This window comes from Cynocephalus volans, chromosome X, assembly GCF_027409185.1.
Source record: "Cynocephalus volans isolate mCynVol1 chromosome X, mCynVol1.pri, whole genome shotgun sequence".
NCBI lineage: Eukaryota > Metazoa > Chordata > Mammalia > Dermoptera > Cynocephalidae > Cynocephalus > Cynocephalus volans.
In genome coordinates, this window is record NC_084478.1 from 131,467,882 (window position 1) to 131,612,060 (window position 144,179).

Consider the following 144,179-nt stretch of genomic DNA (forward strand, 5'->3'; position numbering starts at 1 on the left):
CGACCGGTCACTCTGGGTGCCTTTGTAGCACTTTGTAGATCTTTCTCGAGACTTATCACCTTCCTCCTGGTATCGTGGTTATTTGTGTACTTGTCTTATCTCCCACATCAGAGCGTGAGCTCCTCGGGGGAGCAGTCCGCAGCACATGGTTCACCTTTGTATACCCCCAGCGCGGACCGAGTCCGGTGCCTGCCTGCAGTCAGCTCTCTGGCAGGTTCAAGCAGACTTGGGAACTCTCCCACCACACTATTCCTAATCAGAAATTGGTTAGGCATTTTTTGAACTGGTGGCCGCAGAGATGGTATCTGCCTCCCAATAACAGGAAGTTTACTGAGGGCCAGAACCCAGGGTGCGGTGGAGTGACAGTCGGCTCCGCCCATACTTCCTTGCCCTCCCAATGCTGGCTGGGGATGCCCCATGCCACCAGCCCCGACAGAGAACCGTGGAGTGAGTGGGAGGGGCGGCCAGCCCACAGACCCTGGGAAGCCCCATGCCGCGGCAAGCAAGTGGGAAGCCTCAGTGAGGAGCTTAGCCGGGCAAGGAGGACAGGCTTGGCTGAGCCGGGCCGGAGCTGCCACCACCTGAGAAAATGGAGGCAGCCCTGGGGGCGGTGAGTGGCCCGATGATGCAGGTGGAATCCGGGTGGGCATCAGCCCCCCGAGCAGGGCCGGGTCGGGGGTCACTCACAGGTCTGTGGTTGGGTGGCTCCCTCTCTGCCTCTGCTTTGTTGCCTTCCCCGTTCTCGGCTCCCGCCGCCTTGGGCTGCTTGCTCCGTCCCACAGCGCCGCTCTGGCGCTCCCAGGAATCTTCTTTTATGTCATCCTGAAACTTCGAATTCTGAATAGGGTAGCTGGCCACCTTCAGCACGGCCCTGGCCTCCGGGATCCTGGCTGCATCCACAGCAGCCCTGGCACCATGTTCCCTGTTTAGAGACTCGCTTTTGCAGCTAAGAAACAGTTCTTTTCCTGCTCCATTCTTCAAAGCTGTAGCCTGTAAATGAGGCAGCCTCTCCTGCCAAGGGCAAAGTGGCGGTCACCCCCCACGACCGGCCACCAGCAGCAGTCCTCCCTTAAGAGATGGCAAGAGGAAGGTCCACAAGTTTCTCGGCTGCCTAAGGCCCAGTGGCCGCCTTTTCCACCTCAGCTACTCCGCACCAACCGCTGCAGCCACCGCCATCTTGAAGAAGGCCCAGAAATTTCACTTGGTATGTTGTAAATGGGGTGGGAGATACAATCTGGAGTCAATCCAAGGTAACTATAGGAGGGTGGTGGGCTTGTGCTACTGGGGTTGCACCTTGTGTTAGCTCAAAGGTCCTGAAAGAAACCCAGGATTTTTGTGTTCTGGTTCAGTTGCTGCCTTAGCTTGTTTACCACCCCTACGAGTAACTACTATCATACTCGGATAATAATAATGGGTATTACCGAATCAGAAGGGAACCCATAACTATCGCACACTCTGTCCTTTTTGGCTTAGGATTAGGAGCGGCTGGGGCAGCAACAGGAATTTCAGCTTTGGCTGTTCAGCATCAAAATTAACAGAGTTTACAGGCAGCCATAGATGCTGATATTAAAGAAATAAAAAATTCAATTACTAAATTACAGGAGTCCCTCACCTCTCTTTCTGAGGTGGTTCTACAAAATAGAAGGGGATTGGACTTCTTGTTCCTTCAGCAAGGGGGGCTCTGTGCTGCACTAAAAGAAGAATGTTGTTTTTACATTGATCACTCAGGGGTAATTAAAGGCTCCAAGGCCAAAATAATGGAAGGCCTAGCCAAAAGGAAAAGAGAAAGAGAACAAAATCAGGGCTGGTTTGAGTCATGGTTCAACTCCTCCCCCTGTCTCATGACCCTCATGTCAACCCTGTTAGGACCACTAATTATTTTAATGTTGCTTCTGACCTTCAGTCCCTGCATTTTAAATCACCTGCTTGCTTTTGTTAGAGAACGTGTTAGTACTGTTCAAATTATGATGTTAAGACAACAATATCAAGCATTAAATCAACAGGAGACAAGTATTTCATGATTGAAATGCACACAAGAACAAGGGTGAAATTGTAGAAAAAAATATAACTTTAACATGCTTAATTTGCTTCTGTATTCAATGCTTGCTAAAGATGGGAAAACATAACTAACACCATTTTAAGTAAGGCAGGCCCAGACACATTAAATTCCAGGAAGGGAGTAAGACACCACCCTGTTCCAGGAACTGACTATCCAGTTCCTTATCTAAAAGCCACCTGGAAGATAAACGATTGGGAAGTGCACTGTTCCTTATTAGTGTGCCAGCCCACTAAAGCCCACCAATAAATCCAAAGGTCACCTCTGATAACCTGTAAACAGTAAACAACTCATCCTATTGTGAAAGTCTGTCGAAAAAACTGTATAAAAAACTCTTGTGTTAAAGGCTCATGGTCGCTTTTGTCTTGAATGGTGAGTGGCCCCAGCATGCTGGAAATAAACTCCTCTTGCTTGATTGCATCGGTCTCTGTCTCATGGTCTTTGTGAGGTGAGCCATCCCGACGTGTGGGGTTTGTGCACGGTGCACAGATCTTACAGAACTTATTGGGAACTGGACAGAAGGTCATCCTTGCTACATCATAGCAAGGAACTTGGCCGCATTGTGTCCATGCCCTTGGACTTTGTGGAAGATGGGACTTAAGAGTTGTGAAGCAGAGTATCTGATGGAAGAAATTTCCAAGCAGCAAAGCTTTAAGGATGCTGCGTGGCTAATTCTAACAGCCTACTCTGAGTTATTGTGGCAAAGGCATGGTGTAATGCCAGAATTTAAAAGGGAAGCAGAGCATAAAGATTTGGAAACTTTGCAACCTGCCCATGCGGTAAAGAAGCAGAGAGCCAGAGAACAATGCAAAGGTGTAGCAGATAAACTGGTTGCTAAAGACATTATCTTGGTGGTGAGGCAGCCAGATCCTACTAGTGGAGAAAATGAGAGGAAAGCCCTGCAGGCATTTGAGAAGTCTTGAAGGGTGCCCCACCCATCACAGACCCTGAGGCCTAGAAGGACTGAGTTGAGCCAGAGGACAGGCCTTGGGCACAGCTGCCCTCGGGATCCTGCTCCCTGCATCCCAGCTGCTCCAGCTGGAGTGGCCCCAAGTGCAGTTCGTGCAGCAGCCCTGGAGAGTAGAGGCCCAAAACCTCGGTGGCATCCACGTCATGTTAAGTCTGCAGGCTACCAGGACGTGAGAGCAGTGGAGGCATGGCAGCCTCCACCCAAATTCCAGAGGATGTATGGAAAAGCCTGTGAACCCAGGCAGAGACCTGCTGCAGGGGCGGAGCTACTGCAGAGGTCATCTACTAGAGCAATGCCGAGCAGAAATGTGGCATCAGAGTTGCAGCAGAGAAACCCCAATAGCACCATGCCTAGTGGAGCCATGAGAGTGGGACTGCTGTGGAGACCCCAGATCTGTGGAGCTACCAGAGTGGAACACCAGCTTGGGAGAGGTGAAGTGTGGCCCAAGACCAGGAAAGCCATAGGAGCAGAGCTGCCCAAGGACTTGGGGACCCAACCCCCATACCAGTGTGCAGAGGCAGTCGAACATGGAATCAAGGTACCTGATTCTCCAGCCTTGAGATTTAATGCCTGCCCTGCTGGGTTTCAGACTTGTTTGGGACCTGTTTCTCCTTTCTTCTGGTCTATTCCTCCCTTTTGGAATGGAAACGTATACCCGATATCTGTTCCATCATTGTATCTTGGGAGTAGATAAATTTGGTTTTCACTTTTACAGGTTCACAGTTGGTAGGACTTTTGCTTTTGGTCTCAGAGGAGACTTTGGACTTTGGACTTTTAAGTTGGTGCTGGAACAAGTTAAGACTTTTCGGACTGTTGGGATAGAATTTTGGGATATTATTTTGTCTGTGAGCGTAACATGAGTTTTGGGGGGGCCAGGAGCGGAATGGAGTTTGAATGTGTTGTCCCCTCCAAAACTCATGTGGAAATTTGATCTCCAGTGTGGCAGTGTTGGAAACTGATTGAGCCATGGGGGCAGATCCATCATGAATGGATTAATGCTCTCCCTGGGGGAGCGGGGATTAATGAGTGAGTTCTCGCTCTATTAGTTCCCATGAGAGCTCGTTGCTTAAAAAGGACTCTGGCACCTTCTCTCTCTCTCTTGCTTCCTCTCGCTGTGTGATCTGCTCGTACCCGCCGGCTGCCTGCCAATTTCCGCCATGAGTAGAAGCAGCCTGAGGCCCATGCCAGATGCAACTGTCCCAGAATCGTAAGCCAAATAAACCTCTTTCCTTTATAAATTACCCAATCTCAGGTATTCTGTTATAGCAACACAAAATGGACTAAAACATTCTGATGCATGCTATGGTTTGAGAACCACTGTTTTAGAGCAATAGGAGAAAAAGCTGACCTTCACCTACTGTCAGACCAGCCTTAATTTACTGGCTTGGCACTGTCGCAGGTAAACTGAACAGGACGGCAAGGGCAGGGCTGAAGAGGAGACTAGAGGACTTCCGGTCAAGATGGCGGAATGGATGGTCCCTAGTGTCACTCTCTCCCACAAATCAACCGATTTAAACTATGAAAACATAACATCAAGTGCATATTGAATGGGGAGACATCCAGCGGGGGAGGCAGAAGCTCCACGGAGACCACATGCCCTGTGGGGCCGCTGTCTCGTGATCCAGCAGATAGGCTTCACCGCTGCCACCCGGCTCCATTCCCAGCCAAGCCCAGTGTGCACAGAGTGGGGAGATGTCCGGCAGGGGAGGTGGAGGCTCCACAGAAACCACACAACCTGTGGGGCCACCACTGAGTGATCCAGCAGGTAGGCCTCACCGCAGGCATCCAGCTCCATTCCCAGCCTGGCCTAGTGTGCTCGGAGCAGGGAGATGTCCGGTAGGGGAGGCAGGAAATCCACGGGGACCACACTGCTGCCACGCAATCCAGGAGCCTGGGCCAATGTGTATGGAGCACGGAGATGTGCAGCAGTGGAGGTAGAAGCTCCGTAGAGTCCACACACCCTGTGGGGGAATCAACTCCACATGATCCAGCAGCAGGTAGGCTTCACCACCGCCACCAGGCTCCACTCCAAGCCCAGCATAGCATGCACAGAGCAGGGTGACATCCTGCAGGGGACGGGGAAGCTCTGCAGAGACCACACAATCTTCAGTGCCTCGGCGCATCCCAGCAGCTTGGACCAGAGTGCACGGAACAGGGAGAAGTCCAGCATGGGAAGTGGAAGCCAGCAGAGACCACACACCCTGCTGTACTGCCCCGTGATCCAGCAGCCCAGCCGAGTCCAAGCTGACCAGAGAGGTGGCTCCCTGGAGAGGCGCAAGACATGAGGCAACCACATACACAAGGCACTAGTGGCCAACTGAGCAGTCACTGAGGTAGCCATACCAAATTGGCAACCACAACAACATCTTAGTCAGTCAATAGTGTCAAACCGGTGGACTGTGAAACCTGCTGCCACAAGGAATAAACATCAAAGATACCAGAAATAAGAAAAATCAAGAAAATACACCACCAAAGGATAACTCTCAGGCTCCAGATCATATAGAACAAGAAGCCCTTGAAATGACTGAGAAGGAATGTCCAGTAATAATTCTAAGGAAACTGAATGAGATACAAGAAAACTCAGCTAGACATCATGATGAAATGAGGAAAAGTATACAGGACCTGAAAGAGGAAATGTACAAGGAAATCAATGTCCTGAAAAAAAATGTAGCAGAACTTGCTGAACAGAAGAAGTTATTCAGCGAAATAAAAAACACAATGGAGAGTTTAACCAGCAGGCTTGCAGAAGTTGAAGAGAAAACCTCTGAACTTGAAGATGGGCTGTATGAAATAACACAAAGAGACAAAAAAAAAAAAAAAAAAAAAAAAAGAGAAAGAAAAAAGAGTCAAAGGCATTGAAGAAAATCTGAGAGAGATATCAGACAACCTTAAGTGCTCATATATCTAAGTCATGGGTATTCCAGAAAGGGAAGAAAAAGGAGATTGCATTGAAAACATATTCAACCAATTAGTGGCAGAAAACTTCCCAGGTATAGGAAAAATCACAGATCTTCAGATCCAGGAAGCTCAATGATCTCCAAACGTATTCAACGTATTCTTCATCATTCTCCAGGATAGATCACATATTAGGTCACAAATCAAGTCTCAATAAATTCAAAAATATTGGAATTATCCCATGTATCTTCTCAGACCACAATGGATTAAAACTAGAAATTAATAACAAACGAAACTCTGGAAACTATACAAACACATGGAAATTAAACAGCATTCTACTTAATGACATATGGGTCCAAGAAGAAATCAAGCAGGAAATCAAAAGTTTATTGAAACTAATGAAAACAATGATACATCATACCAAAACCTGTGGGATACTGCAAAAGCAGTATTGAGGGTAAAATTTATTGCATTAAATGCTCACTTCAGAAGAATAGAAGGATGGCAAGTGAACAACCTAACACTTCACCTTAAAGAACTAGGAAAACAAGAACAATCCAAACCTAAAGTTAGCAGACGGAAAGAAATCATTAAGATCAGAGCAGAACTGAATGAAATTGAAAACCAAAAAACAATTCAAAAGATCAACGAATCAAAAAGTTGGTTTTTTGAAAAGATAAATAAAATAGACAAACCATTAGCATGGCTAACAAAAAAAAGAAGAGAGAAGACTCAAATAACAAAAATTAGAAATGAAAAAGGTGATATTACAACTGATTCATCTGAAATACAAGGAATCATTCGAGACTACTATAAACAACTATACACCAACAAATTTGAAAATCTGGAGGAAATGGATAAATTTCTGGACACACACAAGCTCCCAAAACTGAACCATGAAGACGTAGAAAATTTGAACAGACCAATAACAATAAAGGAGATTGAAGCTGTTATCAGAAGGCTCCCAACAAAGAAAAGCCCAGGACCAGATGGATTCACAGCAGAATTTTACCAAACATTCAAAGAGGAATTGACACCGATTCTTTCCAAACTATTCCAAAAGATTGAAACGGACGCAAATCTCCCAATCTCATTCTATGAAGCAAACATCATCCTGATACCAAAACCAGGTAAAGATATAACCAAAAAAGAAAACTACAGGCCGATATCCTTGATGAATATAGATGCAAAAATCCTCACTAAAATACTAGCAAACAGAATACAGCAACACATACGAAAAATTATTCATCACGATCAAGTGGGATTCATCCCAGGGATGCAAGGTTGGTTCAACATACGCAAATCAATAAATGTGATACACCATATTAATAAACTCAAACACAAGGACCATATGATCATCTCTATAGATGCTGAAAAAGCATTTGATAAAGTTCAGCACTCATTCATGACAAAGACCCTCTATAAGTTAGGAATAGAAGGAAAGTATCTCAACATAATTAAAGCCATATATGTCAAGCCCACTGCCAATATCATCCTGAATGGGGAAAAGCTGAAAGCTTTTCCTTTAAGAACAGGAACTAGACAAGGATGCCCACTCTCACCACTCCTATTCAACATAGTGGTGGAAGTACTAGCCAGAGCAATCAGAGAAGAGAAGGAAATAAAGGGCATCCAGATTGGAAAAGATGAAGTCAAACTGTCCCTGTTTGCAGATCACATGATCCTATATATCGAACAGCCTAAAACCTCTACAAAAAAACTATTGGAATTGATAAATGATTTCAGCACAGTAGCAGGATACAAAATCAACACACAAAAATCAGTAGCATTTCTTTTCTCCAATAGTGAACATGCGGAAGGAGAAATCAAGAAAGCCTGCCCATTTACGATAGCCACCAAAAAAATAAAATACTTAGGAATTGAGTTAACCAAGGATGTGAAAAATCTCTATAATGAGAACTACAAACCACTGCTGAGAGAAATTAGAGAGGATACAAGAAGATGGAACGATATTCCATGCTCTTGGATTGGAAGAATCAACATAGAGAAAATGTCCATACTACCCAAAGTGATATACAAATTCAACGCAATCCTCATCAAAATTCCAAAGACATTTTTCTCAGAAATGGAAAAAACTATTCAGACATTTATATGGAACAATAAAAGACCACGAATAGCCAAAGCAATGCAGAGCAAAAAAAAATAAAGCTGGAGGCATAACACTACCTGACTTTAAGCTATACTACAAAGCTATAATAACCAAAACAGTATGGTACTGGCATAAAAACAGACACACTGACCAATGGAATAGAAGAGAGAATCCAGAAATCAACCCACACACTTACTGCCAGCTGATCTTTGACAAAGGCACCAAGCCTATTCACTGGGGAAGGGACTGCCTCTTGAGCAAGTGGTGCTGGGATAACTGGATATCGATATGCAGGAGAATGATACTAGATCCATACCTCTCACTGTATACTAAAATCAACTCAAAATGGATTAAGGATTTAAATATACACCCTGAGACAATAAAACTTCTTAAAGAAAACATAGTAGAAACACTTCAGGAAATAGGACTGGACACAGACTTCATGAATACGACCCCAAAAGCACGGGCAACCAAAGGAAAAATAAACAAATGGGATTATATCAAACTAAAAAGCTTCTGCACAGCAAAAGAAACAATTAAAAGAGTTAAAAGACAACCAACAGAGTGGGAGAAAATATTTGCAAAATATACATCTGACAAAGGATTAATATCCAGAATATATAAGGAACTCAAACAACTTTACAAGAAGAAAACAAGCAACCCAATTAAAAAATGGGTAAAAGAGCTAAGTAGGCATTTCTCTAAGGAAGATATACAAATGGCCAACAGACATATGAAAAAATGCTCAACATCACTCAGCATCCGGGAAATGCAAATCAAAACCACACTGAGATACCATCTAACCCCTGTTAGGATGGCTAAAATCCAAAAGACTATGAACGATAAATGCTGGCGAGGCTGTGGAGAAAAAGGAACTCTCATACATTGTTGGTGGGACTGCAAAATGGTGCAGCCTCTATGGAAAATGGTATGGAGGTTCCTCAAACAATTGCAAATAGATCTACCATACGACCCAGCCATCCCACTGTTGGGAATATACCCAGAGGAATGGAAATCATCAAGTCGAAGGTATACCCATTCCCCAATGTTTATCGCAGCACTCTTTACAATAGCCAAGAGTTGGAACCAGCCCAAATGCCCATCATCAGATGAGTGGATACGGAAAATGTGGTACATCTACACAATGGAATACTACTCAGCTATAAAAACGAATGAAATACTGCCATTTGCAACAACATGGATGGACCTTGAGAGAATTATATTAAGTGAAACAAGTCAGGCACAGAAAGAGAAATACCACATGTTCTCACTTATTGGTGGGAGCTAAAAATTAATATATAAATTCACACACACACACACACACACACACACACAAACCGGGGGGTGGGGAAGAAGATATAACAACCACAATTATTTGAAGTTGATACAACAAGCAAACAGAAAGGACATTGTTGGGGGGAGGGGGGGAGGGAGAAGGGAGGGAGGTTTTGGTGATGGGGAGCAATAATCAGCTACAATGTATATAGACAAAATAAAATTAAAAAAAAAAAAAGACACAGACCTGCTGACTGGATTAAAAAGGAGGACCCAAATATATGCTGCCTTCAAGAGACCCACCTCACACATAAAGACTCACATAGACTAAGAGTGAAAGGATGGAAAAAGATTTACCATGCAAACAGAAATGAAAAACGAGCTGGAATAGCTATTCTTATATCTGACAAAGTAGACTTTAAACTAAAAACCATAAAAAGAGACAATGAGGGACACTACATAATGATAAAAGGACTGATCCATCAAGAAGACATAACAATCATAAATATGTATGCACCCAATGTTGGAGCAGCCAGATTTATAAAACAACCTCTATTAGACCTAAAGGAGGAAATAGAGACTAATAACATAATAGCAGGGGACATGAACACCCCACTGTCAATATTAAACAGATCCTCTAGGCAAAGAATCAGCAGATGAACACAATATCTAAACAATACTCTAGACCAATTGGAATTGGCAGATATCTACAGAACATTCCATCCAACAACCTCAGAATATTCATTGTTCTCATCAGCACATGGATCATTCTCCAGGATAGATCACATATTAGGTCACAAATCAAGTCTCAACAAATTCAAAACAATTGGAATTATCCCATGTATTTTCTCAGACCACAATGGATTAAAACTAGAAATCAATAACAAACAAAATTCTGGAAACTATACAAACACATGGAAATTAAACAGCATTCTACTTAATGACATATGGGTCCAAGAAGGAATCAAGCAGGAAATCAAAAAATTTATTGAAACTAATGAAAATAATGATAGATCATACCAAAACCTGTGGGATACTGCAAAAGCAGTATTGAGGGGGAAATTTATTGCATTAAATGCTCACCTCAGAAGAATGGAAATATGGCAAGTGAACAACCTAACACTTCACCTTAAAGATCTAGAAAAACAAGAACAATCCAAACCTAAAGTTAGCAGACGGAAAGAAATCATTAAGATCAGAGCAGAACTGAATGAAATTGAAACCCAAAAAACAATACAAAATATCAATGAATCAAAAAGTTGGTTTTTTGAAAAGACAAATAAAATTGACAAACCATTAGCATAGCTAACAAAAAAAAAGAAGAGATAAGACTCACATAACAAAAATTAGAAATGAAAAAGGTGATATTACAACTGATTCATCTGAAATACAAGGAATCATTCGAGACTACTATTAACAACTATACGCCAACAAGTTTGAAAATCTCGAGGAAATGGATAAATTTCTGGACACACACTACCTCCCAAAACTGAGCCATGAAGATGTAGAAAATCTGAACAGACCAATAACAATAAAGGAGATTGAAGCTGTTATCAGAAAGCTCCCAACAAAGAAAAGCCCAGGACCAGATGGATTCACAGCAGAATTTTACCAAACATTCAAAGAGGAATTGACACCGATTCTTTACAAACTATTCCAAAAGATTGAAACAGACGCAAATCTCCCAAACTCATTCTATGAAGCAAACATCATCCTGATACCAAAACCAGGTAAAGATATAACCAAAAAAGAAAACTACAGGCCGATATCCTTGATGAGTATAGATGCAAAAATCCTCAATAAAATACTAGCAAAGAGAATACAACAACACATATGTAAAATTATTCACCACGATCAAGTGGGATTCATCCCAGTGATGCAAGGTTGGTTCAACATATGCAAATCAGTAAATGTGATACACCATATTAATAAAATCCAACACTAGGAACATATGATCATCTGTATAGATGCTGAAAAAGCATTTGATAAAATTCAACACTCATTCATGACAAAGACCCTCTATAAGTTAGGTATAGAGGGAAAGTATCTCAACATAATTAAAGCCATATATGCCAAACCTACTGCCAATATCATCCTGAATGGGGAAAAGCTGAAAGCTTTTCCTTTAAGAACAGGAATCAGACAAGGATGCCCACTCTCACCACTCCTATTCAACATAGTGTTGGAAGTACTAGCCAGAGCAATCAGAGAAGAGAAGGAAATAAAGAGCATCCAGATTGGAAAAGATGATGTCAAACTGTCCCTGTTTGCAGATGACATGATCCTATATATCGAACAGCCTAAACCCTCTACAAAAAAATTCTTGGAGATGATAAATGATTTCAGCACAGTAGCAGGATAAAAAATCAACACACAAAAATCAGTAGCATTTCTTTTCTCCCATAGTGAACATGCAGAAGGAGAAATCAAGAAAGCCTGCCCATTTACAATAGCCACCAAAAAAATAAAATACTTAGGAATTGAGTTAACCAAGGAGGTGAAAAATCTCTATAATGAGATCTACAAACCACTGCTGAGAGAAATTAGAGAGGATACAAGAAGATGGGAAGATATCCCATGCTCTTGGATTGGAAGAATCAACATAGTGAAAATGTCCATACTACCCAAAGTGATATACAAATTCAATGCAATCCCCATCAAAATTCCAATGACTTTTTTCTCAGAAATGGACAGAACTATCCAGACATTTATATGGAATAACTAAAGACCACGCATAGCCTAAGCAACACTGAGCAAAAATCAAATAAAGCTGGAGGCATAACACTACCTGACTTTAAACTATACTACAAAGCTATAATAACCAAAACAGTATGGTACTGGCATAAAAGCAGACACACTGATCAATGGAATAGAATAGATAATCCAGAAATCAACCCACACACCTACAGCCATCTGATCTTTGACAAAGGCACCAAGCCTATGCAATGGGGAAGAGACTGCCTCTTTAGCAAATGGTGCTGGGAGAACTGGATATCAATATGCAGGAGAATGAAAGTAGACCCATACCTTTCACCATACACTAAACTTAACTCAAAATGGATTAAAGAATTAAATATACACCCTGAAACAATAAAACTTCTTACAGAAAACATAGGAGAGACACTTCACAAAATAGGACTGGACACAGACTTCATGAATACGACCCTAAAAGCACAGGCAACCAAAGGAAAAATAAACAAATGGGATTATATCAAACTAAAGAGCTTCTGCACAGCCAAATAAACAATTAACAGAGTTAAAAGACAACCAACAGAGTGGGAGAAAATATTTGCAAAATATACATCTGACAAAGGATTAATATCCAGAATATACAAGAACTCAAACAACTTTACAAAAAAAAAAACAAGCAACCCAATTAACAAATGGGCAAAAGAGCTATGGAGGCATTTCTCTAAGGAAGATATACAAATGGCCAACAGACATATGAAAAAATGCTCCATATCACTCAGCATCCGGGAAATGCAAATCAAAAGTACACTGAGATACCATCTCACCCCAGTTAGGATGGCTAAAATCCAAAAGACTCTGAATGATAAATGCTAGCAAGGTTGCGTAGAAAAAGGAACTCTCATGCATTTTTGGTGGGAGTGCAAAATGGTGCAGCCTCTATGGTAAATGTTATGGAGGTTCCTCAAATAATTGCAGATAGATCTACTATATGACCCAGCTATCCCACTGCTGGGAATATACCCAGAGGAATGGAAATCATCAAGTCGAAGGTATACCCATTCCCCAATGTTCATCGCAGCACTCTTTACAATAGCCTAGAGTCAGAACCAGCCGTAATGTCCATCATTGGATGAGAGGATATGGAAAAGGTGGCATATCTACACAATGAAATACTACTTTGCTATAAAAAAGAATGACATACTACCATTTGCAACAACATGGATGGACCTTGAGAGAATTATATTAAGTGAAACAAGTCAGGCACAGCAACAACATGGATGGACCTTGAGAGAATTATATTAAGTGAAACAAGTCAGGCACAGAAAGAGAAATACCACATGTTCTCACTTATTGGTGGGAGCTAAAAGGAAATAAATAAATTCACACACACACACACACACACACACACTCACACACACACACACACACACACACTCACACACACACACACACACACACAGAAATACAAGGGTGGGGGAAGAAGACATAACAACTACAATTCCTTGAAGTTGATACGAGAAGCAAACAGAAAGGACATTGTTGGGTGGGAGCGGGGAGAGGGAGGAGGGAGGGAGGTTTCAGTAATGAGCCACAATAGTCAACCACATTGTATATCGACAAAGTAAAATTTAAAAAAAATAAATTAATTTTGAAAAAATGAAGAGGAGACTAGAACTCACAGGGCTTGAGACACGGAGGGGCAAAGACTGCCTGATGGCAGCAGAAAAATGCATAAGGGAAAAAGACGGTTCCAGAAGGATACAAACATACCATGTATAGGAAATCTAAAAACCATGCAAAATGATCACCATTATAGCTTATGAATACAAATATCTGGAGTGAAAAGCATGCATATGAGAGATGCATACAAATGTAGCATGTGTACAGGCATGGTTGGTGTAGGGAAAATATAGGAAAATGGTCAGGCCCCTCAGATGTTCAGAATCTTGCCAAGCATTTGCTGTAAGTAGCCTTGTGCACCCAGGTGTTTCTTGGTTATTATCTAATGTAATTTTGTATGGGCACCCAGGTGTCCTGAGTTATGGACTTAAGTATAAAGGATGAACAGATCTGATACACGCTGCTTCTCGGGATGCTCCAGGAGGCGATTAGGGTGGCTGCTCCTAGCTCTGAATAAAGCCTATTAATTTTTTACCCACGGCTCCCAAGATTTTTTCCTATCACCTAGCTCGTGGACCTGCATGTGAGGAGTTTGTGACCTAGTCTGTATAACGGGCTTGAAGGGTTTGTGAACCCTAAGCCCTAGCTTGACAGTTGGGAAAGATAAACCCCTCATTCAGGTGTTACCTCTTGGGGAAAGAAAACAAGGGAGATTCTATTGCGGAGGGCTCCATGGTGGGTGTCAACTGCATTTGCAATGTTACATTTCTTAAGTTGGGTAGTGGATACATGGATGTTTATAGTAGTATTCTCTATATCTTTTTGTAAGTCTGAAATATTTCCTAATATAAAATGAGACCAATAAAAAGAGGAAAGGGAGGGAATGGGCTTAATCTCTAGACTCTGTTTAAGGGGGAACAAAAGGTGAAGTTATATTTAATCAGAGTAGAGGATCAGAGAAGGGAGAGGGTACAGGGGTTTGAGCTTAGACAGCCTCATTTCCGCTTTCAGTGAAGGCTTCTTATGTGCTCTCTTGGTAGCACTGATACCTTCTCTCATATTCCATGGTAGCACATCTTGTATTCTAACTTATACTAGCGTTATGTTTTTAAATTGAGGTGAAATTCACCATTCTAAAGTGAATATTTCAGTTACATTTAGTACATTCACAGTTTTGTGCAACCACCACTTCTATTTAGTTCCAAAACATTTCGTCACCCCCAAACCCTGTATCCATTAAGCAGTCACTCTCCATTGCCCCCTGTAGGGAAAATGAAAGTGAGGGTAAATGGTCAGGGTCCCTTAGATGTTCAGAATCTTGCTGAACATTTGATGTAAATAACTATGCACGTGCACCCAGGTGTTCCTGGGTTGTCTGACTCACACCCAGGTGTCCCGAGTTATTGGACTTAAGTATAAAGGATGAGTCGCTCTGATCCATAGTGCCCCCCACCCCCCAGGATGTCCCCAGGGGGATCACAGGGAGGCTGCTACTGCTGCTGGAGGCTACCGTAAGCTGCTGCTGCTGCTGCTGCTGCTGAGGAAGCTGAGGGCTGAGCTTGCTTTGGAATGAACCTGTCAACTCTGTCAACAGCTATTGGGATCTTTCCCAATTACCTAGCTTGCAACCTGCATGTGAAGGGTCTGTGACCCATCCTGGCATATGTGGGGGGGTCTGTGACCCAGCCAGCTTGGCACAGGAGGGGTCTGTGACCCAGCCAGCCTGGCACATGAGAGGTCTGGTGACCCAGCCTGGCATGTGAGGGGTTTGTGATCCAGTCTTTACAACGTATTTGAAGGGTTTGAGCCCTAGCCCGACCCCCCCACCCCCAGCCCCTGGTGATCACCAATCTGCTTTCCATCTCTATGGATTTACCTATTGTGAACATTTTATATAAACACAATTTGTGTCTGGCTTCTTCACTTATCATAATGTTTCTGTGGCTCATCTACACTGTAGCATGTATCTATACTTCATTCCCTTTTATGGCCGAATAATATTCTACTGTATGAGTATACCAAAATTTGTTTATCTGTTTTTCTGTTGAACATTTGGGTTGGTTCCACCTTTGGGCCATTTGAGTAGTGCTGCTATGAACATTTGTGTCCAAGTATTTTTTTGTGCATTATTTATATATATGGGTATCTACTCCCCCCACCACCATCCCCTGAATTGTGAACTTCTGAATGGTTGGGACATTAAAGGGCTTTATAATTTTCCTTTTCCAAAGCCATAGGCACTGAATTTTCCACTTAGTAAGTGCTCAATGTCTGTTAGAGTGAAGAAAATGTAACACTTCCACAACTCTTTTTTTTTTTGGTCTCCAATGTTGATGTTTTAAAATATACTATCGCATAGTATTCCTTATGGCTAGAACCAAATAGTGAGACAGAGGTACAGGGCCCCTTTCCACCATTACTTAAGCTAAAAGGGCAAGCCAATAGACAGTTTTCCATTATAGTGTGATTTGAGGGGCTTCAAACTGGTTCTGATTTGTTAGTGTTTATGTTGTATAAGTTAATATAGGACTGCTCTTAGACCCAGGTAAGAAGAACCTCTGTCCTGAGCTCCATGCTATAAAGGTCCCACTTTGGCCCCCTTCCAGCCACACCCCTCCCTATGGGGCCAGGAGCCTGTGGGAATAAGGGGTACCTCCCCCTGCTAAACCATGCTCTAGTTACCTGGGACCCCTGGACAGTCCCAAGCCTGCTGCCAGGGCCTACGTGCTCCTCTTAACGCTGTCTTTGAGAGGGCCATCCTTGGGAGGGTTGACTGCCCTGCTAGGATACGTGCTCCAAGGCCTAAGGGGTGCTTGTAGGCCTGGAACAGGGTATGGGGCCTGGTCTAAAAGCCAGGGGGAGGGGGGCGGAGGGCAGCTCTTCCCACATCATCGGGGTGGGTCTTAGAGGAGTCTGAGAATTCTGAATTCCAACCTGGCCTTTCAGGTCATTATGAAGGTACATTTGTCATGGAAGGAGATAAACCAGTAAGTAAAACATGTATTAGTTGATTTAAACATTTCAAATATTTAGACATATGATGAAGCCTTCAAGTGTTACAAATGCTACAGGAGGGCCAGGCTAAATATTTGGTCTATAGCTCCTCTCTCTTCCTCACTCCGTGTCACACTCTGTTACCTGAGCACAGTGGTGCCCCTTGCTTCTGAAAAAGGCCTCTTCCAGTAGCCCATCTTGCCATAGGACTTGGCCCTGTTCCTTGAGCCAGGCTGGAGCACAACCACCAACCACCTCGTCCCTCCTACTCACCCCCAACCACACCCCCCTCCACCCATCTCTCTCCTTGCTCCCAGGTGCTCATACCCAAAACCTCTTCCATAGCACTTCTCCACCATACCAAAGCCCATCGGAGGCTATCAGCTTGGTCATGCACACTTGAATGGAGGTTCTTTATGCGCAGCACAAGCTCTTAAGAACATTTTGCTTCTCTGAAAACCTTCAGGTCTGAGTTGTCGATGTCCTATTTGATTCCCCTCCCCATGTCACAGACACACCGAGAAGGACTGCTAAGCAGGCTTTATTGAATTTATTTGCTTAGGACTACTGAGCAGGCTTTATTGAATTTATTTGCTTAGGACTACTGAGCAGGCTTTATTGAATTTATTTGCTTTGCATATATCAAAAAATTAGGAAAGCTAAAAGAAGGTGGAAACTTATCAGAATGTGCTCTGGGCACTAAAAAAACTTAACGTCTTCATTTAAAAACAGCGTTTTGTTGTTAACTATGGAAAAGAAATTGTTAATGGAGAGTTCTGAGTGAGAATAACATAATAGAGGTCCACTCTGAGAAAAGGGGGGAGGAAGGTGTAACAGCTAATCTACCAGGACTACCTGGGTAAAGGGCATCTACCTAGACGAACTGCTCACTATGGGAATGCAAAAGAAATAATCAAATCAATTGAAAACCTAGCATTATCAAAAAGGCATTGATATAGTATCAGAAAAAGTAGATGTTTTATAGAGAAAATGCAAAATCCAGCATGTGGTTGTACAGTAACACATTATACCATCATCAGCAAAACCCAGCACCAAGTTTTTAAATTAGCTCTGGCACCTCACTGCCTCTGAACTCTTTTCATGGGGCAGCAACCCACTCAGAATTTAAAGGCCTGCATTTCCATTTAAGCAAAGTATCCCCAAAGTGACAAAGGCAGGCACAATGGTAACTACAGTGAGAAGTCACTTCTGGGTCTCCTAGGAAAATGAGGTTTACTGTCAAGGCATCCAAAGGGAGCTCTCCCTTAGGGTTTGGTGGGTTTGGGAGATGGAATAAAGGGAAAAAACATGGAAAGGAAGGGGTTAAACTAGATGAGACTCTAGAGTGGTCTGCACCTCAGAAAGCCAGCAAATTAAGGGACTGACTCTGTGAGTAAAGGTACTGTGTATTCACTCCTTGACCTGGGAGTTCTTAATGGAGGCAGTGCTACAAAAGAAAAAGACTGCATGGCAGGATGGGAAGGGCAGACTCAAAATTTGCTGGGCTGCCCGCCTCTCACAACTGACCATGTCTCTCATCCTCACTCCTCCTCTCCCAATCTCTCTTTTTGGCTTTCCCTCTTCCCCATGGTTGGGGGTAAGTGGGTCACTGGGGAGGTGGGGACTGTCCAGCCTAGTAACTTCTGAGGCATGCACCCCTAGTAATGAGGGCAGGGAGAGGCTTTTAATCACTTAATTTAATCACTTAAGGCTTCTAGGTAGCAGAAAGTTCATTGTTCTGTGGCTTTGAGCTTGCAGTCTAGCTTTAGACTAAAGATTTGGGAAGCAGAGGCTGCTGAGGGGAAGGGACCAGAAACTGGGTTCCGTGGAGTTCTCCACTTGAAGGCTGGAGCCAGAGGGGAAGGAACTGGCGTCAAGACCATGAGCTTGCCATCTGCCCGATGGGAAGTACAGCTCTTGGCTTCTGTAGAACACTGAATTTCAATGGGGTCGTAAGTGCTTAAACAACAGAATATGTATAATAAGAGGCACATTTACATTTCTGGGCAACTGAGGTCACAGTGGTACTGTGACAAGAGGCCAAATACTGATGGACTAACCATCCAGAGGAGTAGGATAATCCCCAAGAGGCATTCTACATCACAGGCAGGTGCTCACTGCTGCCAGGCCTGTGACAAGTTGACATGGAACATGTGCAAAGAAGGAGCTCTGTACAAGTGCTCTGTGTGTGACTGTCACCCAAGTGGCCAGCACTGGGGGACCTCAGGGATACAAGGAAGGTGTTTCAAGGAGTAGTGGGCTGATTGGGGGACTGGCTGTGCAAAATTTTTCTTGGAGACCCAGAATCTTCACTTCTACCACCTCTTTAGGAGCCCTTGTAAAGCTTGGAGCAGCAACCAAATAATTGAAGCATTTATTTAGGCTTATAAAACCTAAAAGCCAGTTATTTGGCCAAATCATTCGGACGTTCCCATTAGAATTATTTTATTTGATCAAAGGAAATGACAACCTTTTAGTTGCTCTGATAAAATGTTTTTGCTTTTTCCCTTCTAAGGCACATTGTCCAAAGATAAAGATTTCACAATTCTACAGCAGTGCAAACATTTTCTATGGTTTTTACATAGGAAATGCTGGTTTTCCAGATGCTGGCAGTGACTGTACTGAATGTTAGGCATTCATGGCATTTATTTCATTCAGATAATTATAAGCTTTAATTCCCATTTCTAAGGCTCTTTTGCTTAATAAAAAATAGTCACGGTAAAGAAATCCCTACATAGAATTAATACAGCTACTGGCAATTATTATCTAAAATGCTACTGCTCCATCATGCTCTCTGTTATGTGGCTCCATGCTTCGGCTTTCTTCTTGGCCACAGAGAACCAGACAGGCTCAGCCGGCTCAGCTGGGAGAGTTGAAGATCGTTTGGTTTTTTTTTTCACGTCAGGCACTTGATATATCTTCTGATCATCAAATGCAACTGCAACCACAGCAAATAACACACAAGCAATATGAATCCTCAGGATATTGGGGTATGTTGTTTATGGGATGCAATAAAATGTCCCCTCCTTCAGGTTTTCTCTGATACCCCTGCTCTTAGTGCTTTTCAACTCCTGCTCCCTTTGTTGCCAGGTTTCTAAAAGTCAGTTCATGGGCAGTGCGATGGGTGGCATGTCAAAGGGGTGAAATCAACATGGCTATGACCACAGGGGCCTGGATATGGGAAGACCTAAGAGATAATATTTAGAGCTATAACTGCCAATCTTTGGGTGGCTATTATTGGATTGTCTTATTCTTTTGAACTGAGACCAGAGGGGAAACATATTGTATCTGTCCAGTTTTTAAAATTTCAAATAAGGTAATGCTATTTTTGTTTTGCCAACTCATAATGTCATGTGAAATGAAGTGACTGATGACTCAATAGATCCACCCAGTAAAAGTCAATGCTAAACAATTTTGTACCAACTACCCTGGCCAAGCAGACAACCTCCCTATTCCCCAATTCCGCTCTCTCCCTCATCCTGCTTTGTGGTTAATTGACTTAGTGGCTTAGACTCAACCAGGGTTCTCAACCCTGGCAACATATTAGAATCACCTAGGGCTCTTTTAAAAATACCAATGCCCACACCATTTCCTGAACGAACTGAATTAGAATCTCTAGCAAAAGAGCCAGGGCCATTTATAATTTTTAAAAAATCTCACCAGATGATTCTAATGCACAGTGAGAGTTGAGAACCATAGTACCCGTGAGACCATTAATGGCTGTGAGCAGGTCAACTGCTATTTCGTGGCCAGACAATGGGTTCCTGAATTCCTAGTCTAATTTTTTCATGAGGTGAATTAAGGGAGAGGACAAAGAGAGTCCAATATAAATTCCTCCTCCTTTCCCCCCTGCTCCTGCTGAAAAAAATCCCTCTGGCACACAACTCTTACTGATGAGATCACATTCTATTCCATCCCAGCACAGTGTTTTTTTAACTGTTAACATTTCTCTACCTCCCACATCTCTGCTCAGAATACAGAGGGGCTGAAAGAAGCCTTTTAAATAATTAAACACAATTCAATAGTATTAGGACATTATAGTGGATTATTTTCAATAGTTTCATTGGGGATGTAGAAAGTGATAAACACTGCTTTGCTATGACCTGGAAAGTGACTTGGTACTTTCCTCTTGCATACCCAGCCACAAGAATGTTTCAGTGAGTGACCACAGTTTTGTGCTTAGACAGCTGCTTCAACGAGGTGAAAGACTGGATGACCCTCTGAAAGTTACACACTGGACTTATTTATAGTGGTCATAATAATTGGATTTTCCTAAACCAAGCTAATATCTGTGTCTAACGGAAGAGCCTTGAGAGAATCATAAAGCTGATTTGGGAAGTAAGAGACATGTTTTATCTGAGCTTGAATTTGCAAAAGTTTCACAACATTCTGCCTGTGTTTTGGGGGGTCGGGGTGTATGATTCTACCTGATTTGGTAGATGCAGGTGGCTTCATCTGCGTCTTCTCCTGTCTACGGACATCAGAAATGATAATGCTTCTTTGTTGGTTTTTGTTTGCAGTGCCAGCTCCCTTTAGTACAAAAATGCAAACAGAAAGCTTGTAAGTCCTGACATAAAAACAGCAAATTACTTATTCAGAAGACCACAGGGCACAAGCCCTGTCCTGGGTACTATGAGTTCAACAGTAATCAAAAGGAAGCATATAGACACAGACATAGACACAGACACAGATATAGATATAGATATAGATATAGGTGTACATATAGGAAGGAAGTAGCACTGAGCCCCTTGGTTTGGGATTTAGGTTCACAAAACAAAAGATGGCTCAAGTTTACCACCTTTCAGATCTGGAAGAAAAGGTTGCCTAATTATATAAATAATGTAAAAAGGGCAACACGAGAATTATTTAACTTAAGAACAACCTTATCTGTAGCACTTTACCAGCACTTAACAGCAAGTTAAAAGAATGTGGTGATCACACACACACACACAAAAAAAATGACCAATTCATTGAAGTGAGTTCCATAAGATTACTACTTTGCAAAACTTGCTAACATATGACTTGAAGCACTCCTTTTATTAGAAAGTGATATAACTGTAAGTCCTTCCAAAATTTTAGTTGGGGCTTTTTGAATTAACCTCTCCACAACTGGTCTAAATTAATGAGTTTATATACATTAGTGTATTTTCCCCTGACAAAAGCTTTAACCAAGGTTGACTTTACCCCTGTACGATCCTGCTCCCATATAAATACTAATGATGAAAAAGAAAAGGTCCTTAAAGCAAAGAGTGAAACAGTTTCTCACATGGTACCTCAACAAATTTAGTAAGCACTTAAAAATATAGGAACTTAAACATATCTCTTGATATGTAAATTTGATGTTTTCTTGAGTCAGTTTTCTGTAGTTCTGACAAGAGGGGGGCAAGACATTATCCCATCATCCCTGATCCACATGCGGTACCATTAACCTAGTTCATCACATAAAATTTTTTTTGTAACCTACAAGTAAGTGCCACACCAAACCAAATCAATATGTCGAGGTGCAAACACCAAACTCATAAATATAAATTGTTATGTACCGATAATGGAAAGGTACTCAGAAATGAAATGTTAAATGAAAAAATAGTACTTACAGTTTGATTCCATTTATAAAAATAAATTTACATATTTATAGGCATTAAATATCTGTAAGGGTAATCACTCAACTCTTACTTCAGTGGTCACCTTTGGTTTATTTATTTATTTTTTATGACTTACTCCTTATTTCTGAAACAATTTCATGGAACCCTGTTCTCAAATATTTAGAACAGGATTCGATTTATAGACTCTCCCCATATTCATTACTTTTCACAAACCCTCTAAGGGCATAAAGCGGGGCATGTTTGTATAAATACAGAGCAAGTCTCCCCCCCACCAAGTCCTCCTGCCTTGATTAATGCTCCCAAAGAGGGGAGGGAGCTGCATGTCTGGCAAAGTTCCCAGAGGAAGCGTAACCAGTGGCTCCAGCAACCTTTTTGGAGTGTTTTCCGGGCTGCCCCAGGTCCTACCCTATATCTAGGCTCCTTAGTCACTGCCTTGGCTCCAGCTCTGCTCTTGAATTTCGGCTCTTTTATAGGAATGCAGGCCTCGAAATCCCTCTTCCTCTCCTTTACCGTGGTTATCCAATCTGGCTCTGAGATGGCATAACCCAGCTGTTGACCAGAAGGCTTTCCTGAGAAAGGAATGAAAGGAGTTAGAACTGAAGCAAGGCAGGCAGGGGCTTAAGCCTGGCTAGGGCTTACCCACAATATGCCCCAAATGGGATCCTTGCTAATTGCCATACGAATATAAACAGATATCAAGCAGAGAGGGGTTCCCTTCTTTTGTGCCCTCCCTACAACCTGGCAAGGCAGGAGTTCCTTGGGTAGTTAAGAAGCTGTACTTAAAAGTGGGCATACTGTCCCCTTACTGGACTCTTTCCTTTTCTTGTCCATCCCTCTTTCCATCTCCAAAGTAGGGTAGGGCAATGGTTGCCAGGTGGACTGGGAAAATTTCTGGGAGGCTCAGGCCATTGATGTCATTCCCCTAACTCCAAGGAAAATCTTATAGTATTTAATTCATAGTCCCTCATGCAAGTATACGGTTACACAGGTATGATTACAGGTATATACAAGACTATGTGACAGTGCGTGTGAAAGGGCAAAGGTTTGGGGAGAGATTAGTGCTCAAATGGTCACCTCGCTCTGGATTCTTAGACATTTCAGGTGAGTGAAGAAGCTGTACTGTAGAAGTACAAGCATTTACAGTAAATTAAGGTTTCAGGCTGTGAGTCTGAACATAGTGCTCTATGAGTGAGTTGGCTTTAAAACTCCACAGTGTTGGGGAGGGGCATAATATATGTGAAAGCATTTTGAGAAAAGCATAAAATTCCATCCAATGTAATGTGTACAGCAGGTGGGTGAGAGGTCATGTGTCCATTACAAAATATGTATGGATGTCCAAAGGGGAGACCCCCTTGGGAAAGGGAAGACTCAAAATTAGCTACCTTCAAGTCTATTAATCTAGAATGGGGGCATTATCCTGCCCCCAAATCCACAAGCCAGCCCTGTCGATGCAACAACTCAGTAGGCAAGGCTAGAATAGACTTCAAGGCCCATTCCAGGATTTGCTTTCCGCTCTTCCCTCCACTTAGTACCTACTTGCCATCTGGAGAGATAAAAGTCTCACCTGGGGTCTTGTAAGCAGGCTGCTTCTTGGCCATGTGTTCAAATTTGGGCCTGCTCTGTGGCTTCTCTGCAAACTTAGATACTGTGGTGAGCTTGTCTATGGTGTCCATGAGCCTCTCGGAAACTTTTCCTCTGACTTTCTTTTCTCTACCCGCAGAGGATGAAACTGGGCGCAAGGTCAGTGAAGGAAAGTGGGTGAAGTGTTTCTCGATCTTAGGCTTTTGCAAGGAAGGGGTTTTTCTCAGTTGAACTCCAAAACAGTTTTCAATATCAGCCTGCATGGTGGGTGAGCTTGAGCGGCTGTTATCTCCATCACCACTCTCAAGAACTTCCTTCGCAGAGTAAGTGCTCTCAGAAACGCCCCAGGCAGGAGCAATGGTGAGCTTCCCAGGTCTGGTAGCAGGGGTAGTGATGTTCTTAGGAAGGTCTTTGGAGACTTGGCTGTGTTTCTTGGTTTTGTATGGAGAAGGATGGCCTTCTGGTAGGGACTGGCTGCCAGAATTTCTCTCAGAAATGGTTCCCTCAGCCGCAGCACTCACGGAACTTGAATAACCCTGTTGCTGATATTCAGGGTCTCCAAAAGCCTGGAAAGCGTGACTGGCAGGCAGGTGTTCCTTACGACTGCTCCACTCCAGAGGTACATTTGCCGAGCCTGTTGAGAAGATCTGTGACTGGAATTCAGACCTACCCAGGGCTTGAAACGGGCGTCTGGAAGGCAGCCGCTCTTCAGAGCTCTTCCTCTCTTCAGGAGATCTGTCAGAAACTGAGACTTTTTGCTTGTACTCCAGCTTCCTCAAGGCCTGGGAAAGCTGTTTGGGAGGCAGCTGCTCTTTAGAACTGCTCTCTTTCACAGGATCACTCTCTGAATATGAGAAAACTTCTTGCGGGTCTTTGGGCTTCCCCAAGGACTGTAAAGTGTGTTTCATAGGCAGCATCTTCAAAGAAATGCCTCCCTCAGGGTCAGCTCTCTCCTCATCTGAGATAGTTTGGTGCTCAGCTTCAGACCACAACAAAGATTTGAAAAGATGTTCTGGAGGCAGAGGATCCACATAAAGGCCCCCCTCAGTAGCAGGGCTCTTTGAAAAGACGTGCTGTGCCATAAACTTCACGAATGACTGGGAAGGACTGGGATGCAGCGATTTCTTAGGAATGCTTTTTTCAACAGCCATGTTCTCTAGATGTGCAGACATTTCCTGAACTTTAGACCTCACTGAGAACTGGGTGGGATATTCGGGAGGTAGTGGACTCTCAGAAACGCCCCATTCAACAGCAGCACTCTCCAAATTGGAGGATATTTTCTGGACTTCACGTTTTACAATGGACCAGGAAGGATGTCTGAGAAGCAGCAGCTCCACAGAAATGTCCCTCTCAAAGGCAACACTCTCTGCAGAGACTTGTTGCTCAAATGCAGGGCTCATCCGTGGCTGGAAAGGGTGTGTGGTAGGACTTGGCTCCACAGCAATGCTCCCCTTAACAGCAGCGCTCTCTGTACCTGCAGAGACTTCTTCCTTGACTACTGCTCTCATCAGGGGCTGAGAACGATGTCTGGGAGGTAGTGCCTCCATAGAAAAAGCCCCTTCTGTAGTTGTAATTTCTGGACCAGAGGAGACATTTTGCTCAACTTTAGGCCTCGCTGGGTGCTTTGAAGACATTCTGGGTGGCAGTGGTTCCACAGCAATGCTGCCCTTAACAGCAACGCTCTCTGTACCTGCAGAAACTTCTTCCTTGACTACTGCTCTCATCAGGGGCTGAGAACGATGTCTGGGAGGTAGTGCCTCCACAGAAACAGCCCCTTCTGTAGTTGTAATTTCTGGACCAGAGGAGACATTTTGCTCAACTTTAGGCCTCGCTGGGTGCTTTGAAGACATTCTGGGTGGCAGTGGTTCCACAGCAATGCTGCCCTTAACAGCAGCGCTCTCTGTACCTGCAGAAACTTCTTCCTTGACTACTGCTCTCATCAGGGGCTGAGAACGATGTCTGGGAGGTAGTGCCTCCACAGAAACAGCCCCTTCTGTAGTTGTAATTTCTGGACCAGAGGAGACATTTTGCTCAACTTTAGGCCTCGCTGGGTGCTTTGAAGACATTCTGGGTGGCAGTGGTTCCACAGCAATGCTGCCCTTAACAGCAACGCTCTCTGTACCTGCAGAAACTTCTTCCTTGACTACTGCTCTCATCAGGGGCTGAGAACGATGTCTGGGAGGTAGTGCCTCCACAGAAACAGCCCCTTCTGTAGTTGTAATTTCTGGACCTGAGGAGACATTTTGCTCAACTTTAGGCCTCGCTGGGTGCTTTGAAGACATTCTGGGTGGCAGTGGTTCCACAGCAATGCTGCCCTTAACAGCAACGCTCTCTGTACCTGCAGAAACTTCTTCCTTGACTACTGCTCTCATCAGGGGCTGAGAACGATGTCTGGGAGGTAGTGCCTCCATAGAAACAGCCCCTTCTGTAGTTGTAATTTCTGGACCTGAGGAGACTTTTTGCTCAACTTTAGGCCTCGCTGGGTGCTTTGAAGACATTCTGGGTGGCAGTGGTTCCACAGCAATGCTCCCCTTAACAGCAACGCTCTCTGTACCTGCAGAAACTTCTTCCTTGACTACTGCTCTCATCAGGGGCTGAGAACGATGTCTGGGAGGTAGTGCCTCCATAGAAACAGCCCCTTCTGTAGTTGTAATTTCTGGACCTGAGGAGACTTTTTGCTCAACGTTAGGCCTCGCTGGGTGCTTTGAAGACATTCTGGGTGGCAGTGGCTCCATAGAAATGGCCCACTCAACAGCAGCGCTCTCTGGACCTGCCGAGGCTTCTTGCTCAAATGCAGTGCTCACCCACGGCTGGGAAGGGTGTCTGCGAGGCACTGGCTCCACAGAACGGCTCCGTTTTGCAGAAGCACTCACTGAACTGGAGGAGACTTTCTGCTGAACGATAGGCCTCACGACGGGCTGAGAAGGGTATGTAGGAGGCAGCTGCTTCTCAGAAACACTCCACTCTTTAGGAGCGTTCTTTGAAACTGAGGAGACTTCTTGTTGGTCTTGGGGCTTCCTCCAGGCCTGGGTAGGCTGTCTGAGATGGTAATCTTCTTGCAGGCTGTTCCAAAACTCCTTAACACTACTGAACTTTTCAGCATAACTATCAGATTCCGTGGAGACTTCTTCATCTTTAGGCTCCCGTAAAGCCTGGGAAGGCCACTTGGGAACCAGTTGCCCCTTAGAGCTGCTCAATTCCACACCGAAACTTTTTGATTCTAGGATTTGTTCAGCTTCAGGCTTCCCTGAGGACTGGGAAGGGTGACTGGGAGCCAGTTCCTCAGAACCACTCCCATTGTCGGGAGTGCTCTCTGAACCAGAGGAGACATTTTCTTCAGCTTCAGGCTTCCCCAAGGACGGGGAAGGGTATCCAGTAGCCAGCAGCTGTTCAAAACGGCCTAATTTTACAGCTAAGCTTTCTGATTCTGGGAAGACTTCTTGCTCCCCTTCAGGCTCCCTCAAGGACTGTAAAGAGTGTCCAGGAGTCAGCTTCTCCTCAGAACCACTCTCCTCCTCTGAAGTACTCTCTGAACCTGTGCAGACGACTTCTTCAGCTTCAGGCTTCCCCAAGCACTGGGATGGGCTTCTGGGAGGCAGACTCACTGCAGAAATGCCTCCTCTCTCTGCTGTCATGCCTGAAACACTTGCTATAAAGGCCTGGAGAACATTCCTAGGAGGCTTTTTTTTGCGGATACTTGGGACATCCTGGGTTGACTCCATTTTGAATTGGGCATTTTGCAAATCAAAGCTGGAGGCTTCCTCCTTTTCTGACTGAATATGAGAAGGATCCATAAACACCTGAGACTCTGCTGCCAGTGAGAGAATGGTCTCTTTTTGGGTCATTGATAAAAGAGAAGCTCTGGCTTCTGTCTTCTTGGCTCCAGAAGCCCCATCTTCAGGGTATGGTGGTGGACCACTCACCGTGGACTCTTTCATGTCTTCAGGTATGGCTTGTGGTGCTGATGCTTTTCTCGCTTTGTAATCTACGTCAGCATTTCTCCTTCCCATGTCATCTTCATCTGAAAGCAACTCCTGAGGAGTGGCAGTTTCAGCTTGGGAAGCTGTGAGCTGCTTCATGACTTGCTTCTCCAAGGACAGGTAAAAGAAATTCCAATCCCTGGCAGTCTTAATGATAGGTGAAGACTCAGCTCTATAGCCCCGGCTGTAATCTCGACTGGTTTGCTTAAGGGTTCTTCCTTTGACGCTACACTTGCTCAGTCCAGAAACAATTGGTATTCTTTTTCTTCGTCTTCTTCCACATGTTGCTAACTTTATGTAGTCCACACTCTCAGCATCATCGGTGTTTGCAGCCTGATCTTTTGTCGTCTCATCATAAATCTCAGTGCTGCTCTGTTCCTGACTTAGGGGTCCTGTACCAAATAGAAATAAGGAAAGGAGAAAGATGTGTGCTTTTGATTTCCTAAAATAAGAATATTCTGCCCTGGCCCAATGGTTATCTATTTGCTACTGAAGTCCTTAGTATAAAGAAGCAGCTATTTCGGAGACAGAACAACTTGGTCCCTATTTGCCTTCCCCAGTTGGAAAATTTTAAATCAAAGGGAAATCCCAATTCTATGAACTGATTCCAGGATTGGCTCATTACCATGTTATCAACAGTCTGGTCCACCATTAGGTGTGAGACACATCAAAAGGAAAATTTTGAACTTGTAACAATGATTACCTTTGAGGAAACTGACTAGGGCAGGGGGAAGGGAAATTTTTATTTTCTAATTAGTATTTCTATTTTCTACTTAATATTTATCTGAACTGTTTGAAATTTCATATCATGTGCATGCATTGCTTTACTTTTTAGAAAGGTGTCAATGGGAGTTACCTGGGAAATAGGATTCTGGCCCCCTTTTTTCCTATCCTTTTGTACTAAAACAATCCTATGTAACACACAAGCAAAGTGCAATTCTTTGAATACATTCAAAGCAACTCTTAGAGCGCCTTAAGAATTGTTATCGGTCTACAGGCTTCAGGTCAAACACAAGGTAGCAGCTGAACAGATTGCTCCTCTCCTCTCTGTACTTTTTCTAAGGAACTCAGTTTGACCCCCAGGTGGGAGGGCCGCTTGCTGCCATTCCTCCCTCACCATCCCCTGCATCCCTAGCTTTGCCTAGTGGTTTCATATGCAGCATATAATGCTGAGAATAGCTGGTTGTGCTCCAAACCACTCCCATTATGTGAATGGGAAAACCAAGCAAAGTATCTGCCCCCACAGATATTGACGCAGTTCTATCCTCTGTGTGTAAAAGACAACTACTAAAAAATAAATCAGAAAAAAAGACGAAAGATTCCTCATTTAACCTTTCTTTCTTTTTGTGAAGGATGGTTTCGTGGTTTTGTTAGTTTCCATGGGAAAATGTGTTTAGGGATATCCTGTCTTTGAACCCACATGTGAAATCCTTTGTGGCAAAAAAAAAAACCGTGAAATAACTGTTCAACTTAATTTGTGGAACTGGAATTTTGTTGGATCAAATATTTTTTGAAATTAGCTTGCCATCAGCTGGAGCCAACATCCACATCCACACACACGCAAACACACACAGAGATTTCTCACTCTGGTGGTATTTGTTGTTTAGAGATTCGATAGGTGTAGGCTGCCAAAGACATCTGTCTGCAGCTGCCCAAGCCCTCTCTACCCATGATATGGGAACTGGTCTCATTGTTAACACAAGATTTTTTCCTCCTTACTGTAAGGCAACTAAAGAGAATTTTTTTTTTTTTTTTTTTTTTTGGCCAATTCTGTTATTCTTGTCTGAGGAAGAACTCTGAAGGGGAAATCACTGGCTGCACTTTGATACCTGGCTCATTGAGGAACTCAGCACGTACATCAGCTGCAGAGAGGATTAAACAAATGTGCAAACAAAACAAAATACCCCTCTGGTTGGAAATTCATTTAGATAAAATCAGAATCCAGATATGACCCTTTCCCTAAATCCCAGACAAGTGGTAGTTGTATTAATTTGGCAGTTCAGCTGGAGTAACCTGGACCACATTAGATGCATCTTAAACTGAAAGCTTTCTGAGGACCAAGGGCAGCAGTCCTGGGTAGTTCTTGTTTATAGCTCCTGTCACATAGCACTGCAATGAAGCCTGCAATACATATTTCTGGTTGAAAGTGAGGATATACAAACCTGCACTGTCTTTTTTCATCTCTTTTAGGTCAGCTTCCTCGGGTTTGGTTGTACTCTTTTCTTCTTCAGAAGCCAGTGGAAGTCTTGGCTCTTCCTGCCTCGGTTTCACCTAAAATAGGGAAAGAAAGAGCTTGAATCTGACTGACATGCTCTCCACCCATCTCTGCACGGTTGTCAAAGAAAAAAAGAAACATCAGGAAAAAAGCCCTTGATGCTGAGTGTGTAACAACTCCATTAAAAATGGAAGTTATTTCCAATGGCATCCATCAAGAAGTCCCTAGGGATCATTTTACCTGTTGGAAGTGATTCATCCAGATTTGGAGTTTCTAATCTCTGGGTGACATGCTCTAGGGATCTCTCTCAACACCCTGGAAACTACTGAACCACACTGGAAGGTCATACATTTGAAGATGGGGTTTTGGCACCTGACAATAATCATGACCTTGGCAACCATGAAATTCTGAGATCTGCTTCCCTGGACCTGTGAGTCAAATTTAAATCCTGTCAGGCTTCTTTATAGGGAATCTAGTGAAAGCTTAAATTATGTCTTTCCAGCTTAAAAAAAAAAAAAAAAGGATTGGGGTTTTGTTGGGAGGAAAGAGAGAAAAAGATGAATGGTTCGGCCTTTACACTGAATTGGTTGAAATTGGTTTAGTATTAACAAGGTTTTCAAATAATGACTTTGCAGCACTGGAAATGTCAGAGTGGCACTGAATTGATGGGTGTCCAGAATTTGCTTAGTGTAAGCCCTTTATGGCATGCATCTAAATACAAACATACAATTCTTTATACTCCCACTTGAAGTGCCTGTGCAAACAGACTCAGGTCAAAATAATTTATTTTTGAGTAAATGAGGTCAGATAGACCTGGGTTCAAATTTTGTCTCCGTCATTTACTCACTGAATAGCCTTGGGCAAGTTATTCTCTGAATCTCCATGTCCACATCTATAAATTAGGGATGAGGGGAAACTTCCTATTGGACTTGCAGATTTAAGAAATTCCAGAGCAGAGAGGAAGTGGTAGCAGCCCCTATGTCATAAATGATCCTGGACCTTTTTATATTAATCCATGTGTCAGGCAGAGAGTCACAGGAAGTAGATGTCTGAGAGGATGCAGCCCAGGCCCTTTTCCCATTAGACTATGCAGAAGGAAGAAAGTCAGAAGGGTCACACTGTTTCCCTTAGCCAACACTCTCCATCTCCCAGGTTTGTGGTAAAGTGTCCAGGGGATAATGCATGTATAGTGTTTAGCACCTAGTAATTGGTCACCCCTTGCTTGATACCAAACCAAGGAGATCCTTTCAAGGCCACTGGAAGACCTCCCTTGGCCCCCTTGCTCCTCTAACTGTAGTTTCAGCTTGTATTTTGTCCACATTCTAAAGTGAAATCGAGATGTCTAAGTTAGAGACAACATGGTGAGATGAAAAAAGTACTGGACGGGAAGTCATAAACCTGGATTCTGGCCCTACCTCTGCTACCACCTGGGTGTTTGACTTTGGACAAGTACCTAAACTATTTGTGCTTTAATGGCCTTCCCTATAAAATGCTTGTACTACACAGTCTTTTAGTTTCTTCCAGCTCTGATGGACAGCCTCATACTTTTAGCCCAGAATCACTGGAGAATTGGGTGTTGACCAAGGTGAAATTTCCAGCTAACTGACACATCATTTTAAACATCAGTATCTTCTAATTCTTAACTTTTAGTGAAACTCTTTTCCATAAAGCATTACTTCCCTATCTTCTTAAACAAGGACCCAGGAACACACTCCACCTTTTCTTAATGATGCAGACAAATAAGGAACATGATCTATTACATTGGACTATAATACAGTGTGGCTCTGAGGGACCTACTGAAGTAGACAAGGTTCTTGACTCTCTATACTAAATGGTCCCAGATTGTTTCTGTCATATCTCTCTACTATCAGCTGTCACTTCTCTTTGCTGTCAGGTCTGATCTGCAGCCAGGTTTTAAACATAGTAGGTTTGCCTACGTATAGCTCTGCCTGCTAGAAAGTCATGTGGCAGCACTTTAAGATATCTATGTTGAGATCTTTGGAGGGGTTAACAGCTGAGTTCTGAATGTTTGGAGCTGCTGGAATCCTGACCTCCAAATAACTGGAACAGTGATGCAATTGTAACTTATGGGTCTCATCTGATTAATAACTAAAAGAATCTTGATCTCGGCTACGATTCAATATTCTGTACAAAGGGGGCTGAGTGAATCGCCCGACACTAAGCCAATAAGCAGTTTCTGGCAGTTTAAGTCACTGTTTCTGCTTTCTTTAGTCCCAAATGGATAGGACACCCTATCCAATAGATGCAAGCTTGCTCACCCGTCTGGGGGTGTCAAGCCCAGAACAGTGCCCTCGACTTTGTCGTCCCTGCTTAGGGTATGGGTCTCCTAAACCATACCATTTCCCTAGGAGCAGTTTGCAAAGATTAGAACTCGTCTTTTTAAAATATATATACAGGAGCCTATTCTCGGGTCTCTTGAAGGACTTACAGTTGCCCAAAGGTTCTTTGTCTTCTGAGGATTTAAAGCTATCTTGTGTCTAGCAGCTGAAGAATCCAAACAGCCCTGGGAGGTGGCTGGGGTGCTGAAACCAACAGGCGGCTGGGTGTTCCTGGGAGAGGCAAGCCCGGCAGACGCAGTCGAGGACTGTGAGCAATCGGATCCAGATGCTAAATCACTGAAGCTCTGGAGAGAGTGGGAGAAAATAAACGAGTCAACCCATGTGCTGTCATTGGTCTCAAAAGTTGGAAATTCTTCTGGCTAAAGAATTCCTAAAGAAGAAATCCTTCATGAACTACTGTCCCTTTTTCCTACACTTTGGTCAATAAGCTCATTAGAGGCAAGCTGCATACTTCTAGTGGTTCCCTTGCGGATGAAAACAAGAAACAGAAAGGAGTTTGGGTTGTTCCCCTGCTTAGAAAGCATTCAGGGGTGCCTCATTGCCCTCAGGATAGGAACACAACTGCTTAATGGAATTTATAAGGTTAGAGGGTTTGCATATTCTCTTGTCATATCCCTTTCTTATTGACAGGAAGACATCTGGCTGGGGTGAGAGGCAGAATCTGTATCAGTGAAACCCAGCAGGGATCTGGGGTTTCTACACTGGAGGGTTGGGTAGAAAGAAGAAAATCAGGTTGGAAGAAATCCTGTCTGCAAGCTGCGTTCTCATAGTCAGCACACTACCTTTGTTTATATTTACTATTCATGGGTGCAAGGATGATGGGGGCACGCTGAGGAGCTGAGTGTTCCCACCTCCAATAGGGTAGGGATGAAGCCTGTAACCTTGTCATCATTATGGCTGGCCTATGTCTCTCCAAACTATTTGGTTCTGTATGGAACACCTACTTGGATTTCCTCTATAGGAGCTTCAAAATTGTCTGCTCCGGGCTTCTGGACATAGCATTTTCCACATCTCCAAGAGACACCCCAGAGCTCATTCCATTCCTAAGAAGCTTCAGATTTCTGTGTTAGCAGAAGCCCCTTTGTTTTTTTTGTTTTTTTTTTTAAAGATGACCGGTAAGGGGATCTTAACCCTTGACTTGGTGTTGTCAGCACCACGCTCACCCAGTGAGCAAACCGGCCATCCCTATATGGGATCCGAACCCATGGCCTTGGTGTTATCAGCACCGCACTCTCCCGAGTGAGCCACAGGCCGGCCCCGCAGAAGCCCCTTTGAAGACCAGGTGATAAGGTGTCTCTCTCCTGAACACCAGTAGTAAAAGATGTAATTTAGCAGGTAGACAGAATTTCCGTTTGTGTTTGCTTGCTAAGTTCTTTTCAAACTAGCTTTGCACAGTACAAGAAATGCCTTTGGTATTTGTAGCTTTCATGTGCCTTCATGGTTCCCACTGCCACTGTATGTTGATCCAGTGATAACCTTAGCTGCTATCTTGGTTCCAAATATGGTCATTTTATAGCCTGTGATTCCAAAGCCTGGGGACTTAACATGGTGCTAATGAGTCAGGCTGATGGTAAACTCAGCTCACCATTCTGTTTTTGACGCTGGGGAAAGGGAGAAGAATTCTACAGTTGTCCTTTGTGGGGTCAATCACATAAAATTAGCAGTGGTCCTAAGCCTTCCTTAACTTCTATATGCAACTGTTATCATAAATTTATATAACACTTCTTCCTGATATTGTCTATTTGGCTTGCGTTATCTCTTGGAATTATGAATTCAATAGTCGGTGTATAGAAAAATAGGTCTGGTTTTATTGTTTTGAACTTCTTTCATGCTTCAGAGTAGTCTTATAGTTCTGGTGTTTTGAGAATGAATGGTAACATTGTCACGTGACCTGGACCCCTGCTGTCTCTCTGACCACATCTCCTACCATCTTCTGCAGACACACTGCGGGTTTGCTGTTCTTCAAACACTCTAGGCATGCTCTCCCCTCAGGGCCTCTGCTGCTCCCCCAGCTAGGCATGCTCTTCCCACACGTCCATGTGGCTAGCTCCCTCACTTCCTTCGGGTCTTGGTTCAAAAGCCGTATTCTCAGTGAGGCTTTCCATGACCAACCTATTTAAAACTTTTAGCCCTGACACTTCATAATCCCCTTCCCTAAACTGTTTTTCTCTTTATCACTTTTATCACTGTCTAACATACTATATGTTTTCCTTATTTATAATATTTATTGTCCATATCCTCCACTATCATATAAACTCCACGAAGAAGGGTTTTCATCTGTTTTATTTACTACTGTATCCCCAGCACCTGGAACTGTGCTTGGTGCATAGTAGTTGCTCAATAAATGGTTTTTGAACTGGTGAATTAATTATCTTAAAAGCTTCTGCTAGATGTTGACTTTCTGAATTATCATCAGAGCAAGCTCTTATACCCCCTGTATCATTTTAGTTATTTTTCCTCAGACTCACTAGCTCCCGCCAAAAGGTAAAAGGAGAAACAAGGAGGTCTGTGGATCTGGAAACCCTAAAAGGAAACCATGCTACTTGCTTTGCATGAACTTACGATAGCTAGACAGCAAGTAAATACATATTTAATTTAAAACATTTTCAATTCAGTTGGCATCCCAAACCTTGTGGTATAAACACTGCAGACAAAAGCACTGTTTACTTTAGTCAAACTCATTCTATACTATAGCAGAAAAATCAGGCTCAGCAAAAATCTGGCAATTTCTGGATTGGGTATGCTCAGGAGAGAGCTTATCTGTCCCCAATCACAGCCTAAGTCAAGAGTCCATCAAACTTAATAACAGCCAGTAGCCTCCCTGTGCTTGCTTGACTCTCATTAAGGAATCTCTGGGCATTGATCTAAATATAGACCCATAGCTATCCTCAAACCTGGGTTAAAAATTAGAGAGGAAAGCCATCAATCGTTATCCTTACCTGACTATAAAGTTCAAGCTCAGACATGTGATTCAAAACAGCCCCAAGAAGATATCTGCCATTGGGTTTTGAGTATTTTATATGAGTATAGAGTATGTGCTTATTTTATGACTTAAATAGTGAATTAAATAAACTATTTATACAATCTCTGGAACTCTGGGCAGTATTTCTCAGCATAAGGTCTGAGAACCCCCCAGGATCAAAATCACCAGGAATGAGTGTTGATAAAGCACATTTTGGGGACATGTCAAGACCTAATGAATAAGAATATCAGGGAAAGGGTCTTAGGTTAGGTTTAACTAGTTCTCCAAGTGAGTCATCTAGGGGCTAAGGTTGAGAACCACTGCCTAGTCCTCTAGCATCAAGAGAAAGCCTCCCATTTTCTAGCAGAAGCACAGTAAGTTCCTAACTAATCCCATTGGTTGCCTTAAAACAGGAGCTAGAAATATATGGATTCCCTCTGAGAAGTGGGGCTCCTTCTTAGGCCCTTCACTTTCTCTCAGACGGTATTTGTCAGGAGCAACCTAGGAAAGTTACCACAGGAGCCAACCACAGGATTTTATGAGTTACCCAGGAAAAGTAAATTGAATCCCTTCCTGGCAGGATTCTGAAAGAAAAGCGAGTGGAGGAAATGGGACTTCTTTCTCTACTTCCCCTTCCCCACTCTCCTTCTACTCCACTCTTTCTTTCCTGCACTCTGAGAGCCAACACACCTGCTCTGTACCCAATGTGCATATTATTAAGGAAAGACGAAATGTCTTCATTTCTTCTCCTGTGTTTTAGAGGGAATTTAGTGCAGGCAAGTTCTCATTAACAGCTGGAGTTAAATGGGCTCCTCTTGCCTCAACATCTGGGAGATGTACCAGGCCTGGAATCTACTAACCCGTAAGCTTCTTGGGGAAGGAACCTGGGTTGGGCCTTGGACCAAGGGAGAGGATCCTTCAGCACTGGTTGGTAGGGAGCTGGACACTTCTTCACTGTTAGCTAGGGTAAGGGCTGCTCTTCAGAAAATTAAAATACATTTTAGCTCCTTTTTTTCCCCTTCTCTCAAGTTTCTAGACCCAGTGCAAAGTAGCTCATTCAATAATTCACCTTTTGGACATCATTTTAATGATTTCTTTTTCTGTTATATGATGCTAGGGTTTTCTCTTTTCCCTTTAACTGTTGATAGGAAAACACTTGAGTAGGAATAGAGAGCAGTTTGGCTGTCTTCTTGGAACAAAGGATAGCCTTGGTTGTTATGTCTTAAATAAGGTCTTTACCTGGTGGCTGTTTAGGCCCACGTTTCATTAATCATTTGGCCTGAAAAGCTGTCATCCTGGGGAAAAAAATATACTCTGACACTACCTGGGAGGGTTCGACACTGGGATGCCGGGGAGCTGGGTTCTGTGTGAGCCATTTAGTCAAAGGCTAGAAAGGCATGTAGTCTTTGGAATGTCTCCAGAAGAAATAACTCGGTGGGAAAAGTGGTTCTTGATGGGCAGCTTCTGTACCAAGAGGTACTGGCACAGGGTATGAGACCCGATATTGACTATTAGGATTTTAATTCCCAGGGTGTATCAAAATGGCTTACGTGCCCATTCCCAGAGTTCCTGTGCAGCTGCTGCTTCACTCAGAATCCCTGTTACATAAAAGCTGTGTGGCCAACATTTTTGTCAATTTGAAAGTTCTAGGAGGTGGAATTTCAGATATTCCCTGAAGCCCTCCTCCAATCGCAATCTCTTCTATTTCTTAATTAGTATAGAGAATAAAAATATGGACTTTGGAATTGAATAGGCCTGAATGTGAGTTACTAGCCATGCCATTTATTGGTTGTTTGACCTTGGACAAGTTCCCCAACCTCTCTGAGCCGCAGTTTCCCTGTCTGTAAAATGGTGGAGATAGTAATACATATTTTAGTGTGTTGAAGTAAAGATGAAATGAACTGATACATGGGAAGTGCTTAGCACAGTGCCTTTCACATAAGAAAGTCTCAGTAAATGTTAGCTGCTGCTGCTAATGCTAGGCATTGGTTGTACAAATTTAGAGAACTGCTAGAGGCCACATGGTTGAGTAAAAAGTACTATAGATTTGGTCAGGAATCTCGGGTTCAAACCCAGCTCCATCTCTGATTGGTTCTGTGGCTTTAGCCAAGTCATTTCACCTGTGAACCTCAAGAAGGGATAGAAAATCTTAATAAAACAAGTAGAGATTGTGTCGGTAATCAAAACCTCTCAACAAAGGAAAGACCAGGACCAGATGGCTTCACTGGTAAATTCTACCAGACTTTTAGAAAAGAATTAACATCAATTCTTGACAAACTTTTCCAAAAAACATAGAAGGAACACTTTCTAACTCATCCTATGAGACCAGCATTAACATGATACCAAAGCCAGATAAAGGGATTACGAGAAAAGAATGGTATAGATCAATTTCCCTTATGAATACAAAAATACTAGCAAACCACATCCAAAAGCATATTAAGTTGATTATACATCATGAATAATTGGGATTTATCCAAGGATTGCAAGTATGGTTCAATATATGAAAATCATTCAATATAATATGGCACATTAATAGAATTAAGGAAAATATTGCATGATCTTCCCAATTGATGCAGAAAAAGCATTTGACAAAATTCAACAACCATTTATGATATAAAAAGAAAAACACTTCACAAACTAGGAATAGAAGGTATATATAAAAGACCCACAGCTAACACCATACTTAATGGTGAAAGACTGAAAGCTTTCTGCCAAGATCAAGAACAAGATGAAGATGTCTACTCTCACCACTTCTATTCAATAGTCTACTAGAAGTTATAGATAGAGCAATTACACAATAAAAAGGAAAAAAAAGGTATTCAAATTACAAAGGGACATGTAAAACTATCTCCATTTACAAATAACACAATCATACATAGAGAAAATTCTCAACAATTCCCATAAATCTATTAACTAATACATGAATTCATCAAAGCTGAAGATACAAGATCAGCACACAAAAATCAGTTGTATTTCCATGCACTACAAATAAACAATCCAAAAAGGAAATTAAAAAAAATACACTTCCATTTATAATAGCATCAAAAAGAATAAAATACTTAAAAAATTTAACCAGGGAGGCATAAGACTTGTACACTGTAAACTACAAAACATTGATAAGAGAAATGTAAAAAGACCTAAATAAATAGAAAGACATCCCATATTCATAGATTGGAAAACTTAATTGTAAGATGATGATGCTCCCTCAAATGATCTATAAATTCAATGTAATCTCTATCAAAATCCCAACAGGCCATTTTGAAGATAAGGAAAAGCTGGTTATAAAATTCATATGGAATTACAAGAGACCCCGAATAGTCATAACAATCTTAAAGTGAAGAACAAAATTGGAATACTTAATACTTTCCAATTTTAAAACTTACTACAAAACTACAGTAATCAAAACAGTATGGTACTAGTATAAGGATAGACAAATAGATGAATGGAATAGAGTTAAGAGTCCAGAAATAAATCCATTCATCTATGGCCAATTGATCTTGATTTTCAACAAGGGTGCCAGGACAATTCAATGGGTAAAGAATAGTCATTTCAACAAATGGTGCTGGGGCAACTGTATCCATGTGCAAAAGAACAAATTTGAACTCTTTATCTCATACCATTTAAAAAAAACTAACTCAAAATGGACCAAAGATGTAAATATGAGTCAAAACAATAATATTCTTAGAAGAAAATATAGACGTAAATTTTCATGATCTTAGATCTGGTGATTAGATATGACACCAAAAGCACAAGTACCAAAAGACAAAATAGACAAATTGGACTTCATCAAAAAATATTTTAAATGTATTCATCAAAGGACACTATCTAGAGAGTTAAAAGACAATTCACAGATTTTGTTAATATATATATTTGCAAATCATATATCTGATTAGGGTTTAGTATTCAGAATATATAAAGAACCCTTACAACTCAACAGCAAAATGATAAACAACCCAATTAATAAATAGACATTCCTCCAAAGAAGATACACAAATTGCCAACAAACACATGAAAATATGCTTAGCATCATTAGTCACCACGGAAATGTAAATCGAAACCACAATGAGATACTGCTTCACACCCACTAGCATGACCATAATTTTTATTAAAAAAAAGGAAAAGGAAAATAACAAGTTAACAAGTGTTGGCCAGGATGTTGAGAGATTGGAATCTTCATATGTTGCTTGTGGGAATGTAATATAAAGTGCATAGCTGCTGGGGATAACAGCTTGGCCGTTCCTCAAAAAGTTAAATATAGAATAACCACATGACCCATCAATTTCATTCCTAAATATATACCCAAATAAATTGGGAGTAGGTGTTCAAACAAAACCTTGTACATAAATGTTCATAATAGCACTGTTCACAATAGCCAGAAGGTAGACAGAACACAAATGTCCATCAATAGATGAATGGCTAAACAAAATGTGGTACATCCATACAATGGAGTATTATTCAGCCATAAATAGGAATGACGTACTAATACATGCTACAACATGGATGAACCTAAAAAAAAATGTTGCTAAGTGAAAGAGGCCAGACACAAAGGCCACTTTTATGATTCCATTTATATGAAATATCCATAACAGGCAAATCCAGAGACAGAAAGCAGATTAGTTGTCGTCAGGGGCTGATGGGAGATAGGAATGGTGAGTGACTACTTAATAGGTACTGGGTTTCCATTTGGGAGAACCAAATAAGTCTGGAACTAGATAGTGGTGATGATTGCATAACATTGTAAATGTCTATAATGCCGCTGAATTGTATACTTTAAAATGGTTAAAATGGTAAATTTTATGTTTTCTGTATTTTCCCACAATAAAAAAATGTTATCTAATTAAATCCTTCCACCAGCTCAGACTTTCCATCCCAATTAGTCTGATTTAGTGGCATTCTGCAGAAAATACTTATAGTCACACCTACTACCAGTCTGTGCTTTAACTTTAGTCCTAAACTAAGTGATTTTTTGTTGACATATCTAACTGAAGGTTGCTTCCCCCATAGGATCTTTTAACATCAAAACAGAGTTTTGTTCTCACTGGACAATTATCTTCATGAAAAATTATGTTTCTGTTTACTTTTTAGTTCCCAAGTTTCATTGCTCTAAACTCTATTTCACTTCAAAAGCCCTTTCAGGTTCAACAATCACCAATGAAATTAAACACACATTAGTTTGATAATGGAAGTGTTAATATGGGCACAATCTACTAATTTGCCAATTGTTGATGGATATTATTTGGTGGACAAACCTAGACATATGAAATATACACATTTGCCTTCTCATGTGTCAACTTCTTTTTCATATGGATATGTGTCTGTGGAACACTACTACATGCCCTAACCTGCACATGCGCAGTTATACTACTCTTACATAACATATTTACAAGACATGCTGAGTCATGCTCAGTCGGATAAGAGGTGAGGGAGCTTGGCCACATCTAAACCACACAACAATTCTTTGAGGCATTTGCTATTGTGGTGTTCATTTTACAGATGGGAAAAATGAAGTTTGAGAGATGATGTAACCAGCCCTAATTCTCCCAGTGGCAAAGCAAGCATTTGAAAGGTCTGCCCAGACTGACAGTGTGTTCTTAACTATCGGGCACTCCTGTCTCCTAACTATCAGGCCAGGAAGGGGAGGTCATACCGAAGGACAAGTTCAGGAGGTTTAAAGGCAACAACCAGAACAGATCATGTGCCTATTTCCTTCAGAAGGGCTGCAGAGGGAGAGTCAGCCTGTGAGCAGTAAGAAAAACTGCTTTGCAGTCTCGGTTTCTTAAGTGACTGAATTCAGTTTGATTCAACAGGAAGATGCTAATAATCTGCTGTTGTATCTTCTTAACAATTTGTGCTCAAATAAGGAGAACATAAAATGTTTTGGAGAGTAATCTAGGCATCCACATTCCTAACACTTCAGATAGGACATCAGGTGAAAATCTGGCAGGGAATAAAACTGGCTCAGACTTGGTATTTCTGACACAACTGTATACCTGAATTTCCTTTCTCACAATCTCCTAGGTGCTCTGAATGTCACTTAATCCATTAAGAATCCTGCCCCTTCAAGGGACCCAACCACTGGCAAATTCCATACTTGCCCCAGCTTCTATGTAGCACCAGGTGTCAGAACCCTTGACTTAATGCTATCAACTACACTGCCATTTGGGGTTGTCATCTTGGCACTTAAGGGACATTTCCCATGTAAAAGTCAATCTAGTTGTTAAAGACTCAGGTCCTATCAACATCCTATGCTGTTTTCAGCCCTGTTTCCCAGGAGAATGACTAAGGGATCAGGCAAAAGGTGTGAGGTGGGGGCCCAAACCAAACATTTAAGAAAACTTGCTTTGGGGCTATTGTGACTTTCCCCATCCCCTTCATTGTGAGAAGTTATTCCCCTAGAATCTTTTTCTTTAATTTTCACAAAAAAATGAATCTTTTTAAAATGGAGTATCTCTGCTGTGAGAGTCTCTCTGTTGCTGGGACTAGGAGGAAAAGAGGAAGGAGTTCTGGAAACAGGTGGCACTTGGTCATGATCATGAGGTGGCAGGGAGTGTAGCCCTGGAGGCAAGTGAAAGCTGGTGTTGATGTTTACAACTGAAGACTGAAACATTCATGGAAGTGACTTTTCCTGCTGTAGTGCAAGAGAGCAACAATCTGCTGACCCTAGGGGCTACTTTACAACCATAGGGTCAGCACCACTGGTGACTATCTCAGTGTTTTCTTCTCCAGCCTGCATGGCTAATGGACCCAGGAGAACTCCTACACATAGTACAGAGTGAGAGATGTGGGGTCTGAAGCAGACATGTCAGATATAAGCCCCATTTACCTTTTGCTATATGCAAAATAATCAGCTTTCCAGTGGAGAAGGGTCTCCTGCTTGTATAGCCTTCGCAGTTACACAGGGATCTTTGTGCATAATCCCATCCACGGCTGCTAAGGGTAGTCTCCCTGGCAATATCTCCAGCTTCCCCTGGAGCATTTCTGGATCAGAATTCCAGAAAATCTGACTGAGCAACAGATACCTCCCATATGTTTAGGATTAGCTAGAGGGAAGAGATTGTCCTATGTACACACTGCATTTTATGGAGGCTAAAGGTGTACCCTTCTCTTTGTCCAGGCAGGTACAAAGAAGTTAGGCATCTTAGAGACTGGGGTAATAGAAAGACCATGAATTTTGAGATCAACACACCTGAGTCAGATTTCCAAGTCTACAACTTATTACCTGGGTGAGATTGAGCAATTTCTTTAACCTCTCTAAGTCTTCATTCAATCTTCACAAGCAACCCTTTGAGGTAGATATTAATATTATACCCATTGTAGATGAGGAAAGAAAGGCCCGGAGAGGTTAAGCAACTAGACCAGGGTCACACTGCCAGTAAGTAGCAGAGTAAGAATTCAAGCTTAGTTATGTCTGTCTGACTCAGCTGCCCATGCTCTGAACAATTCCACTCTATTACCTTAGTGATTGTGGAGTCTGCAGCCCAGATTCCACTTCGGGGCACATATTGGGGCACAGCTCCAAGCGTAGTTGCAGATCTCTGTGGAAGAGAGAGAAAAACTTGAAGGTTGGTATGCCAGTGCATAAACAGTGAAATGTTACTACTAAAATAATTAAAGTATTCTTGAGGTGTGTTAAGAGAAGTAAATATGATAATACTGGCCAACACTGTGTGCTGGGCAATATGCAAGCACGTTATGTATTTATACATTATCTCATTCAGTGCTTACAACAGCCCCGTAGGGTAGAATCAGCTGAGAAGCAGGGTCAAATTCCTCTCTCCTTTTTTTTTTTTTTTTTTTTGGTGGGGTGGGTAGGAGTAGGGAATGGAAAAGGAGTAGTCTAATTAGGCACCGATGCTAAAGTCCACCATTACCTGCAAAGGTCTTCCTCTCTGAATCTCTGAAGAGAGGCACATTTTACTTGCTGATTTTTCAGGTTCAGGCTTCAACATGAAGATGCTATCATGGGATATGGCTTTGATTCCCAGGTTGCCTTTGGACCTGGACAGAAAGGAAAGGTCTTGTAAAAGCAGCCCAAGGGCCATAGGAACTGAAGACAAGTGTATATTCATAATATGGCCTACCATAGATACCTCAGAAGGAGGGCAGGGATGCATATGAGCTGACACAGAAAATTGTCCATGAGATACTAAGTGAAAAAAATAAAGAATAGTACGGTCCCATTTAATATATATACATATATTATGTAAATATATAGTTTATGTTCAAAGAAAAAAGTCTGGAAGGACTTTTGGTGGTTCCCTCCAAGGAACAGAAGGGACAGGAGAAGGATTTTCATTTTTTACTTTATGTACTTCTGTGTAATTTTAACCTTTTAAAATTATGAACATATTTCTTTTTTATATAACAGTTTTACTGAGATATGATTTACATGCCACACAATTCACCCATTTAAAGTATATCTCAATAGTGGCAACCCTAGGGAATGGGAAGAAAGCCTAGAGTCCTGCTATTATTAAGGTGAGACTTTAAAAGATCTTTCATGGGGCTGGCCCGTGGCTCACTTGGGAGAGTGCGGTGCTGATAACACCAAGGCCGTGGGTTCAGATCCCATATAGGGATAGCCGGTTAGCTCACTGGGTGAGCGTGGTGCTGACAACACCAAGTCAAGGGTTAAGATCCCCTTACCGGTCATCTTTAAAAAAATAAATAAATATAAATAAATAAATAAATAAATAAATAAATAAAAGATCTTTCATGCCCAAATTTCTTGCTAGTGTTTTTATTTTGATTTGCTTTAAAATACCAAGGATCTGCCCAGATGCAGGAGACTTTCATTCACCATGTCTCTTCCTCTTCCACACAACGGTTCTGTGATACATCTGTTCTATTTTCAAAGTCATCTTATGTACCACACACCCCTCCCCCACCCCAGCTTGCTAAACCCAGATGGAAATGCCTTATGAATGGAAATGGAGCCAGGTTGATGAAAATTATGTTAAGACAAATCAGGGGAAAGTTAGAAACAAATGAAAGGCTAAAGGCACAAAAGACCCATTTTGAGATGTGGCAATGTATTTTACCTCTTAAAATTTTCAACCAAAGGCATCGCAGGAAGAAAAAACTATAGGCCAATATCTCTTATGACTATAGATGCAAAAATCCTCAATAAAATACTAGTAAACTGAATCCAGCAATATATAAAAAGAATTATACACCATGACAAAGCAGGATTTGCAAGAAATGCAAAGTTAGTTTAACACATGAAAATGAATGAATAGAAAACATTATATCAATAGAATAAAAACAAAAACAGATGATCATTTCAATAGATGCCGAAAAAACATTTGTAAAATCCAATATCCTTTCATGATAAATGCACTCAACCTTGATAAAGGACATCTATGACAAACCTACAGTTAATATCACACTTAATGGTTAAAGACTGGATGCTTTTCTCCTAAAAGTAGGAACAAGATAAGGATGATTGCTCTTACTACTTCAATTCAACGTTGAATTGGAGGTTATAGCCAGGGAAATTAGGTAATAAAATGAAATAAAAGGTGTCCAAAATGGAAAGGAAGAAGTGAAATTATCTCTTTGCAAATGACATGATTTTACATAAGAAAACTACAAAGGAATCTATTAAAAACTCCTAGAATTAATAAAACATCAGCAACATTGTAGGATACAAGATCAATATACAAAAATTGTATTTCTATACATTTGCAATGAACAATCTGAAAATGAAATTAAGAAACCACTTCCATTTAAAATAGCATAAAAAAGAATAAAATATTTAGGAATAAATTTAACAAAAGATGTGCAAAACTTATACTCTGAAAACTATAAAACACTGCTGAAAGGAATTAATGAAGGCCCAAATAAATGGAAGGACATCCCATGTTCACAGATTGGAGGACTTAATCTTGTCAAGATGGCAATACTCCACAAATTAGTGTATAGATTCAATGCAATCCCTACTGAAATTTCAGCTGCCTTTTTTTTTCCCAGAAATGGACAAGTTGATCTCAAAATTCATAGTAAAATGCAAAAGACCACGAATAGCCAAAATAATCTTGAATAAGAACATAGTTGGAGAACTCATACTTTCCAATTTCAAAAATTACCACAAAACTACAGTAATGAAGACAGTGTAGTACTGGCCTAATGATAAACATATAGATCAATAGATCAATGGAATACAGTTAATAGTCCATAAATAAACTCATACATCTATGATTAATTAATTTGCAACAAGGGTGCCAAGATAATCAAACGGGAAAAGAACAGTCTTTTCAACAAATGATGCTGGTGGGACAACTATTCACATGCAAAAGAATGAAGTTGAGCCCTTATCTCACACCATATATAAAATTTAACTCAAAATAAATCAAAGACCTAAATATAAGAGTTAAAACTATAAAACTCTTTGAAGAAAACATAGAGGTAAACCTTCATAATCTTGGATATAGCAATGGATTCTTAGATATGGCACCGAAAGCTTGAGCAACAAAAGAAAAAAAGATAAATGGATTTTATCAAAATGAAAAACATTTGTTCTTCAAAGTTTACTGGCAAGAAAATGAAAAGAGAACCTACATAATAGGAGAATATGTTTGCAAAATATGTATCTGATATGGGAGAATATATAAAGAACTCTTACTATTAAGAACTCTTACTAATAGCTCTTATTATTGAATTGGAATTCAACAATAAAAAGATAAATAACCCAATTAAAAAATTAACAAAGGATCTGAATAAACATTTCTCCAAAAGAGATAAACAAATGATCAACAAGCACATGAAAAGATCCTCAACATCATTAGTCAGCAGGAAAATACAAATCAAAACCATATTGAGATGCCATTTCACACCCACTAGAGTGGCTAGAATAAAAAATTCAGATAATCGCCAAGGCCTGCAGTGGGGGTGGATGCGATGTGATTTCAGCCCAGTGCTCTGAATGTCAAAGTGAAGAAATTCAATGACGCGCAGGTAAATGGCAGGAGTAACTATGATTCTCTTAAGGTAGCAAAATGCCTTGTCATCTAATTAGTGATGCACATGAATGGATGAATGAGATTCCCACTGTCCCTACCTACTACTCAGTGAAACCACAGCCAAGGGAACAGACTAAGTGGAATCAGCAAGGAAAGAAGACCCTGTTGAGCTTGACTATAGTCTGGCAGGATGAAAAGACATGAGAGGTGTGGAATAAGTGGGAGGCCCCTGGTGTCCTCCCTATTTCCCCACGAGGGGTTGGGGTGGGGGTCCACCAGTCTAGCATGGTGATCACTATCACGAATACACAAGAAAGAGAAAAACTGGCCATTAAAACAAAAATGCCAGTGAGAAAGAGAAAGAAGCTAAATCATGCCACCTTAAATTTCCAACTAACATTGAAGAAGAGAAAGAAAAGGGGAAGTAATGATCAAAAGATATTTAAATCACCTAAACAAAAAAGCAATTAAAAGACAGGAATTAAAAGATACCTGTCAATAACTATCAAAAATGTAAATGGATTAAACTCCCCATTCCAAAAGACGCAGATAGACTGACTGGATTAAAAAGCTAGACCCAAGTATTTGCTGTCTTCAAGAGACCCACCTCACATATAGAGACACACACAGACTAAAAGTGAAGGGATGGAAAAAGATATACCATGCAAATGGAAACCAAAAAACGAGCATGAGTAGCTATTCTTAGATCAGATAAAATAGACTTTAAACCAAAAAACATAAGAAGAGACAAAGAAGGCTACTATATAATGATAAAAGGATCCATCCAGCTAGAACACATAACAATCATAAATATGTATGCACCCAATACTGGAGCACCCAGATATATAAAGTAAACACTCTTAGACCTGAAGAAAGAAATAGGCCCTAATATGTTAATAGTGGGGGACCAGAAGACCCGTCTCTCAGTATGAGACAGATCTCCCAGGCAACAAATCAATGAAGAAACACAGGATTTAAAATACACATTAGACCAACTGGACCTGGCAGATATATACTGAACATTTCACCCAACAACTAAAGAATATACTTTCTTCTCATCAGCAGATGGAACAATCGCCAGGATAGACCACCTATTAGGTCACAAATCTAGCCTCAGCAAGTTTAAAAAATTGAAATCATTCCAAGTATCTTTTCAGACCAAATGGACTAAAACTGGGAATTAATAATGAGCAAAACCCTGGAAACTATATAAATACATGGAAACTAAACGATAGGCTGCTGAATGACCTATGGTCAAAGAAAAAATTAAACAGAAATCAAAACATTTCTTGAAACTAAAGAAAATAAAGATATACTGTGGGATACTGCAAAAGGAGTACTAAGAGGTAAATTTATTGCAGTAAGTCCAATCCTAAAGGTAGTAAACAAAAAGAAATAATTAAGATCCAAGCAGAACTAAATGAAATAGAGACCCCCCCAAAATAGAAGAGATCAATGAAACAAAAAGTTGTCTTTTTGAGATGATAAATAAAATAGACAAACCATTAGCTACGTTAACAAAAAAGAGAAAAGACCCAAATAACAAATCAGAAATGAAAAGGGAGACATTACAACTGATACCACAGAAATGCAAAGAATCATTAGAAACTATTATAAATTACTGTATGACAACAAATATGAAAATCTGGAAGATATGGATAACTTTCTAGACATATACAAACTACCAAGACTGAACCAAGAAGAGATAGAAAACCTGAACAGACCAATAACAAGCAATGAGATTGAAGTGGTAATCAGTAATCTCCCAACAAAGAAAAGTCCTGGTCTTGATGGCTTTACAGCTGAATTCTATCATGCTTTTAAAGAGGAGTTAATACCAATTCTCCTCAAATTATTCCAAAACATTGAGACAGAAGCTACTCTCCCAAACTCATTCTATGAAGCCAACAGAACTCTGATACTTAAACCAGATAAAGACACAACAACAACAAAAAAGAAAATAACAGGCCAATATTCGTGATGAACATGCATGCAAAAATCCTCTACAAAATATTAGCAATCAGAATACAGCAACACATTAAAAAAATTATACACCATGATCAAATGGGATTCATCCCAGGAATGCCAGAATGGTTTAACTTACGAAAGTCAATAAATGTGATACATCACATCAACAAACTCAAGGACAAAGACCATATGATTATCTCAGTAGATGCTGAAAAAGCATTAGACAAAATTCAACATCGCTTTATGATAAAGACTCTCAGCAAATTTGGTATAGAAGGAAAGTATCTCCATACAATAAAAGCCATTTATGGCTGCTCGAACCGCCGCCAAGAGGTGAGCCCAGCAGACCCGTGTGGCACCAGTGACCCCTCCCCACTCCTTGGACCCAGAGGGGAGTGCCAGGCCCCACTGCCAGACCTGCCAAAGTGAGCCAGCAAGGGGCTCATTCTATGACCACAGATTCTGGAACAGGACCCAAGGTGGTTTAACATAACCCATAACCACCACCACATCTACTGTCAAGCAAAAACAATTCACCACCACAGTAGCAGCCAGGGCCACTCTACAGCCAACCTCAGTTTAATAGAAGAAGCAAACCCACTACCAAATGACCAAACATCAACAAAAATTACTTGAACTACAAATAAACAAGAAGAAATGACACCACTGAAAGAATACAGTAATGCTCCAATGTCCGACTCCATGGAACAAGGAATCCTTGAAATGTCTGAAAAATAATTCCAAGTAATGATCTTAACAAAACTTGAAGAAATAAAGGAAGACTCACTTAGAGAACACAATGAAATAAGAATAATATCCAGCATAGGAAGGAGGGAAATATACAACGACATTAATACCATAAAAAAGAGTGTAGCAAAGCTTCTAGAAATGAAAGAGTCACTCAACGAAATAAAAAACACAACTGAGAGCTTGAGCATCAGGGTAGAGCAAGCAGAAGAAAGAATTTCGGATCTTGAAGATGGTCTTTTTGAAATCTCAGGCAGACAGAAAAAGGAAAAAAGAATTAAAAATAATGAGGAAAGTCTAAGACAGATAGCAGACAACCTCAAGCACTCTAACATCCAAATAGTCAGTATCCCAGAAGGGGAGGAGAAAGGAAAAGGTATTGAAAATCTATTCAAGGAAATAGTAACAGAAAACTTCCCAGGTGTAGGGTGAGATACAGAACTTCAGATCCAGGAAGCTCAGAGATCCCCCAAAAAATTCAATCCAGAAAGATCCTCCCCAAGACACATTATAGTTAAATTTTCAAAGCTCAAAGACCAAGAGAGAATTCTAAAGGCAACAAGAGAAAAGCATCAGGTCACTTATAGTGGTACACCCATCAGAATAACAGCCATCTCCTCAACTGAAACCCTACAGGCCAGAAGAAAGTGGAATGATATATTCAAAATACTAAAAGAAAAAAATAGCCAGCCAAGAATTCTTTACCCAGCAAGGTTCTCCTTCACAAATGAGGGAGAAATAGTGTATTTCCCAGACAAATAAAAATTGTGGGAGTTCACCACCACACAACCAGCCCTGCAAGAAGTTCTCAAGGAAGTCATTCATCTGGAATCTGAATAATGGTGACCACTATCACAAATACACAAGAGAGAGCAAAACCCATCAATAAAACAAAAATGCTAGCAAGAAAGAACAAGAAGCAAAATCATCCCACCTTAAATCTCCAACTAACATTGAAGAAGATAAATAAAAGGGGAAATAATGATCAAAAGATATTTAAACCATCTAAACAAGAAGCAATTAAATGACAGGACTTAAGCAACACTTGTCAATAACTACTCGAAATGTGAATGGACTAAACTCCCCAGTCAAAGACACAGATTCACTGATTGGATTAAAAGCTAGACCCAAGTATATGCTGCCTTCAAGAGACACATCTCACACATAGAGACACACACAGACTAAAAGTGAAGGGATGGAAAAATATATATCATGCAAATGGAAACCAGAAATGAGCAGGAGTAGCTATTCTTATATCAGACAAAATAAGCGTCAAACCAAAAATCATGAAAAAAGACAAAGAAGGTCACTATATAATGTTAAAAGGATCTATCCAGCTGGAAGACATAACAATCATAAATATATATGCACCCAACACTGGAGCACCCAGATATACAAAGCAAATACTCTTAGATCTAAAGAAAGAAATAGGCCCTAATACATTAATAGTGGGTGATCTGAACACCCTTCTCTCAGTATGGGACAGATCTTCCAGGCAACAAGTCAACAAAGAGACACAGGATTTAATCTACACCTTAGACCAACTGGACCTGACAGATATATACAGAACATTTTACCCAACAACTAAAGAATATGCTTTCTTCTCATCAGCTCATGGAACAGTCTCTAGGATAGACCACATATTAGATCACAAATCTAGTCTCAGCAAATTTTTAAAAATTGAAATCATTCCAAGTATCATCTCAGACCACAATAAGCTAAAATTGGAAATTAAGTGGCAAGATGGCGGTCTGAAGGTAGCGGCCACAGTGGAAACTCAAGACTAGGAGGCCCAAGGGACTGGAAGAAATCACAGTGCCTATTTGGAAAGAAGAAAAGGTAGCGAATAGTCCCAGGCCAACTCCAAAGCGGGCCCCTAGAAAGGTTGGACCTGCAGCCGCCTGCAGTCAGTGACCATGCGACTAAGGGCCCACCCACGGAAGCAGCAGTGGCAGTATCGGAGGAACCGTCAGCAGCAGAGCCAGGGGCAGCAGCAGCAGTGGAGGAACAGGCAGAAGCAGCAGCAATGGAGGAGCCGGCGGCAGTGGCAGCGGCACACTCGAAAGCAGCAGCAGCGGCGGAAGTGGCGGCAGTGGTAGCGACAGAGGCGGCAGAGGCGGAGGCAGCGGCAGCAGCGGCAGCGGCATAAGTGGCAACGGCGGTAACGGCAGTAACAGAGGAACTGGCGGTAGCAGAGATGGCGGCAGCGGCGTGAGCAGCGGCAGCGGCAGCAGTGGGGGAAGTGGCAGCGGCAGGAGCAACACCCTGCAGTACCGCCCGGTCACCCAGCAGCTCAGCAGAGTCCAAGCTGACCAGAAAGGTGGCTCCCCAGAGAAGCCCAAGACCCGAGGCAACCACACACACACGGCACTAGAGGCCAACTGAGCAGTCACGGAGGTAGCCATACGAAATTGGCAACCACAGCAACATCCTAGTTATTCATTAGTCTCAAACCGGTGGACTGTGAAACCCCCTGCCACAATGAATAAACATCAAAAAAAAGATACCAGAAATACAAAAAATCAAGAAAGTACACCACCAAAAGTTAATAAATCTCAAACTCTAGATCCTATAGAACAAGAAGCCCTTGAAATGACTGACAAGGAATTTCGAGTGATAATTCTAAGGAAACTGAATGAGATACAAGAAAACACAGCTAGACATCATGATGAAATGAGGAAAAGTATACAGGATCTGAAAGAGGAAATGTACAAGGAAATCAATGTCCTGAAAAAAAATGTAGCAGAACTTGCTGAACTGAAGAAGTTATTCAGCGAAATAAAAAACACAACGGAGAGTTTAACCAGCAGGCTGGTCGAAGTTGAAGAGAGAACCTCTGAACTTGAAGATGGGCTATTTGAAATAACACAAGCAGACAAAAAGAAAGAAAAAAGAATCAAGGACATGGAAGAAAATCTGAGAGAGATATCAGACAACCTTAAGCGCTCAAATATCCGAGTCATGGGTATTCCAGAAGGGGAGGAAAATGGAGATTCCATTGAAAACATATTCAACAAAATAGTGGCAGAAAACTTCCCAGGTATAGGAGAAGTCACAGATCTTCAGATCCAGGAAGCTCGATGATCTCCAAACGTATTCAACCCAGAAAGGCCTTCTCCAAGACATGTCATAGTCAAATTGGCAAAACTCAAAGACAAAGAGAGAATCTGAAAAGCTGCAAGAGAGAAGAGTCAAATCACCTATAAGGGAGCCCCAATCAGGCTAACATTAGACTTTTCATCACAAACCCTAAAAGCTAGAAAGGAATGGGATGATAGTTTCAAAATACTAAAAGAGAAAGATTGCCAGCAAAGAATACTTTACCCTGCAAGGCTATCCTTCTGAAATGAAGGGCAAATAGTATATTTCTCAGACAAACAAAAACTGCGGGAGTTCACTACCACACGACCACCCTTACAAGAAATCCTCAAGGGAGTACTGGGTTTGGTTCCTGAAAAATAACTATCACTGCCATAAAAACCCAAGAAAAATCAATACCCACTAGTATAATAAAAATGGCATTCATGAAGAGAAAACAAGCAAACAAAAATGCTATCTACAACCTAAGGAACCAACAAACACAGAAACCAAACAGTAAATCAGAAAGCAAGGAACAAAAGACACCTAAGACAACCAAATAACCAACAAAATGCTAGGAATAAATCAACAACTTTCAATTACAACTCTTAATGTAAAAGGCTTAAATTCCCCAATCAAAAGACACACACTGGCTGACTGGATCAAAAAGGAGGACCCAACTATATGCTGCCTACAAGAGACCCACCTCACCCATGAAGATTCACACAGACTAAGAGTGAAAGAATGGAAAAAGATTTACCATGCAAACAGAAATGAAAAACGAGCTGGAGTAGCTATTCTTATATCTGACAAAATAGACTTTAAACTAAAAACCATAAAAAGAGACAATGAGGGACACTACTTAATGATAAAAGGACTGATCCATCAAGAAGACATAACAATCATAAATATGTACGCACCCAATTTTGGAGCAGCCAGATTTATAAAACAAACTCTATTAGACCTAAAGAAGGAAATAGACACTAATACCATAATAGCAGGGGACCTGAGCACCCCACTGTCAATATTAGACAGATCATCTAGGCAAAGAATCAGTAGAGAAACACAAGATCTAAACAAGACTCTAGACCAATTGGAATTGGCAGATATCTACAGAACATTCCACCCAACAACCTCAGAATATTCATTCTTTTCAGCAGCACATGGATCATTCTCCAGGATAGATCACATATTAGGTCACAAATCAAGTCTCAATAAATTCAAAAATATTGGAATTATCCCATGTATCTTCTCAGACCACAATGGATTAAAACTAGAAATTAATAACAAATGAAACTCTGGAAAATATACAAACACATGGAAATTAAACAGCATTCTACTTAAGGACATATGGGTCCAAAAAGAAATCAAGCAGGAAATCAAAAAATTTATTGAAACTAATGAAAATAATGATACATCATACCAAATCATGTGGGATACTGCAAAAGCAGTATTGAGGGGGAAATTTATTGCATTAAACGCTCACTTCAGAAGAATGGAAAGATGGCAAGTGAACAACCTAACACTTCACCTTAAAGAACTAGAAAAACAAGAACAATCCAAACCTAAAGTTAGCAGACGGAAAGAAATCATTAAGATCAGAGCAGAACTAAATGAAATTTAAAACCAAAAAACAATTCAAAAGATCAACGAATCAAAAAGTTGGTTTTTTGAAAAGATAAATAAAATTGACAAACCATTAGCATGGCTAACAAAAAAAAGAAGAGAGAAGACTCAAATAACAAAAATTAGAAATGAAAAAGGCGATATTACAACTGATTCATCTGAAATACAAGGAATCATTCGAGACTACTATAAACAACTATACGCCAACAAATTTGAAAATCTGGAGGAAATGGATAAATTTCTGGACACACACAAGCTCCCAAAACTGAACCGTGAAGACGTAGAAAATTTGAACAGACCAATAACAATAAAGGAGATTGAAGCTGTTATCAGAAGGCTCCCAACAGAGAAAAGCCCAGGACCGGATGGATTCACAGCAGAATTTTACCAAAAATTCAAAGAGGAATTGACACCGATTCTTTACAAACTATTCCAAAAGATTGAAACGGACGCAAATCTCCCAAACTCATTCTATGAAGCAAACATCATCCTGATACCAAAACCAGGTAAAGATATAACCAAAAAAGAAAACTACAGGCTGATATCCTTGATGAATATAGATGCAAAAATCCTCACTAAAATACTAGCAAACAGAATACAGCAACACATACGAAAAATTATTCATCACGATCAAGTGGGATTCATCCCAGGGGTGCAAGGTTGGTTCAACATACGCAAATCAATAAATGTGACACACCATATTAATAAACTCAAACACAAGGACCATATGATCATCTCTATAGATGCTGAAAAAGCATTTGATAAAGTTCAGCACTCATTCATGACAAAGACCCTCTATAAGTTAGGTATAGAGGGAAAGTATCTCAACATAATTAAAGCCATATATGCCAAACCGACTGCCAATATCATCCTGAATGGGGAAAAGCTGAAAGCTTTTCCTTTAAGAACAGGAACTAGACAAGGATGCCCACTCTCACCACTCCTATTGAACACAGTGTTGGAAGTACTAGCCAGAGCAATCAGAGAAGAGAAGGAAATAAAGGACATCCAGATTGGAAAAGATGAAGTCAAACTGTCCCTGTTTGCAGATGACATGATCCTATATATGGAACAGCCTAAAACCACTACAAAAAACCTGCTGGAATTGATAAATGATTTCAGCACAGTAGCAGGATACAAAATCAACACACAAAAATCAGTAGCATTTCTATTCTCCAATTGTGAACATGCAGAAAGAGAAATCAAGAAAGCCTGCCCATTTACAATAGCCAGCAAAAAAATAAAATACTTCGGAATTGAGTTAACCAAGGAGTTGAAAAATCTCTATAATGTGAACTACAAACCACTGCTGAGAGAAATTAGAGAGGATACAAGAAGATGGAAAGATATCCCATGCTCTTGGATTGGAAGAATCAACATAGTGAAAATGTCCATACTACCCAAAGTGATATACAAATTCAATGCAATCCCCATCAAAATTCCAAAGACATTTTTCTCAGAAATGGAAAAAACTATCCAGTCATTTATATGGAACAATAAAAGACCAGGCATAGCCAAAGCAATGCAGAGCAAAAAAAATAAAGCTGGAGGCATAACACTACCTGACTTTAAGCTATACTACAAAGCTATAATAACCAAAACAGTATGGTACTGGCATAAAAACAGACACACTGACCAATGGAATACAATAGAGAATCCAGAAATCAACCCACACACTTACTGCCATCTGATCTTTGACAAAGGCACAAAGCCTATTCACTGGGGAAGGGACTGCCTCTTCAGCAAATGGTGCTGGGATAACTGGATATCCAGATGCAGGAGAATGAAACTAGATCCATACCTCTCACTGTATACTAAAACCAACTCAAAATGGATTAAGGATTTAAATGTACACCCTGAAACAATAAAACTTCTTAAAGAAAACATAGGAGAAACACTACAGGAAATAGGACTGGACACAGACTTCATGAACACGACCCCAAAAGCACGGGCAACCAAAGGAAAAATAAACAAATGGGATTATATCAAACTAAAAAGCTTCTGCACAGCAAAAGAAACAATTAACAGAGTTAAAAGACAACCAACAGAGTGGGAGAAAATATTTGCAAAATATACATCTGACAAAGGATTAATATCCAGAATATACAAGGAACTCAAACAACTTTACAAGAAGAAAACAAGCAACCCAATTAAAAAATGGGCAAAAGAGCTAAGTAGGCATTTCTCTAAGGAAGATATACAAATGGCCAACAGACATATGAAAAAATGCCCAACATCACTCAGCATCCGGGAAATGCAAATCAAAACCACACTGAGATACCACCTAACCCCAGTTAGGATGGCTAAAATCCAAAAGACTCTGAACGATAAATGCTGGTGTGGTTGCGGAGAATAAGGAACTCTCATACATTGTTGGTGGGACTGCAAAATGGTGCAGCCTCTATGGAAAATAGTATGGAGGTTCCTCAAACAACTGCAGATAGATCTACCATACGACCCAGCTATCCCACTGTTGGGAATATACCCAGAGGAATGGAAATCATCAAGTGGAAGGTATACCTGTTCCCCAATGTTCATCGCAGCACTCTTTACAATAGCCAAGAGTTGGAACCAGCCCAAATGCCCATCATCAGATGAGTGGATACGGAAAATGTGGTACATCTACACAGTGGAATACTACTCAGCTATAAAAACGAATGAAATACTGCCATTTGCAACAACATGGATGGACCTCGAGAGAATTATATTAAGTGAAACCAGTCAGGCACAGAAAGAGAAATACCACATGTTCTCACTTATTGGTGGGAGCTAAAAATTAATATATAAATTCACACACACACACACACACACACACACACACACAAAACCGGGGGGGGGGGAGAAGATATAACAACCACAATTACTTGAAGTTGATACAACAAGCAAACAGAAAGGACATTCTTGGGGGGGAGGGGGTAAGGGAGAAGGGAGGGAGGTTTTGGTCATGGGGAGCAATAACCAGCCACAATGTATATGGACAAAATAAAATTTTAAAAAAAAATCCCTACAAGACCAAAAAAAAAAATTAAAAAAATAAAAATAAATAAATATTTCAAAAAAAATTGGATTAAAGAATTAAATATACACCCGGAAACAATAAAACTTCTTACAGAAAACATAGGAGAGACACTTCAGGAAATAGGACTGGACACAGACTTCATGAATATGACCCCAAAAGCACGGGCAACCAAAGGAAAAATAAACAAATGGGATTATATCAAACTAAAAAGCTTCTGCACAGCAAAAGAAACAATTAACAGAGTTAAAAGACAACCAACAGAGTGGGAGAAAATATTTGTAAAATATACATCTGACAAAGCATTAATATCCAGAATATCCTGCAAAAGCAGTACTAAGATGTAAACTTATTGCAATAAATGCTTACATCAAAAGAACAGAAAGTCCCACTGTTGGTGGGACTATAAATCAGTACAACCACTATGGAAAACAGTATAGAGGTTTCTCAAACAACTACAGATTGATCTTCCATATGATCCAGGAATCCCACTTCTGAGTATATACCCAGAGGAATGGAAATCATCATGTCAGAGGAATACCTGCCGTCCCATGTTCATCACAGCTCTGTTTACAATAGCCAAGACATGGAACTAACCTAAATGTCCATTGATAGATGATTGGATAAGGAAACTGTGGTATATATATACAGCATGGAATACTACTCTGCCACAAAAAATAATGAAATACTCCCATTTGCAAGAACACGGATGAGCCTGGAGAAACTTATGTTGAGTGAAATAAGCAAAGCTCAGAGGGATAAATACCGCATGCATTCACTCACAAGTGAGAACTAAGAGAGAAAGAAGGAAGGAAAGGAAGTCCACAGTAGTGCATTGGACTTGGAGAGGGAGAGAACATTCTATGGGCTACAAAGTGGAGTGGCGGGGAAGTGGGGAGAGGGAAGGAAGATGGGGATAATTGGGTGGGGGTCATGGGGTACAAATGCAATTTGTGGTTATAGGTATACAGCCAGTAGGAATCTGTCCCCCACATCATGGGCATGAGGGGTGACAATCAGCTTTGTATCTCATGAATATTCATAACCAATTTTTTAAAAAACCATTTATGACAAGCCTACCACCAGTATCATTCTGAATGGGGAAAAACTGAGGGTCTTTCCCTTAAGAACAGGAAGAAGACAAGATGCCCACTCTCACCACTCCCATTTAACATAGTATTGGAAGTACTAGCCAGAGCAATCAGGCAAGAGAAAGGAATAAAGGGAATCCAGATTGGAAAAGATGAAGTCAAACTGTCTCTATTTGCAGAAGACATGATACTATATATAGAAAAACCTAAAGACTCTATCAAAAAACTCCTAGAGCTGGTTAATAACTTCAGTAATGTTGCCGGTTACAAAAAAAAAATGCCCCCAAATCAGTTGCATTTATATACTCAAATAAGGAACTAACAGGAAGAGAAATAAAGAAAGTAAGCCCATTTACTATTGTCACAAAAAAATAAAATACTTAGGGAGCAATTTAACCAAGGAGGTGAAAGATCTGTACAATGAGAACTACAAACCACTACTGGAAGAAATTAAAGAAGACACAAAAAGATGGAAAGATATCCCATGTTCTTGGATTGGAAGAATTAACATTGTGAAAATGTCTATACTACCCAAAGCAATCTACAGATTCAATGCAATCCCCATCAAAATACCAATGTCATTCTTCAGAGAAATGGAAAAAATATTTCTAACTTTCATATGGAACCAAAGACCCTGAATAGCCAAAATAATCTTGAGCAAAAAAAGCCAGAGGCATAACACTACCTGACTTCAAATTATACTACAAAGCTATTGTAAGCAAAACAGCATGTACTGGCATAAAAATAGACACTCAGACTAGTGGACCAGAATTTACAACCCAGAAATCACCTCACAGGCTTACAGCCATCTGATACTGGACAAACCAACAAAAGTCTACATTGGGGAAAAGACTGCCTCTTCAACAAGTAGTGCTAGGAAAGTTGGATATCCATGTGCAGAAGAATGAAAATAGATGTGGACTGCTCACCATATACTAAAATCAACTCAAAATGGATTAAAGAGTTAAGTATAAGACCTGAAACTGTAAAATTACTAAGAGAAAATACAGGTGAAACACTTCAGGAACTATGACTGGGCACAGACTTTATGAACATGAGCCTGAAGGCACAAGCAGTAAAAGAAAAAATAAACAAATGGGACTATATCAAACTAAAAAGCTTCTGCACAACAAAGGAAACAATCAACAGAGTGAATCGACAACCTACAGACTGGGAAAAATTTTGCTAACTATACAACTGACAAGGGATTAATATCCATAATATACAAGGAAGTCAAACAGTTGCACAGTAAAAAACCAAATAACCCAATTAAAAAATGGGCAAAGGAGCTGAATAGACATTTTTGAAAGGAAGACATACAAATGTCCAACAGATATGTGAAAAAATGCTCAACATCACTAGTCATTAGGGAAATGCAAATGAAAACTACATTGAGATACCACCTCACCCCAGTTAGACTGGCTATAATCAAAAAGACAGTGAATAACAAATGATGGCGAGGGTGTGGCGAGAAGGGAACACTCCTACACTGTTGGTGGGACTGTAAATTAGTACAACCACTATGGAAAACAGTGTGGAGGTTTCTCAAACAACTACAAATAGATCCTCCACACGATCCAGCAATCCCTCTTCTGGGTATATACCCAGAGGAATGGAAATCATCATGTCAAAGGGATACCTGCACTCCCATGTTCATCGCAGCTCTGTTTACAATAGTCAAGTTATGGAACCAACCTAAATATCCATCAATGGATGACTGGATAAGGAAACTGTGGTATATATACACCATGGGATATTACTCTGCCATAAAAAGAATGAAATTCTCCCATCTGCAACAACACAGATGAGCTTGGAAAAACTTATGTTTAGTGAAATAAGCAAAGCACAAAGGGATAAATACATCATGTACTCACTCATAAGCGGGACCTAAGAGAGAAAGAAGGAAAGAAAGAAAGACCACGTGGTGCACTGGACTTGCAGAGGGAGAGAGCACACCTAGGGATACAAAGTGGAGTGGGGGAAAAGGGGTGGGGAGGGAGGTCGGAGATAAATGGGTGGGGGACACGGGGTATAATCACAATTTTGGTAATGGGTATGCTGTCAATATGGATCTGGCCATCACATTTGAGCATGAGTTGTGACAATCAGCTTGGTGTCTCATGAATATTCACAAGGAATAAATAAAATAAAAGAATTCGGATAAGAACAAGTGTTGGCAAGGTTGCAGAGCAATTGGGACCCCCATGCACTGCTCGTAGAAATGTAAAATGGTACAACCCTTTTGGAAAACAGTCTGGTAGTTCCTCAATAAGTAAAATGTGTAATTACCATTTGACCCAGCAATTTCACTCATAGACACACACCCAGAAGAAATAAAAACATACATTCGCCCAAAAACTTGTACACATATGTTCATAGCAGCATTATTAATAATAGCCAAAAAGTGGAAACAACCCAAATATGCGTCTACTAATAAATTGATACCATGTGGTATAGTCATGCAGTGAAATACTATTCTGTAGTAAAAAGGAACAAAGTATTGACACATGCTACAGTATAGGTGAACCTTAGTGAAAGGAGCCAGTCACAAAAGACCACATTTCATTCATATGGAATGCCTAGAATTGGTAAATCCACAGAGATGGAAAGCAGATTAATGGTCGCAAGGGCCAGAGGGAGGGGTTATTAGGGAGGAGTGCTGATGTAGTTCAGAGTTTCTTTTTGAGGTGATGAAAATGTTCTAAAATTGATTGTGGTGATGGTTGCACAACTCTATGGATATACAAAAAAACCCATTGAACTGTACAATTTAAATGAGTGGACTGATTGTATGGTATGTGAATTATATCTCAATACAGCTGTTACAAAATAAATAAATAAACAAATAAATAAATGAAGCACTTGATGCATAATTTCACATGAATGACCCTTGAAAACATTATGCTAAGTGAAAGAAGCTAGTCAAAAAAGCCCACATATTGTCTAATCCCATTTATGTGAAATGTCCAAAATAGGCAAATTCACAGAGACAGAAAATAGATTAGTTATTGACAAAAGGAGGGAGGGAAGTGAAGAATGGCTGCTAATGGACACAGGGTTTCTTTTTGGGGTGATGAAATGTTCTAAAATTGGGTAATGGTGATGGTTGCGCACTCTGAAAGGTAGAATTTAATAGTATGTGAATTATATTTCGATAAAGCTGTATATGCATAAAAACATAAAGGTAGAAAATTATAAAGCTATTCCTATTCGGTAGGAAAAATGTGTATGCAGAAGAGGAGATCAAGGAAGGAAGGAAGGGAGGGAAGGCAGGAGGGAAGGAGGGTGGAAGAAGGAGGGAAGGAAGGAAGGAAAGGAGAGGAGAAGAATGCAAGCTGAAAGAAGCTATAACATGGATGACCCTTGAAAACATGCTAAGTGAAACAAGGATGACCTTTATATGATTCGCTAACATGAGATGTCTAGAATAAGCAAATTTATAGAGGCAAAAAGTAGATTAGTGGTGATTGTTAATGGGCAGAGGGTTTCTTTTAGATAGAGATAGAAATGTTCTAAAATTAAATAAATTAAAAAATTTTAAATACTTTTTTTTGCACTTAATACTTTTATTACACAACAATACATGTAGGTTGGCACTTTTAAAAGCAATCTTAAAATGGTAACTAGAATAGCAACTTGGGCATTGTAGGGCTAGCACCCGCCCAGTCATGGTGACCAGTCTGGCAGTGGGGCCTGCGCATGGACGTATTTGGTCATGACACTCTGAGTGCAATCTCGTGTTATGGGACTAAAACAGAACCCACCCTAAGATGGCCTGTGGACCAACAAGAAAGGAGAGGAGGAAGATGTCTGTTATTTTATACTAAACTCCTACCCACCTTTTTGTAAAACTTGGCTACCCAGGCTGCCCCAGTGGTGAAGGCAACACACTCTGCTTTATTAAAACAGCAGTCCAGCAGAATTAACGTGACTCTCTAGATAAACACTTCATGGGCATAGAAGATGGATTCTGCATTGGGAGAGCAAAGTTTCCAGACACTCTCTATACACACGTAAGCTCATCATGCACACATGCGCACTTTCATTCCCTGATGCTCTACGGCCTGTTGGCTCAAAGCAAGCTTGGGAGCAGTGCAGCATCTGTGACTGCCGTCTGTCCAAAACCATCTCCCCACTAGCAAGGCTGTCTGAAATTCCTCACACTGAATGCACTCATTAAGGTCTTTTTTAAGAAGCCATATGTGATAACCGTGAGGCCATTTATGTGACAGGAAGTATTGGGGGGAGGTGCTGGGGGCACCATAACATGTTAGCTGACTGTCCCATTACCACCAGGCAAAGCCTTGAGAGAATGCGTAGCAGCACTGGTGAGCTCTGTCAGGGGTCCAGATTAAGTCTGGAGTTTAAGGCCAGGAAAATGGGCCCAAGCAGAACTCCATAGACGGGGATCTGATTGATCCGGGGATAGCTGGGGGTACTGGATGATGAAAAACCACAATAGGGTGTGGAAATTGGGAATCACAGATAAATATTTGAATAGGGTGGCAGTGGTGGCTGAGAAATGGTCTTCCCCATACCATCTGTGACCAGTTGTAGCATTTCCCCCAGTGTCCTGGGGTGGAGGGAGAAAAGGATGTGGGTTGGTGGCTTGGTTGCTTGCTTGTGTATTTTTACAGCAACACAGTGATTTCATGCTTATGTCCCCACACCCCCATCCTCACCGCCCTGCTAGATGGCTTTACTATCTGAGACTTCAATCACTTGTTACGTGATCTGGCTCCCCTTGGCCAGATCTGCAGTCTAAGGGCTGGGCAAGCAAACCAGACCAAGCCTTCTGGATGACGTAGGCCACCCTTACTGTATGAAACAGGCCTCCAGCTCCTCACTAGCAGTAGGCCCCACTTGTCAAGTTATTTTAGCTGTGACATAAAGGGTTTCCGTGACCTATCTGAACCTCTCACTCAATGCTCTTGGGGAATGGGGGGTGCATTCGCCATGCTTCAACCCACTGAGCTGTGCATCCCAGACAACAAGCAGGCAACACGGAGAGAAAAGGCCCTCAGACATGGCTGCATTGGCAATGGCTGCCAGCCCAGCCCCCATAGACAGGGAGCCCAAGAGTCCCTGGAACCAAAGATCCGCTGGTGATTTAGCTGCCAAATGGGGACCTAGACACAGCTGTCTGCCCCTTGTCCTGTTCCCATCTCCCTCCATCCCATCTGAGCTTACCTAGGCTGAGTTTGTTGACCTTCCTGAACTGGCTTCAGAGAAGAGATGTTAATACTGCTGCTGGACATGCCTGGTTTTAGCATCATCCCTCCCTCGGCATCATCAAACTCTTTTTTCTTCTTCTTGCCAAAAAAGGTCTTGAAGGATTTAAATTTAGATTTCTTCTTTCCTAGAAGAGAGAAATGGAAGTGAGGCAGAGTGTGATGGTGGAAGGGGAGGCGGGAGGGGAGACAGGAGCTTCACGACAGGAACAAGGACTGTGATCCTAGGTGCCCTGCAGATCTTGACCCTTGCCCAGTCCCCCAAGCCCCCAGCACCATTAATGAAGTTTGTTCTCCTCTAGTAACTCAGCAACAAAGTGTCTGAGTTGCTAGTGAAAGCAGAAGCCCAGGCCACAGCTTGTGATCTTTGGGCAGCTTCTATTCAGGCCAAACTCACTCCACATTCACTTGCCTCTCAATTTCAACTATTAACACACACCCCTCTTTCCTTGTCTTAAGAAGTTCATTCGTGTGAAGCAATTATTGAGCCCACATAAGCACATTGTACCCTCTGACTCTACCCCAGTGGCTGGAGTCATTGCAATCCAGTGGAGCAGCCAAGCTTCCACACATGAAAATCACTTCAGAACCCTTAGAAATCCCAGTGGGAGTTGATGCTGCCAGCCTGCGTGCTGAAAGGGTGCAGACCTGAACGGTGGGTGCAGTTGGTTGGTGCAGTCAGGGAACACTTCCTTGAGGAAGGAATTTATCAGCGAGGGAGGGGGCTGGGAATCAGAAAGAAGAACGGGCTGCCAAGCCAAAGAAGCTGCCTGTGTGAAAGGCATGTCAAAATCAGATACCAATGGGTTTTTCAAGGTGTGTGTGTGTGTGTGTGTGTGTGTGTGTGTGTGTCTGTGTGTGTGTCTGTGTAATGAGCATTGTGTGTTTTCTGCAACTACTGCCAATTGGTTCAGATTATCTACAGGGCTGCTGACCTCTACACATGCAGATAAATGAAAGTTTGCTCTATCTATAATAACTACCAGGGCAGTGGTGAAGAATGTGAGCTTTAAATGATCTAAAGGCTCTGTCTATTTGGGCTTTCTTTAGTTTCCTATTAAGCCCATATGCCTTTATTGGGGCTCAGTAGAAGAGGAGAAGGGGGAAGGGGGATTTGTGCTATACTCCTCAGAGGGCAGGAATTGGCTTTTTTTGCTTATCACATGCTATAATTTACTAGCTTAAGTGTCTCATTCCCGTTCTCCACATTCTGGTCTCTGGAAGGCCTCATCAGCACAGTGCTGCACTGGCGGTAAAGGTTCCAGTCAAGGGAGTTGCCAGTGCAGCCACCATTATGAAAGTCTTGGTGGTATAAGGGAAAACACCAACCAAGAGTCAGAAAACTCCGGAATCCTGGGCTTGGACCTAATATCTATTAGCTCTGTGATCTTGGGTAAGTCACTCAAGTCACTTTCTGGGACTCAGCAGGAAAATCAGGGGATCAGCACCTCCCGAAGTGTGTTCAGAGAGATGCTCATAAGGTTTCTTGCATGAAAAAGGGATCTGCAGCCCAGTCAATCTGTTTATCACTGGATTAGACAAAGTTCAGTGGTGTGCTTTCCAACACTTCTCTGAAACTTCAAAATGCTTATGTGTGTGGAAAAGGTCCAAGAAACTGGGCAACAATGTTGTCTCCCAGATGCATGTAAGCAGAATGTCTGGCAAAACACACTTTGGGAAATGCTGAACTACAGTTCATTCTAGCTCTGAAATGCTAGAACCTATTTGTATCCTGATTACTCCTGGGCCTGCCTATTAGGAAGATTTCTAAACTCCAAGGCCTGCCTTCAGACCAGATTCCCACCAGTCAGTACAATTCATGCTTCTCTTTTTCCTCTGAACACCTAAAACTTGACTGTTAGCACCACAAGTTTTGCATCTGAATGCTCTCTAGTCTGCTCATTCATTCATTCACTCATTCATCTATTCAACAAATATTTATTAAGGTTGAGCACTTACCATTTTCTGGGTATCAATGAGAAAGGAATAAGATACAGTCCCTATGTTTTAGCTACTGCCTCCCTATCAAGGTTGCAGGCAGGCCCCCTTTAGCATCCCCCTTAGCAACTGGCACAGTGCAAGGCATGTGGTAATACTTGAGAGACAACTGAGTCCATTGAGGGGTGCAGAACTCCAACACAGCTTGTCACTTCCTTTGAAATGAGATAACTGAGCAAAGTCATCCTTAAGCATCCTATAATTTAAACACTGGGCCTTATAGGGGTTGATGTTAATTGTAAATAACAAAGGTAAAGAGCTTAGTATAGGATCTAGCGCGTAGTAAGTGCTCAATAAATGTGAGTTAGTATTAGATACTCAATAATAACTTGTTTATTAGGGACAGAGTCCATTCAATCTGCATTCATTAGAAGCAAATCCCATATCTATAACTCAATGGTGAACTCTAACATTTGCATAATTAGAAGCAGAAGCCAGCATGGGGAGGGGCAAGGGAAGACCGTAGGGCTGTTTTGATAATTGCTGCTTGAGTAATTACTGTTTTGGATGACTTGGACAATTTCTTATCTACTAGGATGTACCTATATAGAGTCACAGTTGGGAAAACTTGGCAATACTACCTAGAAAAAGAAAGAATAAAAAATGAAAATATAACAGGAAACATATTTTTTCCCCAAGTTTCCTTCTTTAATTTTTTCAGAAAAAAAAATTTAACTAATTTCTATCATAATAAATTAAAATATTTAAAACGATCTTTGACCTCACAGAACTACTGTGAAGATTCAATGTGAAAGTTCTGAAAAGTATACAGCACAGAGTAGGCTGGCTCTAAAACCATCTCTACTTTGTTGTTTGGCTTTCTATCTTTATCTCCCCACCCTCAACCGATATCTAAAACTTATGAAATCAGGCCGTGTTGTGTAAAATCCTGATTACTATAGTCAGTTTCGTGCTGGAAAGTGTTTAACAACTGGCTCTCGGGGAAAAGGTGCTCATCTGTAGTATCTGCCTGTTTCTGTGGTGCAGATACTCCCACCATGGCCAATTTGAAGCTACCAACATGACGTTTGGGAAGAGACGCACAGTTTCTCAAGCCAGTATGAGCCAGCTCCGACATACCACTAAATAATTCCCACCCAGGGAGGATGAACTAAGCAGACTCCTCTCATGAACAGGAAGAATCATGCTATATTTTAGCCTTTGGAGGCATTGCCATTTTTCAAACAGAAGGAATGAGGTTTATTAGATCCATCACAGATGGATCTCCTTTTGGCCTTCTGAAAAGGGAACGACTTTATGCTCAGAGGATTTAAAAAATAGTGATTGTTGCTGCTCTGGCTTCAAAATCCCAGAATGGAAGGGAGGAAGGCAAAGCTAGAGGATTTGGAGTTGCAAACCTGCGTCCCGTCCCGTAAAGCAGCAAAGACAAAGAGAGGAGAGTTGGCAGCTGGTAGCTCCCCTGGTGACGCAATCTATAAACACCAAATAGCTAAATAAAAACACTTCTAATAAACTCTTCAGGCTGTAAAACTGTATTTACCAAACATAATCATTGTATGAGCAGACAAAATTATACATTAACACATTTTTATGTTCCTAAATTAACAATACAACTAGTGATTTTAGAACTGTAATAGGTGATAAAAAATTAAGGATGCATAAAATCCAATTTTCCCTCAATTTCCCATTCTTTGCTGGGCAGAAACAACTCATTTTCCCATGAGGATTCAAAATACCTTAAGCAATGTGTGTCTCTTTCAACCATGTGCACTAGAAGGAAACAAGTGTTTCCATTCTGCCCTGTGGGGTAGCTCTGAGTATGGTAGTGGTATAGCTTTGTTAGCAAGGAGTTGGGGAGACACCAAGAGATGGTAACTGCCAAACATGGTGAGTTGGCCGCTTGTTGATCTAGGCAGTGACTTGGAAGCTGGATACAGCCTTAGTGAGCAACCGATTGCCAGACATACAATGTCACCTGCAAGAGTCTATGTCATCAGCCTGCCTTTGATTAGGAGGCCTCCCGACCCCTAACTGCAACAGACCCCCATGTGTGAGAGGAGCGCTGGACTCAGCCCTGGGAGTGAGATACAAAGCCGGGTACCTCCCAAACACTATGTTACATTTGAAATCCTAACGGAATCCAAGATGGTTGCTATACATTCGAGTGTATAAATTGGCCTTACAAGCTTTCTTTTTGTAAGGGATGCTTTTAAATAGCCAGCAGCTGATCCCTGCACAGGTGGGTTTTCAAAAGTTACTAAAAGTGCACAGGGTAGCTAGACCTAGACAGCAAGTATGGGTCAAAACCCATATCTATACCCAGCACCTATACACTGGGTAACTTATGCCACCACAGGGTATAGCACTTATGGTCAATGAGCTGATAGCTGAGAGCTGACAGCTGTCTGGACTTCTCCTAAAGCAAAGCCATTGATTTGCCTCTCCAAGCCCAAGGAGGATGCATTCCCAAACAGCAAGTAGCTTTCAACATCCTAATCTAGTGAGGGCCTGCAGTGTATCACATGCCAGAAAAGAGCCCACTGTAGGCAGTTTTATTCCCCCAGAGAGGAAAACACAGCTAAATTCAATGAAGAAATTGTTGCTTCTGGGTTGTATATTTGCTTATCCACCATGCACACAGGCAGCCCATCTGGGTTGAACTTAATGAACTTTAAAGACACATTGCATAATGATGATCTTGTTCTCTTGCATTGCTGCTTGGAAAGAAAACATTTCTAACTAATATGTCTTCTCTTCAGCCTCCCAACAGCCACCTTATTCTCTGGCCAGCACTGACTGGCTCTAAGAATGTACCCAGATATCTGATCGTAAAAAAAATCTTGAGAACAGAGAAAAGACATTTCCTTACCTCCACTCTTCATCAACCTGTACCGCACTGCCACCTTCTTTTGTAGACATCTGTCTAGCTCATATCCAAAGAGATAGGTCAGTTGGTTTCGTAGCCAGGTCCGCCTTGGTGAGGAGGCCTTCCTTTCATTCATTTATTCATTTATTCAATTAATAAATATTTTGGAGTGCTTAATCACTCTCTGTGAGTCCCAATACTAAACAATGGTAACATCGAGATGAAGAAGACCCAAGCACTGCCCTCAAGGATCATGAGCAGACTCAGCACACCCTACCCCATATCAGCAGTGAAGTCAGGACTCCAGGAAGCCACAAGGAGGCCGCCCCCTCAGTCCTTTTAGACCGAGTCTTCTGCACCCTACACTACTAAAGAAAACTCAGCAAAAAAATTTGAAGAGCAACCCAATTAACTATTAAATTTAGTTCTGAATTTAAACTCAGTGTCTCACTTTGTGTCTTACGGTTTCCTTTTTTAGTGTGTGTGTATCAGTAAAGTTTATCACTGTTAAGTGACTTTTGCCTCCTTTCTATTATTCCACTCATGGTCATCTATCACTCATAGATGCCATCACAATTTAGGCAGTGGATAAACATCTGAGTAAGTTTTGCAAAAAAGAGTTTCTGTAAATTGAATCCTATTTAACAGAAGACTGTAGTGGTGTCTTTTGTACTCCCCAAATTATAAATTCATCTGTTGGTTAAATTTGGATAACTATCTACAGAAAAACCTCGGTTGAATCTGTCAGATCCTGGTCTGTTCTAACTGTTTTTTTCTGATTAAGCAGAAATACTTCCACATTAGTAAGCAGAACCTGGTAACCACCTCTAAAGAAGATTGCAGGTCCTCAGACAAACCTTTTGACTATTAGAGCTGGATGACAGAGAAGAGTTAGAAAACTGAAAATAAATATGGAGTAAGTCAAATGTTATCAAAAATTTGATGTGAATATGTTTTCTTGTGACTTGGTTCTTTCTCCTAAGTGCTAAACACAGTAAACAAATCAAGTTCTAGTTAGTAAAGTTTTATTGGGTTACTCACCGTCGTCACTGGCCTCCAGACCTTCCACACCACTAGAAATTTCACTTGGCGATTCAGCCATGGCAGGATGACTAAAATAAAACACAGAGCAAAAAAGCAAAAATCATCATTTGACATCCAGGACATAACAAAATCATTCTACCCTAACCTCAGGTATATTCTTAAACCATTCAAAAAAATAGATATACAAATGGAATTTTCATTAGGGAGAACTATCCTTTAAAAAAAAAAAGACAGTGATTCCATTTATGTGAAATGTCCAGAACAGGCAAATACACAGACACAGAGAATGTCTTAGGACTGGGGTGAATGGGTTTTTTGGGGGGTGACAGAGTACAGGGTTTCTTTGTGAGGCAATGTAAGTGTTCTAAAATTGGTTGTGGTGATGGTTGCACAGGTCTGTGAGTAACTGCCATAAAAAAGAATGAAATTCTGCCATTCACAGCAACATGGATGAACTTAGAGAAAATTATGTTAAGTGAAATAAGCCAGGCATGGAAAGAGAAATACCTTATGTCCTCACTTATATGTGGGAGCTAATAAAAAAAAAGTAAACAAATAAATTTTTAAAAAGATACAACAATCACAATAATACATTGAACTTTTTAAGAGAAGAAATCAGCAGTGAGGCTGCTGGGGGTGGGAAAGGGGGAGAGGGAGAGGGGAATGGAGGAATTGGTAAAGGGCCACGAAAATCAAATGCATCGTATAATGATGAATTAAAAACAAAAGCATTGAAATGTACACTTTAAATGTGTAAACTGTAGAGTATGTGAATTATATCTCAACAAAACTGCTACCAAAAAAGACAAATGTAAAAACAGGCCTGTTACTATTCATGGGTGTGCCCAGAGAGACAAAACTGCCTTGATAAACACCCAACACCATAAAGAAAAAGACTGAGAAATTTGAGTATATAAAACCTTAAAACTTTAGCCAAAAAAATAAGTCAACAGGAGAATGACAAACTAGAAAACAATACTTGCAACCAACATAATAGATACAGGGGCCAATTTTCTTCATTTGTCAAGAGCTCATATAAATCAAAAGACAGACAGCCTGGTATAAAAGGGAGCAAAGGATACAAAGGCAGTTCTCAGAAAAAGAAATATAATAGCTGATAACCACATAAAGAGAGGCTCAGTCCCACTGGTAATTAAAGAAACATAAATCAAAGTATCAAACTAACATTATCATCTACACATTTTCAAAAAGTTTTAATTTTGATGATATCCCATTGCTGAGGAAGGTGAAGGAAATAGGGATTCTCATACACTATGGAGTGTAAATAGCTCTAACTCTCTAAAGAGCAATTTGGCAATATCTATCAAAATTAAAAATGCACATACCTTTTAATTCAGGAACATCACTGCTAGAACTTTACCCCATAGATACACTTGTAGACAAAAATATACCTGCAAGAACACTCAGCATAGCATTATTTTAAATAGCTTAAAATGAGCACCAACCAAAGTGATCATGAAAAGGATAATTCTCCCATGACTTGTGTCATGCTTCTAGGGATGTATGCCAGTTGATAATCAAGCCTTTATAAATCAATGCTGACATTTTTCATGGGAGTTTGTGGGGGAGGAGGACAGGGAGCTCTGATAAGCATCTCACCCAGAGAAAGGGTGCTGTATTCGTACACAGCAGGAAGGCTGTACAGAGGCAAGCGGAGACTTGCCTCCATGATAGCCCCTCTTGGGGTCTTTTTATTTGTCCCTTAGGGTCTTGATGTGACCAACTGAATATAGTCAAGTGGGGTTAAGTAGGTTTTGGAACCCCCTGGTCCACCTCAGGTCTGCTTTGCTCTCAGACATAGCCAAGCTCCCATTGCTGTTTCATGGATGGACTCCAGGCCCATCTTGCCCTGCTCTCTCGCGATAAACCTGATACATCTCTAGAGGTAGAGAGGGGTGACCATAGGCTGTCAGGGTAAGAAGAACTTGAGAGTTCAAATAGCCAGAATGACTGAGGCCTCGAAGAGCAAAATGTTCCAAACCACAATGAGCTGACAAGGTTGTGATGTCAAGATGGCTTTAGACCCACTTACTGAGATTCCCTATGGTTTCCCACCATGTGTGCTCTCCCTCACGGCGATGAGTAATAAACCCAACTTGTTCAATGACAGGGATCCTGGCTGAAAGGTATTGATACTTTGTTCAAGTCACTCAACCTCTATGAGCCAATATCACAAGTCTGCCTAAAGATGACAGAGTCCCAGGCCCACATGGTGCTCATTAATTATCTCACACACACACAGGCACATATGCACACACATACACTTTGCCCTTGGCATTTCTGCCTCTACTATTTTTCCAAGTTCCATCTGGAGATCTGGCAGGAATAAAAAAGTAAGGAAATCCAGAAGCCCCTCAGAAATTCAGAGGGAAAACGGGAGCAATTCACATCACTGGTAAGTTCCTGGGCCACCTTAATAAATATGGCAGCACTCCCCACCCCCGCCACTACGGAAGCCTTTTTAGACACTGGGGAATAAACTATCTCTGAGCTTTAGAGAAGCCCATGGAAAAGGAGACTGTTATCCAAAATGCCAGGCCATATGGTAGATCTATTTGCAATTGTTTAAGGAACCTCCATACCATTTTCCATAGAGGCTGCACCATTTTGCAGTCCCACCAACAATGTATGAGAGTTCCTTTTTCTCCGCAGCCTCGCCAGCATTTATCGTTCACACACATACACACATACACACACAAACGGGGGGGGGGTAAGAAGATATAACAACCACAATTATTTGAAGTTGATACGACGGACAAACAGAGGGGACATGGTTGGGGGGGAGGGGGGGAGGGAGAAGGGAGGGAGGTTTTGGTGATGGGGAGCATTAATCAGCTACAATGTATATCGACAAAATAAAATTTAAAAAAAAAAAAAAAAAGAAAAAAAAAAAAAAAAAAAAAAAAAAAAAAAAAAAAAAAAAAAAAAAAAACAAAATGCCAGGCCACAGTAGGCTAACATAGCCCTGACCCATCGCTGTCAGCGGTTGAAGAAGAAAGGGAAACAACCACTAAAGAGAAAAATCTGAAAGACAAAAGAGAGAACAAAGAAAGGGCATTTTGGCAGCATCTGAAGCCCCAGAGCACTAACAGAACATTCGAGTTAACCCTTGAGTATAGACTGTCTGATATTCTTTCCTGCATACATGCTTTATTTCCCCAACCAAATCGCAAAGGCGCTCAGGACACCACCACCAGCTGCCGATCAGTTGGAACACGTGCAACTGTCTCCCCTCCTAAACAAACCAGCAACCCCCCAAAACACACAAAACTCCCCTTGAATTCAAATCCTCTTCCTGTTACCACCCCATTTCTCTGCATCTCTTTAAAGTAAATCTCAAGAGTTATCTATACTCACTGTCTTTACGTCGTCACTTTTCATTCTCTTGAGCTCTCTCCAGTCAGGCTTCCAAACCGAACTGTTCCCAAACCACTCCACTAAACCTAGCGGCCAGTTACCTGAACTTCCAGCAGCATCTCATGCCGCTGATCACTCCCTCCTTCTTGTATAATTTTATCACTTGACATTCAGAACACCACACTCCCCTAATTCTCCTCCTACCTTATTGGCTGTTCCTTCTCGGTCTCCTTTGCTGGATTGTTCTCCTCTCCCTGATTTTGAAATGTTGTAGCACACTCGGGCTCTGTCCTTGGCCCTCTTCTTTTTTTTTTTTTTTTTTAATTTTTAGTTTTTAATTTTTATTTTTTATTGAATCATAATTGATTATACATATTTTGGGGGTTCAACGTTGACATATGTTGATCAAATCAATATTACTAGCATATACATTGTTACAAATCATACTTATTCTTTATGTCCCTTGTCCAATCTCTCCCCATCCCCCTCTCCCTGCCCTTCCCCCCTCTGATAACCCTAGATTTCTTCTCTCCTTCTGAAAGAGTAATGGTTGCTCTGTTGATTTGTTGCCTAGATGATCTGTCCAGTGCTGAGAGGTGTGATGAGGTCCCCCAATATTATCATAGAGCAGATGCTTCTTCTGTCACTCTGGAATGGACTTTGTGGAGAGAGACACCCTCTTCTTTTCTTTGGTCTCTGCTGGTGACTCTCCTTGTGTCGATGCACTCCAATGGCTGGTGGACCATCTGCATGGCGGTTGTGGAGTCTAGACGCTTTCACGGCAGCCGTGGTTATTGGTAGCTGTGTTGGACCACCCACATGAAGGGTGACGTTTTTGGCATGCTCCTTGGTGCTGGTGGTGTGCCTGGTTGTGGGGGGGGGGGGCAGTCCCCGGCTCCATACCCCAGGTCCCAGGGCATTGACCCTCTTCTTTATCTACAATCATTTCCTAGACCAGCGCCACTAAATAGAAACGGTAATGTGAGCACAATGCAAGCCACAGATTTAAAATTTTAATTTTCTAGCAGTAATTTTTAATTTTCTAGTAGTCAAATTTTAAAAAGGAAAAAAATTAAACAGTGAAATTACTTTGATTATTTTACTTAATCCAATATAACTAGAAATATTATTATTTCAACATGTAATCACTATAAAATAATTTTAATGACATTTTCTGTTCTTTTTCTTTTTCACATGAAGCTGCCACATCAGTCAGGTCAGCCCCCAGCTCAACTTCCCCTCCCTCCCCCCTGCCAGTGGCTTGCCAGCAAGCTCAGAGTAAAATTGCAGCCCCTTACCATGGGCTTTATGTGATCTGCCCCCGCTGCATGTCCCACTGATGACCAATCCTGCTACCCTCTCACTTTGTCCCTCCATTCTAGACTCATTGGCCTTCTTGGTAATCCCCAACACACCAAACCCCTTTCAATGGCAGGAGCTTTGCATCTGCTGCTCCTTCTGCCTTGTCTGTCTCCTCTGCTAGAATCTAAATTCCATGAGGGCAAGGGCTTTGTCTATTTTATTCATCACTGGATCTCCCAGCACCTGGGTCTCCCAGTACCTGGAATGGAAGAATCACAGGATTTACTGTTGGATTTGATGTGATGTGTGAAGGGAATAGCAGGCACTTGATAAATATTTGTTGAAGAAATGCATAAATTCAATAAAAGAAGAGGAAGTAATCTAAGAACCACCTCTATGGTCAGAAATTCCTTAGAAGTAGAGAGGTGTGCTATAGGAGGCAGAGGAAGACCTGTCCTAGGAGAGGAGTCCCGTTGTTTCCCAATTTAGCGGGACCTGCCATCCCTCCTAGCAAGGTGGGCTCCACCCCTGGGTTATTCACCTGTGCAGAACCAAGCACCCCTGGGCCCTCTCGTCCTTGATGCATGGAGTCAATTCCCAGGTGTTCGCCAGCCACGTGGGCCCTGGGCATGGAGCCCATTCAGCTGGGCTAGGTCTGCTTCTACAGAGAAGAAGATTCCAGCAACAGAAACCCTGCCTCTTCCCACTCTATAGCCACCACTACTGACAGAACTATCCTTCCGCCCTCAGGCTGACCTTATAAACAGAGCTTTGCTTCCCAAGTATCTCCTCACAGAGATGTCATTGTATTTCTTTCATGAATCTCGTTATGCCTAATATAAACTTAAAATAAATTTGTTCCTTAATTATACCAGGGCTCATTCATCATGGCCTTGGGGCTGCCCCCTCTGGTCTATACTTTATTTATGAGATTTAGCAAAAACTACTGCCACCTTACTGGTATCTCAAAAAAATGCCCTCTGTAAAACACCAGCGTGACCATGAGCCTCTCCTGCTTAAACTCATTCACCAACTTCCTGCTGCTGGCAGGATAAATGCCAAGTTCTTAACACTCAAGGCCCTCTGCAATTGGGTGCTCTCTGCGCCCCTCCAGTCTCCCAGCAGCCCACCTCCACTCACACCTGCCTGCTCTGGTCTCCCAGAATCACCAGTCATTCCCTAAACACACCATATTCTTTTGTTTTTTGTGTGCTCTGCACAGACTGTCCACTTGGCCTGTAACACCATCCCCCTAATCCTCACATGCTTGAAATCCTACACATTGTTCAAGACCTAGCTCAAAGGTAACACCTCATGCCCCATGCTCTTGGCCCTTTGCACATACCTCTGTCACAGCTGGGATCATCTTGATGATGGGGACCACGTTTTGATCATCTGAGTATCTCCAGCACGTAGCACGATAGCAGGCACATTAAGGGTGCTCACTACATGTGTTTATGGATGGATGAATGCAGGAGTTGGGGAGGGCGGTGGAGATTTCAGTGGCTAATGGGTGTCAGTGGGGAAAGTGATCCCCTTTTTAAATAAATGGGGACACTTTGAGGCAAACTGTCAGTAAAGGACCCTTCCACATGAAGTCTCATGGAAAAGCTGGTAAGCTGAATAAGGAAAGAGGAAATATAAGTTTTTATCCAGTAAATGATGAGAGGCTTTCAGAACCACTTCCAAGGGAACATAAACAGTCATGTAATAATGGTCATCAGGAAGTCTGGCCCAGCAGACATATAAAGTTTTATTACCAAGTCGTTACTAAAATGCCCACTTGCTTCTCTAGGTCAACCCCATATGCTTAGGTCCCAGAGCTGAGTTTTCCTTCTCAGATCTCTCAATTGAGGGCTGGACATGGGCTCTAGGGGGAAAAAAAAGAGGAAAATAAGGGAAAAAGGCATGTCTTCCAAGGTTTTTGAAATTTTTTAATCACAGCCTGGTTCAGGTTCAAGGATCAGAAGACTTTGCTTGAAAGCCCTGCTGCCTTCCCAGAATGGGGAATGCTAATGGAAAGCAGCTGGCCTCATGCTTGTTTTTTTAAAAAAAGGATCTAGTATGAAATGCTAGAGCCCGTGGTATAGAATTCTAAGATGACCCCCAAGATGCACACCATGGTATGCATGCCCTGTAAATCCCCTACCTGTGAGTGTGGGGAGCCCTAACATAATCAGGTGAGCCTTTTAAAAGTGGATCACTTATAGATGTCAGGGAGATTCGAAGTTGCACCAGATGCTCTCAATGTTGGCCTTGAAGGAACAGTCACAACGTGGAGGACCACATGGCAGGTGGCCTCTAGTAGCTGAGAGCAGCCCTCGGTTAAGAGCCATCAAGAAATCAGGGACCTCAGCCTCACAGACTCAGAAAACTGAATTCTGCCAACAATCAGTTTGAAAGATGATCTTAAACCTCAGATGAGACCTTAGCCCTGGTTCATACATTGATTGCAGCCTTGCAAGACACTGAAGAGAGGACCCAACTAAACCATGCCCGACTCTTGACACATGGAAACTGAGAGATAGTAAATTTGCATTGTCGTAGACACTAAATTTTTTCTTATCTGTTGTGTAACAATAGCAATAAAAAACTAATAAGCTCCAGCTCCAATTGAGGAAAAAACCAAAAGTGGGGTAGACTTGGAACCACGTAAACTGCAAGACAACTGTGTACAGAAGCCCATGAGGGAGGTGTTAGCTCTTTTCTCCCAGCCCATCCCACCACAAATTCTTCTTTCTGAAGAACATAAGTTGTGACTCTCTCAAGTGAGCTAGCTGAACAGATTAGACTCTGCCAGAATGCCAGAACATGCAAAAGCCCCTCAAAGGCTCACCTTCTTTGAAATGGCTTTCCCCACCGCCGAGAGAATGTCTGCAACCCCTTTCAAACTGTTGCTGTCCTTTGTGCCCTCAGCCAGGGGTGTGTGCATCCACCAAGCAGTGAATGAAGAGTCCCGGAGTGGGTCATTCCAAGGCGTGGTGAGGAGAGAGAATGCTAGTTCTGGAGGAAGTGTCTGATGCTACAATGCCAACTCACTGAGGAACCTGGGATCCCCCTGGAATGGAAGTACCAGAAAGGGCCCCTACACTCCTTATTAATTGTAAAACAAGGTAACCTGCAATGGAGAGAAGCCTACGATCCCTTCCCCTTCCTCTTTTCCTCACATGAGGTTAGCAGGAGGGCACCAGAGGTTCGGCCAGCTCTTGAAATGCAGTCCTTGAACACTCCATAATGAAGACAGATGCCCCCTGGATCACACAATGAGCTCCAGAAGTCCCACTCCATGAGCCCACCAGTAATCAGGATGGCTCCACTGTGGACAGTCACCCCACTGATTGGCGGAGTTCATTTGGTGGGGTAACGGTTTAATACCAAGTGTTGTCCAGGATACAACTACTTCCATCCAAAAATCAGGGCTCTCCAAAGTAGTTGGCTTGATCGGTGTTTTCCCAGCAGGGACCAAGAGCAACAGCAACTCTGAGCAGGCTCCAGGCCAACTAGCAAGCCCTCGAACTTCTGTTTCCTTATGCTCCGAAGTGTGAGCACCCTCATGGAAACTTGGATACAGAAGAACAAATTTGATGGCCATTTAGCCTGGCTCTCAGTGCCCTGAGTATCTGATCAGAGCAGAAACTGCTGCATGGCTTCGGTGGCACATTATTTGAAATGACATCTGCAGCAGCTTCTGCAAAGCCAGCCCTCAAGATGCCCGTGGGTGTCAGTAGTATTCCGGGGAGAGAGAGGGTCACTTCCTTATATTCCACACCCACACCTGTGGGCATTTGACCACCTGGGCCATCAAGCTGATGCCCAAACCTGCTCTAGGGGACTCCTGCCTCAAATACCTACTCTGGAGTAATTGCCGCTGGGGCCTTTCTTACACTCTAGGGAGCCAGAGAATAACAGAAGCCTCCCTTCAGCACTGCCCCGCCACAGGGAAGCCTGTTTCCGGAATATCTCTGAGCACCCTGATCGTCAATCAGGGAGCATGTCCTTGTCCGGGAGACTAGAGGCAGCCTCAGAAGAATAGGGTGTCTCGGCTGGAAAACTGTTCACACTTTCTCTGGAGATAGATGCTACTAGTAGGAGAAGAAAGCAGCAGGAAAGATCCATTCCTTATCCCAGAGAAGCGGCTGCAGCAGCCACAGTGACTGCAGCTTCTCTGTCTTCTCCTCCTCTTCTTCCTTCTTTGTGCCTTTTCTTCCTCCAGTGTTTCCATTTAAAAGGTCTTTAACTTCTCCTCCAGCTCTTCTTTCCCTTCCTCCCTGATATACCTCTCCCCGAGAGTAACCTGGTAGGAGCTCAGGAAGACCCATCTCATGCCACCCCGAACACCTTAGATCCTGGGGGTGGGTGGGTGGGTGGTGGTGAGGGGTCAAAATGCAAAGGACTTGGCCTACAAGGTTCTTTCTGCCACCTCTCTAGGGTCCCCAAAACCTAGCTGACAGTCCTATTCTGTCTTTCAATCCACATAGCCTATGATTAAGGGCTCCGTTCTTGCACAGTTGGGGGCAATTAATATTATACAGTTAATCCAATTAATATAGTTGCTGAGTCCTCACTCTGTGCCAGGCAGGCACTGTGAAAACGATTTTACATGCATTATCTCATTGAATCCTCACAAAATCTCTATGAGGTAGGTGTTGTTACTTTGTTTTTATTATTTCACCCCCATTTCCCAGATGAGGAATTTGAGTGTCGCTGAAATTAGGCAATTCACGCAAAGTCATACAGGTTGTAAGTAATAGAGCTAGGACTCAAAGTTCTGGTTGATTTCAAAGCCCGTGATTTGGCCACTGAACTCTTCTCCCTCCTCCCTTGGCAAAATCTGGCAAGTATGAAATGCCCACCCACTCCTGCCCCAAAGAATCTCCGGAACTGCACTATTACAGGACCTGAAAATGGGATAACTCATCAGGCCGTTATCAGCCCATAACATCTTTGCAGAGGTTTGCTGATCACTTTAACAATGAATAGAGCCCTGCCAAAAATGGCTCACAGGACACATATAATGTGATGAGGGATCTTAACTGAAAGGGGACAGGACTGCAGCATGGGACCCTCGAGTGGCCAGGCTGAATGGTGTACCAGCATTGTGGGCAGGAGGGGGTTGGAAGGAAAGAATGACAACACTGGGGGACTCAAGGGAAGGGCCAGACTTGAGCTGGAATTGAGGAGCCCTAAGGACAGATTTCACGGCTTCAAGTGTGTGTTAGGTGCCAAGAGCTCTCCCCCAAACTCTCTGCCAGCTCCCCAGTCCATCCCCAGCAGAGTGTGTCTGAGGCTTTTTATTTTATTATTTATTTGTCATGGCTGCTGCTATTACTGCTCCTAGCAATCAATAATACATCAGTTGGGAGAGGGGTGCTGGTGCAGGGTGTGAATTTTACACAGCTCATTGGATTTGTGGGATTTGATACAAGTATTTCCTGCCCTTGGAACTCAAAAGGCACTAAGGAGAGGAGGCACTGGCAGTCATTCCCCCTGCTGAGGGAGGCAGAGGAGATAAAGGAGGAAGAGAAAGCAGGCCAAGGCAGCATTCCTCATCTTAAGCTGATTAGCTGTGCCCTTTGTGAAGGCGACTTGTAACTTTTTGGTTTCATCTTGAGGCCCTTTAGCCCACAGGGTGGGGGTTGGGGAAGCAACCCCAGCATCAGCACATAGTTAAGGTAAATAACTTTGGTCTCCCTATACCAGGGTGAAATAGAGAGGACTCCAGTGCACTTTGTCTTAACAGGAAGACAATGGGCATAAGGAGGAGCAGTGTTGTTGTCCCCAGAGGGCAAACACCGACAGAAATAAAAATGCCTCCAAGAATCTGAGAGCCCTGGACAGTCTCAGTTGAGGTGAAATCTGAGAGCTTTTAGGACCTTAGATTTCCTTCTCCCTTAATCACATAGACAGCCCTGCAGCTGGGCAAAGAGGCAGCTGCCCACCTGGACTTGTGGGAAGAGTTATCCAAAGGTTCTCTGGCCCCAAGTCTCTCCATTGCACTCTCTCCATTGCACTCTCTTTCCACCTGGCCTAAAATATCCACTGTTAGAATCATTCCCCTTGACCCAGAACACAAAGTCAGAACATTATTTCCCAGGACCTTTCTCTTTAGTACCCCAAAGTCTTTGCACACACCTAGTATGTACTGATCTTGTTTTAGGTGCTATGGAAGCAATGACGAAACAAAATAGTTAGCATTTATCAGACACTGAATATGTGCAGACACTGAAATGTTTTGCATATATCATCTCAGTTAATCTTCAAAGCAATCCTATGAGGTAGGTACTATTTATTCTCACTCCTCCCTCATTTTGCAGATGAGGAAACTCAAGGCTCAGTAACTGCCCAGGGTCACAGGGCAAGTACACAGCAAGTTCAAATTCTGAGGGTAAAACCTGAACCTAGGTAATTTGACTCCTGAGTCCATATGTGCTACATAAAATGACCCATTTCCTGATGACAAAGAAAAAGAATGCACATGGAAAAACTGAGTACGTTAGTAGTACTCAGAAAATACTAGTATATTAGCAATCAGAAGGCCTCGGTCCTGATTCTGCCCTTCCAACAAATTATCCTTGCAGCCTTGCCCAAGTCATCAGCCCTCTTTGGGCCTCAATTTCCACATTTGTAAAATGAGGAGTTGAGAAGAAACTATCATGTGTTCTCTTCTGACATTTTATGACAAGGATTCTCAAGGTTAAATTCTAGGGTATTGACTATATACGGGTACTTCAAAAAATGTATGGAAAGATAGAATTGAAAGATAAATACAAATCTTTCCATAAACTTTTCGAAGTACCCTCGTATATAGGGGGTTCTGTAGGCCCCAAGAGTTGTGGGACATGCAGCTGGAGTGCACATTGCTTGCACACGTGGTAAAGGGGACCAGAGGGCAGAAATGAGGCAGAAGGCCGAGGTCAAGCCAGAGAAGTGTGTCCAAAATACCTCATAAAGCCAAGCTTGGAAGGAAGCAGCAAAGCAAGGCTGGGATGCTGAGATTTAGATGTAAACGAAGTCAAAGAACATGGGAAGGTGAGATCAAAAGGGAAGAGCCACAGGAGGGCCTACAGGGTGCTTCTGTGGGTGGCTCCATTTAAAGAAGCAGAAGGGACTGAAAGGGACCCCTCTGAGCAGGCTAGAGTAATCATGAAAGGCCTGATACAGGAGGAAGGCCCTCAGATGGGCTATTTGCTAGGCAGAGAAGTTTGTTGACAGCTTGAGCGCAGAGGCACTGAGGATCAGCATTGGTGAGTTAGGGATGGGGACAGAAAGGGCAAATGACAGCCGCAAACTCTGGGTGGTCAGGAAGAGCCTGAGGATTCTGGCCTGGAATGATGTGTTTGGGACAACAAGGCATGGGTAGCACCTGGCTTACTTATTTCCCTTTTGCCCAGGGTGAAGTCTATTCTCACACCTGACTTTTGTGCCTCTTTGGTCCAGGGCCTGGAGCAGAAGCCAGAAGCTTTTGGAGCAATACTGGCAGGCCACAGAAGGAGGTCAGGGCAAGGGGCATCGGATAGCAATGGACTGAAAAATGGAGTGCCCCAGGGCCTGAGGCTAGACAGGACACCAAGAGGGCAGAGGAAGAGTGACCACCTGAAAGAAGGCCTGGAGCTGGACCAGATTAGAAGGCAGCCAGTGGGGGAGAGAAAGGTCCAGATAGCCAAGAGTGGACAGGAGATTCCTCGTTCCCTCCTCCTATGTTCACTTCAGGCCTCAGAAGCAGAGAGGATCCGAAAGGGCAGTGTTCAAAGCATTTTAGGAATAGCACTTTTAGGAGGTAGTAAATGAAGTGCCCAAAGCTCTTCCCAATGGGGAATACTCCCTCAAGGGAAAAGTAGCAGTGAGACCTGGGAAAGCAAATACCTGCTGAGCTTTGTTCAACTTTAGGCACAAGAATCCCCAGTCAGAATGGCCTGGTGAAAGAAAAAGCCACCCTGGGGTTAGTGTCCCCACTGTCCTCACAATGCCCAAGAGGAGCACTTAAATGGGGGTGGGAGCTGGCTGGCCCCTGCCCCAGCTGGATGCTGCTCTGTTATCCACTTGAGAACGAGAGGGAAGCACACAGCCAGCAAATGAGGAATAAAGGTCACGATGCATGAAAAGCAGTGCAGCACCTGGTACACAGGAAGTGCTCAATCAACATTATTCCAGATGAGGGCATTGGTGTGAGTGAAGGATTCAAGGAGGAAGGCTGTAAGTTAACCGCTGATTCCTTGGCCCTCAACCCCAGGGATTCTAATTCTTCATGGCGGGTGGGCCCAAGAACCTGCCTGTTCCAGAAGCTCCCAGGTGACTCTGAGGAAACCCTGCTGTAAATCACATAGGTACTGGGCATGCATGAAACAGAAAAGCTGAATTGGGAAGCCCTCAGAAATGGATGGCAAGGCAGGGGTGGTAAAGAAAAAGCAAGTTGAATGATACCTAGAGAGAATTGTGACCACAAAGGAAGGTTTTTTTTGTCTTTTTGTTTTTGGTTTTTTTCCCAATAAGCATCTCTAAGACTGGAACCTCCGATGAGACCTCTAGCAGTTTTTGGAGAGTTCAACCCCCAGTTTGGCTATTAATTAGCTGTCAGGCCTTGGCCACATCAAGTCCTTTCTTTGGGTCTCAGTTTCCTCACCTAAAAACTGAGGGGTTGACCTAGATTTGGAGTTTTGGATTCCTTTTAGCTCAAGCATTCTAGGATTCTATGATTCACTGAGACAATCTTTCAAAGTTCCCAGTTCATCCTACAGAGGACAGATTTTGCAGAGGCTCACTGTAAGTCCTGCCTGAGTTTGCCAACAGGGGCCCAGCCTTCAAAGCAGGCCCTTCAGAAGCCTGTCAACATTTTCCGAACACTCTCCTACTTTCAGACTGTTTAGAAACCTAAGCTTTTTTTTCCCCATTTAAAAAATGCACAGGAATATTTGACTTCAAATTCCCCACTCATTCTTTCCTCCACTTCTAAAACAGATTTAAACAAAAACAAAAACAAACCCAAACTTTTAAAATCTGGAGTTCATCCCTATTGGAGAGCTAACTACCTCATGCCAGAGAGTTTCTTCTTCCTTCAACTCTGAATAAGCAAACATAAGCCATTTCTACATGAAATAAGGCTTTGGATCATTGACATTTGGCTTCTGGAGCCACAGGACTGGAACAAACAAAGATTCCTCACACGTAAGAAAAAGTTCTTCAAAGTATGGGATGGAGGTTTAGTGGGATTTTCCCCCTCCTCCTTCCCTTAAAGAGACTCTGGAGACCCCTCCAACTATCACAAATGAACAGTGAACTAATGTAGAAACCTCTGTTCACATGCTTGATGGCAAACTCAACAGAGTAGACTTCTCCTAATCTACTGGGCTCTGTTCAAAATGTGGGCAGGCAGTTGCGCCTGAGCACCCAGGACCCTTTCCTTTCCTCAGCCCCCATGGGTTTCAGAAGAGTCTCCCTTTGACCTACTTTCCTCTCCATTTTCCCAGGACAGTTGGGCTAATGGGAAGGGGAGATCTAAGTGCAGTACAGAAGGGGGAGGTAACACAACCCTCAGCTTGTAGGATGGGCTGGTCCTTGTTCCATGAACTCCACAGGACAAGAAACAAGAAATAAAGACCTTGCTGATATAAAAATGCAACGTGACTTTATCAATCTGTAGTAACAATATTTTTCTGAAATGGAATGCCTACTGTGTTGTTGCTCTTTTGTTATCCATATCTAGACTTTCCCATGTCTGTATCTCCTCTTTTTCTTTTCTTGTTTCTCTTCTCTTGTTCCTATCCCTCATTTTGAATAGCTCCTCTATTATTGTAACAGATAACTGAATTATAATGTTATAATTTGCTGTGTTTGTAACAAGGAATACAATTCTAAATGGTCGATTTAGATGAATAAAATATTTTATGTTTCTTTTAAAAGCCCAAGTCAGTTACTTTAACGACATAGGGCCCTTTGTTAATTTTTTTCCCATTGAGACTTGGCCCCATTAGATAAAATTCTTCCTCTCCCTATCAGGCTCAGAGTTTTTGAAGGCCAGAACCTCAAACTAATGCAGATCCTGACAAGCTGTGGGACCTCAGATACATCACATGATCTCTTCATGCCTCAGTTTCCTGATCTATAAAATGAACATGATAATAGAATGTGTCTAGGGACAGAATTTGGGTGATGGAGGGAGTATCAATCGGATGAAGGAGGTATGGATATCATAATATCATGTCTTTTTGCAGTGCTCTTGATTCTCCAATCCAGCAGTTTCTTAGGAGACCTGCCTTGGTCTCAGAGAGAGAAATCTGGCACGTTGACTTTCTGAGGAGGAAGCATGACCTAAAAAGTTTAGGCTATGCAGTTGAACGAATTTAGGCTGAAACCTGGCTCTTGTCAGTTACTAGGTGTGTGATCTTGGGCAAGACACTGCCTTTACTATAGGTTAAATGTGTGGACTCATTCATTTAATAACTATTTTTTGAGCACCTGCTATGTGCTGAGAAGAGTTCAGAACAATGCTCAAATTAGAGTAGAGGCCTCCTCTCACAGACCATTTGGTAAACTAACCCATATAAAGATCTTGGCATGGGGTAAGCACTCAATACATGTCAGCTATTATTATTATCACTGTCCCTTCCCATGGTGTTTTGGTTTCCCAAAAAGCAGGAGATGAGACTGCCTACAGTTATCCATACTCTCTCCAGCAGTCCCTTGGTGACCAGCAATATCATAGAATGGTTATATGCATTGAGGGCTGGGGCCCTTGGCTGTGTGAGGGCAAAACCAACCAGATCCAACCTGTGCCCTTGGCTCATTGGCCACCACTGAATCAACCAGCCACAGACAGGGCTTGAGTTTAAACTCCAGACCCTGGTGAAACCTACTGTCCCCAGAAAATCTTTCTCTAGACACACAGACCGGGGTAATTTCTCTGGGGGAACTCTCAAGCCCAGGTGAGGCTGCTCAGGCTCCTCATTAACTGCATTTGTGACTCCCCTCTGTTCCCATGCTTTCTCCTTCCCCCTTAGTCTGTTACTAAATGGTCCTGACCACTCTTTTCAACATGGTAGTGGCATAGCAAGGAGAATCCTTCCCCCTTTCCTCTTCTCACAAAAGGACTGACATAGCCCAGCATCAGCCGAGGAGAGACAAGACCAGACCCTTGTGGTAACAGGTCCAGTCTAAGGCTCCAGGGGTGAAGGGAAGCACACACAGCCCAGCAGACACGCAGGTGAGCTGAGACCTACACAGCACCAGGGGCACAGTCTACAGCCACGGAAAGCTAGAACAGGAGCCAAGGTAGTGTAATATAGATACTGCCACACCTTCTGTCACCACAAGGACAGTTCACCACCACAGTAGCAGCCAGGGCCACTCTACAGGCCACCTACCACTCACTTGACTACATTGATATGAGGAGTCACCAGTAGAGCCTGAAAATAGAGGAAGAAGTCTTTATACTCACAGCCAATGCCAGAGTAACAGAAGAAGCAAGCCCTCTACCAGATGACCAAACATTAATGAAAAAATACTAGAACTACAAACAAATAAGAAGATATGACACCACCAAAAGAATACAGTAATGCTCAAATTCCAGACCCGAGAGAACATACATGTACAAACCAGGGAATCCTTGAAATGTCTGAAAAGTAATTCCAAGCAATGATTTTAAGAAAGCTTGAAGAGCTCTCTCTGCTTCCACAATCTTGCAACGTGAGACCCCTGGGTAACTGTCACCACTACCAGATGGACTTTAGACTTCCAAGCCTCAGAAACATGGCAGCAGTGGAGGAGCCGGCGGCAGTGGCAGCGGCAGCGGCAGCAGCGGCAGCGGCGGCAGCGGCAGCAGCGGGGGAAGCGGCACCAGCGGTAGCGGCTGGAGCGGGGGAAGTGGCGGCACCGGAGCTGGCGGCAGCGGAGCTGGTGGCAGTCGTGCCGGCGGCAGTGGCATGAGCGGCGGAAGCGGCATCAGCAGGGGAAGCGACAGTGGCGGGAGCGACACCCTGCAGTAACGCCCCGTCACCCAGCAGCCCAGCAGAGTCCAAGCTGACCAGAGAGGTGGCTCCACGGAGAGGCCCAAGACCTGAGGTAACCACACACACAAGGCACTAGTGGCCAATTGAGCAGACACTGAGGTAGCCATACCAAATTGGCAACCACAGCAACATCTTAGTCAGACAATAGTGTCAAACCTGTGGACTGTGAAACCCCCTGCCACAATGAATAAACATCAAAGAAAAGATACCAGAAATATGAAAAATTAAGAAAGTACACCACCCAAAGATAATAAATATCAAGCTCTAGATCCTATAGAACAAGAAGCCCTTGAAATGACTGACAAGGAATGTCCAGTGATAATTCTAAGGAAACTGAATGAGATATAAGAAAACTCAGCAAGACATCATGATAACACGTGGAAAAGTATACAGGACCTGAAAGAGAAAATGAACAAGGAAATCAATGCCTGGAAAAAAATTGTGGAAGAACTTGCCGAACTGAAGAAGTTATTCAGCGAAATAAAAAACACAATGGAGAGTTTAACCGGCAGGCTTGTCGAAGCTGAAGAGAGAACCTCTGAACTCGAAGATGGGCTGTTTGAAATAACACAAGCAGACAAAAAAAAAATAAAATAAAATAAAAAAGAATCAAAGGCATTGAAGAAAATCTGAGAGAGATATCAGACAACCTTAAGCGCTCAAATATCCGAGTCATGGGTATTCCAGAAGGGGAGGAAAAAGGAGATTGCATTGAAAACATATTCAACAAAATAATGGAGGAAAACTTCCCAGGTATGGGAAAAATCATAGATCTTCAGATCCAGGAAGCTCAACGATCACCAAATGTATTCAACCCAAAAAGGTCTTCTCCAAGAAATGTTATAGTCAAATTGGCAAAACTCAAAGACAAAGAGAGAATCTTAAGAGCTACAAAAGAGAAGCATCAAATCACCTATAAGGGAGCCCCAATCAAGCTAACATCAGACCTTTCATCACAAACCCTAAAAGCCAGAAAGGAATGGGATGATATATTCAAAATACTAAAAGACAGAGATTGTCAGCCAAGAATACTTTACCCTACAAGGCTATCCTTCTGAAATGAAGGGCAAATAGTATATTTCTCAGACAAACAAAAACTGCGGGAGTTCACCACCACACGACCACCCTTAGAAGAAATTCTCAAGGGAGTACTAGGTTTGGTTCCTGAAAAATAACTACCACTGCCATAAAAACGGAAGAAAAATCTAAACCCACTAATATAATAAAAATGGCATTCATGAAGAGAAAACAAACAAACAAAAAGGCTATCTACAACCTAAGGAACTGACAAACACAGAAAACAAACAGTAAATCAGAAAGAAAGGAACAAAAGACACCTAAGACAACCAAACAATAATCAATAAAATGCTAGGAATAAATCAACACTTTTCAATAACAAGTCTTAATGTAAAAGGCTTAAATTCCCCAATCAAAAGACACAGACTGGATGACTGGATTAAAAAGGAGGACCCAACTATATGCTGCCTTCAAGAGACACACCTCACCCATAAAGAATCATATAGACTAAGAGTGAAAGGATGGAAAAAGATTTACAATGGAAACAGAAAACAAAAATGAGCTGGAGTAGCTATTCTTATATCTGACAAAGTAGACTTTAAACTAAAAACCATAAAAAGAGACGAGTGACAATAAATACATAGTGACAAAAGGACTGATCCATCAAGAAGACAGAACAATCATAAATATGTATGCACCCAATGTTGGAGCAGTCAGATTTATAAAACAACCTCTATTAGACATAAAGAAGGAAATAGACACTAATACCATAATAGCAGGGGACCTGAACACCCCACTGTCAATATTGGACAGATCATCTAGGCAAAGAATCAGCAGAGAAACACAAGATCTAAACAATACTCTAGACCAATTGGACATGGCAGATATCTACAGAACATTCGATCCAACAACCTCAGAATATTCATTCTTCTCATCAGCACATGGATCATTCTCCAGGATAGATCACATATTAGGTCACAAATCAAGTCTCAATAAATTCAAAGAAATTGGAATTATCCCATGTATTTTCTCAGACCACAATGGATTAAAACTAGAAATCAATAACAAATGAAATTCTGGAAACTATACAAACACATGGAAATTGAACAGCATTCTACTTAAGGACATATGGGTCCAAGAAGAAATCAAGAGGGAATCAAAAAATTTATTGAAACTAATGAAAATAATGGTACATCATACCAAAACCTGTGGGATACTGAAAAAGCAGTATTAAGGGGGAAATTTATTACATGAAATGGTCACCTCAGAAGAATGGAAAGATGGCAAGTGAACAACCTACCACTTCACCTTAAAGTTCTAGAAAAACAAGAACAATCCAAACCTAAAGTTAGCAGATGGAAAGAAATCATTAAGATCAGAGCAGAACTTAATGAAATTGAAAGCCAAAAATCAATACAAAGATCAATGAATCTACAAGTTGGTTTATGAAAAGACAAATAAAATTGACAAACCATTAGCATGGCTGACAAAAAAAAAAAAGGAGAGAGAAGAGAAGATTCAAATAACAAAAATTATAAATGAAAAAGGTGATATTACAACTGATTCATCTGAAATACAAGGAATCATTGGAGACTACTATAAACAAGTATACACCAACAAGTTTGAAAATCTGGAGGAAATGGATAAATTTCTGGACACACACAAGCTCCCAAATCTGAGCCATGAAGATGTAGAAAATCTGAACAGATCAATAGCAACAAAAGAGATTGAAGCTGTTATCAGAAAGCTCCCAACAACTAAAAGCCCAGGACCAGATGGATTCACAGCAGAATTCTACTAAACATTCAAAGATGAATTGACACAGATTCTTTACAAACTATTCCAAAAGACTGAAACAGACGCAAATCTCCCAAACTCATTCTATGAAGCAAACATCATCCTGATACCAAAACCAGGTAAAGATATAACCAAAAAAGAAAACTACAGGCCGATATCCTTGATGAATATAGATGCAAAAATCCTCACCAAAATACTAGCAAACAGAATACAGAAACACATATGTAAAATTATTCAGGACGATCAAGTGGGATTCATCCCAGGGATGCAAGGTTGGTCCAACATGCGCAAATCAATAAATGGGATACACGATATTAATAAAATCAAACACAAGGACCATATGATCATCTCTATAGATGCTGAAAAAGCATTTGATAAAATTCAGTACTCATTCTTGACAAAGACCCTCTATAAGTTAGGTATAGACGGAAAGTATCTCAACATAATTAAAGCCATATATGATAAACCCACTGCCAATATCATCCTGAATAGGGAAAAGCTGAAACCTTTTCCTTTAAGAACAGGAACCAGAAAAGGATGCCCACTCTCACCACTCCTATTCAACATAGTGCTGGAAGTACTAGCCAGAGCAATCAGAGAAGAGAAGGAAATAAAGGGCATCCAGATTGGAAAAGACGAAGTCAAACTGTCCCTGTTTGCAGATGACATGATCCTATATATCGAACAGCCTAAAGCCTCTACAAAAAAACTCTTGGAGGTGATAAATGATTTCAGCACAGTAGCAGGATACAAAATCAACACACAAAAATCAGTAGCATTTCTATTCTCCAATAGTGAACATGCAGAAAGAGAAATCAAGAAAGCCTGCCCCTTTACAATAGCCACCAAAAAAATAAAATACTTAGGAATTGAGTGAACCAAGGATGTGAAAAATCTCTATAATGAGAACTACAAACCACTGCTGAGAGAAATTAGAGAGGATACAAGAAGATGGAAAGATATCCCATGCTCTTGGATTGGAAGAATCAACATAGTGAAAATGTCCATACTACCCAAAGTCATAAACAAATTCAATGCAATCCCCATCAAAATTCAAATGACATTTTTCTCAGAAATGGAACGAATTATCCAGAAATTTATATGGAATAACAAAAGACCACACATAGCCAAAGCAACGCTGAGAAAAAAAAGTAAAGCTGGAGGCGTAAGACTACCTGACTTTAAACTATACTACAAAGCTATAATAACCAAAACAGTATGGTACTGGCATAAAAACAGACACACTGATCAATGGAATAGAATAGAGAATTCAGAAATCAAGCCACACACCTACAGCCATCTGGTCTTTGACAAAGGCACCAAGCCTATACACTGGGGAAGAGACTGCCTCTTTAGCAATTGGTGCTGGGAGAACTGGATATCAATATGCAGGAGAATGAAACTACACCCATACCTTTCACCATACACTAAACTCAACTCAAAATGGATTAAAGAATTAAATATACACCCTGAAACAATAAAACTTCTTAAAGAAAACATAGTAGAGACACTTCAGGAAATAGGACTGGACACAGACTTCATGAATACGACCCCAGAAGCACGGGCAACCAAACGAAAAATAAACAAATGGGATTATATCAAACTAAAGAGCTTCTGCACAGCAAAAGAAACAATTAACAGTTAAAAGACAACCAACAGAGTGGGAGAAAATATTTGCAAAATATACATCTGACAAAGGATTAATATCCAGAATATACAAGGAAGTCAAACAGCTTTACAAGAAAAAAAACAAGCAACCGAATTTAAAAATGGGCAAAAGAGCTAAGTAGGCATTTCTCTAAGGAAGATATACAAATGGCCAACAGACATATGAAAAAATGCTCAACATCACTCAGCATGCGGGAAATGCAATTCAAATCTACACTGAGATACCATCTAACCCCAGTTAGGATGGCTAAAATCCAAAAGACTCTGAACAATAAATGCTGGCGAGGTTGCAGGGAAAAAGGAACTCTCGTACATTGCTGGTGGGACTGCAAAATGGTGCTGCCTCTATGGAAAATGGTATGGAGGTTCCTCAAACAATTGCAGGTAGATCTGCCATATGACCCAGCTATCCCACTGCTGGGAATATACCCAGAGGAATGGAAATCATCAAGTTGAAGGTACACCTGTTCCCCAATGTTCATCGCAGCACTCTTTACAATAGCCAAGAGTTGGATCCAGCCCAAATGTCCATCATCGGATGAGTGAATGTGGAAAATGTGGTATATCTACACAATGGAATACTACTCAGCTATAAAAATGAATGAAATACCGCCATTTGCAACAACATTGATGGACCTTGATAGAATTATATTAAGTGAAACAAGTCAGGCACAGAAAGAGAAATACCACATGTTCTCACTTATTGGTGGGAGCTAAAAATAAATAAATAAATTCACACACACACACACACAAAAACTGGTGGGGAGGGCAGGGAAGAAGACATAGCAACTACAATTCTTTGTAATTGATACAACAAGCAAACAGAAAGGACATTGTTGGTTGGGAGGGGGGAGAGGGAGGAGGGAGGGGGTTTTGGTAATGGGCCACAATAATCAACCACATTGTATATCGACAAAATAAAATTAAGAAAGAAAAAAAAAAAAGAAAGCTGGAAGAAATAAAAGAAGACTCAATTAGAGAGCACAAGGAAACAAGAAAAAATATCCAGCATATGAAGGAAGAAATTTACAAAGGGATTAATACCTTAAAAAAGAATGTAGCAGAACTCTTAGAAATGAAAGATTCACTTATTGAAATAAAAAACACAACAGAGAGTTTGAGCAGCAGGCCAGACCAAGAAGAAGAAAGAATTTCAGATCTTGAAGATGGTCTTTTTGAAATAACTCAGGCAGACCAAAAAAAAAAAAAAAAGAAAAAAAAAAAAAAGAAAATAGAATTTAAAATAATGAGGAAAATCTAAGGGAGATAGCAGATAACCCCAAGCTCTCTAATATCCAAAATGTGGGTATTCCAGAAGGGGAGGAGAAAGGAAAAGGTATTGAAAATCTATTCAAGGAAATAATAACAGAAAATGCCCCAGGAATAGGGAGAGAGGCAGACCTTCAGATTCAGGAAGCTCAAAGGTCCCCAAATAGATTCAATCCAAAAAGAACCTCTCCAAGACACATTATAGTCAAATTTGCAAAGCTCAAAGACAAAGAGATAATTCTAAAAGCAGCAAGAGAAAAGCATCAAGTCACCTCTAATGGAACTCCTATCAAACTAACAGCAGACTTTTCAACTGAAACCCTACTGGCCAGAAGAAAGTGGATTGATATATTCAAAATAGTAAAAGATAAAAATTGCAAGCCAAGAATTCTTTACCCAGCAAGGCTCTCCTTCAGAAATGAGAGCAAAATAGTGTATTTCCCAGACAAACAAAAATTGTGGGTGTTTGCCACCACATGACCAGCCTTGCAAGAAATTCTCAAGGGAGTCCTTCATCTGGAATCTGTTAAAAAGCTAGACCCAAGTATATGCTCATTTCAAGAGACCCATCTCACATATAGAGACACACACAGACTAAAAGTGAAGGGATGGAAAAAGATATACCATGCAAATGGAAACCAAAAACGAGCAGGAGTAGCTATTCTTATATTGGATAAAATAGACATTAAACCAAAAAACATAAAAAGAGACAAAGAAGGCCCCTATATAATGATAAAAGGATCTATCCAGCTAGAACACATAATAATCACAAATATGTATGCACCCAATACTGGAACACCCAGATATATACAGCAAACACTCTTAGACCTAAAGAAAGAAATTGGCCCTAATACATTAATAGTGGATGACCTGAAAACCCCTCTCTCAGTATGGGACAGATCTTCCAGGCAACAAATCAATGAAGAGACACAGGACTTAAACCACACGTTAGACCAACTTGACCTGGCAGATATATACAGAATATTTCACCCAACAACTAAAGAATATACTTTCTTCTCATCAGTTCATGGAACATTCTCTAGGATAGACCACATATTAGGTCACAAATCTAGTCTCAGCAAATTTTAAAAAATTGAAATCATTCCAGGTATCTTTTCAGACCACAATGGACTAAAATTGGAATTTAATAATAAGCAAAACTCTGGAAACTATATAAATACATGCAAACTAAATAATAGGCTCCTGAATAACCTATGGGTCTAAGAAGAAATTAAATGGAATATCAAAAAATTTCTAGAAACTAATGAAAATAAAGATACATCATACCAAAATCTGTGGGATACTGCAAAAGCAGTACTAAGAGGCAGATATATTGCAATAAATGCTTACATCAAAAGAACAGAAAGACTTGAAATAAACAACCTAACACTATGCCTCAAAGAACCTGAAAAGCAAAAACCACCCAAACCTAAAGGTAGTACACAGAAAGAAATAATTAAGATCAGAGCAGAACTAAATGAAATACAGACCAAAAAACAATAGAAAAGATCAACAAAACCAAAAGCTGGTTTTTTGAGAAGATAAATAAAATAGACAAACCATTAGTTAGGTTAACCAAAAAAGGAAGATAGAAGATCCAAATAACAAAAATCAGAAATGAAAAGGGAGACATTACAACTGATACCACAGAAATACAAAGACTATTATAAACAACTGTATGACAACAAATATGAAAATCTGGAAGATATGGATGTTTCTAGACACATAAAAACTCTCCAGACTGAACCAAGAAGAGATAGAAAACCTGAACAGACCAATAACAAGCAAGGAGATTGAAGCGGTAATTAGCAATCTTCCAAAAAAGAAAAGTCCAGGTCCAGATGCCTTTACAGCTGAATTCTATCAAACTTTTAAAGAGGAGTTAATACCAGTTCTCCTCAAACTATTCCAAACAATTGAAATAGAAGCTACCCTCCCAAACTCATTCTATGAGGCCAACATAACTATGATACCAAAAACAGATAAAGACACAACTAAAAAAGAAAATTACAGGCCAATATCCTTCATGAATATAGATGCAAAAATCCTCAACAAAATATTATCAATCAGAATACAGCAACACATTAAAAAAATTATACACTATGATCAAGTGGGATTCATCCCAGGGATGCAAGGATGGTTCAACATACTAAAGTCAATAAATGTGATATATCACATCAACAAACTCAAGGACGAAGACCATATGATTATGTCAATAGATGCTGAAAAAGCATTTGACAAAATTCAACATCCCTTCATGATAAAGACTCTCAACAAATTAGGTATAGAAGGAAAATACCTCAACACAACAAAAGCCATTTACGACAAGCTCATGACCGGTATCATTCTAAATAGGGAAAAATTAAGGGCCTTTCCCTTAAGAACAGGAACAAGATAAGGATGCCCATTCTCACCACTTCTATTTAACATAGTACTAGAGGTACTAGCCAGAGTAATCATGCAAGAGAAAGAAATAAGGGGAATCCAGATTGAGAAAGACAATGTCAAACTCTCCTTATTTGCAGATGACATAATACTATATATAGAAAAACCTAAAGACTCTATCAAAAAACTCCTAGAGCTGGTTAATAACTTCAGTAATGTTGCAGGATATAAAATAAATGACCTAATATCAGTTGCATTTATATACTCAAATAATGAACTAACAGAAAGAAATAAAGTTAAACCCATTTACAATTGTCATGAAAAAAAATAAAATACCTAGGGATCAATTTAGCTGAGGAGGTAAAAGACCTCTACAATGAGAACTACAAACCACTTCTCAAAGAAATTAAAGAAGACACAAAAAGATGGAAATATATTCTATGCTCTTGGATTGGAAGAATTAACATTGTGAAAATGTCTATACTACCCAAAGCAATCTATAGATTCAATGCAATCCTCATCAAAATGCCAATGACATTCTTCACAGAAATAGGAAAAGTAATCCTAACATTCATATGGAACAACAAAAGACCCCAAGTAGCCAAAGCAATCCTGAGCAAAAAAAATAAAGCCAGAGGTATAACACTACCTGACTTCAAATTATACTACAAAGCTATTGTAACCAAAACAGCATGGTACTGGTATAAAAATAGACATTCAGACTAGTGGAGTAGAATTGGGAACCCAGAAATCACCCTGCAGGCACACAGCCATCTGATACTGGACAAAGGCAACAAAAATCTACATTGGGGAAAAGATTGCCTCTTCAACAAGTGGTGCTGGGAAAACTGGATATCCATACACAGAAGAATTAAACTAGATTTGCACCTCTCACCATACACTAAAATCAACTCAAAATGGATTAAAGACTTAAGTATAAGACCTGAAACTGTAACATTACTAAGGGAAAATACAGGTGAAACACCTCAGCAACTAGGTCTGGGCACAGACTTCATGAACATGAGCCCGAAAGCACAAGTATAAAAGAAAAAATAAACAAATGGGACTATATCAAACTAAAAAGCTTCTGCACAGCAAAAGAAACAATCAACCGAGTGAATCGACAACCTACAGACTGGGAAAAAATTTTTGCTAACTATGCATCCAACAAGGGATTTATATCCATAATATACAAGGAACTCAAACAGTTGCACAGTAAAAAAACAAATAACCCAATTAAAAAATGGGCAAAGGAGCTGAATAGACATTTTTCAAAGGAAGACATACAAATGGTCAACAGGTACATGAAAAAATGCTCAACATCACTAGTCATCAGGTAAATGAAAATTAAAACTACATTGAGATACCACCTCACCCCTGTTAGACTAGCTATAATCAAAAAGATGGTGAATAATAAATGCTGGCAAGGGTGTGGAGAGAAGGGAATGCTCCTGTACTGTCGGTGGGACTGTACATTAGTACAACCACTATGAAAAACAGTGTGGAGGTTTCTCAAACAACTATAGATAGATCTTCCATACGATCCAGCAATCCCACTTCTGGGTACATGCCCAGAGGAATGGAAATCATCATGTAGAAGGGATACTTGCACTCCCACGCTCATCGCAGGTCTGTTTACAATAACCAAGACATGTAGCCAACCTAAATGTCTATTGATGGATGATTGGATAAGGAAACTGTGGTATATATACAGCATGGAATACTACTCTGCTATAAAAAAGAATGAAATACTCCCATCTGCAACAACATGGATGAGCTTGGAGAAATTTATGTTGAGTGAAATAAGCAAAGCACAGAGGGATAAATACCACATGTGCTCAGTCATATGTGGGAGCTAAGAGAGAAAGAAGGAAGGAAAGGAAGACCACAGTAGTGCGTTGGACTTGCAGAGGGAGAGAACATTCCTTGAGCTACGTAGTGGAGTGGGGGGAAAGGGGAGGGAGAGGGAGGTTAGGGATAACTGGATGGGGGACATGGGGTACAAATGCAATTTGTGGTAATGGGAAGGCTGCCGGTATGAATATGGCCATCACATCATGGGCACGAGGGGTGACAATCAGCTTTGTATCTCATGAATATTCATAACCAATTAAATAAAAATAAATAAATAAATAAAAATAAAATACTTCCACCATTAAAAAAAAAAAAGGAGTAAACAGTTTTCCCACGCTGACAGGAGAAACTTTCATTTCCTTTTTACATTCCAGAGGGACAGAAATGGCATCATGACTACTTAATTGGTTTAAGGTTGCTTTGCTTATTAATATTAGGTGACACGGGAACTCAGTTTTACTGAGGGAGCTGTAGATTGACTGTCTCCCCAAACTTCTTGGAAGCTTGACCCCCACTGTCACAGTGTTAAGAGAGTAGGAAGTCCAACCATGGTATTTGAAAGGTGGGGCCTTTAATAGGTGATTGCATTGTGAGAACTGCGGCCTTGTGAATGGATTCATCCATTCATGGAGTAATGGGTTAATGGTTTAATGGGTTGTTACAGAAGGGCACTTGTCTTTACAAGGAGAGCAAGTGAGCACATTAGAGAGCTCTTGCTCATGCCATTCTCACCATGTGATACCCTGGTCACCATGGGACTCCATACGGAGTTCTCACCCAGAAGAAGGCCCTCACCAGATAAGCCCTCTGGACTGTGGACTTCCCAGCCTCCAAACTGTAATAAACAAATTTAGTTTCCTTATAAATTACCCAGTTTCAGGTATTTTATTATAAGCGACAGAAAATGGACTAATACAGAGGGCAACCTATGTATGCCTGCCAGTTACCCAATTTAATCCCTGTGACAATCCTGTGAAGTAGGTATCATCTTCATTTTGCAGATGAGAAAACTGAGGTTCAGAAAGGTTAAGGCATTCACCCATGGCCACACAGCTAGCAAGTGTCATTGTGAGGATTCAAACCAATGTCTGATTACAAAGCCCCGTGCTCTTTCTACTATATGGTGCCAAAATATTTTCAGCATGCCTAAGTGTATATCTGTCCATGCGGTCTGCTGGGGCAGTATGGCCTTTGATGGCATACTGTAAGCTGCTGTTGAGTGGCCCTCTTCCTTGCCCTTGGGCCAGCTGCCTTCTTCCTTCATTAGAAGCCTGGTAGACAGGCTGGTCCATACAGTGCTCTGGTTTCCCAACCCCAAATGCTGAGCTTCGATGCATACTTAAAGTGGTGCCTGGGTGCTCCTGCCACATTACTGACCGGGTGACCGACAGAGCAGAGCCCAGCATCGAGAGGAGCTCCAGGCCTCCTGCTGCTCTCCAGTACCACCTCCCCAATGCAGACACTCTCATTGCAAATTTAAGACAACTCTACCGAGGCAGGACTTTTGCCCTGAATCTGGATGAAAGCAATGTTGTGTGCAAGCTTGTGGCACAAACCTTACACTTAGAGAGGGCTTTGGACACTTCAAATCACTTCTACATCCCAACAATTCTGTGACGTAGACAGCTGGGGAAGTGGCATTATTATGACTATCATTTTTATTATTTCCACTTTACAGATGAGAAAACCAAGGTCCAAAGAGGCATGGAGAAATGCCTATAGTAATGCTGTGAGGGCTGAGAGTTAGGGTTCTGCCTCTGAGTGCCCTTTAAATAACATCCCAGGGGAGGTCTTGTTTTTAAGCCTTGCAAAAGCACCATTTATATGATAACAATTACTATACTAATCACAAATCTCTGGCAATAATTGCTAACATCCCCCAAATGCTTACTTGTGCTGGGCACTATGCTGTGTACTTTATTTCTCATGCATTATTTCATTTGATACTCACAATCCTGAAGAGTAGGTCCCATTATTATTTCCTGTTTAACAGATGAGGAAACTGAGGCTCAGAAGGCTTAGATGACATACTCCAGACTATAAAGCGAAGAATTGATAGACTATGAACACAAACCAAGGACTGTGCTCCACTAGTCTATAGTGCCCATAAAGTTGAGATCAGTATGAAAGCCACTAGCCACATGAGGCTATTTAACTTTAAATTAATTAAAATTAAATTAAATTAAATACTCAGTTCCTCAGTCACACTAGCCACCCTGAAAGTGCTCAATAGCCACATATGGCTAGTGGCTATCACATTGGAATGCACAGATAGAGATCATTTCTATCACCACAGAAACTTCTATTGGACAGTGCTGGTCTAAACACTCTTGGGGGAAGCTGAACCCAGCTGCAACCAGGCATGCCACTGCCACCACGGGACCCCGCCAGGGTCCTGAGGCACAACCCAGGGGAAGCTGAACCCAGCCGCAATCAGGCAAAGAGCACGCCAAAAACACCATTTCCATGTGGGTAGCCCAACATAGCCACCGCAATCGCCACGGCTGCTGCAAAGGCAGCTAATCGCTATAGCAGTAGTCACAGCTGCTGTGCAGATGGCCCTCCAGCCACTCTAGTGCATTGACACAAGGAGAGTTACCAATGGAGACCAAAGAAAAGAAGAGGATGTCTCTCTCCACAAAGCCCATTCCAGAGTGACAGAAGAAGCAGCTGCTCTATGATAACACTGGGGGACCTGAACACACCTCTCTCAGCACTGGACAGATCATCTAGGCAACAAATCAACAGAGAAACAGTTAATCTATCAGAAGGAGAGAACAATGTCTGGTTACTAGAGGGAGGATGGGAGGGGGCTGAGGAGAGATTGGATAAGGGGCATAAAGAATAAGCATGACTTGTAATAATGAATATGCTAATTTTAAAAAGAAGATATGGGAAAAAAAGTTAAAAAATAAACACTCTTAAGGTTGGTCCTCCTCAGACTTCTACTTTGGTAAAATGTTATTAGTTTAAAGCAGAGCTTCTCAATTTTGGCACTATTGACATTTGGGGTTGGAAAATTATTTGTTGTGGGATTGGGGGTATCTTTCTGTACATCACTGGATATTTAGCAGCATCTCTGGCCTCTACCCACTAGATGTCAGTAGCATACTTTTTCCTCAGTTTTAACAACCAAAAATATCGCCAGACATTGTTAAATGTCCTCTGGGTGGCTAAATTGTCCCCCACCCCAGCCACCCAGTTGAGAACCTCTGGAGTACATATGCATTGAAGTAATCAAATGGAAAGTATTTTCACAAACTTAACTTGACTTTCTGAAAAGAAGCCAATCTGCTGAAGCTTATTTCATCTACTAGTGATTTATAAAGTTTACAGCAATTTGTACTGAATGGGTGGCTCTAATACCTATTGAAGATTTCATGAAAGGGCAAAACCATTTAAGGAGCAGAATGAGAGTGAATTACTATACTGTATCATACAATTAGTTCCCCAAATTTGCTATCTGTTAACTATAACTGAAATCGTGAAGGAAGGGTAAGAATTAGGTGGGTTAAAAGGCTAAAGAATATTAAAGTAGAAAATCAAATTAGGAAATGACAGAAGCAACCACTTCGCATACTACATTTTGGCTAATAATTTCCAGAAATAGCAAAAACAAAAAATTGTGCTATTTAAGAAATTGGTGAAATAGGCAGCCTGCCCCCTCCTCCCGGAAGCAGGCGAGAGAGCATGTCTGGAGGCCTAGGCAGGAGCCCAGGGCAGGAAGACCCCTCCACCCAGAAGCAGGCAAGACAGCAGCACCCAGGGATCCTAGGCAGGAGCCAAGGGCAGCACCCCTGCCCAGAAGCACGCAAGAGAGCACGACGAAAGTACCACTTACACGTGGGTAGCCCACTACAGCCACTGCCACAGCCACGGCTGCCACAAAAGGGGCTTGGCACCACAGCAGTAGCCACAGCCACTGTGCAAGTGGCCCTCCCAGAGGCTTGACTGCATTGACACTAGAAGAGTCACTAATGGAGACCAGAAACAGAAGAGAACGGCTCTCTCCTCAAAGCCCACTCCAGAGTAATAGTAGAAGCAACTCCTCTGACAGATGACCAGAATGAATATAGAAATACTAGAAATACAAAATCCCAGGAAAACATGACACCACCAAAAGAATTCAGTAATTCTCAAATACCAGATCTTATAGAGCAGGAAACCCTGGAAATGACTGAAAAGAAATTCTGAGCAACAATCTTAAGGAAACTCACTGAGATACAAGAAGACTCAGACACCATAATGAAATGAGAAAAAAAATCCAGAATATAAAGGAGGAAATTTACAGAGTTTAATATCTTAAAAAAGAATGTAGCAGAACTCATGGAACTGAAAGATTCACTCAAGGAAATAAAAAACACAACCAATAGCTTAAGCAGCATGCTAGAGCATATATAATCAATTATGTTCAAGCAGAAGAAACAATTGCTGATCTTAAAAATAGTCTTTTTGAAACTACCCAGGCAGACAAAAAGAAAAAGGAAAAAAGAATTTTTAAAAATGAAGAAAATCTAAGAGAGCTAGCAGACCACCTTACGTGCACAAACATTCAAATTATGGGTGTTCCAGAAGGGAAAGAGAGAGGAAAAGGCACGGAAAACCTATTCTATGAAATAATAACAGAAAACTTCCCAGGTATAGGGAGAGACACAAACCTTCAGATCCAGGGGCCTCAAAGATCCCCAAACAGATTGAACCCAAAAAGATCTTCTCCAAGACACATTATAGTCAGACTGGCAAAACTCAAAGACAAAGAGAGAATCTTAAAAGAAGCAAGAGAAAGTGTCAAGTCACCTATAAGGGAGCCCCTATCAGACTAATAGCAGATAGCTCAACAGAAACTCTATAGGCCAGTAGAAAATGGGAAGACATATTCAAAATACCAAAAGAAAAAAACTGCCAGCCAAGAATACTATTCCTAGTAAGGCTACCCTTCAGAAATGAGAAAGAGTGTGTTTTCCAGACAAACAAAAACTGTGGGAATTCACCACCACACGACCAGCCCTACAAGAAATCCTCAAGGAAGTCCTGCCTCTGGAATCTGAAAAATGATAGTCACTACCACAAATACACAAGAAAGAACAAAACCCACAGGTAGAACGAAAATGCAAATGAGAAAGAGAATAAAACTAAATCTTACCACCACAAAAAACCATAATGACAATGTAACAATGCCCCTGCTTTATTTCTGATTTTAGTAATTTCAGTCTTCACTCTTTTTTTCTTGGTCAGTCTAGATAAAGGTTCACAAATTTTGTTGATCTTTGTAAAGAGTCAACTTTTGGTTTTGTTGTTTTTCTCTATTGTTTTTAATTCCCTATTTCAAGTATTTCTGTTGTAATCTTTGTTGTTTCCTACTTATATTTGCTTTTGGCTTAGTTTGCTCTTCTTTTTCTATTTTCTTAAGGTAGAAGTTTACATTACTGATTTGAGATTTTTCTTATTTTTAATATAGGTGTTTACCAGTATAAATCTTCCTCTAAACACTTCATGAGCCCTACATCCTAAAAGTTTGATATGTTGTGCATTTATTTTTATCTCAAAGTACTCTCTAATTTCCCTGTGATTTTTCTTTTTACCCATTGTTCATTTGAGAGTGTTGTTTAATTTCCACATATTTGTGATTTTTCTAAATTTCCTTCTATTACTGTGGTCAGAGAACATATTTTCTATGATCTTCGTCTTTTTAAATGCATCAAGACTTGCTTTGTGACAGAAAAAAAAACCACTACATTTTACATTTCGTAATGATGAATATGCCAACCACCCTGATTTGATCATCACATACTGTACACAAATACTGATGGTCATCTCTGTACCCCACAAATATGTATAATCAATTATGTTTCAATAAATTTTTTTTAAAAAATTGGTGAAATAATCCCCAAATGTTAAAGTTGGCACAACAGAAAATGCACTTTCAAAGGATTCAAAAGAATCTAGTGTACAAAAAAAAAACAAGTATGTGGGGTGATAGACACATTAATTAACTCAGTTTAATCATTCCACAATGTCTACATATATCAAAACATCATGTTGTATATCATAAATATATAAAAATATTCATTTGTCAGTTAAAAAAATAAATAAAAATTTAAAAGAAACTGGCGTAAGCATTCCCATACAATATGCTACAATTTTGGTTCCTGATGAAATAATATACTTTCCACATTTTAAATATATTCCCAAGAAAACTAAATGTCCTGACAACAAATGGAAGACTTTTTAGAATGCTGCTAAAGACAGAATGAAACCTGTCAACGACATCGTCAGAGTACTCTTCAAAAGCTTTTAAAACCATTCCCTCCTAAATGAATTTCTACAAAGACTTACATATCTTTAACAATGTTTTAAACAGGCGAAAGAAACTTTAGGTAAACTGGTAAATATGGCGAATAGTTTATTCAAGAAATTGCCCTAGAGCTGACCTCGCCCCAACCTCTGGCAGAGGGTGATGCTGGGGGCCAGAGACAGCACCTCCCCCAGGGGTACCCGCCACTCCATCAGCACCCACTAGTTCTCTATTGCTTTCATGAATGAAAAGTGGCAGATGCCACCAGGTGAATGCAGGTTAGCCAAATGCAATGCCCAGGCTGGCCAGTTAGCTCAGTTGGTTGGAGCGTGATGTTGTGGCACCAAGGTCAAGGAGTCAGATCTCTGCACCAGCCAGCTGTAAAAAAAAGAAAGGAAGGAGGAAGGAAGGATCAATGGCCAGATTGGGCCCTTGCCAGGGAACTAGACTTAGCCTTTCTTCTAAAACTATGGAAAAAGAAAAAGGAAAAAGAGAGAGAGAGAGAGAGAGAAGAAGGGAGGGAGAGAAGAGAAGAGCCATAGTGATCTTTAATGACCACATTAAATGCTCATTTACAGTGAGGAGTGGAAGCTGGGTCGGAGCTGGCAAGCTGAGAAGCTGCAGCTACCCATTTCCGGTGCTTTCTGACAGCCTAAATTTGCCTTCCCCAACTGGGAGCTCACACAGAGCCAGACTTCACGTTTATCATTGGCCCTGGGTGCAGCTAAGCAGGCCTCAGGTTTGAGAAAACTGGTTGCAGGGACTTTCTGGGCTGCACCTCCTTTAGTATCCGGGTTCCAGGGGTCCACCCAGGGCCAAGAAAGTATGATGGGTTCCCTGAATCCCAGCAACTGGAGCTCATAAAAAGTCAGTATTTGTGGCCTCTGATCCCAAATAGCAACCTACACTGCTTCCAGGGGCATCGGGAAAGTTTTGCAGCCAAGGGGAGCAGGCTGGCACATAATTTACAATAGTTATTCCCTGGTCAGGTGTCAGGTGCCTGTTGCGGAAGCTGTCAGCTTCACCTTCATGATTCCTGTTCCTAGAGTAGGAGAAGCTGAACAGCGTGATGTGAGCGGCCCACTAACCTTGCCAGTTCCCACAGATGACCACCAATCATTGGAGTGATGCAAAAGCATCCAGGTCCTACCAAAATGCACATTCATTATCAGGAGTTAATCCATTAATACCCACTAACCTATCATCACAGGTCAGTGTGGCCAAGTGCTAGTCTCTGGACCACAGGATGGAAGTGTATTAGCCCAGGGGAAGTCCATAGCCTAGGATGCCAGAGGCCTGCAGTAGACAGACAGGCCCAGAACGCCTGGATTGGAAAGGGTGCTGAAATGGGAAATGGGTTGTAAAAGGAGAAACTGAGGTTGCCAAAAACACAGTTGTCCTAGCTTGCTATTCTGCCCTGGGCTGACTCGACCTCTGCAGCAGCCCCAGCTAGGGGCCACAGTGTCCCATGATGCATGCGTTTGGCCCAGTGCTCAGAAGGTGACCTTTCCTCTATCCCTGGCTGTACAGCTCTATGCTGGGAGGCGGGGTAATCATCATTTTAATCTTGAAATTGCCATTGACCGTGTGATCCAAAGAGAATCCCTTATCACCTCTGGAGTCCAGTTTCCTCTTAAAATGAATTGTTACCCATCCCACCATTACAGAGTCTTGATGGATTAAGAAAGTTCTTTTGCTTTTTCTTCAGCTCCTTCTATACTTGGGCACTATGGTGTCACATGATTCAAGACTATTGATACTTTCTCCCTTCCTCCAATACGTGTATTCACTGATCCCTTGATAATTCTCCTGTGACCTGCTGTCATTCTGTGTCTATGAAAATAATAACAGAACTTAATAACAAATTATTTTGAGCAAAAGCTACATCTACAATAACCAGTTCAGAATTTAAATGACAAAACTGATACCCTAGCAACTCATTTGATTGGAGCAAAGTGCCAATGAGGCTCTTGGCATGGGGTCAAGGCCACAATGGGTGGCTCAGAACAGCCTTTTCCACCACTGGCCAGACATCTCAAAGAGCTTCAACTCATATAATAAGAGCATATATCTATATACAAAATCTAGGATGCAGTTGTGAGCTGGAGAGGAGACTGAACCAATCCTGTGTTTCTGCCCAAATTGAACTTTCAAGGCCTACTGGGGTTTGAAAGGATGCAACCCTGCTGATTGGGCCAAGTTGTGATTCTAGGAAACTCCCTTGTGTGTGTTGGGGGGTTGGGGGGTCATGGGTCGATGGAGTTTGGAAGAGTGCCCAAGGCTTACAGGGGTGCAGTGAATGTTTGAGCAACACGATTTCCTTCCCAGTCTTCCTTTCCCGCTACCTCTGGAGCCCAGAAAAAGGCTCAGAGAAGAGGACCCTATAGTTCCTCCATCTGCTCACTTGCCAGTGCTCCCACCCTCCTTTACATCCTGCCCTACTGAGCTTGGCCCCCACCCCACCCCTCTTGCAAATGGCGGTTTACCTGGCTGGCCACCCCCTAAGAAGGCAAGCTCCTCAAGCGCATCTTGGTTCAGTCAACAACATTCCTTCAACAAATATTTGTGCCAGGCACTGTGCTTGCTTAGCTGCAGGAAGGAAAAGAAAAGTTCTCCCAGAGGGCTCAGCACAAAGCCAGCTACAGAGTAGGTACACACTATTTGTTAAATGTTTGCTGAGTCTCCTATACCTCAAATGTCCTCTTATGATTTCTCCAGTTCCTTCAGCCCTGATTCAATAAACCATAGCATGAGCTCAGGCTGAGACGTCTTCACCCGTGGCCACAAGAATAGGCCCCATGGTCCACTGAGTCTCCCTTTTCCACCCCAAAGACCTCAGGCTGCTTCAGATCTCCTCCAGGCAAAGCAGACATTAAGGTAAAGGGGCCCCAAGAAAGGCCTCTTGCTCGTTTGCAAGTAGGGGAATCTAACATGGGCCAGCACTGCACCCCAGGGAGGAAAGGCTCGGAAACTCACCCAGGAGCAACAACGCCCCATTATCATCTCCCACTGTAATGGCCGTCATCACCTTCATCCTCCCAAAGCATTCATTGTCAACCTCTGTCATCTGGTGCTACCGTGAGTTACCCAGAGAAAGTCTTGTAATTTCCACAGCATCCATCCAAGGCCATAGACTGAGGGCACAACAGTGAGGTGAGAGCCCTGGAGATGGGGTTTTAAGATAGTTGCCAAGGACACTTTCATACAGGGAGCAGCGGTGTTTCAAGAGTCCAGGCCCACTCGCCACCAGAAGAGTGGGGGCATGCTGTGGTACTGATCTTGAAGAAGCAGCAGAAAGATGCAGCAAGTCTACTCACACCTCCATGCCCAACCCACCTCTCTTTAGCACCCCAGATGGAGTGCCACTAGAATCACATGGAATGCCACTTTGGGCCTGCAGGCCAGAAGCCTTGTCCATACAGTATTTTTCCACGAGGGGAGAGACCTGCAGGGCCAAATGAACCCATGCAACCCTCAGCTACTGGAGACTTGCATTGAGGGAGGTGATTTCAGGTTGTGAGAGCCAAGAGAGAAGAGTGTTAGCCTCATGAATGAAAATGGAAAATAATCATGTACACTCACGCCTATAACTGAATTCATTTGGGTTAATATCTTCCTCCTGTTGGCATGGTTTGAAATATGCACACATATGCACACACAACAACCCAAAACAACACTGTGGGCACACAGTAAGAATATACTGCTTGGAGATAACACCCCATCAAGTAACTGGGAGATTGCATATTGTACAGCTTGGAATAAATTTAGAAAATTAAGGCAACTCAGATAATTTAAAGTGATTTTCTCTACTCATTCAAATTCCCCTCTCTCTTTCCATCCCTCTCTCCCATTACTCACCCCCAGCACCCCCTCCCTTATATCTCACTATATCTTGTTTATTTTCAGTCATACTGGCTGCTGACGGGTGCCAGAACATGTTTCTGTGTAATTTAAACACATTATTTTATGAAATTATTACCGAGAAAGTTATTATAATGGTGTTGCTAGGAAATTAGCCTTGTAAAGTCTAGGTTTGTGAGGTGCTTTATTTATTTATTTTTATTTATTTATTTTTCAAAAGTAGAAGCAAATTTTATTTCTTGACATATATAACACACTCTTCTTCCCTATCTTCTCAAAGTCCTACATATCACAGCAACTATTCACTCATTCATTCATTCATTTTGGTGGCTGCTGGGTCCAGGGATGGAACCCCTGACCTTGGTGTTATCAGCACTACGCTTTAACCAACTGAGCTGACTAGCCAGCCCCACAGCAGCTATTTAACGAAATTGGTTTCTTCTAATTCTTCCCACTTGTTTCTCCAAAAATCATTTTAAAAAGATCTGGGACCTGAACAGATAAACAAGGGATGCCCTGGAAGGCAGTGAGTCAGTGAATATTTATTTATTTATTTATTTATTTATTTATTTATTTATTATTTTTTTGTGTGGTTTTAAATGATCATCTTTTATTTTTTTTTAATTTTTTTATTTTTTTATTTTTTAAATTTTATTTTGTCAATATACATTGTGGCTGATTATTGCTCCCCATCACCAAAACCTCCCTCCCTTCTCCCTCCCCCCCTCGCCCCCAACAATGTCTTTTCTGTTTGCTTGTCGTATCAACTTCAAGTAATTGTGGTTGTTATATCTTCTCCCCCCCCCCCGTTTTTTTTTTTTTTTTTGTGTGTGTGTGTCCTGGTCACACTTGCTTCGGTCAATTTCCACATCTCAGATAGGCAATGGCTCTTACGTTGGGCCCAAAGCTCCCCTGGCAGGGCATTATATTCAAAGCCACGCTCTGTGGTTGAGAAAATAGAAGTGAGGCCCAAAGATGGGGTGCTTCATTTTCAGAGGACGTTGGTTAGGTTTCTTCACACCCTCAAGTTAGAACCTACAGCTTTACCCGGTTGCTCTCCCTAGCCCGTCTGTGATATAAACATCCTCCTGGTGCACCTCACCCTTCTCAGACTCTTGAGCCATTTCTTACAAACCCTGGCGAGGCCAAGGCTGCGGCAGTGCCACAAGGTACCCCTGCACCAAGAGGTAGGGAATCGCGATGCACAGGAGAGGTAAACCCAGGAAAAACTAGGTATTTTCCACATCACTTACTGAGGCTTGGCCAAGTTTCCCCTTTGGTGCTTCCCTCCTTGCCTTTGTAAGTAAATTAATCAACAACTGCAAGAGCCTTAGGAATATGCCCACTTTCTTCCCATTTGTTTCTCCAAAAATCATAAAAAAGATCTCTGACCTGAACAGATTAACGATCGATACCTTGAAAGGTACACTGAGTCCCTCGCTCTCTGGGGCTCAGGTAGGTCAGGAAGCCTGAAAAGCAGCCAAGGCTCGCGGAATCCGGCTGCCCCGCACCGCCCCACGCAGGGTTGGCCTGTCTCTGTCCCCCAACCCCGACCCGTCGAGTCCCGCGAGCTGGGCCGAGGGCGCCCGCGCCGCCGAGCTTTCCCAGGCACACGCACACCTGCGCGAGCTCTCCCGGGAGCGTGCCGCCCCCCACCCGGCCGAGACACCGGGGCTGCCTGCCGCGAGTTCGAGCCCCGAGGCGGAAGCTGCCTGCCGCCCGCCCCCAGCTCGCTCTTCGCTGCCCCTCTTTGAGGCGAGCTCCCCGCTCGGGCAGGTGGAGGCCCCTGCACGGCTGGCCGGCGCTCTGCCACCCTCCACTCCGTGCTGTCTAGCGGGAGCGGGTCGGCTGCGCCCCCCACTTACTCTGAAGTCTTCACGCAGAAGCCTGCACGCCAGCCTCAGTGCTTTCGAGGGCGCCCCCGGCGCCCGCCACGTGGGGTCAGCTCTGCGCTCCGAGCGACCACACGCACGCAGCCCCGAACCCGCCAGCCCCGCACTAACCCGCCAGATAAAGTTTCTCCTCCGGGGCCTCTCGCCGTCTTCTGAACTAGATCCAAGAAGGGCTGGGCTTGTTCCTTACATGGTTAGGAACGTTAACTCCCCCTTTTCCTCTCCCTCCAGCTTCCTAGACCATTAGCATCCTTAGCGCAAGATACCAGATGCTCTTTTTTAGCCTCTCTGTATCCCAGGGCTGAGGAGTGTGAGGAGTCATTTGGAGGGGAAGCCCTAAGGAGAGAGTGGAGGCTTTTATCTAGGCAGGGAGTGACACTCATTGGCTTTGGGGAGGAAAGGTGGATAAGTCGCTTTGTGGCATTTTGGATTAGGCAGGCTGGGAGTAGGGAGGTGAGGGGAAGGGGGAGCAGAGGGGAGAAGAGAAAGGCCAGGGCAGAAAGGGAATTTAAGTAGCAAGGCTTCAAGCATTCCTAACTCGGTCTGAACACTGTTCTTGTTCAATCCTAAGGAAAAGCATTCACTACCTAAGTCAGTCTGGGGCCACAAATCAAAAAAGCAGGAATTTCCTCTAAGTTGTGAAATCTTCCGTGCTCTTGAGATGGAAGTCCCTATCAAAGACTGTTTGTACACAGTGGCCCCCAGGTATAACATGGTTTACATCACATGGATTCAGAGATATTGCTGATCAGATTGTATCTGCAGAAAACCAAAAGAACTGGAGGGAGAGAGCAAAAGTGTGACTAAGGCTGGCTGCCTGGAAGACCCAGTTGGGGCATTTTCCGCAATTTATTTAATTCAATAAAGGGATGTCCCTGTCCTGGCATCTGAGACACACAGATCTGCAATATTTTGGTGCTTGAAATGTCCAGTGGGAGTGAGAAAAGCAAAGCAAACAGAGACGTAGGCTTTGGGCTTTTTAAAATGACTTTGAGGAATCAAGGGTTTTAAAAGGTCATGATTTCTCCTGTGCGTGAATTCATGAGGGTCATTCAATACTGCCCAGCTGGACCTAGAGCCTTTCTTGGGCTTCCCCAGATAAGAACAGAGGAAAGAAGAAATCCAGGCTGGAAGCCCTTCAGAGAGTCTTGACCAGTCTGGTAGCAGAGGCCTATACTTTCTCCTTCAGTCTGAAACAGGCAACACCCTGCTTCTGGAACTTCACTGGGTGAAGAGAGTAGGGTCTCTGGAGGAGGGCAGTGCATGGGACCCTCCCTTGTTAACTTTCAGGAGGGAGAATGTAGCTGAGCAAGGACCAGATTTATATTGTACATGCTAAATCCTGACTTGCAACTAGAATTGCTAGCTAGCTAGAATGTGTGGTTAGTTCTCCATTATTCATATGTGGCTGGGGCTTACCCACTTAGGGGATTTTCTGCAATTATGTTTTTAATCAAAGAATAACTTCTGTAGTACCTATCCCAGTTACAATGTCAGTGGGTGGTTAGGAAAGACCAGTTTTAATATTGACCACAGGATAAGCTAATTAGGAAGGCAAGTTTATGTCATTCCACTCCCACGCCAAAAACATATTCTGAAAACCTTGGGATTTTGTTTTTTGATTATGCAGCCTTGTGATTATTTGCCCAACCCCTTCCTTCCACTGCTACGAATAATCAGGAGTAGAGTGTCCACGGAAAGTCCATCCCATAATTCCCAAACTGCACTGATGGCACTTTCTACTGAACTGTCACAGCACTTGTGCTCAGGGCTCTGGAGTGAGAGCTGGGTTCGAATCCTGACTCAGGGTAAGTTTCTGATTCATTATGATTTTGTAGGAAAAAGACTTTGTTCTTAGGAGATACGAGGTATTTAAAGGGGTAATATATTTTAGTTCTTTTACAACGTTGACCGGATAGGCCTGAGGGGTCACTTCCCCCCACGGGCTGTGGACGGGTGGGGGTTCCCAGCAAGCCATGACAGGAAAATCCTGCGGCTCTGCCGGGGATGTTTTTAAAGGTGGGCTAGCCTCCTCCACTTCTTCAGGTGCCACTTTCTCTCCATCAGCTAAACATTGGCGGGCGGCAGCAGCGGTGGAACCGGCAGCAGCGGCAGCAGCAGAGGAGCCGGCAGCAGCCGCAGTGGTGGCAGCTGCGTAAGTGGCACCGGCAGTTGCAGCGCCAGCGGCAGCGGCAACAGCAGCAGCAGCGGGGAAGAGGCACCAGTGGTAGCAGCAGCAGCAGCAGCGGTGGCGGCAGCGGAGCCGGTGGCAGTGGTGTCGGCGGCAGCGGCACCAGCAGGGGAAGCAACAGCAGCAGGAGCGACGCCCTGTGGTACTGCCCCATCACCCAGCAGCCCAGCAGAGTCTAAGCTGACCAGAGAGGTGGCACCCAGGAGGGGCCCAAGACCCGAGGCAACCACACATGCAAGGCACTACTGGCCAACTGAGTAGTCACTGAGGTAGCCATACCAAATTGGCAACCACAGACACATCTTAGTCAGTCAATAGTGTCAAACCTGTGGACTGTGAAACCCCCTGCCACAAGGAATAAACATCAAAGAAAAGATACCAGAAATACGAAAAATCAAGAAAGTACACCACCCAAAGATAACAAATCGCAAGCTCTGGATCCTATAGAACAAGAAGCCCTTGAAATGACTGACAAGGAATTTTGAGTGATAATTCTAAGGAAACTGAATGAGATACAAGAAAACTCAGCTAGACATCATGATGAAATGAGGAAAAGTATACAAGACCTGAAAGAGGAAATATACAAGGAAATCAATGCCCTGAAAAAAAATGTAGCAGAACTTGCTGAACTGAAGAAGTTATTCAGCGAAATAAAAAACACAATGGAGAGTTTAACCAGCAGGCTTGTGGAAGTTGAAGAGACAACCTCTGAACTTGAAGATGGGCTGTTTGAAATAACACAAGGAGACCAAAAAAAAAAAAAAGAAAAAAGAATCAAAGGCATTGAAGAAAATCTGACAGAGATATCAGACAACCTTAAGCGCTCAAATATCCGAGTCATGGGTATTCCAGAAGGGGAGGAAAAAGGAGATTGCATTGAAAACATATTCAACAAAATAGTGGCAGAAAACTTCCCAGGTATAGGAAAAATCACAGATCTTCAGATCCAGGAAGCTCAATGATCTCCAAACGTATTCAACCAAAAAGGTCTTCTCCAAGACATGGTATAGTCAAATTGGCAAAACTCAAAGACAAAGAGAGAATTTTAAAAGCTGCAAGAGAGAAGCTAACATCAAACTTTTCATCACAAGCCCTAAAAGCCAGAAAGGAATGGGATGACAGAGATTGTCAGCCAAGAATACTCTACCCTACAAGGCTATCCTTCCAAAATGAAGGGCAAATAGTATATTTCTCAGACAAGCAAAAACTGTGGGAGTTCACCACCACACAACCACCCTTACAAGAAATTCGCAGGGGAGTACTGGGTTTGGTTCCTGAAAAATAACTACCACTGCCATAAGAACCCAAGAAAAATCTAAACCCACTAGTATAATAAAAATGGCATTCATGAAGAGAAAACAAACAAACAAAAAGGCTATCTACAACCTAAGGAACTGACAAACACAGAAAACAAACAGTAAATCAGAAAGCAAGGAACAAAAGACACCTAAGACAGCAAATAAAATGCTAGGAATAAATCAACACTTTTCAATAACAAGTCTTAATGTAAAAGGCTTAAATTCCCCAATCAAAAGACACAGACTGGCTGACTGGATTAAAAAGGAGGACCTAACTATATGCTGCCTTCAAGAGACCCAACTCACCCATAAAGACTCACATAGACTAAGAGTGAAAGGATGGAAAAAGATTTACCATGCAAACAGAAAAGAAAAATGAGCTGGAGTAGCTATTCTTATATCTGAAAAAGTAGACTTTAAACTAAAAACCATAAAAAGAGACAATGAGGGACACTACTTAATGACAAAAGGACTGATCCATCAAGAAGACATAACAATCATAAATATGTACGCACCCAAAGATGGAGCAGCCAGATTTATAAAACAAACTCTATTAGACCTAAAGAAGGAAATAGACACTAATACCATAATAGCAGGGGACCTGAACACCCCACTGTCAATATTGGACAGATCATCTAGGCAAAGAATCAGCAGAGAAACACAAGATCTAAACAAGACTCTAGACCAATTGGACATGGCAGATATCTACAGAACATTCCATCCAACAACCTCAGAATATTCATTCTTCTCATCAGCACATGGATCATTCTCCAGGATAGATCACATATTAGGTCACAAATCAAGTCTCAATAAATTCAAAAATATTGGAATTATCCCATATATTTTCTCAGACCATAATGGATTAAAACTAGAAATCAATAAGAAACGAAATCCTGGAAACTATATAAACACATGGAAATTAAACAGCATTCTACTTAATGACATATGGGGCCAAGAAGAAATCAAGCAGGAAATCAAAAAATTTATTGAAACTAATGAAAATAATGATACATCATACTAAAACCTGTGGGATACTGCAAAAGCAGTATTAAGGGGGAAATTTATTGCATTAAATGCTCACCTCAGAAGAATGGAAAGATGGCAAGTGAACAACCTAACACTTCACCTTAAAGAACTAGAAAAACAAGAACAATCCAAACCTAAAGTTAGCAGACGGAAAGGAATCATTAAGATCAGAGCAGAACTTAATGAAATTGAAACCCAAAAAACAATACAAAAGATCAATGAATCAAAAAGTTGGTTTTGTGAAGAGATAAATAAAATTGACAAACCATTAGCATGGCTAGCAAAAAAAAAAAAAGAAGAGAGAAGATTCAAATAACAAAAATTGTAAATGAAAAAGGTGATATTATAACTGATTCATCTGAAATACAAGGAATCATTGTAGACTACTATAAACAACTATACGCCAACAAGTTTGAAAATCTGGAGGAAATGGATAAATTTCTGGACACCCACAAGCTCCCAAAACGGAGCCATGAAGATGTAGAAAATCTGAAGAGACAAATAACAATAAAGGAGACTGAAGTGGTTATCAGAAAGCTCCCAACAAAGAAAAGCCCAGGACCAGATGGATTCACAGCAGAATTTTACCAAACATTCAAAGAGGAATTGACACTAATTCTTTACAAACTATTCCAAAAGATTGAAACAGACGCAAATCTCCCAAACTCATTCTATGAAGCAAACATCATCCTGATATCAAAACCAGGTAAAGATATAACCAAAAAAGAAAACTACAGGCCGATATCCTTGATGAATATAGATGCAAAATCCTCACCAAAATACAGAAACACATATGTAAAATTATTCAGCACGATCAAGTGGGATTCATCCCAGGGATGCAAGGTTGGTTCAACATACGCAAATCAATAAATGTGATACACCATATTAATAAAATCAAACACAAGGACCATATGATCATCTCTATAGATGCTGAAAAAGCATTTGATAAAATTCAACACTCATTCATGACAAAGACCCTCTATAAGTTAGGTATAGACGGAAAGTATCTCAACATAATTAAAGCCATATATGATAAACCCACTGCCAATATCATCCTGAATGGGGAAAAGCTGAAAGCTTTTCCTTTAAGAACAGGAACTAGACAAGGATGCCCACTCTCACCACTCCTATTCAACATAGTGTTGGAAGTACTAGCCAGAGCAATCAGAGAAGAGAAGGAAATAAAGGGCATCCAGATTGGAAAAGATGAAGTCAAACTGTCCCTGTTTGCAGATGACATGATCCTATATATCGAACAGCCTAAAGACTCTACAAAAAAACTCTTGGAGGTGATAAATGATTTCAGCACAGTAGCAGGATGCAAAATCAACACACAAGAATCAGTAGCATTTCTATTCTCCAATAGTGAACATGCTGAAAGAGAAATCAAGAAAGCCTGCCCATTTACAATAGCCACCAAAAAAATAAAATACTTAGGAATTGAGTTATCCAAGGATGTGAAAAATCTCAATGGGAACTACAAACCACTCCTGAGAGAAATTAGAGAGGATACAAGAAGATGGAAAGATATCCCATGCTCTTGGATTGGAAGAATCAACATAGTGAAAATGTCCATACTACCCAAAGTGATATACAAATTCAATGCAATCCCCATCAAAATGCCAATGACATTTTTCTCAGAAATGGAAAGAATTATCCAGACATTTATATGGAATAACAAAAGACCACGCATAGCCAAAGCAACGCTGAGCAAAAAAAATAAAGCTGGAGGCATAACACTACCTGACTTTAAACTATACTACAAAGCTATAATAACCAAAACAGTATGGTACTGGCATAAAAACAGACACACTGATCAATGGAATAGAATAGAGAATCCAGAAATCAACCCATACACCTACAGCCATCTGGTCTTTGACAAAGGCACCAAGCCTATACACTGAGGAAGAGACTGCCTCTTTAGCAAATGGTGCTCGGAGAACTGGATATCAATATGCAGGAGAATGAAAGTAGACCCATACCTTTAACCATACACTAACCTCACCTCAAAATGGATTAAAGAATTAAATATACACCCTGAAACAATAAAACTTCTTACAGAAAACATAGGAGAGACACTTCAGGAAATAGGACTGGACACAGACTTCATGAATATGACTCCAAAAGCACAGGCAACCAAAGGAAAAATAAACAAATGGGATTATATCAAACTAAAGAGCTTCTGCACAGCAAAAGAAACAATTAACAGAGTTAAAAGACAACCAACAGAGTGGGAGAAAATATTTGCAAAATATACATCTGACAAAGGATTAATATCCAGAATATACAAGGAACTCAAACAACTTTACAAGGAAAAAACAAGCAACCCAATTAAAAAATGGGCAAAAGAGCTAAGTAGGCATTTCTCTAAGGAAGGTATACGGATGGCCAACAGATATATGAAAAAATGCTCAACATCACTCAGCATCCGGGAAATGAAAATCAAAAGTACACTGAGATACCATCTAACCCCAGTTAGGATGGCTAAAATCCAAAAGACTCTGAACGATAAATGCTGGCGAGGTTGCGGAGAAAAAGGAACTCTCAGACATTGTTGGTGAGACTGCAAAATGGTGCAGCCTCTATGGAAAATGGTATGGAGGTTCCTCAAACAATTGCAAATAGATCTACCATACGACTCAGCTATCCCACTGTTGGGAATATACCCAGAGGAATGGAAATCATCAAGTCGAAGGTACACCTGTTCCCCAATGTTCATCGCAGCACTCTTTACAATAGCTAAGAGTTGGAACCAGCCCAAATGTCCATCATCGGATGAGTGGATATGGAAAATGTGGTACATCTACACAATGGAATACTACTCAGCTATAAAAATGAATGAAATACTGCCATTTGCAACAACATGGATGGACCTTGAGAGAATTATATTAAGTGAAACAAGTCAGGCACAGAAAGAGAAATACCACATGTTCTCACTTACTGGTGGGAGCTATAAATAAATAAATAAATTCATACACACACACACACACACACACACACAGACACACAAAAAAAAAACCGGGGGGGGGGTGGCGGAAGAAGACATAACAACTACAATTCCTTGAATTTGATACGACAAGCAAACAGAAAGGACATTGTTGGGTGGGAGGGGGGAGAGGGCAGAGTGAGGAGGGTTTTGGTAAAGGGCCACAATAATCAACCACATTGTATATCCACAAAATAAAAAAATAAATAAAATAAAATAAATAAAGGGGAAATATAATGATGTCTGCAATTTATGCTGAAATAGGTCAGAGAAAATGAATAGGGGAGTGTGTGTGTGTGTGTGTGTGTGTGTGTGTGTGTGTGTGTGTGTGTGTGTGTGTGTGGATAGAGGGACAGAAAGAGAATGATAAAACAAATGTGGTGAAATGTTAATAGTCAGTGAATCTAGGTGAAGCATGTACGCGTCTTCATTGTGGTATTCTTTCAACTTACCTGCAGGTTCTAAATGTTTTCAATATTAAAAGTTGGACATAAAATCTTAGCTCTGCCTTCCCTTAATTGTTACAGCAAATGAATTACTCTCTGCAAACCTGAGTTCCTATGGCTCTACAATGGAGATCCTAACAGAACCTACCCCAAAGGGTTGTTATGAGGATTAAAATGACATAAGAAGTGGGATTTTTTTTTTTTTGGTTTTTTTCTGTTTTTTTAAAGTTTTTTTTTTTTTTTTTAATTTTATTTTGTCGATATACATTGTGGCTGATTATTGCTCCCCATCACCAAAACCTCCCTCCCTCCTCCCTCCCCCCCTCCCCCCCAACAATGTCCTTTCTGTTTGCTTGTCGTATCAACTTCAAATAATTGTGGTTGTTATATCTTCTTCCCCCCCCCCCCGGTTTGTGTGTGTGTGTGTGTGTGTGTGTGTGTGTGTGTGTGTGTGAATTTATATATTAATTTTTAGCTCCCTCCAATAAGTGAGAACATGTGGTATTTCTCTTTCTGTGCCTGACTTGTTTCACTTAATATAATTCTCTCAAGGTCCATCCATGCTTTTGTGTCTTCATATACAGTAATAACAGTGAACTATAAAGGATTGCTTACAAAAATTGAGTCTTGCTTTTGGTAACCTACCTTCAGGTGACTCAAAATCCTGTTACTCAATCTGATAAGAAACTGTGTCACTGTCACATCATCCATCCTGTGTATCCTTATGTTTTTTCCTAGAGCCTTAATTCAGATAATCATACCCACCACATTTATTGAGTTGTAGCAATATTTATCTCTACTCTTATTACAGAATATAATTTGAATAAATCTTTAACTTCTAGCTGCTTTCATTAGTAATTTATTGCATCTAATAAAAATATGACAAAGTCTGAAGATCTACTAACTATAGACTTATTGAACTTGCATAATTTCCAGAAATCATTATATAGGATAGTTTATAGAAGCCTTAGGCAAACTGTCTGTAAAAGTATTTTAGAGGTTAAAGGGTCTTTGATGTTTATTTTTTACTTTTTTGATATCTATTGGAAACCTGTCCTTCAGAGAGATGGTACATTGCAATAAATTATTTTGAATACATTTCAAAAAAAAAAAAAAAGAAGTGGGATGTTCTTAGCATGGTGCCTGTCCCTTTGGAAGGCCTCAATAACTGGTAGGAATTGCTGTTATCATACCATTTTCATTTAACATTTGAATATAAACTGTCTTTTATTGTTCTCAAGGTTTCAAATGCATACAAGTGTATCTTTTCTCCTTAACTTAGATTTTAAGCCTCCAGAGGGCAAGACATGTTTCTAATATTTTTTTCTTATAGCTGTCATAGTACCTGGCACAGTGCTGAGTGAATCATAGATAGTGAATAGAATACCTTGTTGAGTGACTCTGAGGTTACTGTGTGATCCATGGTGTCTAGCTAGGCTAAGGCCCGGAATCCTGCTCACAGCACCAATTGTCTAGCTCTCAGTCTTGTTCATGATGCCAATTGTAGAGCTACACAACCATGCCAGTTGTCAGGCTCTTCTACCTGCTGGTAATCCTGCACTGACTGGGCTGATTGTCAAGCTAGGCCTGGCTAGAGCTCCCAGACCCCTCAAGCCCATTAACAAACTGAGTCACAAATCCTTCATACTCCAGGCTGGGTCACCAGACCCCACACACACCAGGCTGTGTCACCAGACCCCTTCACATGCAGGTATATGAGCTAGGTAACCGGCCAAAAGGTTCTTGGAAGCCATAGGTTTGGAAAAGCATGGCTGCGCCGGGTGGACACCCGAGGCCAATGCCCGCCCATCTGCTTCACTCAAACTCCTCTCTCTCTCTACCTCTCTTTCTTTCTCTACCTCTCTCTTTGTCTCTCTCTTTCTCTCTCTCTGAAGGACACAAGCATAGCAACAAAACTAAAAAGATACACTGGCACACATGCACACTAACCACACACACACAATTTGCTTACAGAGGATGCTGAATCACACCCAACTGGACCCGAGGCGAGCGCCCTGACCAAACTATTCAATTTTTCCCAAAACATGTTCATATTATTGACTTGAAAACGATCACATGTCCGAAGGCCAGTCATTATTTATGACAGACCAACAGAAGAAAATGCTAGCCTAACATGGTGTGAGCAGCATAAGAAGATAGGACTACAAAAACAACTAATGTATTTGGGGTATAGTATTTTCTTTAATTCTTAAAACTGAAGGTAGATACCTTCACACACAGCCAGTCTCTTGGAAAGAGTCCATCTTTTGTAAATCCCAGAAAGGCATACGTTCCCTTACTTGGTATTCAGGATAGGAATGACCTCTACTAAGCAAGTTGGGCACATCCATAGGATGCCAGGCGTATAAGGAAGATTTCCACGGGTAGCAGGGCTCAGCTGCCCCCCTCCCAACAAAAGCAAAAGTACATACTCCGTGAGTGACCTCCTAGTTCCTAGATAAATGCTTCCATTGCTTCTAAAGGGAATGTGATCTTCCTGGCTCTGAACAATGATTCCAGTGAGTCTAAAACATGCAAGGTAAATTCAGCTGAAACCTTTAGAATTGACTTAAAAACTCTGCCAAGACTTTTAAACATCTGGCTCTTGAAAAATCTCTATAATCAGTAAATCCAGAAATATGGTATGGTGAGACTCCCTCACTTCTGAGCAGGTGCAAATCATTCCAGAAGGTTCCTCTCAGTCTCTGTCTCTCCTCCCTTTTCGAGGGCTTCTATCTCCCTCCTTCCTCTTTCTTTCTCTCTTCAGCTCACCTCCTGAGGCTTCCTGAATGAGTTCCCACTAAAGGCTGGCAAAAGAGCAAGTGGGTTTAAGGGTTGGGACTGAGAGAGACAAAGTAGTTTAGTGTCTGAATCCATGTGACCGTGCTGATCGCAGCATCCCAGATGGAGTGACATCGCATGAAGCCCGGGAGGATGAGCTAGAGAGCCGAGGTATGGCTTCTGTAGAGTCATCCATCCAGGCATCTCAGAGTGCTTTCAAAATATCTGCACTCACAACACCCTAGGGAGTGGGGGACAAGTGGGACCACCAGATCCAGAGCTGTCCCTAAGGGAGCTGGACTAGAGAAAAGTACATTGGTGGGACGGGGACCTCCCCTGATCCCCAACAATTGTAAACAGGTCAGGTCTGATACAAATTTCCATTTTGAGCAGAGGAGGTAGGAATGGGGAGGGAAAGCCAGCAAGGCACTCTGGTGGGGGTTGCGAGAGGAGAGGATGCCTTCCTGGGGTTGGAGAGCTGCAAGGGGCCAGAGTAGGCATTTACTAACAGTCGTTCCCAGTTCTGACCATTGCTTCTTCCTCCTCCTCAACCCACTCTTGCTCCTCCTCCATCAGTCAGTGTTCAGAGTCACTGGGCATCTCCTTCTGCCTGGACACCTTGTCTGGGTTGGGAGGGGGAGGGGGACAGCCAGGAATGTCACCATCACTTGCGATTCTCCAGGCTTGTCCTCGTGGTGGAAAAGAACAAACAGATTTGGAAGAAATCTGTACTTTATAGATTGTTTAAAATGCAGTTTTACTACTTTCAGGCTGTATATCCAAAATAACACACTTGGCTCCAGATGTGATCCTAGGAGACCCATCTGACGGAGCAGAGATGAGAAGAGCTTGTAAATGGACATGGTGAGATGTTTTTAAATGCGCACCCATCCATCCGCCTGCCCTCCTGACTTTCCTGGGTTTTAGATTTCCCCCTTCCTAAGTGGAAACTGGAGCCTGGATGGGGTCACTGGCGGTGGGAGCAAAGGTGCAAGCATGTGCAAGGCCCTGGCCGGTTTCTTGCTGGATGCCTTCATTTCCTTTCTCCTGGCTGTGTGAAAACTCTGAAATAATTCCCTCCACTCCCGCCAGTGCCCTGGCCCTCGACAGCCTGGAGATGGAACAGGGTTCAGGAAGGAGGAGGAATCCAATTTTTTTTCCCTCACATCCAGCCACGGCCAAAATAATGATCTCCAACCAGAAAATCACAAGAAAGAGAAAGCACACACATTTATCACTCACACTCCACTTGCCTCTGGGGCCCACAGCTGCCACCTCTGGGGGCAGAAGCCAAGCCAAGTTGCACTTCTTCTGTAGTCAGCCCTGTCCAAAATCTGAAAAATCTGCAAGCTCCCCATCTGCCCAACCATCAGCCTAGGGAGCAAGGGCCCAGCCAGGATGCTACTCCGGCTGGAGGATGGAGACTTGCCTGACACAAAAAATGGGATTTTTACCACCTAGCCAGGCAGCTGACAGGAAAGCCACCCTCTGGGTCTGGAATCAATGATTCACACGGACCTACCCAAACAGCCTCCTGCTGTCATTTTATTTCCTTCCTTCATTACTTAACATCCTGGAGAAGGAGCTCCTAGTCCTTCCTCCTAGGCCACTGGCAGCCTGAGTTGAGTGACTGGTCAGTGGGACAAGTAGCGGCACATAGCCAGGGCAGCTGGTCTCTGAGGCCTCCCACAAAAGAAAGAAAAAAAAAAGGTTGGAAAATTCTAACGGTACACAAAGGTATAAAATGATGAAACACGGAAACCTATCTCTACCCTTCACCACCACCAAGTCCCTATCCTATCTATTTCTTGGGTTCCTTCCAGGAAACAAAAGAGTTATGCATGTAAATATGTACACGCACACACACCCGTATATGCATTTTTCTTTGCTATTTTGGCAACCTTTCCCTTGAAGGCCAAGAAGGTGTCCCTCATACTTATTAACTCCACACCAACAGGCTCTCAGGTGATCCTTGAAAATGAAAATTTGAGAATGGATACACTGGCCTTTCTCTTATATGCAAGCGCAAAGTCTCTGTCTTGTTTCCTAAGCACCTCAGAGCTTTGGTGTGCCTGGTGACAACAGCTGGTAATAGTAATCAAGCCAACAAACTGACGCATTATCTGTCGCAAGCCACAAAGTGCATAGGCCTGTTGAGAGAGGATCCCAAAGAGTGGTGTTAATGGTGGGAGGTTCAGGTATCATGGTGGGTCCAGTGCAGAGACCATTCGAGTTGGAGTGGGGTAGGGGAAAGGTGTAGATTCTCATGCCACCTCCTTTATGCCGCCCACTCAATTGCTGAATTGAACTGCCCAGCTGAATTACTGCCAACCTCACCATGACTTAGCTTTTACATCTCAGTGTTCACCCATGCAAGGGCCCAAGAGAAGGGGATAAACGGAGAAACAGGTCTTCTTAAATTAAACTTTTTATTTTGAGATAGGTTCATGTGCAGCTCTAAGAAATAACACAGAGAGATCCCATGCACCCTTTACCCAGTTTTCCCCAATGGTAGCATATTGTAAACCTATAGTATAATATCAAAAACAGGATATTGACATTAATACAATCAAGATGCAGAACATTCCATCACTATAAGGATCCCTCATGTTGCCCTTTTAGAGCCACACCCACCTCCCTCCCACCCCAACCCCTCCTTAACTCCTGGCAACTACTAATCTGTTCTCCATTTCTATAATTTTGTCATTTCAAGATTGTTATACAATAGAATCATACTGTATGTAACTTTCGGGATTGGCTTTTTTCACTCAGCCTAATCCTCTGGAAGTTCATCCAGGTCGTCATGTGTATCAATACTTCATTCTGTTTTGTTGTTGAGTAGTATTCCATGGTATGGATATACCACAGTTTGCTTAGCCATTCCCCCATTGAAGCAAAGATGGGTTCTTTACAGCCAAGCTTCATCCAAATGGGAGATAAATTTCGCTGAAAATTCGCAAACCTCCCATTTTCCAAGGGGGAAGCAGAGCCTAAGAGCACACATACCAGCTAGATCCCCACAGACTGCTGAGACTCAGAAGCTAGCAGTTCACTCAAAGCTCTGGGCACTGCCTTGGGCCTGAAGGGCACTGAGGCTAAAGGATGCTTTTATAAGGGGGTGAGGGAAAGAGGCAGGCAGACTTGTTCAGAAACTCAAATCTGGATTCCAAAGCAACCAAAGAAATGAAATGGGAGCCATGTCCCAGGGCAAGAGTACTACTGTCAAATCTGTAACCTCTTGCACAATTTTTTTTCTGACCTTTTGGGCAAGATAGGAGAGAAGGATTCACTCCTACGTGACTTCCTGTTTGAAGGTAGCTAGTTCCTCTCAACAGCAGCTACCTCTGGGGTGGGCATTGGGGGTGGGCAGCATCTTCCTTTTTAAAATTAATGTATTTCTGGATCAGATACTACCCCCCCCCCCATGAGCACATATTCTACTTTTGTCATTAAAACAACTAATTTTTATTTTTTATTTATTTTTTTATTTTATTTTATTTTGTCAATATACAATGTGGTTGATTACTGTGGCCCATTAGCGGAATCTCCCTCCCTCCTCCCTCTCCCCCCTCCCACCCAACAATGTCCTTTCTGTTCACTTGTCGTATCAACTTCAAGGAATTGTGATTGTTATGTCTTCTTCCCTCCCCACCCCCAGGTTGTTTCTGTATTTATTTATTTATTTTTAGCTCCCACAAATAAGTGAGAACGTGATATTTCTCTTTTTGTGCCCGACTTAAAACAACTAATGTTTAAAAAGTCACAGTGTGGTGTGGCATGGGGTAATGAAAACAACTGATTGGCTTCAAAGATGTTCTGAACAGAGAGCCCCAGGTGAAAAATGTTTTGGACGCTCTTTCGCTTCCACCCCATCTAATTTTGGGACCACCCACTCTTGAGTGTCCTCCTCCCACCCCAGACCTGTGCCCTACCCCATCAAACACAACTTTTTATCCAAACCCTCTTCTCCCACACGCAGGAAACTGCGTTTGGATGCGTGACGATGAAAGGCACATATGGGTCAGTTGGAATCAATCAGATGATGAAAACTCTCCTGGGGTCGATGTTAAAAAATCTCCAGAATCACAGCACCATATACCCCTGGGGAAAGACATAAGGACGTCAGGAAATTCTTTCATTCTTTTTCATGCTGATAATGGATATTTCAGCCACTGCAGTAGATTTTTCAGTTAGGACCATTTTGTCACTCCTTATACTGAGAGACTGAGTATACAAATGGACAATGGCCAGACCATCCGCACAATAGAACTCTGACCCACAACCTCTACAGCAAGCACTCAGGAAGCCAAACCACAACCTCGCAGCAATTGCCCCAGAACAGTCAGGACATGTCGAGCTCACCTGCCAGGATCCCTATTTTTGCCACTATCCCAACCGCCCTCCTTCCAACTCAGGAATAACCAGAGAAAGCCAAATATACCTTGCAAACCAATCTCATAAGATGCCCAACTTTCTAGTTAGCCGCCTCCAGCTTCCCCATGCCAACACCCTCTAATCAGGGCGCCCCTCAAGCCTTCCCTTTTTTTCACTGTAAAGCTTTCCCACTCCCCTGCCTGCATTTAAGTTTCTGCCAGTGAAAATGATGGTGGCTGACTCCCTTGCTATAGCCAGCTCTGAATAAATAGACTCCTCTTGTTCTCATTTGGGTGGTCTTTGTTTATTCCACAATGTCATACCACAGCGCTGGCTGCCTGCTCCAGCCTGCTACTTGCCATTGGCCAAGGCTGCCCACAATGTCCATGCTGGCACACTTGAACCGTCCCAACTACATTGTAATACAGCACTTGCATGGTTAAGTAACCCCCACCCTGTCTTCTGACAGCTTGGTAGCTTGGTGTAGTGACAAAAATATTGATATTAAAGCCAGAAGCTCCAGCATTATTAGCTGCATGACCTCAGGCATGTTACTTACCCTCAGTTTCCATATCTGTCAGGTGGAGGTAATAATGTCCTCCTCTTATGACCTCTTTCATAGGGTTGTTGCTGCCTCTCTGGAGGGAGGCAATGTTGACCTAGAGAGGTATCTAAATGTTTGGGTCCCTGACCCTCAAAGCAATGGTCCTAGTCAAGCACCCACTGCTGAGCAATGGACTGAGAAGGGAATACTTAATGACTCACAAAGCTTTCATGTGGGAATCATGGGTCAGGCTCTGGTCCAGGTCACCACGAGGTTAGCACACCTGGCTTTTTCTGCCCATCTGGCCCATGACGTATTTCTTTGGTGGGTGTGCAAAAAGATTTATTGAGGAATAAATGAAAATGTTCAAGGGTCTTTGTTTTCTTCTGACTTAACCACACATTGGGGCTTTTGGTAAGCCACTTAAGATTCCTGACTCTCAGTTTTCCCATCTGTAAAATAGTAACAATAAGCTACACTCTTCTAGGATGACTGGATCATTACAAAGTTCTGTTGGAATAATGTGTGTGAAGCTATGTTTAACTTTCTAAGTATTATACAGCCGCAAGGAACTGATCTTAGGGGACGCACATTTACAATGCGAGTCCCGGTGGAGAAAGGCCAGATGATGAGGGTGATGGTTCTTCATGTCTCGTGGCTGAGCTCTGAAGCCCATAGTCCACCCCAAGGGCCCTGCCCCCTATGAAGGCCTCTTCTTGACTCCTCACGATCCTAGTGTGCCCCAGAAGTGGCTTTTCCATGGCAATGAACCCTCACTATTTTCTGAGTATGCTCAGAAATGAAAACCATCTTGTCTTTGTACAGCACTTAACAGTTTAAAGGCCTTCCTCACACTTCAGGTCCTCATAGGAGCAGAGTAAGGGAGGAGGCATGGTGGAATGACTGAGTGTGTGGGTTTTATGTATTTATTTATTTTTGACTTGTTGATATCATGAGATTATTTTTATTTTATTTTTTATTTTTTTCAATAATTATTTTTTTTATTTTACTTTATCAATATACAATGCAGTTAATTTTCATGTCCCTTTATCAATTCCTCCTTTTCCTCCCTCCCTCTACCCCTCTTCCCATCATATCTGTTCACTTGTCTTAACAAAATCAAGGAATTGTTGTGATTGTTGTGTCTTCTTCCTCCCCCCACCTGTTCATTTGTATATTTACTTATTTATTTTTATCAGCTCCTACAAATAAGTAGGAACATGTAGTATTTTTCTTGAGTGCATGGGTTTTAAAGACGGGCTGCTTGGTAACATCACAGCTCAGGCACTTGCTGGCTGCACGGCCTTAAGTAAATCACATACTCTCTGTAATCCAGTTTCCTCCATTGTAAAATAAAAATGAAAATAAAATAGTACATACTTCACCATATTGTTGGGAACATTAAATGAGTTAATATGTGTGTGAACACTTAAAACAGTGCCTGGAACTTAGTAAATGGTTGATAAATGTTTGTTATTGTTATTTTGGGGCAGATCCCTTATCCCTATTTTAGTCAATTTTAGAACTGAACCAGAACTGAAACCCTTATTCTAAGAAAAGTCATTCTATAAAAATGAGTGCACCCATGGAATGTAAGACAATATTTGCAAATGATACATGGATACTTCATAAAATCCATGGAAATATTTGTATTATCTTTTAATTCCACTTTTCCATGAATGACCTTTTTAAGTACCCTCCTATATCTCTCTGATAAGGGATTGATATTGAGAATGTTGCAGTGTGATACTGCGAACTCGTAGGGAGAGGCAGGAAATACTGAGGCTTGAGACAGGAAGCAGAGTTTATTGATGCCAGCAGTGGCTCAGCTGACTCCTGTCACAAAGGCTGAGCCCCATATGCAGTGGGGCAGTTTCTTTGATGGCACATTTCTTCCGGGTTTCACAGCAGGGTAGAGAGTGAGGGTGGAAAATTCCGTTACAGCAGTGTCTGGCAGGGCAGGGGTGCAGCTGGGTGAGTATGATAACAGAGCTGGATGCAGCATGGCAAGTATGGGTGCCTAATGGCCACAGCCAGGCAGGACACAGCTGGGTAAGTACAGGTGCCTCATTCCCCCCTTTGATGCATGACCAAGGCCTTAGATGGCCTGGTCAAACAGCATCACCTTTAGCTGGCTTTTGGTTTGGGGGTTGGTACTGTCATAGTGAGAACATTTTGGCTGTGGATTTTTTGTTCTACTATGGCCTCCAAGGAGGATGTGAATGTGTGTATTACCAGAGCCAGCAGGCAAAGGAGGATGAGACAGGTGCCCATTAAGAAAAGAACCATAATAATAAGGATTTTGAACCCTCTAAACATGTTAAACCAGACTCCAAAGTGGTCTTCTGGGTTTTAGACTGATCATTTTTGTACAAGGACATGAGCTAATTTTCTTATTTCTTGTCTGGGGATCCTCAGGCTTCTGCCGTGCGTGGACTAGTCAGCCCTTGGAGTGACTAGAGCAGGGCTGTTGTCATCTGGGGTCTCCGTAGTGGTTTCTGGTCCTCTTTTTTGTAGAGTTAACTTGCAGGGTGAAGTGGGGTGAGCAATGCAGTCCCAAGAGGTCGTGGCTGGTTTCAGTCTGCTGTGATGTATCCATGGAGTGACCTCAGCTACTTTGACTGCAGTAGGGGTAGACAGCAAGACAGTAAAAGGTCCCCTTCACAGGGGTTTGAGGGGCTGTACATTTCATTCTTTTACCCAAGCAGAGGTACCTGGCTTGTAGGGGTGTACAGAGGGGTTAAGGCTAACCGGGAGTTGTTCTCCTACTCATTGGTGAATGGCCTGCATGGTTTTTTTCTAAGGCTAGGAGTTGTTGCAAGGTTACATGTCCGACCTCCATCAGATCACCTTGAATAGCCTTGATGAGAAGGGGAGGCCTTCCATACAGGATTTCAGAAGGAGAGAAGCCCGTGTGCTTGGTGGGGGTAGATCGAATCTGGAACAAAACCACAGGGAGGACTTTGTTCCAGTGGAGGTGGGTTTCTTGGCATAATTTCTTGAGGTGAGTTTTTATAGTTCTGTTCATTCAAATGTTTATACTTCTGTTCATGCATTCGACCATTCCTGAACTTTGGGGTTGATAGGCAGCTTCCAGGTAATTTTGAAATTCTGGGCTATCAGTTGAAGAATTTCAGCTACAAATGCTGGTCCATTGTCAGGCCCAATGACTAGAGGTAGTTCAAATGGTGGGATTTTTTTTTTTTTTTTTTTTTTTTGGTGGGAGTACTTGGGCCATTGTGTCTAGCTGTTTTGGGCCATTGTGTCTAGCTGTTTTGAAAGATATGTCACCAGGTGGAGCCAGGACCCCAGAAGCTGAGTTAGAACTCCCTTCATAATATCCTGTCTTCCGTGGACATATAGAAAGAAGGGTTTTTTTTTAAGTCAGGCAGTCCCAGTCCTGGAGCACTTGTAAGTGCCCTTTTTATGCCCATGAAGTCCTTCTGTTAAGCTGTTTCCAAGATTAGGGTTCCCCCCCCCCAATTTGGTTGTTTCGTATAGGGGTTTGGCCAACACTGCACAGTTGGGGATCCAGATCCTGCAGAATCCCATTGTCCCCAGGAACTCACGAATTTGTTTTTGTGTGTCGGGAATTGGGATGGAACAGTCTGTTTATGCTCTGGTCCCAGTTGGCGTTGTCCTTGGGGGATATGGAACCCCAAATATTTGGCTTTTTTGTGGTATATTTGGGCCTTTTTCTTAGATACCTTGTATCCTTTCCCCAAAGCAGGTTGAGGAGTTCAGTCCCTTTCATACATTCCTGGTAGGTCCTTCCGGCCAGCAACAGGTTGTCAATGTATCAGAGAAGAGTACGTCCACTTTGTTTGATTGGGAAAGCCTGTAGGTCAGAAGCCAGGCTCGTGCCAAAAATGGTTGGGGAGTTCTTGAATCCCTGAGGCAACTGCGTCCATATTAATTGTTCTTGAGTCCCCTTGGGACTGTCCCATTGGAAAGCAAAAATGGGTTGACTCTGGGGAGCCAGTCTGATGCAGAAGAAGGCATTCTTAAGGTCCACACAGGTGAAGTAAGTGGTGTCAGCAGGGATTAAGCTCAGATTAGGAATGGCAGGGTACAGGGTGACAGTTGCTTGGTTGACTTCCCTGAGGTTTTATATCAGTTGGAAGTCGTTGGTCTCCAGCTTCTGAACTGGCAGTAAAGGTGTGTTCCAGAGGGACTGGCATAGCCTTAATAGTTCATATTTGAGGAGTTTGTCCAGATGTTTTTGTATCCCCTGTCTAGCCTGTTGGGAGATATGGTATTGCTTTTGTCAGACTGGCATTACCCCTGGTTTCAGTTTCACCAGGACTGGGGGGAATGTCCTTGGTTAGACTTGGTGGGTTTTCTTTAGCCCAGACTCTGGGGGCCGCATGTAGCAGTCGCCTCCAGGTGTGAGTCTGACCTGGGACTGACATTTCTTGAGCCAAGAGTATTTGGCAGTGTTTTTCCATACAGGCCTTTAACCAGGAGGGTGGAGAACGAACTAAGTCTTCCCAAGAATCAATATAGGGGTACTGGTCAGGGCAGCCCTGAGGGTCATTTCCACGTTGCCAGTAATAAATCTCCTGACTTGATGGAAAGGGAAAGGTCAAAGGATCCTTCCAAGGGCCGTCCCACATTGAAAGATGGCCAGTCCACTTCACAGAATGTCCTGAGTTTATCAGGAGGTAGATTAACACCATAGTCACCAGAAAAGCCCTTTTTAAAATTCTTCAGCATACAGACAAGGGGAGTTTGTTTGCTAGGTGTTCCTCCCATGTTTTCCACCCATGATCAGTGTTGCAGCAGACATTTTATTTCAATCGCTTTGTCCACCTCTGCTCACACACCTCACAGTGATATTTCAGGTGCCTCTTAGCTTTGGTGAGACGATATAAACCCCCAGTCAGGACCTCTCTTGTGAGAGTCACCCTTAGCCATATGAGGATCATCACGGAACTGCGGATTGGGCCTCTGCACTCCCTTTGTATCTAGGATACATCTCAGCTACACACATTCACACACTTTCATTCACCACCCCAAAATTCCAAAAATCCTGACCTGATCAGGGAGAGTGGTTTCCTCGGTGAAATGGAGTACTAAGACATTCCCCACTTTGGGAGGTGATCAGGCTCCCCTTCTACTCTTACGGGAGTAGGAACCTAGTGGGACCTGGGTCCTTACCTAGTCCAACAGGCGGAGCTCCCCTGATCTCGTTCCTGCACCTCTTTGGGTTCCATTGTGCTCAGGGTTCATCCTCTGGGTCCACCCGGCAGGGTCTTTCCCACTCACAGAAAACTCTCCATTGGCACCTGAGTGCGGTCCGCATCGTCAGGTGTCCCAGGTGCTGTGACCAAGAGATGAGGGAGGTGGTCAAGCCATCTCCACCATCACGGATGAGCCCCCAAGAAATGTTGCAGTGTGTTACTGCAAAGTCACAGGGAGAGGCAGGAAACACCAAGGCTTGAGATGAAGCAGAGTTTATTGATGTCGACAGCGGCTCAGCAGACTCCAGTCACAAAGGCTGAGCCCTGAACGCAGCAGAGCAGTTTCTTTTATGGCACATTTCTTCTGGGTTTCACAGCAGAATAGAGGGTGAGGGTGGAAAATTCCATTACAGCATTGTCTGGCAGGGTGGAGGTGTTACAGTAGTGTCTGGCAGGGCAGGGGTGCAGCTGGGTAAGTATGATAACAGAGCTGGGTGCAGTGTGGCAAGTATGGGTGCCTAATGGCCACAGCCATATGCGACACAGCTGGGTAAGTATGGATTCCTCAAGAATATATAAAGAACTTCTACAACTCAACAACAAAACAAACAAATTGATCGAAAATGGGCAAAGGACCTAAAAAGATGTTTCTCCAAAGAATCTACAAATGGCCATATACAAATGATCAACAAGCACATAAAAAGATGCTCATTACTAATAATTAAGGAAATGCAAATTTAAACTGTAATGAGATACCACCCCATATTCATTAGGATGGCTACTATTAAAAGAAAAAAGAACAAAACAGAAAATAAGTATTGGTGAAGATGTGGAAAAATTGGAACACTTGTACACTGTTGGTGGGAATGTAAAGTGGTGCAACCACTATAGAAAGCAATATGATGATTCCTCAAAAAATTAAAAATAGAGTGACTTTATGATCCAGCAATTCCACTTCCAGGTATATACCCAAAAGAACTGAAAGCACAGACTCAAAGAGATACTTGTACACCCATGTTCATAGCATTATTTGCAACAACCATAGCATTATTCACAATAGCAACCCAAGTGTCTATCAACAAATGAATGGATAAACAAAATGTGGTATACACATTCATGGAATATTATTCAGCTGTAAAAAGGAAGAAAATTCTGACAAATGCTACAACATGGATGAAACTTGAGGACATTATGCTAAGTGAAATAAGCCAGCCACAAAAAGACAAATATTGTATGAATCTACTTATTTGAGGTTCCTACAGTGGTCAAATTCATAGAGACAGGAAGTAGAATGGTGGTTTCCAGGTGCTGGGGGGAGGAGGTAATGTGGAGTTACTATTTAATGGGTATGGAGTTTCAGTCTGACAAGATGAAATGAGTTCTATGAATGGATGATGGTAATGGTAGCCCAACAATATGAATGTAGTTAATGCCACTAAACCGTACAGTTAAAAATGGTTAAGATGGTAGTTAACAATGTACCCCCAAAATATGTATAATCAATTATGCATGCCATGTGGCAAGACCTAATTTTCTCTTCTCAGGGCCTTTATAGCACATCTGGCTATTTAGAAGGGCAATAAAACAACACACGTTGTGAATGACTGCAACAAATGTGATCACATCAGCAGCTGGCCTCAACTGGCATTTGTGATAATTGTTCTAGCTTCTAAACACGTCAGGGTCCGTGGCCACACTCGTCATTCTGGTAAAGAAAAAAAATGCTACATTTTATAGCAATTCCAGGTTTAGAGAAAATGCCTGAAACCAGATAAAGTGCAATATATATATTTTTTCTTTGAAAATGTTTCTCACTTCCGGCCTTATGAGGCAAGTATATATCAGCTATGCTGTGCTATAGTACTAGGTTTGAGAGGTATACTTTTGGTCCTGATGATGTAGCCTCCTTATCTTCATATCTGTCCCCTGATTTGAGAATCACATTGGCAGCGTTTGTCATCATCACTTTACAGATGAAGAAAATGCAGCCCACAGACGTTAAGCAACATGCCCAAGTGCAATTCCAAGGTATCATGGTATGAATGAAAAGAGGCTGCTTCCAAGAGTTCGTGTTTCAGTAGTGGCTTTCTTATTTACTGCTCTGTGACTTCGGGAAACTTTTTATTTTATTTTATTTTATTTTTTATTTTTTATTTTATTTTTATTTTGTCAATATACAATGTGGTTGATTATTGTGGCCAATTACCGAAACCTCCCTCTCTCCTCTCTCTCCCCCCTCCCTCGCAACAATGTCCTTTCTGTTCACTTGTCATATCAACTTCAAGGAACTGTAATTATTGTGTCTTCTTCCCTCCCCACCCCCGTTTTTTTTGTGTGTATTTATTTATTTATTTTTAGCTCCCACAAATAAGGGAGAACATGTGATATTCTGTGCCCGACGCATTTCACTTAATATAATTCTCTCTAGGTCCATCCATGTCATTGCAAATGGCAGTATTTCATTCTTTTTTATAGCTGAGTAGTATTCCATTATGTAGATATACCACATTTTCCATATCCACTCCTCTGATGATGGACATTTGGGCTGGTTCCAACTCTTAGCTATTGTAAAGAGTGCTGCGATGAACATTGGGGAACAAGTATACCTTCGACTTGATGATTTCCATTCCTCTGCGTATATTCCCTGCAGAGGGATAGCTGGGTCGTATGGTAGATCTATCTGCAATTGTTTGAGGAACCTCCATACCATTTTCCATAGAGGCTGCACCATTTTGCAGTCCCACCAACAATGTATGAGAGTTCCTTTACCTCTGCAACATCGCCAGCATTTATCATTCAGAGTCTTTTGGATTTTAGTCATCCTAACTGGGGTGAGATGGTATCTCAGTGTGGTTTTGATTTGCATTTCCCGGATGCTGAGTGATGTTGAGCATTTTTTCATGTGTCTGTTGGCCATTCGTATATCTTCCTTAGAGAAATGCCTACTTAGCTCTTTTGCTCATTTTTTAATTGGGTTACTTGTTATTTTGTTGTAAAGTTGTTTGAGTTCCTTGTATATTCTGGATATTAATCCTTTGTCAGATGTATACTTTGCAAATATTTTCTCAAACTCTGTTGGTTCTCTTTTCACTCTGTTAATTGTTTCTTTTGCTGTGCAGAAGCTCTTTAGTTTGATATAATCCCATTTGTTTATTTTTCCTTTGGTTGCCTGTGCTTTGGGGGTCATACTCATGAAATCTGTGCCCAGTCCTACTTCCTGAAGTGTTTCTCCTATGTTTTCTTTAAGAAGTTTTATTGTTTCAGGGTGTCTATTTAATTCTTTAATCCATTTTGAGTTGATTTTAGTATATGGAGATAGGTATGGGTCTAGTTTCATTCTCCTGCATATGGATAACCAGTTATCTCAGCACCATTTGCTGAAGAGGCAGTCTCTTACCCAGTGTATAGGCTTGGTGCCTTTGTCAAAGATCAGATTGCTGTAGGTGTGTGGGTTGATTTCTGGATTCTCTATTCTATTCCATTGATCAGTGTGTCTGTTTTTATGCCAGTACCATGCTGTTTTGGTTATTATAGCTTTGTAGTATAGTATAAAGTCAGGTAGTGTTATGCATCCAGCTTTAAATTTTTTGTTTAGAATTGCTTTGGATATGCATCATCTTTTGTTATTCCGTGTAAATATCTGGATAGTTTTTTCCATTTCTGATAAAAATGTCATTGGAATTTTGATGGGGATTGCATTGAATTTGTATATCACTTTGAGTAGTATGGACATTTTCACAATTAGGTCTTCCAATCCAAGAGCATGGGATAACTTTCCATCTTCTTGTGTCATCTTTAATTTCTCTCAACAGTGATTTGTAGTTCTCATTATAGAGACTTTTCACATCCTTGGTTAACTCAATTCCTAAGTATTTTATTTTTTTGGTGGCTATTGTAAATGGGCAGGCTTTCTTGATTTCTCTTTCTGCATGTTCACTATTGGAGAATAGAAATGCTACTGATTTTTGTGTGTTGATTTTGTATCCTGCTACTGTGCTGAAATCATTTATCAACCCCAAGAGCTTTTTTGTAGAGGCTTTAGGCTGTTTGATATATGGGATCATGCCATCTGCAAACGGGGACAGTTTGACTTCATCTTTTCCAATCTGGATGCCGTTTATTTCCTTCTCTTCTCTGATTGCTCTGGCTAGTACTTCCAACACTATGCTGAATAGGAGTGGTGAGAGTGGGCATCCTTGTCTAGTTACTGTTCTTAAAGGTAAAGCTTTCAGCTTTTCCCCATTCAGGATGATATAGGCAGTGGGTTTATCATATATCGCTTTGATTATGTTGGGATACTTTCCATCTATACCTAACTTGTAGAGAGTCTTTATCATGAAAGGATGTTGAATTTTGTCAAATGCTTTTTCATCATCTATAGAGATGATCATATGGTCCTTGTGTTTGATTTTATTGATTTGCGTATGTTGAAACAACCTTGCATTCCTGGGATTAATCCCACCTGATCATGGTGTATAATTTTGTGTATGTGTTGCTGTATTCTCTTAGCTAGTATTTTATTGAGGATTTTTGCATCTATATTCATCAAGGATATTGGCCTGTAGTTTTCTTTTTTAGTTGTATCTTTACCTCGTTTCGGTACCTGGGTGATATTTGCTATCTGAGTTTGGGAGAATTGCCTTTATTTCAATCTTTTCGAATAGTTTGTAGAGAATTGGTGTCAATTCCTCTTTGAAAGTTTGGTAGAATTCGGCTGTGAATCCATCTAGTCCTGGGCTTTTCTTTGTTGGGAGCCTTCTGATAACAGGTTCTCTTTTATTGATAACAATCTCTTTTATTGTTATTGGTCTGTTCAGATTTTCTACATCTTCTTGGCTCAGTTTTGGTAGTTTGTGTGTGTCCAGGAATTTATCCATTTCCTCCAGATTTTCAAATTTGTTGGCATATAGTTGTTCATAATAGTCTCAAATGATTCCTTGTATTTCAGAGGTATAAGTTGTAATATCACCTTTTTCATTTCTAATTTTTGTTATTTGGGTCTTCTCTCTTCTTTTTTTAGTTAGCCATGCTAATGGTTTGTCAATTTTATTTATCTTTTCAAAAAACCAACTTTTTGATTCATTGATCTTTTGTATCATTTTTGGGTTTCAATTTCATTAAGTTCTGCTCTGATCTTAATGATTTCTTTCCATCTGCTAACTCTGGGTTTGGATTGTTCTTGTTTTTCTAGTTCTTTAAGGTGAAGTGTTAGGTTGTTCACTTGCCATCTTTCCATTCTTCTGAAGTAAGCATTTAATGCAATAAATTTCCCCCTTAGTACTGCTTTTGCAGTATCCCACAGGTTTTGGTATGATGTATTATTGTTTTCATTGTTTTCAATACATTTTTTGATTTCCTGTTTGATTTATTCTTGGACCCATATGTCATTAAGTAATGCTGTTTAATTTCTGTGTGTTTATATAGTTTCCAGAATTTCATTTGTTATTGATTTCTAATTTTAATCCATTGTGGTCTGAAAAAATACATGGGATAATTCCAATTGTTTTGATTTTGTTGAGACTTGATTTATGACCTAACATGTGGTCTATCTAGGAGAATGATCCATGTGCTGATGAGAAGAATGAATATTCTGAGGTTGTTGGATGGAATGTTCTGTAGATATCTGTCAAGTCCAATTGGTCTAGAGTGTTGTTTAGATCTTGAGTTTCTCTGCTGATTCTTTGCCTAGACAATCTGTCCAATATTGATAGTGGGGTATTACCCCTGCTATTATGGTATTAGTGTCTATTTCCTTCTTTAGGTCTAATAGAGTTTGCTTTATAAATCTGGCTGTTCTGACTTTGGATGCATGTATATTTATGATTGTTATGTCTTCTTGATGGATCAATCTTTTTATCATTATGTAGTGGCCCTCATTATCGCTTTTTGTGGTTTTTAGTTTACAGTCTATTTTGTCAGATATAAGACTAGCTACTCCAGCTCATTTTTCATTTCTGTTTGCATGGTAAATCTTTTTCCATCCTTTCACTCTTAGTCTATGTGAGTCTTTATGGTTGAGGTGGGTCTATTGAAGGTGGCATATAGTTGGGTCCTCCTTTTTAATCCAGTCAGCCAGTCTGTATCTTTTGATTGGGGGATTTAAGCCTTTTACATTAAGAGTTGTTATTAAAAAGTGTTGATTTAATCTTATCATTTTATTGATTATTGTTTTGATGTCTTAGGTGTCTTTTGTTCCTTTCTTTCTGATTTACTGTTTGTTTTCTGTATTTGTTGGTTCCTTGGGTTGTAGATAGCCCTTTTGTTTGTTTGCTTTCTTTTCATGAATACCATTTTTATTATACTAGTGGGTTTTGATTTTTCTTGGGTTTTCAAGGCAGTGGTCGTTATTTTTCAGGTACCAAACCCAGTAATCCCTTGAGAATTTCTTGTAAGGATGGTCGTGTGGTAGGGAACTCCCACAGTTTTTGTTTGTCTGAGAAATATACTATTTGCCCTTCATTTCAGAAGGATAGCCTTGTGGGGTAGAGTATTCTTGGATGGCAATCTCTGTCTTTTAGTATTTTGAATATATCATCCCATTCCTTTCTAGCTTTTAAGGTTTGTGATGAAAAGTCTGATGTTAGTCTGATTGGGGCTCCCTTATAGGTGATTTGACACTTCTCTCTTGCAGCTTTTAAGATTCTTTCTTTGTCTTTGAGTTTTGTCAATTTGACTATAACATGTCTCGGGGAAGACCTTTTTGGATTGAATACATTTGGGGATCTTTGAGCTTCCTGAATCTGAAGATCTGTGTCTTTTCTTATACCTGGGACGTTTTCTGCCACTATTTTGTTGAATATGTTTTCAGTACAATCTCCTTTTCATCCCCTTCTGGAATACCCATGACTTGGATATTTGAGTGCTTAATGTTGTCTGATATCTCTCTTAGATTTTCTTCAATGTTTTTAATTCTTTTTTCTTTTTTCTTTTTTTTTTTTTGTCTGCCTGTGTTATTTCAAACAGCCCATCTTCAAGGTCAGAGAGAACTCTTCTGCTTCTGCAAGCTGCTGGTTAAACTCTCTGTTGTGTTTTTTTTTTGTTGAATGAATTCTTCAGCTTGGCAAACTCTGCTACATTCTTTTTCAGGGTATTGATTTCCTTGTCTATTTCTTCTTTCAGGTCCTGTACACTTTTGCTCATTTCATTGTGTTGTCTAGCTGAGTTCTCTTGTATCTCATTTAGTTTCCTTAGAATTATCACTCGAAATTCCCTGTCAGACATTTCAAGGGCTTCTTGTTCTATAGGATCTAGAGCTTGAGAGTTATTATCCTTTGGTGGTGTACTTTCTTGATTTTTCATATTTGTGGTAAATTTCCTTTGATTTTTAGTCATTGTGGTAGGGGATTTCATGGTCCACTTGTTTGACATTATTGTCTGGCTAGGATGCTGCTGGGCTGCCAATTTGGCACAGCTGCCTCAGTGTCTGCTCAGTCACCCCCTGGCACCTTGGGTGCACGGTCGCCTTGAGTCTTGGGCCTCTCCAGGGAGGCACCTCTCTGGTCAGCACGCACTCAGCCAGGCTGGGGATGGAGTCCAGCCGTGGTGAGGCCTACCTGCTTGGTTGCGCACTGTCACCATGGGGAGTGTGGTCGTCATGTATCTCGGGCCTCTCTTGCAGGGCACCTCTCTCTCTCTCTATTTATTTATTTATTTATTATTTATTTATTTATTTGTTTGTTTATTTATTTATTTATTTATTTATTATTTATCTTACTGTATTGTTGTTTGAGTTTCTTGTATTTTCTGGATATTAATCCTTTGTAGGATGTAGAGTTTGCAAATATTTTCTCCCATTCTGTAAGTTGTTGTTTCACTCTGTTGATTGTTTCCTTTGCTGTGCAGAAGTTTTAGAGCTAATTAAAAATTTCAGTAATGTGGCAGTTAAGTCAACACCCCAAAATCAGTAGCATTTTTATACTCCAATAACAAACTAGCAGAAAAAGAAATCAAGAAAGCAAGCCCATTTATAATAGTCGTCCCACCCTCCCCAAAAAACCTAGGAATCAATTTAACCAAGGAGGAGAAAGATCTCTACATTGAGAACTATAATACACTACTGAAAGAAATTAAAGAGGACATAAAAAGGTGGAAAGACATGTCTTGCTCTCAGATGGGAAGAATTAACATTGTGAAGATGTCCATACTACCCAAAGCGATCTACAGAGTCAATGCAATCCCCACCAAAATACCAATGACATTCTTCACAGAAATAGAAAAAGCAATCCTAGCATTCATATGGAAAAACAAAAGACCCCAAATAGCCAAAGCAATCCTGAACAAAAAAATAAAGCCAGAGGCATTACACTACCCAACTTCAAATTGTATTGAAAGCTATAGTAACCAAAACAGCATGGTACTGGCATAAATACAGACACTCAGATCAATCGGACAGAATAGAGAACCCAGAAACCAACCCACATACTTACGGCCAACTGATCATTGACAAAGACACTGAGAACATACATTGGGGAAAAGACTGCCTCTTCAGTAAATGGTGCTGGGAAAACTGGACATCCATATGTATAAGAATGAAACTGGACCTGTACCTCTCACCATATACCAAAATCAACTCAAAATAGATTAAAGACTTAACTATAAGAAACGAATCCATAAAATTACTAAAGGAAAACAGGGGAAACAGTTCAGGAAGTAGGACTGAACAAAGACTTTATGAATAAATCCCCCAAAGCACAAGCAACAAAAGGAAAAATAAACAAATGGGATTATATCAAAATTTTAATTTTTTTAATTTTAAAATTAGTACAATGGCTGAAGGGGAGATAGAGACATGGTCTAGACTATAAAAGGGAGATGAGAATTGGGAAAATGCTGTTAAAACAACAGTTCCAGAACCACATTTCCCAGCATGCCATCTTGTTAAGCTCTTCCCAGCCTAAAGATTTCTGCTCAATTTCAGAAGGACTTTTCCCCTGGGAACCCAAGACAGTAGGAAATGAGTTTTACTTACATGTTAATATGTTCAAAGAATGAAAACAACCCTTTTCTTTCCTAAGTAGTAAATTATGACCCCAGCAGGCTGACATTTACAAAAGGAAACCTGACTAAGAACTTCCCATGGCTATTAAGGTTAAGACCAAACTCCTTAGGAAATCTTTAGGATTTCTGATCTTAAGAATTCCTAATAAAAGCAGTGGGGTATTCCCCTGGGTCTTAAATCTCCTTGAAGCCCCTTCTCTTAAGACAACTGTATTCTGATTGGGTGGGACAGGTTCATAGAAACTGTATCTGCTTCCCTCCCTCCATATCCCAACTTGCCTCCTAGGTCTATGGTCCTCAAGTGCCCCCTCCCCATGCATCAGGGGTGCATTCTGCTGATGCCCACCCAGAGACAGGTAACCCCTAGCCCAGTAAGCGTAATCTAGATTGATCCAGAGTCAGTGTAGCTACAGCAAGAGGATAGCAGTTCCTTTGAGCTTCCTACTCAGGGCTAAGATGGCAAAGTCCTGTGTACCTGGAATGCGAAAAGCTCAAGGTGAAGGGCAAAGCTCGGGGCTGGAGGGAGGGAAAGAGGCACCCAGCATACTCTCTCTGGAGTCGAGGAATACACATCCTCGCTATCTACACAGCCCCTAAGCCTTGCCTAACTGGAGGCAGGAGGCAACTCCCAGCAGATCCCAGATGGGAGTCACAAAGAGATTTTTCCTCCTTAACTTGGCACCTCTGTTCATCTGCAAAAATTAATACAGATCTAGCAGAAAGGGTTGCCTTCTGATTTATGAGGACTCCATGACAAGGCAGTCTGGGAGCGAAGCGAGGTGGGATTCCAGTCCCCACTTCTTCATATCTGCAGAGCAACGTTTTTGTGGGAGGAGACGGGAAGCTGATTAATTTTTGACACCATGTAAAAAACTGGTATTTCTTGACCAAACACCAGGGCAGCCAGAAGTTTATAAATGAAGACTCTATGGTTCCTTTGTTTGAAAATATGTAAGTTGTTGGAATAAAGCAGCTTTAGTAGTTCACTAGAAATATTCTGTGCTGGGTAAATAGAACCCAGAAGCGTGTTCCACTGACAGTGTGGCTTCGGCATGGGCAGGCCAATGAAATGTACACTGTCAGCCTGGACTGCAGAGGTACATGGCAAAAGCAAGCTGCACACTGTTGCCAGAGTCAAAGGAAGCCCATGGAGGAGAGGGAAATCAAAACAAAACTTCCCAAGCTTTGCTGAAATGCATTCTGAACAAGGTGGCTTTGTGGCTATGCCTGGCCTGATTCTTCCCTGCACTTGACCTCTTAGCACCTCTAGGACTTTGCTTATACTAGTGTTTTGTCTCTCCTGCCCCAGACTGGCCGGGATGTCAGGAACCCTAATCCAGGTAGGTCCCCACTCCTCTTTTTTTCAATTGTTTTTTAATTGACACATAGTAATTGTACATATTTATGGAGTAGAGTGTGATGTTTTGATACATGTGTACATTGTGGAATGATCAAATCAGGGTAATGAGCATATCCATCACGTCATACTTTTATCATTTCTTTGTGGTGATAACATTAAGGATCATCTTTTTTAGCTATCTTGAAATATACAATATTTTACTAGCAGCACCATGCTCTACTTTTTTTTTTTTTTTTTTTTTTTTTGGTGGCTGGCCAGTACAGGGATCAAACCCTGGACCTCACCACGCTTTAACCAACTGAGCTAAACTGGCAACCCTACAATACTTTTTTACTAGCTATAGTCACCCTACTATGTAATAGGACACCAGAACTGTAACTTTGTATCCATCGACCAACCTTTCCCCATCACTCCTTACCCCACCATTCTACTCTCTACTTCTATGAGATCAACTTCTTTAGCTTCCACATATAAGTGACATCATGCGATATTTGTCTTTCTGTGCCTGGCTTATTTCACTTGATACCCACTCCTCTTTTGCTATGTTTCTTCATCTAGGAAATGAGAAGTCTGGGCCAGAATCTAGTAACCAGATCTTCGCTCTGGTCCCCCCAAGCTCTGAGGACTTCTGGATTCTCCTAATAGGAACCTAGGATGCCTCACCCCATTTGTCTCTCTTCCTTCTAGGTGGTGAAACAGCTAGCACTGACTTCCTCCAGGGAGCCTTGCCTTATTAGGAATTCCATCCATGCCCAGCCCCAGACGGCATAATCACATTCAAGTCTTCTCAAGTCATAATCACATTCAGGTGCTTTCTAATTATTTTGTCTCACACCTTACCTTCGACACATAGTAGAGTCTACCTTATAAAACTGATATGCAGTAGTCCAGGCTGATGACTGACTGGCTGACTAACCGGGCAGTTACTTACTGAGGATGGAGGAAAATTAGAAGACTTTCTGAAAGAAAAGAAGCAGCAGTTACAGTTAAATGGCCTTCTTAAGTAAGCCAAGTATGGTTAAGAACAAGGATTCTAGAGTCAGATAGCTTAAGGTTTGAAACCCAGCCCTACTTAGTACTAACTGTGGGTTCTTGAGCAAGTCACTCACATTCCATGTGCCTCAGTTTTATCATCTATAAAGGCAGGGTTAGTAATAGTCTCACCTTATAGTGCTGTTACTAAGTTTCAGCGAGATCGTGCATGAAAAGTCTTAGTACCTAGCATATAGGAAATGCTCCAAGCTGTTAGCTCTTTGGTTATGATAGATGGTAATGTCAACCCATCCCAAGAGAGCAGGCCTCAGGGCAGAATGTCCACAGGCTTGGCCCACTTTTGCTTCCTTCCCATTCCTACAAAAGTAGAGGTTACTTCTAGAATCTTGAATGAATGCGTGGTTGCCTTCTGGAATATCTACACTTGACTGCAGAGTCAGGAAGTGGTGATCTGAGGTCCTCATTTAATTGCTCTTGTTTAGGGAATGTCTTTAGGAATCATGGGAATTCAAGGGTACATATGTGACATGTTATGAATGATGGACATGAGGCATTGGGGAAGAGAAAATATAGATCCTTGGATATCACCAAACTCTGTCCTTAAAGGTATATTAAGAGCGCAAAGCAGTACATAAGGAGTGAATTCACACAGGATCCAGAAATCCCTCCTTAGGGACACCTCTGAGCTGGGCCTCTTGTTTGTTCTCCAGCTGCCTATTGGACATCTTCACCTGAGGTCCCATGGGCACTTCAAACTCAGCTTGTCCAAAACTGGACTCCTTTTCTCCCCTTAAACCAGAATCCCCTAAGCCTTCTTCTCGCACTCAATTCCCACGTCAAGAACTGAAAAGTCATCTTCAGCTCTACCTTCTCTCTCAACACTCCACTGTCAACTAATCAATGAACTGTGGACTTGAATTCCTGAGTAGCTCTCGAATCCACCCAGAGCTTGCTCTCTCCACTGCATTCGCCCAATTTATCAACTCTCCTTGGACCAGAGCAATATTCTTCCCAATAGTTCCTTGCTATCACTCAATTCAGTCCATCCCCACCCACTACAAAACCACCAGAGGGAACATTCTAAAAGTCAAATCTTCCCAAGTCAATTCCCTGCTTTCAAAATACCTCCCTATTTTCCCAGAACCTTTGAGGTGCAGTAAAAACACTTAGCAAAACACAAGCCATGGCCCCGGCTAAATTGTGTCCAACACTTTTTCTTCTCCTGGGGGCCTTAGACGGTTTCATCACCAAGAAAAGGGACAGATTATAGGTCTATAAACTGCACTCATTCATTATTTGCATGCCATACTATTTTACGCTTTTATGCCACCTCTATCTGGAAAGTGCTCCCCTTTTCCTCCCCCAGCCTGGTGAATCTTACCCACTTTTCAAGACTTATTCAAACCTCACCTCCTCTGTGAGGCCTTCTCTGTCCTTCCTCACTACACCCTCTCCTTTGCAGGCTAATGTTCCATATAAAGGCCCTGAACACACCCATCACACCACAATTGTCTGCTCAAACTGAGGCCCCTCCAGTTCAGGGACCATATTTCATTCATCTCTATTTTAAGCATTCAACACAAGACGAAGCCCAAAGAAGGCATTTGAAAGGTTTGTGGAATGATTTAATGGCCTCACTAAGTCCCTGTCCCCAATAACAACAGGTCAATGTCTAATGAGGTTTCGCTGACTTTGGCAGGGACAGGATGTAAGGAATTTCAAGGGACTTGAGGTCTGGCTTGGCTGGTGCTCAATGTGAATAACTACATGTCCCCAGCTCTACTGTTCCGTCTTCACTCCCCAGATAAGAAGCACAAAGAGAAACAGAGAAGCAGCACTACCATGACCTTGATCCTTTGGTCACATAATTCCTCCATCCTCCTCAAATTCTTCCTCCATCCCTTGAGGCCTAGTTTGGAGCTTCTCCAGTAACAAAGACTATTCTCATCCCAGCCTAGCAAAGGATTCACTCTCCTCAGAACTCCTGAAAATCTCATTGCCTGGGCAAGTCTGGCACCCAGTATAGACTGCTTTGGGGGGTTAGTTGGCTTTCCAGGGAATATCAGACTGTCAGAGCAGGAAGAGCCCCAGGAGATCATCTGGTTTGATATCTCATAGTGCCCAAAACCCTGAGGCTGAGAGAGAGTGACTTGCTGTAGACCCTAAGTCCCCCAGAGGGTGTGATCAAAATCCACTCCTGGGTTGTACCCTAGACCCATAAAATCAGAATAAGGATCTGGAGATATTATTTGAGAAGACCATGCCACATCTATGTTGTGCCTCCTCAGTGGGCTCACTAGTGGCTGGCAGCAGAGGCTCTTTTCTCCCAGCTCTGTGTCTTCCATAGCATCCAGGTTTCTTAGGTGATTACCCCTGGGCTACTTCCTCAGGAAAACATGAAAATGAACAAAGAAATTCAACTTGAAGTCATTCTAGTTGAGGGCACCGAGGAAGAGTTGCCCTTGGCAGCCCTTCCCAAACACTGCTTTCTGTGTGATTTTCCAAGTGCCGAGGTCATCCTTAACCAAAATAATTTCAGTTTGGAAGATTCTATTTTTTAGAATGACTAAAGGTCAATTACTTGGACCCCCTCGAACATTTTTCTTAACTTCCTTTGGGGAGAAAAATGAACATTCCAAAACAAACACACAGAAACACATGAATACCTGATCATATACTGGGGTTACAGTCTAACACTTTGTTGGTGTCTACCCACAGCCTGGGTAGTGATCCCAGAGAATCAAGAAGATTAACTACCACATAAAGATTGATTACAGTCATTAGATTGAGCTCATTAAGGCAGGAAGGTAGCCACAGATATTTTGGTAACTCTTCCAATAAGGAGGATGACAAAATAGGCTTTCTGCTTGCGTCTCAGTTTTTCAGAAATCCCCACTAAGTCCCTTCCCAAAGATTCTGCTTTGTCGAAGTTTCACTTTGCTGAGAAGGCCGGAGATATCTATACTTTAGGACTAGCTCCCCACTGACTCTACCGGCCCTGCAGCCAGAGGCCTCTGGGAAGAACAGTGGCCCATGTTCCTGTCAGCCATCAAAGGACAGACACAGGACAAGCCCCAATCTGGCCCTCAAAGTTGCTTCTGTTACCAAAAGGCCACTTCCCTGTCCCTGGATCTCTGAGCACAGTTGGACAGGCAGGAGCCCCAGTAAGAGGAGAAAAAGGTAGGTTGCTCACTAGCTCACTGGTGTCACTATTCATGCCACTTGCAGCAACCTGAATAGCAAGTGCTCTTTAGAGTCCATGAATACTCATTTGCATCCACAGCTTGTCCAGTCACTTCTCTGGGGGAAAAGGCAACCAGGCAAGATCCCCTGAATAGGACTCCCGGGGGCTGGATATATTCAGGCAGGACAATTAATTAAAGTCTCTGAAAAAGCACAAGTTGTATCCTGGGAGGCCAGAGGGTCAGTGCGGAGCAGGCTATGTTCAGTTGTTAATTTCCAAAGGCTGGTGTGGAGCCAGAAATAAGAGATCAGACTTGAAAAGTCAGACAACAAGCAGAGACTAGAATGGAGAGAGGATTGGAACACAAGGTGGGAGCAAATTGAGAATGTCTAATTACCCTGAAGGTGGCAGGGGGGAAGGGGTGTGGAATTGAGGCATAACCATAGGCCTCAGGGTCATGGGCAGATCATTATGGGTTAAAGCCCGAGGGTCCTAGATGGGTGCTACAGTTTCCTGGTGGGGCTTCAACAGGACCTTGCCCTAAGGGAGTTTGAGGTCTAGCAGGGCCTTTCCCTCAGTAAGGAAGGAAATTCAGACCCAGCCCTGGTGCTTCCCAGCCCTGGGTCCCCAAAGGCCACCACAGTGTTGAAGCTAGAAAAGGTCATTGGCATCACGGTGGGCTCTCCAGTGTGTGAAAGGGTGTCACTGCTCCTTGCTCCCCCATGGGCTGGATGTGACCTTTGAGTTGTTCTTCTGCATGTCAGATGGACTGGCCCTGAGTTGGCTACATTCTCTCAGTGAGGTAAGGAAACACATTTGCCAAATCGGGCTGACTTTGCTATCAAGGTTTTCCTGACTTATGCATCGTGTTCCAAGCAACTGAGATAACTTGACCTCCAATTTCTGAAAGCACCTAGAGAAAGAAACATTCCAGTTTCACCCTGGCCTGTGCAGCTTGATAACAACCACCTAATCCATCAGTTTACTTCCTTCTTGTTAGCTGAAATCAGTGGAGCCCATTCCATGAGACAAACAATAAACCCTTATCATCCTGGAGGGAAAAAGGAGGAGCCCTTCCATGGTCTGTCACTCTGAGACATTTTTAACAAGAACAAGAACTACCATCCAACTGAGTGTTCTTCACACAAAGCACTATGTGTGTGCTTTACATATATTACCTGACCTAATTCTCACGCA

The 144,179-nt window shown here is 41.8% G+C and overlaps 1 protein-coding gene across 1 annotated transcript; it reads right to left on the reverse strand.

Annotated features, from left to right (window-relative positions):
• Positions 1-19,385: 19,385 nt before the first annotated feature.
• Positions 19,386-106,973, reverse strand: KIAA1210 (KIAA1210 ortholog). The gene is given in 13 exon segments (XM_063084899.1): positions 19,386-19,549; positions 21,039-21,141; positions 22,620-22,783; positions 23,779-25,371; positions 26,350-28,167; positions 29,938-30,046; positions 32,440-32,634; positions 42,767-42,847; positions 43,184-43,310; positions 62,990-63,158; positions 68,897-68,967; positions 102,892-103,012; positions 106,901-106,973. Coding segments are annotated over 13 exon segments (4,788 nt in total).
• Positions 106,974-144,179: the final 37,206 nt, after the last annotated feature.